At 37.8% G+C, this 144179-nt stretch overlaps 6 protein-coding genes and 1 long non-coding RNA gene across 36 annotated transcripts; 4 read left to right on the plus strand and 3 right to left on the minus strand.

The window, feature by feature from the left end:
• The first annotated feature begins 12022 nt into the window (after positions 1-12022).
• phactr4b (phosphatase and actin regulator 4b) lies at positions 12023-57597 on the plus strand. 6 transcript variants are annotated; one of them, XM_082149870.1, is made up of 16 exons: positions 12023-12156; positions 23683-23783; positions 24189-24233; positions 36644-36814; positions 37181-37261; positions 40814-41263; positions 44163-44567; positions 48348-48479; positions 50076-50586; positions 51772-52064; positions 53030-53210; positions 53792-53847; positions 54226-54287; positions 54441-54578; positions 55976-56052; positions 56148-57597. In XM_082149870.1, exons 3-16 carry the CDS (start codon positions 24221-24223, stop codon positions 56161-56163), a joined length of 2586 nt encoding a protein of 861 aa, XP_082005996.1. In that variant the 5' UTR covers positions 12023-12156; positions 23683-23783; positions 24189-24220; the 3' UTR covers positions 56164-57597. The 6 variants fall into 6 exon arrangements, with proteins under 6 accessions (XP_082005996.1, XP_082005997.1, XP_082005998.1 ...); XM_082149871.1 differs by lacking the exon at positions 12023-12156 and adding an exon at positions 12449-13063; XM_082149872.1 differs by lacking the exon at positions 12023-12156 and adding an exon at positions 14514-15691.
• A 963-nt stretch (positions 57598-58560) lies between these two features.
• On the plus strand, positions 58561-64231 carry rcc1 (regulator of chromosome condensation 1). The gene is made up of 10 exons (XM_082149719.1): positions 58561-58711; positions 59574-59681; positions 60037-60224; positions 60333-60512; positions 60593-60689; positions 60773-60895; positions 61494-61640; positions 61728-61847; positions 61964-62116; positions 63418-64231. Exons 2-10 carry the CDS (start codon positions 59606-59608, stop codon positions 63591-63593), a joined length of 1260 nt encoding a protein of 419 aa, XP_082005845.1. The 5' UTR covers positions 58561-58711; positions 59574-59605; the 3' UTR covers positions 63594-64231.
• An 8882-nt stretch (positions 64232-73113) lies between these two features.
• On the minus strand, positions 73114-87156 carry oprd1b (opioid receptor, delta 1b; the record flags this gene model as incomplete). 2 transcript variants are annotated; one of them, XM_082149409.1, is made up of 5 exons in its annotated part: positions 85847-87156; positions 80915-80965; positions 79445-79641; positions 74436-74788; positions 73114-73658 (listed from the first exon to the last, which is right to left on the minus strand). In XM_082149409.1, the coding sequence occupies exons 3-5, from the start codon at positions 79609-79611 to the stop codon at positions 73114-73116; spliced, it is 1065 nt and encodes a 354-aa protein (XP_082005535.1). In that variant the 5' UTR covers positions 79612-79641; positions 80915-80965; positions 85847-87156. The 2 variants fall into 2 exon arrangements, with proteins under 2 accessions (XP_082005535.1, XP_082005534.1); XM_082149408.1 differs by lacking the exons at positions 80915-80965; positions 85847-87156 and having other exon boundaries at positions 79445-79969.
• A 416-nt stretch (positions 87157-87572) lies between these two features.
• Positions 87573-98120, minus strand: tcea3 (transcription elongation factor A (SII), 3). 23 transcript variants are annotated; one of them, XM_082149015.1, is made up of 23 exons: positions 98063-98120; positions 96703-96765; positions 96264-96369; positions 95986-96094; positions 95627-95791; positions 95448-95546; positions 94664-94753; positions 94038-94121; positions 93826-93933; positions 93619-93720; positions 93249-93338; positions 92998-93108; positions 92836-92889; positions 92341-92400; positions 92097-92162; positions 91915-91986; positions 90840-90899; positions 90362-90519; positions 90171-90232; positions 89905-90054; positions 88977-89123; positions 88798-88869; positions 87573-88685 (listed from the first exon to the last, which is right to left on the minus strand). In XM_082149015.1, exons 1-23 carry the CDS (start codon positions 98078-98080, stop codon positions 88677-88679), a joined length of 2055 nt encoding a protein of 684 aa, XP_082005141.1. In that variant the 5' UTR covers positions 98081-98120; the 3' UTR covers positions 87573-88676. The 23 variants fall into 23 exon arrangements, with proteins under 23 accessions (XP_082005141.1, XP_082005147.1, XP_082005130.1 ...); XM_082149021.1 differs by having other exon boundaries at positions 98093-98117; XM_082149004.1 differs by lacking the exon at positions 98063-98120 and adding an exon at positions 97472-97708.
• Positions 98121-104919: 6799 nt separating this feature from the next.
• Positions 104920-107975, plus strand: LOC309484627. Of its 2 annotated transcripts, XR_014200929.1 has the most exons (4): positions 104920-105811; positions 106301-106357; positions 106710-106783; positions 106874-107975. It is a non-coding gene; the product is annotated as an uncharacterized lncRNA (long non-coding RNA). The 2 variants fall into 2 exon arrangements; XR_014200928.1 differs by having other exon boundaries at positions 106710-107975.
• A 16537-nt stretch (positions 107976-124512) lies between these two features.
• On the plus strand, positions 124513-126416 carry LOC309483955 (uncharacterized protein). Its single transcript, XM_082150053.1, has 2 exons — positions 124513-125531; positions 125926-126416. The coding sequence occupies exons 1-2, from the start codon at positions 124806-124808 to the stop codon at positions 126139-126141; spliced, it is 942 nt and encodes a 313-aa protein (XP_082006179.1). The 5' UTR covers positions 124513-124805; the 3' UTR covers positions 126142-126416.
• A 7472-nt stretch (positions 126417-133888) lies between these two features.
• Positions 133889-139785, minus strand: tent5ba (terminal nucleotidyltransferase 5ba). The gene is made up of 2 exons (XM_082149559.1): positions 139397-139785; positions 133889-135575 (listed from the first exon to the last, which is right to left on the minus strand). The coding sequence occupies exons 1-2, from the start codon at positions 139550-139552 to the stop codon at positions 134550-134552; spliced, it is 1182 nt and encodes a 393-aa protein (XP_082005685.1). The 5' UTR covers positions 139553-139785; the 3' UTR covers positions 133889-134549.
• Positions 139786-144179: the final 4394 nt, after the last annotated feature.

Below are 144179 nucleotides of genomic sequence, written 5' to 3' on the forward strand. Positions count from 1 at the left end.
ATTCCAGCACATTATGCTTGCTACACTGTCACTGCATTATTACTGAGCTATTAATAGAACAGAATGGAGGAGGCTCTTCAGCGAGTATCCACATGCGGTCCATGACACTGTTCACATCAGCAATCTGATACACTACGAGACGGTTTCCTTGACAGGGTTTAAATTAAACCAGGAGTAGGCCTTAATCTACAATCATTAATCGTATCTTAAAAAATGGCTTTCTGAAACACAGATTAATTACAGATTACTAACACCTGGACTATGGAGTCCTGAACTAAAATCAACTGTGCTAATCTGTATTAGCATGACCAAGGTTGCCAATAAAACATGGAATAAACCAAGAAAAGCATAAATTTGTGTGGAACTAAGAAGCAAATCCAAGGAAAACAATGACAGCAGGAAAAAGACTGCAATCAAAAACACTTTACTGAACAAGAGAAAAATCTTTTAGAGAAAAAACGAAAAAAAAACTGCACACATCAGCTGTGGAACCTACGAAGCCTAAAGGGATATGGTGAAGAAAAGAAATATGATATAGGAGGAAAAAAATGCTTTTGTGTTCTCTCGCAAATGGTTTTGTTCCCCCAATAAACTTTGCATTCACTCGCAAAGAACACAAAAGTTTTGCGAGCGAATGCAAAGTTTCCTACTCAATCAACTCTTGAATGTTTTCCACTTGTGAATAATTTTCCTTACTGCAGAAAAACGGACTTCAAGTTGTTTGGAAATGACCATAATAACCCTACTCATATTGATAGCAGCAACAATTCCTTCTCTAAGATAATTACTCCTTGGCATTGTGTTAACACACACCTGAATGCTCCAGACCAGCAAACTGCCAGAACTTCTGCTTTTATAGAACTGGTTACGCTTGCTGATGATCGATTAATCAAAAACATTAGATTAGCAGCGCCTAACTGCTACTTACCCTCTTAATTCCTATGGAAGCAGTAAGGGTGTACTTAGTTTGTCACCAATGGCTTTTCCATTTTGGCCTAGTTTTTGTTAAATAAATAATGACACGGTGTAATATGTCCTGTGTTGTGATTCATCTGAGGTTGTATTTACCTCATTTTAAGACCTGCCAAGGACCAGATGATTTCAACGAAGTCATCACTTAATTGATCAATCATTGTGGAATACATCTGCAAAAGCAGATGTTGGGTGCTTTCCTCGGTTACCCCTTTAGGTAACCGTAGCTTTCAGCCAGAAGCAGATGTCATCAGGAGGTACCCAACTTTCGACCCTTAACCATAACACTCTCCGGTTGGTGGGTCGGCAGTGGTGGCCAAATCACCCCCCGCAACCTATTTCTAAAGGGAACAAGCATGCCTGCCATCCGTTGTCTTTGCACTCCTGGATTAAAGGCTGATATTTCAAGGCCTTCCTCTCATGAGCCTCCTCACCGCCCTCCTCCCATGGCACGGTCAGCTCGTTTAGGGGGATTTTACAGTCTTTGGCTGACCACAGGACGATGTCTGGGCGGAGAGCTGTGTGGACCACTTCCGGGAACTGCAGGCTCCTTCCGACGTCGACTCTCATTTCCCAAGAGCTCGTGGCTTGCAGCAGTTTGGATTTTGCTGATGCCCTGGTTGTGAAGGGCCTGGCTCCCTCCTTGATGAAGGTGATCGTTTTCCTCTCATCTGTGCCACCTGGGGACAGGAGCACCTTGTCGTGGCTCTACATATAGTGACCCTGGGTTAAAGATGTTTTGCACCCTGACAATATGTGTGCCAGTGTTGCCTTTTGACCACAGAGCTTGCAGTACGGGTCGCCCCTCAATCGCCATGTGTGCAGATGAGATGGTGAAGGAAGGGTGTCATACATGGAGCGCAGCAGGAAGGAGATACGGTAGGGCTCCAGTCTCCACAACTCTGCCCATGTGCCCATCTTATGAATAGGCAGATCCCATTTTGTCCATGCTCCTTGGGATGCTTGTTCCACTGCTCTGGACAAACGCCTCTGTTCCTCTTGAGCTTGGATTTCTGACTGGACCATGCCTCGCTTGATCGTTGTGCTTGCGTTCCCAAACTGTTGGAAATATTTTGACCCCAGAGCTTTCTGCCTGTTCAATAGCTGCTTTGACTGCCCATTTACTGCCTGATCTTGTTTTGATGCCTGCTTGCTTTACCCGGACGTATAACCGTCCAAGACAGATGAGAGAGGGAGCTGCAGCTGTCCTGAATGGATGAAGACGCCCACTGAAGAAATGAAATCCCCAACCATCTCCACAGTTGCTTGTTGGTTTTCCCTCTCGATGCCTTTTACAAATGTTATGGGGAACTCATAGACTATGAGGAGCTAAATAAGCCTGGGCAGAAGGCTGTGCTGGTACAGCCAGGTTTTGAATATTCTGGGGAGTCTGGACCTGTCGATATTCTTCAACTATTCTTTGGTTTGCTTCACAGCGTCTGCAACATTGGCACCATGTTTCAGTGAGGCATTGAACCACTTTCCAAAGCACTTTATAGGACTGTGCACTTTATAGGACTGTCCTCAATTTATGGAATGACCTCGCCTTGAACTTGGAGGCCGAACTTACTCGTGACACTTCCCTTCCTGATCACCAGGCTTCTGGACTTCCTGGCCTGACAACCTTGCCCAAGTGGCTACGTTGTCAAGGGTTTCCAATACCCATCTCACTTGGACATGCATCACAGTTGTTGTTGTTAACCCCGCAGCACCGGCTGAATGATGCCTAACTCCAGCACGGGGCAGCTGGTTATGTCTTCCACTGCTGTTATTAGAAGGTTCATGCCCATGATAAAAAGGGTAGGGGAGATAGTGCATCCTGTTGGGATTCCCTTCTGGAGATCCTGCCAATTGTTTGTCCACTGGGCTGATGTAAAACCTCAGTTTGATCCATCCTATGGCGCTTTTCCACTACACAGTACCAGCTCGCCTCGGCTCGCCTCGACTCGACTCGGCTCTGTTTGGTTTTCCACTGTGTAAAAGTTGTACCTGTACCTGCTTCCAGGTACTTTTTTTCGTACCACCTCCGGCGAGGTTCTAAGCGAGCTGAGGCGAGCCGAGGCGATACTAAAATGTGACGTGTTCAAACAAGGCAGACTGCTGATTGGTCAGAGAGAATCGTCACTATTCACTGCGTCATCATTGCACGCGCCAGACGGAGTATCCTGAATAAAAAACAGCAAAAACAAAAACATCCAAAAACAGCATACACTCGATTTCCTCCATTGTCCTGTGTGTGTGGGTAGTGGGTGTATCTCGCGCGTCTCGCGTAAAAGATTAAGTCACGGCAGTTTCCTGCGGCGTCGCTATGACGACCAGGTACTATTGTGGAGGTACTATCTGCAATGGAAAACGGAGCGAAAAGCGAGCCGAGCCGAGGCGAGGCGAGTCGAGTCGAGTTGAGCTGGTACTGGTAATGGAAAAGCGCCACTAGATAGCTGGTAATCATTTCTTGAATACCTGGATGTAGTAATGGTCAAGTCTGTGCTGGATGAGATTCTGTGGGATAGATCCATAGGCATTCGCTTGATCTAACCAGACCATTGTTAGATCTCCTTTCTTCTGTTTGGCCTCTTGGAATCAACTTGCTGATCATCGGTGTTTCAGACAGCCTGAAAAACATGGGATATCGCCATTCTGGATGGAAGTATTGATGTAATTATTCTGCATCATGTAGGTGGTCAACCTTCTTGGAAGAGAAGAAAACTTCTATTACTGTTTTTTTTCAATTGCTTAAGCACAATTTTGAAAACAGGGCCTGTTTTTTCAAACCCCTTCACACAATTAGCACAACACTACAGCAAAGCAGCACAACACCTAAGATATTTTGCAAAATGGAACACTTTTGTCAAAACTATACAATGTCTCATAAAAACCTTATTTTGTTGTCATAACATAAACACAGCCATCTTGTGGTCTGATTCTGTTTGAATCAGTTAAACACTCCTGTGCTCAACCTAAAACACTTTTAGCATTTACACAGAGAAAGTGTAAAAATAAATTCACCAACACCACATGACACCAATTGAGCAGACTAATGAAAATATGCATTTCTTTTCATGTACTCAAATCAGTCAATACTGAACATTTCAACAAAACATTCATAACAAAACATTTTCCAGTTCTCATACAGTATTACTGAACGCACCATTGTACTGTAAGCTTACAGTAATACTGTAACATAAATTACATATCCAGTTCAGTACCGAATAAAAAAAAAGAATCTCTCCGCTTAGCTGGATCTGGCCACAGGGCCTTGTCAACATCACAGGCTATATTATCATTTGCAAGGCAACGAAAAACTCATTTGCAAAACTCTCTGAAATACAGCAAAATATCACACTGTGTAGATCAATATAATGTAGGTCTGCTATACAGTAAAATTACATGTACAGTAAAAAGGTTATGTGTGCAGTACACAATACTACAGTCAGTGAACAAAACGCATTCTTTCAAATGGCACTTTATATCGTTGTTTCATCAGAACTTGATGTTTTTTAAGGATACGGGCTATTGTTGACAGAGAGACCTGTCGGACATTACAGTTTTTCCTAAACCAATTTGTCAAATAAATCACTCTCTTTCTGTAAAACATTAAACAAGTTCAGGTAGTTAAAAAAAACTGTTTGCAAATCTCATCCACTCTTTTTTACAAAACTCTAAATACATTTTCACTCACTACACATTTTGCACTGTGATGCACTTGTGTTTCAAAACTCTAAACACAGACAGGTAAAAGTTAAACACAACTACAACACAGTTTTCATCGTTTATACACAACGACTCAAATTTGTTCACACTTATTTCTAATGATGTGACCAAACCAGCTGTACATAATACAAGTCAGTTCAGAGTCCCAAAATGTACTCAAAATGTTGCACTGAATGTTGATACCTACAATGGATGGAAACAATATAAGAGGGAGAGAAGGAAGAGGATGAGTAAGAGGTGGTGAACGAGGAAGAGGACGAGGAAGAGCAGGTATGGAGAATGTTGTCGGGGCTGGATCTGCTTGAGGGACATTCAATACTATACAATATTCAGTACAATACTACACTTGCAGTGCATAAAGTATACAATTTATTCACCTTACTAAGTTGTCATTACTATACTTTTTTACATAATTGCAACATTTGTTTACTTTGTTACAATATACTTTTTTCTGTAACTGCATGGTTTGAATTCTGTGTTCTCCATTTTTTGATGTAGTGTATAATGAATGATCTGTAGTGTTTATAATTTTGACTCCCTGTGTGTATGATCTGAGAGCATTGTTTGATTTTGAGCACAGATAAAATGGTTTTGAGCCAATTGTTTGATTACTGTAAAAACTGTTGATATAGTACATGCAGTAAGCTATGGATTTTCTGTTGACAGAAGATAAGTTTCTCACCTGTGCTCTTGACAAAATGTCCGAACTATTGATGTCACCGCGTGTACCTGCTTAGGTTAGACTGTACTCTCAGTTCAGCCTCCCTCAGTGTTAGTCCGTGGTTTATTACATTATCCACAATTGTAGCATGAATTTCGTTACACAGATTTGGTTGTCTTCTTCTTTGTGCATGTCCTACCCCTCCTCCAGGTCTTCCTCTCCTTCTCCTTCTCCTTCTCCTTCTCCTTCTCCTTCTCCTTCTCCTTCTCCTTCTCCTTCTCCTTCTCCTTCTCCTTCTCCTTCTCCTTCTCCTTCTCCTTCTCCTTCTCCTTCTCCATCCTCATCTCCATCCTCATCTCCCTCTCCCTCTCCCTCTCCCTCTCCCTCTCCCTCTCCCTCTCCCTCTCCCTCTCCCTCTCCCTCTCCCTCTCCCTCTCCCTCTCCCTCTCCTTCTTCCTCTTCCTCCACCTTGTTCTCTCCGGATTCCCCCTTTCATCCGCACTCTCCCTCTTCCTCTGACACCGTCCATTTTTGTTGAAGACAGGTGAACTTTTTTATAGTGCTTAAACCTGATTGGTGTGTCTACAATTAAGCACCAGTGTGTGTGCACACCTGGTGGCTGTGTTTAACCAATTGGTAATGGGTGTGTTCATTTGAAAGCCTTTGCTTTGAAATTGCAAGGAAATTACATCATGATAAATTTCTGTGTCAAATGCATACAAGTGTGTTTAGTGTTTTGCAAATCACTGTGTGTAATGTTATGCAAATCTTGTTTTGCTCCTTAAGTGTAAGGTTTTGCTTAGTGTGGGAAAGTTTTAATTTTAGTGTGTAAGCAATTGAAAAAAACTGTAATATTTTATTTTTACTTTATTTATTTTTTGCATTTGTTGAACTAGCTGTTGACTTTTTCGCAACACGGGTATGTTCAGCACCCTTTGTAAAACAGTTCTGTGGAGAAGCATGATAGCATTTTGTGTAACATTACTGTATGATTATAAAAGCTATACATTATCAAAAATATTTTTGTTCTATTGTTTTCATAGATCTGAGCAAAGTGCGTACACCTTTATCAGAGCAGAACCAGTAGCCTGGATGACTTTACAATACCCATATAAGCAATTAGCAAACAGCTATGCCGCTTCTAAAGGCTGTGTAGCACGAGAGGCACCAGCTAGTGGAAAACAGCATGTGGTCATTTTCATGGATGATTATTACTGGACAAAATAATGTTAACATTATCGCCCATTGTTCTAGTCTGAAATGTTAAACAAACAGATGACCATCATTTCGAAGTTCCATGGAACATGTTTGATGGGTTGAGTTTTTCAACCTCTCGCCAGGAATGGCTGAGGATGTGCACCAACCCCGGCCCTTCCAGCTTTGGTGGTTCAGTGATGGATGTCGTGCTCACTTCTACAATTTTCTCCTTGGATTTTTGTGTTAAGTTTGTATTCTATGTGTTAGTTGGATGTCTTTGACTTTCTGAAATATCACTTCAGCCTCCACAGGTGGAAAACAGTAAATTTGTCTTAGAATATGTCAAGCTTTTAAAAGAAGCTCTACATTAATGGAGTATCTGTCATAGTTCACATTTCACATTTTTCAATATGCAGAACACCTTGTTTTGCTAATCATTATCGTTTAAAACTATTGTTATTGCCTCAGTCATACAAGGCGTTGTCAGCTGTTAGAAGATGAACTTTGATTTGTTATGTTGGGTAACTGTGAATTACAAAATTATCATGCATGACTTCGCAAAAAAGATTGCATATGTAAGTTTCTAGATTACCAAATGAAGTTATGCAAAATTTCTATTTTATGTAACATTTTCCTCACTTCATTACCGATGTCGATCTAGATAAGCAGTTGATGGCATTTTACAAATTCAAATCTATTCAAATGCTAAAATCATAATGATCTTCCTCAATTAATGTGTCACCTCTGTTCTGGGTTTTAGTTTTGAGTTGTGCTCTTGTTTGATTTGCATTGTTTCCAGTTCAGTTTTCTGACTTAGTTTATCTGTTGCCATGGTTTTTGATTTGTCCCCATGTGTTTCACATATGTCTGGTTAATTGTTCTGTGTAGCCCCAATGTTTCCCTGTGTATAACCCTCGTTTTCATTCCGACGGCTGGATTGTTTGCCGTTGGGTGCTGGTTAAACCTGATCGCCTCGTGAGCAGTTCACTGACATCTAGCACTGTTGACGTTTCTAGCATCGTTGGCTCTTGGACTTTTCCTGATCCTGTCTCCTACTTTGCTTACTGTCTACATACTGTCCTATTATGATGAAAGGCAAAAATGCAAAAAATAAATCTTGCTGAATGATTAAGCTCCATCTACACACCGAATGGAATCAGTATCTTTTAAGCCACTACATCAACATCTCTCATCAAATGGTTGGGAGAATGGATTCAGACTCAGACAGCTGGATTGTTTCCCGTCGGATTCTGTTCCCCCCCATATTTCTTACACAATGAGGTTCAAAAATGTATCAAACTGATGCTGGTGAAACTCCATCCACACAGGGAATAAATCACCCTCTTTTAAACCAATACATCAACATCACTCATCATATGGGTGGGGGAACGGATACCGACAGCTGGATTGTTTGCTATTTCTGACATATTGAGGTTCTAATATTTACAAAATTGATGATTGCTAGTCGTTGCTGATAGCCTCGTGGGCAGCTCACTGACATCTAGCACTGTTGAGCTTTGGGGGACCTGAGTTTGAATCTTGGCTCTTGGACTTTTCCTGATCCTGTCTCCATATTTGTTTACAGTGTACATACTGTCCTATTATGATAAAAGGCAAAAAATAAATATTTAAACTGTTGCTGGTTAAACGCCATCTAAACACAGAATAGAATCTGTCACGGGAGAGTGAGCGAGAGACTAGGATTCAAGTGCAGAGGAGATTTAATTAACAAACACAGACAAAAATACAGAAAACTCAGAACTCAGATAATCAACAGACAGGAACATCAAAGACAGGTAACTCGGACAACGAACCAGCACAAGACTACAAACACAAGGAGGCTAAATAGGGGAACAACAAAAGAGGGTAACGAGACAGACAGGTGGGACAAATTAACCAATAATCAGATAACAAGATGGGAGGGGCTAGACAATAGACAGGAGAGCACATGGCACAAAACAACAAACACCCATGTGCAGCACAAGACAGAACAGACACGTGACAGAATCAGAATCTTTTAAGCCATTACATCAACTTCTCTATGGGGGTGGGGGAACGGATTCCGACAGCTGGATTGTTAGCCTTTGGATTCTGTTCCCCCTCATGTTTGTAACAAAATGAGGTTCTAATATGTACAAAACTGATGCTTGCTAGAAGTTGCTGATAGCCTTCTGGGCAGCTTGCTGATATTGTTGAGCTTTGGGGGACCTGAGTTTGAATCTTTGTTCTTGGACTTTTCCTGATCCTGTCTCCCAATTTGTTTACTGTCTACATACTGTCCTAAGATGATAAAAGCTAAAACGGCAAAAAACTTTAAACTGTTGCTGGTTAAGCTCCATCATCTATTAAGCCATTACATCAACATCTCTCATCATGGGATGGTGGAACGGATTCTGACAGCTGTATTATTTGCCGTCGGATTCTGTTCCCCCCATGTTTCTTACTCAATGAGGTTCTAATATTTATCATGCTGATGCTGGTGAAACTCCATCCACACAAGGAATAAATCACCCTCTTTTAAGGCACTACATCAACATCTCTCATCAAGTGGGTGGGGGTACGGATTCCGACAGCTGGATTGTTTGCCTTCGGATTCTGTTCCCTCCGTGTTTCTAACAAATTGAGGTTCTAATATTTACAAAATTGATGATTGCTAGTCATTGCTGATAGCCTTGTGTGCAGCTCACTGACATTCGGCACTTTTGAAGTTTGGGGGACCCGAGATCGAATCTTGGCTCTTAGACTTTTCCTGATCCTGTCTCCCACTTCGCTTACTGTCAAAAAATAAATATTAAAATGATTGCTGGTTAAGCTCCATCTACACACACAACAGAATCAGCATTTTTAAAGCTACTACATCAACATCTCTCATCATGCGGGTGGGGGAACGGATTCCGACACCTGGATCATTTGCCGTCAGATTCAATTTAAAGATTTTATTTTTTGGTGTTTTTGCCTTTTATTATAATAGGAGATTATGTCGAAATTAAGTGAAGTGGGAGAGAAAGAGGGGAATGGAATCAGGAAAAATCCACATGCTGGGACTTGAACTCAGTTCGCCAGAAGCACAACAGTACATGTCAGCGTGCTGCCCATGATGTTAACAGTGCCAACTAACCAACATTAGTTTGATAAATATTAGAACCTCCTTGATAAAGAAACATGGGGGGACAATCCAGCTGTCAGAATCCGTTCCCCCACCCATATGATGACAGATGTTGATGTAGTGGCTTAAAAGATGCTGATTCTATCCTCAATGCGGATTGAGCTCAACCAGTATCAGTTTGATAAATATTATAACCACCTTGTGTAAGACACATTGGGGGGAATGACGCTGAACAATCCAGCTGTCAGAAATCGTTCCCCCACCCCCATGATGAGAAATGTTGATACAGCCATGTAAAGACTTCTGCTCATAGATCCTGCCACTTTTTTTCCATTCCTGCTGGAACCACCAGTGACACAAGACCTTTTGACGATTAAAAAAAAAAGTAATTTGTAATAAATTAATCAGGAAAGCTACCTGAAACATGCACATGGTTTTTCCCAAGTTTATTTCAACACTCTATTTGACAAATTATTCTTATGTGTTATCTTTTTATTTATTTATTATAAAAAGTCAGCCTTGAAAGAGGGGGATTTATTCCCTGTGTGAGTGGAGTTTAACCACCAACAGTTTAAAGATTTTTTTGGGGGGGGGGGCTTTTTTGCCTTTTATCATAATAGGAGAGTAAACTAATTGGGACACAGGATCAGGAAAAGGCCAAGATTCGAACTCGGGTCCCCCAAAGTTCAAAAGTGCTAGATGTCAGTGAGCGGCCCACGAGACTATCAGCAACAATTTTATTAGCACTTCTCCAGAGGGTCCACTGGATGGCAGTACTCTGTTACTATTCCCTACAGGAATTACTTTTAAATGACAACACTTACGCGAAAAACCTGCATTTTTCATTTTGGTGTAGTTAAATGTGAACCACCATGCTGTGTTAAATAAAACCTTGGGGTGTCAGCAGATATTCAAAAATAATTTATTTTTACTTTAGGCATTCTACTAATCACAACAGTATTGCTCCTTTGTATTTTAAATGGGTTTCAACTAAATTGTTGTCACAACTACATAGCACTTGCTTAGGAATCTACAGTTTCTTATGGAAACTTTACAGTTGCTTCTTCAAACTTCTGTATTGATCAAACATTTTTTTATATCATTTAAACTATTTACAAAACTAATGCATGCTCCCGAAAAAAAGAAAAAAATGTTTGGACATACAGTACATATTATACATTCTTGCTTACAGTTCATTACATAAACTACTGATGGAGTCATGGGGTTTCATGTCCCACGAGTACAGCCACCCTTTGAGCCATCTGACCATTTTAACTACCGAGGTTATCTCACAATTAAATTTCAACTGACTCACTACACTTGGTTGAAAAGTCACTGATGTGACAGCATAATTTAGCAAGTACCATGATTATGATGACCTATTTTAAACACATGCAGATAAAAATTATGATTTTCAGGCCTCGGCTGCTTTTCTTCTATAACATGTCTTCTTAGATTAGATTTGATTTCAATATATTTGCACTTTTATGCACACTATATACCAATTTCACATAGCCTAGCTGTTCTCTCAAATGAGTGATTTACCACTGCGGTAGAAAATTCCACCAAACATTCTACACAGAAGGGGAGAATAAAAATAAAAAAAACAGAAAAGGCTTTGTTTTGTATACTTCAGATTTATTACAAATTAAATACACAGGCAAAGTGGATGTTCCAATTGCTTCTGACTGTAAACAATGTTGTAAGTATTGCTAAAAAATAACTATATGTGTAACATTACAAACAATGTAGATGTTTTGTTTTAGGATGCATGACAAGTTAGTCTGAAGTGCATATGAATGTGTTTTGGGGATATCTTCTAACAGCCACAGACTAATAACTTTTATAGGTAGCCTACTATATTTCATCGTTATAAATTATACTCTCTTTACCCCAATATATCGTGTCTCATATTACATTTAAGATCATCTCTAAGTAAATTGATGACAAATATTTAAAATGGTTGCTGGCTCAGTAGCCTAGGCTAATTTCTATTAGAATACATAATACACATTACGTGCAGGGCGAACAGGTCAACTTCAGTAAAATAATTTCTTGTCGTTGCTTACCTTTGTTTTAAAATGATTCGCACTCGGTTTCACACCGAAATGTAAACGATAAGATATCGTAGTTTTTTTCTAAATTAATAATTCACTACAACACCACAACGATACAAATAATAAACGCATAAATACACCAAATATTCACATGCATTCAACATTTAAACTATAATAGTGGAATGAGTTGCATTGGTTCGCGTTCCCCTGAAGCGACTCATGGGTAATGTAGTCAATTATGTTGAGGCAGACAATGGAAGCGGACCGAGGTTCTTCAAACTTCAAACTACAATTACCATACTTCTTGTCCTTCGATTTCCGGTATCTTTGGCAAAAGTTTCAATGGGGGTTGGAAAAAGAGAGTAAGGAAAAAGTATCCGTGTTGTCTTGTACATGAAGTGAAACTAGACGGGGGAAGAGGAGGGCCAGTGCCTTAGACGTAATAGGGCAAGGTAAGAGATGTTACCTATTAACCAGATGATGCACGCGCAGGTTAATCGCATTGGAAAGAACGCGTTTCAACGCAAAACTCAGCTTTCTGCTATGTTTTTAAGTGTTATGCACAAAGGCACTCGTGCTCATACAACAATTTATTTTCGTCATAGGCTTTCCCTACACAAATACAGCCAAACATGTGTTTTTTATTATGAGAAAAAAACAAAACAAAAAACAATGCGTTAATATTTGTAATCAAAGTTGTAGCGGCGCTGCGCTCATCGTGATGCTCCCCATCATCATCTTTGCACGCTTGCGTTCTGTTTTTTTCTTCTTCTCCAAATTCCATGCATTAAATGCATGTAATAATCAATACGAACGGTGCAAATGCCCTTTAGTCTGGGATTAGGTACTGAAAAGATCCCCCCCGAACATTATGATCAGCTGACTTTTCAGCAACGCACGAGAGCTGTTTTTACAAATGCGTATTTGTTGACTGGGGTTTCTGAAGGGAAACATACAGCATTTTAATTTGACATAACGTTCCCAATGCTTTCTGAATGTCCCACCGCTCATTTCCATGTCCATTTGAAATACGTGCGATGAGCACGCGCGTCAACTCGCAGTGAGCATTTCGCAATTACCGCCTGTTTTTTGTCCATTGTTACTCACAATCTAACGAAACCGTTTACGAGAGCCGGTGTCTGTCCGATCCTTATCACATGCAGAGACCGATCTCGTCAAGCTTGCGTAACATTGCAGGAAGATCTCATCCGATTTGTTCTTTGTGCACGAGTCGTTTTGAGGACTTGATTAGCTCGGAGCTCCATCAGAGCATCACTCACTTATTCATTGCTCGAGTGAAGCTCTAATTTCTCTGGTGTGTGCATGAGTGAAAGATTGAGATGGATTGCCGGTTGCAAGGTAGGGTGAAGGACAATTATTGTTAAGCTAATATTATTAAGAAATATTCCTGTTACTCAGTGTGGTTATTGCAGATTTGACTCGCATTGGTATTCTATCTCAAGGAGGACACAAGTGATGACAAGAACGTGTTTAGTGGAATCCTGTAGATCGGGGATGTTTTTTTATTGACACGGAGACATTTAGAAAACCCAGGAGCCACAGATTATACTGTTGTTTTCTTTATAACAACTTTGATAATGAACATTATAACTAACGTCAGTAGTACAAATGTACGCTTTACAAATCTTTACTTCGAGTCATTGTAATGAAAATGTTGTTTTATGTATTTTCTCTATTACATGGATCCCCTGGTTGAAAATCGTGGTTCTAGATGACAAAATTAGGCTATAGTTATATTTTGTCATTAGTTATTTAAATAGTTATCATGTTTTAATTTGAAATTTATTTGTTTAAACTCTTTGGTGTAGGCTAATAGATGATTTTGATTGTACATCTAAATGGTTTCTACAGAGAGATGTGTAGATGTTGAAGACATTAATTGTTTTTTTGGGGAGGGATGTTGATGGACTGGTCTAAGTCATTTACACACGAAAGGAGACGCACACATAATTTTTACTATGAGGAGAAAATTCAGCAAAGTGTGAATCATATCATATTTTACTGGACTGGAATACTTCTACCCCTTTGAGAAACGTGTTTTATTCTGTTGATACTGTTGAAAAGGTTTTTAACCATATTAATCCAAGTCTTAAGGTTTTATTTTTAAATAATTAAACCTGGTTCTTGCTATGAGCATAGAAAAAAAAGTGTTATAGAAACAAATTGACTGGTCTAAATTTCCTTTAAGTTGCAAATTATGTCTTTTCATATATATATTTTTTTTTTTTGCATATCATTTGCTTATGAGAATGTGTATTGTCTATGATGTATTAAAAATATTTTTTTGTAAGTTCTGTTACAGTCTGTTTCACACTGCATGCACAAGCAGTATGCGTAACTAGAACAGCAGGTTCGTGTTGTACTCTCACACTGTGGCTTTACAGAAAATAAAGTGATTTCTGGGTTGCTGCATTTACATTTTTTTTTTTTTAATAATGACCCATACATTATACATTGGTTATCTGGGGTTGGCCATTGAGATTTATCATCACCAGTATGTAAAGGGGTAGCTTTTAACTGTCAGTCAGATGTAACGAATAGTGAGTGGCTGGGTGAAAAGTTTACTTCAGTAGTTTGTTGTTTCATAAAAGCCTATATTGTAAAAGATTGTTTCGATAAATCGCATTGTAGTGCATTTTACCATATTTTTTGCTGTTTTAAGCATGCTATGTCTGGCAGAAATCTCTCTGCAGCCAGGTGATGTAGTTATGACACCTACCTACCAGTAAGGGTAACACTGGTAAACATGGTAGGTGTTTGGCTGGTTAACACCTACCATGTTAACCAGCCAAACCTTGACCCCTTTGTTTAATATGGGTACTGAAATATGTACTGCTTTTGCATGGGGTGTCAAACAGGCCTGATTGTGTCCAACCTGATCTCATTAGAAAATGTCACATTTTTACGAGGTGGTGATTTTGTATGTATTTGTACAATGTGATCTGTACTAGGACTGCTGATGATTAATCAACAACCGATTAATTGTCGATAATAATATATTTGATAAAACTTAACGATGATCGATTAAGCAAGGTCATCATGAGGTGTGTGCGTCTTGTGCAAAACACGTGCAGCAGACACACAAGGAAAATTGAAGCGAGCTTGCCTTTGTTACGTATTATAAATGTATTAATGTCTTCAAGCCATTGCAATGGATTAGGTAGGCTTGCCATTTATTTCGAAACATAATTAACCAAGGGTCCAAAAAAAACCTACAAACAAGTGATTTTACTGAACATAAGAACTACTTACATACCAATCCAAGCGCGCTCCAGCTGTAAAACAGTGTGTGATTGGTCTCTACATACAATGGTCCCTAACCATTGGCGGGGCGTAAGATTATACAAAAAACGTACAAATGTTATTCATACGAATTAGCCACCAATTCAACAAAACTTGAAATAGTTACGAATTGTCATGAGAATGTGTTTCACTCAGCTCTATCACTTACACATCATCCATTTCTGATTGAGTTGCTTTGTATCCAGGAGATCTCCTCACTCCTCAGTAAATACAGTTTGCCAGCTATCAGGATTCAGTCACAAGATCTTAATTTACTGGCGGGAAATGGAGAGTGCCTTTTCTACAACTCTATAAAAAGTTTCTCTTTAGGAAACAAGGATTGACATCGTTTCCTTTGAACATGACTTGGTCAAGGTTGTGTGTGTATTGTTAGTTTCTTAGGCTATGTACATGAAGGAATGAGAGGAGGGCAGAATTTGGTTCGGACTGGTGTTTTGGGCTCCTTGGAATGTGGGCCACTGGTCCCTGGGGTGAGCGGAGCTTTTCTGGGACAGGCGTGGCTATGACGTACAGACGGTTCGGAATGGGAACGTACAGTACTGCCCAGTCATTCTGAAGGAAGCCGGGGGTGTGAAATGCGGTCTGGAGATAGGAAATACAGGTCTCGCTTCATAGTTCCGTCAACGGAGCTCTTGCGTTCTGGTTGAGGTCTCGGCCAGAGAGGTAGGCCAACTTCTAGAGCGATTTCTGAAATTACAGTAAGATTGCGTTTGGGTTACGTTGGTGAATTGTAAGTTCACCGTAGATACTGTCTTCCCCACGCAGTTGGCAAAAATGTGTGAAATCGAAACTCTCCATTGACCTCCAGTTCATGTAACAATTTTTTCTCGCATCCATCGGCAGCTGTCTCAGCCCAAACTAAACGCACGAGCCAGCCTTGACACGCAGAGGTGGGATGCTATTTAAAGATCACACAAGCATACCAGCTGCTCCCATTTCCGTGCTACGTAATTGAATCGGCGCATCCAGTTAAAGAACTCGTCCTTAGATTTGAAAGTTCTGTTTATAGAAGAGGACTCTACTTTCTGTCATCCTCATCCTTTCTTCTTTTCTGTCAGTTTGGAGAATCAACCATGTGGTACTGCAGGCATCTTGATGTAGGACACTAAACCCACTTTTTTTATGTGTGTTAAGCTATTCTTAGGCAGTCAAGTTGTAGGCCTAGTTTTGTACATGAGAGGGTGGTGCCGTGGTGTCACTCTTAACAGCGAGCTTTGGGGATGTGCTTGAACGTGCCATCTGCTCTGATACAATTTCCATCATTGTTTAATTGTGTCAGTCATTAAGTGACATCAGACATCATTTTTGGACTGGTCCAACAACTTACTAGTCGATCAGTGAAGTTTAATGTATCTAAATGTTTGATTATTTACTCATGTAGGTGTACTTTTGGATGTATTTTTTAAGTGACTGCTCTAAAAAAAAAACTGCAACCATCCAGATTTAGACAGAAGTCTTTGGTCATTGCATTCTGCATTGCATCTCATGTTATTTTTGGATCATCCAAGAAATGATTTTTCTAAAGCATCTTGTCTTGTGCATTGTTCCAGTCTGTTGCATTTAATCTCGCTGTTTGTCTTTTATGTATTTTCATATGTATAAAGGACAGATTGTCTGTGTTAGTCTAGTAGTTCACGGGTTTTCAGACTTTTTTGGGTCACCAAGTCTCTCTCTCTCAAAAAAGAATTTATTCTAAACTGCCAAACGAGTCGTTAGTAATTCCAGTCTTACTTCTGTATTTTATATATGTAACAATGTAACAGATTTGCATAATGCCCACCTATGGTCTTCATTGACTGCACGCGACATTAACAATGTCTACTTTGACCCGCCCTCACCTCAAACACCGTAGGTGGTTGTGTACATGTCAAGAAGGCGCTGTTTTCTGGTCTGCAAAAGCAAATTCGCTGTGTAAACACTTTCAAAGGATGAGGATGTGAAGAGTCAGTGGTTAAATTACCACAGCGATACAACAGCAGTATAACCTTTTGACGATTGCTCCTCAAATCTCTGTGAGGTTTAAGTGGAATTTAATAAACGCTTATCCATTAAGGATGGGATTTGGGATACCACTTGGACCAACTTGCTCCTCAGAATCACAACCTGTTAGAATTTAGATTAACTATTGATGTATACATTTTCTACCGGGTGTTCAAAATACATAGCTTTGTGTTTTATATTGTGTAGGTCTCCGGCTAAATCATGTTACTGTCTTACTGAAATAGTTCTGCTAATCAGCTGTGGGCACGCTATTACCTAAAAGTATGTCCATAAATGCAGATTGTCTGTTGTTTTTACTACTTTGAGTAATGATAAAGGATGGAGCAAGATTTGTTTCACAAACTTTAAAGAAACCGTATGTACACCGCTCTACAGTAATTTGAAAGTGATTGCAGTACCAGTTTTGGCCACAATCTTACATACGGTTCCTTTAATGTTACATCACTCATTCACGTTAGTGCTCGTGTCACTGTTATTGATACAGTTAATGATACAGTTCCCGCTAATGCACCACAATAAATTAGAAATATACACATCGGTTTGTTGATGGACATACTCAATGCTGGTGGTGAGGAATTACAGTTGCAACATCTCATAATGTACAACAAACTAAGTAGCGTCCTGCTTTAGTCATCCTTGTGATGGAGGTTTGGGTTGAAAAACTAATGTTTCATCGTTGGACTCGTGATTGAATTGATATGGCAAAATCGACGCCATCGTTACTGTCGTTACAATGTGTACGATCTCTGAGCTTTAGGAAGCCTCTGGAGCTAAGGTTCAGGTATGGTAACGTCTCTTTTTGTAATTCAGTTTTTGCCATGAAGATAGCCACAGAGGCTGACATGGCGTTAAATTAAAATGCTGATACTTTGAGAATCTTTGAAAAATGTGGTGTTGTGCAATGCATATTATGAGAAAATTGAAGTGTTTTTTGACCTTTGATGCTTGTAAACCTGTTGTAGTAGGAGACCTCCAAAACAAAGTTAGGCACCTTTAAAATAATATAATGGTACACTTTAAGTTTACACTATCATTTATTTTTTCATCTCATCTGTCAATAGAATAATATAATTTGTGAATAATCTCGGGAAATATGATCCGTTTTAGAAGTTTTTATATGTATTTTATAATTTTTATTAATTTTAATTTAAATTGTCTTCTATTTAAAAATATATATATATATATTTAAAAAAAATTATTTTTCTTTCTGGCCAGACCCCAGTTTGAAAGCCCCAGGTCTAGTCAACCAGGCAAACCACTGACTAGTCTATGTATATGTAGTTTTGCACTGCCCTACTTGGAAACCAAATGAAGAGTTTGTTTGGATGTTTTGTTTCTGGCTTAATAATATTTTTGTTCAGAGCATGGAATGGCCTTGGTGTTCACACATAGGGGTTCTGAAGGAGAGCGAGATAGCAGAGACGAGTAGATTGAATAATAGAGTGAACATCTGTTATATTTCTCCTCCAGATTTTTCCTGCTCTGCGATTGAATTTGATGGTAAGAAACACTCACCGTTAGTGACGTGCAAAACTAAGTGAAATGACCTTGCAAAGTCATTCTTCCAAAATATTTCCATCTAAATCTAATTTTATTTAGCTTTTTTCCTTTTATATCATTTATGGGGCAACACCAAATCAGTTTGGTACCACACTTATTTTGCCATGTTTCATTTACAGTATGAAGGATTTTACTTCCCTGATCACACATCTTAAATGGTGCACGACACAGGCTAAGGAGTTAAGCACCCAAAGAAGAAATAGGCCAGTTACATCATTTTTTTCACACTTCATGTCCCGAGGGAAGCTGCGAGGATGTGTGTGTGTGTGTGTGTGTGTGTGTGTGTGTGTGTGTGTGTGTGTGTGTGTGTGTGTGTGTGTCAGGGATTAGCATGTGTTAGGTATCACCTAGTGTCAGGTTTGTGAGGTGACACTCTCTTTGCATCTGGGAATATGACAACATGCACACTCTCTATTCCGTATTATTATTATAGTGGCTTTTATACATTCAGGTCATATTCACATTCATCTAGCAAACACTACACACGTGAATTTTGCATGCATACACCTTTTAAGGAAGTACCCTGCACATTGTTCCAGTTTACAGTATCTGGTCCAGGGGTGTGAGAACGGATTTATCTGAGACACACACACACATCTGCTCCCCATTAAGGCACTGAAGTGTCTCCAATTCATTCTCTTGGCTCTTTTGCCCTTCCAGCACATATTCCTAAGCCATTCCCCATCAGCATGAAGCCACAGCAGCAGTATTTTTTCAAATTGAATGCGAGTAGTGTGTGAAATAGCAGACAATGTGCAATGAGAGTATTATGCTACATGCCTCATTAAAATTGAATGTTTAATTCAGTGAGTGGCATCCATTTATCAGTTATTTTGAAAGGTAATTTTTAATCCAGTTTTTTTTTTACATTATCAGTTAATGGATGTATATCTTGATATTGAATATTTAATTGTGAATGTTCATTTCCCTATTTTACTCTTGGATCAACTTTACTGTTATCTAACACTCACTTAAAGGTAATCTTTTAATTAAACTGTTGTCTGAAATCTATAATGTAATATGTTGTAATGCCTAAATGTAGTTAAAACACTTTAGTGTTATTATTCATTTATTTACACAAAAGTGTATATATATGTATATGTATGTATATGTGTGTGTAAGTGTATGGTATAAAAGTTGTATAACATGGCTTGAGGAGAATGTCTTGTTATGGTTTTGAGAATTCAAACTGTTGACTAGACACAGTTAATGTAGAATTGTAGATACCTAGGCTTGAAACCTAAAAGACCATAGCTAGTTTGTTGCAGTGGCTACTAGACTACAATATCATGGGAGGATTGATTTGATGTATGCATAGCTTTGGTCGATATTACCCTGTAGTTTTGATACCGCAGTCACAACATGCTAACCACCTGGCCCTAAACAAGAATGTAAGGTGACATGTTTCAAAATCATAAATGAAAGCAAAGGTATGTAACTTAAAGACTTTTTTGTTATTCTGGTTAAAAGTCTCTTCACATCCTGATAGCAATCACAAATAGTGGTGGAACGGATCACAAAATTCACGGTTCGGATCATTTACGTTTTTTGAGCCACAGATCAGATCATTTTTCCAAAAAAAAAAAAAGTGTATATAATATATATAAAATAAAATGTAGGGTTACTTTGCTTTTCAGCCTAACTGATAAAGTTCACACATTATTTAAAACAATTGAACAGTCAGTAATAAAATAAGTACAAATAAAAAATAAATACTAAATAACAAAGTTACAAAGTCTATAGTATTCAGGTACAGAAATGAATAATTAAGCCTAAATGTAAAATAACAGTCACCGAGCGCCAAAAACAAACAGCAGCCACCTTTTACAGTTCCTCCTGAACCAAAACAACTATCTTATCCTGCATTCACAACATAACCACTGCAATTTGAAAGAGATTGAAACCCATTACGTTATACTCGGAGCAATTCGTGACTCAAATGTATGCGTTTCAATGGCAATACTATCAACGCCAAAATGAAAAAAAGTCAGGTTGTCATCAAAAAAGTCATAAAGAGTCAGGTTAAAAGTCAGTGCTTTTTAAGTTGTTTGTTCATTATTATTGTAAAGTTATGTTCTTTGAGACAGGTAGGTTAACACAGTCTCTCGTGACGCTTTTCTCATGGCTGCTGTGCACGTTCATGTGTTTTGAAGGAGGCGTGGCTTTCGAGAACACTCTAAAGGGAGGGTGGGATCTTATGCTTTCAAAGCTAGCTCACTATTGCTAGCCTCTGCGAAAAATGGATACCCTACCTTTAAGCCGGGTGCACACTGACTGTATGAGTTGTAGTAGTCCTTTACGACTGTTGCTTGTCAGACCGTACAAACATTATTCCTGCTGTAAGCCATGTCACACTGTGGGAACTCAGTTGTCATTAATGTCAGACTATACGGCAGTCAAGACGGCGTTAAAAACAGACACGCGCAGGAAGCCTAATCCAGAGTTTTACATCATCAATCAGTGACACATTCGGTGACTGTAAGCTGCATTTACATGCAGGATACTAGAAGTTGGGGCTAGCAAACAAAAACAATTACTAACGTTAATTTTGATCATGGCTTCTCTTGAAAACGAAGATGATGTGTGTGGAGCAAGTGGTGGTTTGTTGTTGTAGAAGCCACACTGCAGGACTGCGCCTAAACTTCTGACACTGCCATAATTTCGTCTGAGGTAAAATTTGATCGCAATGGTCATCATTTATCGGCTGTCAGCGAACATGTCAAACTGCCGTCAAAGACTTTAGACTTTGGCCTAGAATCAGATGAATCTCTTAGGATTCTCAAAATTTGTCTCGACGACCAAAAAGTGGCCATAATTGTACAGTGTGAACCCAGCTTTAGATTTATGAAGATCAATTTTGATATTGTGAAAGGCTGCTTGATTTATTTCACAGGAATGAATTGGAGAGCATGTTGCACAGTATTAGTATTCCAGCTGCCTGGTCACTGCATCGTCACAGCAGTATACCATGTTGTTCTCAATGAGATTTGCATAAGGGGCAGCGTGGGCTCCCTGCAGACAAGCTTTTTATAGTGTGTGTGTGTCCACATTCACAACAATAAAAGCAATACACTTTTATCTAAGAGACAAATGGAATATATCTTCTTTTCCTCATCCTAAAAGAACAGCCTTTTAGAACAGAACAGAAAATTAACCACTATTGTACACATATATGGAAGTATATGACTTTATAAAACTGAAATGACCAAAACAAAAGCAGGCACTTTAAGACTTCTCTTTTGCATGTTCTTTTTATTTTTACTTTTCCTTTACTTGCTGAGTCTAATCTGTGCTTTAGATTTGATCATACAGCCCTCAAGGAAGTCGCAAACCAAATGGTTTTAGGATTATTTTGGTGCCTGAAACCTCAAAAATGTGAGGCTGCAGGGGATAATGATCATTGCTGAAGCAGGCTGCTTTACTTTAGCAATGCCTGTCTCATGTTTACTGCATTCTTCCTGCCTGCTTAATGTACGTATTCAAATTCTGTAAAACTTCAGCTGACTGTCATGTTTTATAAGAGACGTACCAGCATCCATAATTGAGCCTCAGTAAGCTCCAATAACTTTATTATTTTAACTGCAACATGGTTGGTTTAATGAATTTACGTGTGTAAAAAATATTGCTGTTTACTATTATTATAATAATGGATTTAGGTTTTAATTTTGGTGCATCCCTATTAAAATAAATTTTTCTTTGTGTTTTTCTTTTTGTGAAAAACAATGTGAAAAACATTACCAGTTTATTTTAGAATTTTGCAGTATTGTTTATTCGCATTTAAAAACAAATCCTTTCAAGCCTTTTTCGGAGCAAATACATATATATACCGGGGTCATTTTTTATTTTATTTGTGAAAGAAATTAATACTTTTATTCAGCATGGGTGAAATAAATTGCTTCAAGATTCTTCAAAGAATCATGAAAAAAAAATGTATCACGGTTTCCACAAAAATATTAAGTAGCGCAATTGTTTTCAACATTGTTGATAATTAATTATAAATGTTTCTTGAGCAGCAAATCAGCATAGAATGATTTCTTAAGGATCATGTGACACTGAAGCCTGGAGTAATGATGCTGAAAATTCAGCTTTGCCATCACGAATAAATTTCATTTGAAAAATAAGTTCAAATAGAAAACGGTTGTTTTAAATTGTTATAATATTTTAGAATATTACTGTTTTTCCTAGTTTCGATCATACAGTATAAATGCAGTTGACCCTTCCCTCTCTGTACATAAAACTCTCTATACATAAAAAATACACTGTATGGTTCCCCAACCTGTTTCATTTTAGCTGGTATACGATTGGCGCTGACTGTATTTTGTGTCAGCTTGTTTTTGTTTTTAAATAAGACGTATCACACAAACAACATTAGCCGGGCTCAGGTAAATGTCGTGGAGAAGCAGAAATGACGAAGCAGAAGTCGAAGTGCTGTGAGACTGCTGTCCGTCTGCATTCGGTTTAATCGATCAATGCCCCTGGAGATATTCATTAGCATTTCTATCTCTAGCTCTCTCTCCTCCATTCATCCATCCTCCACTTCTACTGACAGTCCATTACAGTCTGATTTGCCCTGTCTGTTTTGTGTATCCATCTGTTAGACATTCGCTCATTTTATTTGCCTGTTATCTATCCTTTCCATCAGCGCCTTTCAGATAATTGCCTGTCTTCCATTTGCGGTCATTCCTTCTGGTCTTTTCTCAAGCTCGTCTGTGCCGTTTTAAACGAACCATTAGTTTTGTCCCAAAAATTGTGCAGCCTGGAGGTGTGACACCTGCTTTTTTAAAAATGTTGGATGAAGTTCTTGTCTTACCTTAATGGTATGAGACTTGTGACTAATCAGTGTAGGAAGTAGGAACCACCGAATCTCTTTTTTTTTTTTTTGACAAAGACTACACAATAACAAGCATCATTCGTAGCATATGAAGCAGTCTTGGATTGAAGCTTTCAAGAACGATGAGAGTACTTGAGGATAGCACACTTTACCGATCGCTCTGATGAACCTGTGATCACAGCGAGTGAGGATTTGAAGAGATGTTTGGTCTCACCTGATCTCCGATCAAGTGAGTAATACATATTATGTATCTATATTACAGGAAACCCCTGGAGATGAGCGAATGCACCCTGTCTGCTGGTCTGAACCCTTGATATAGACAACCAGAGGCACCAAGGACGACCACCAATGACCTTCATCACTGTACGTCTGCACATTCGTTCTGAGTAAATTCTGTTTTGAAGCTCCCACTTGGTGATTTCAAGAAAGATGTGTGTCCTTTAATGGACCCATTTTATTTATTTCTATTATCGGTTTTTTATATTGTGGTGTTTTTTTGTTTGTTTTATAAATCTGAAATATATTTGAAACAGTCTGAAATATATTTGCTACAGTGAATTCTGATTTTGCCAAGGGAAAAGGCTTAAGATTCTATTATGCTTAAGAACACCCCTTACCAGTGGTAAATTGACTGTAATGCACAGCCTCTTGTGGCTTATTGCTTTATTAAATCTTTTTAATGTCATACTATCTATAATTAGAAGTTAGTGGCTCTGTAGAAGATGGACCTGTTTATGTAATTATCTGTTTGTTTTGCTTTAATTACAGGATCCATTTATCGTTTTGTCTCAGATTCTGTAATGGAAAATCGAGGTGAGTATTTCTTTCTTGATACTAATGATGCTGAATAATTGAAAAGAAACTGTCCCATTTGTAGATGCCGTTGATTAAGGTCCAGAAACCAATGTGTGATCTTGATTTAACTCGTTTCGGTGCGTGGTTTATTGCCAAAAACACAGTTTCTACACAATTTATACTCTAGGATGCAGCCATTGTAGTCAAACATTTGTTATTTGTCTGAGAGCAGTTTAATGAAGAACAACTGTATTTGATTAAAATGGGATTCTTGCGAAACAAAACGCTGGTAAAGAGCCCTGTGTCGCCCCCTAAGGAAGGTCATGAAGGCAGTTCCTACCTTGAACAGATTCGTAGAGCTTGTTTTCCAGGTCATGTCAGGTTCTGGGTCTAGGCAGAACCAGCAAGCTGATTCTCATCTCTCTCTGTTCTCTCGTTCTCTCTCTTTGGAAATGTGCCCAGTGTAGGTGCTTTAACTGGGACAGAGAGAAGCAGGGCTTCAGTTCAATCCTCTGAGTCATTTTTATTTTTTCAGTGTAGATGCATGTGTAGTGTTCTTATTGTGGGGCTGATCTTGGAACAATTGCAAAGATAACAGATGAGTTGCGAGATGAATAGGTCAGAGTTCTTTTGTGATTGTGATCTATCCAACTTGGATGTACAAATTTTATGTAACATGTCGGAACCATGTTGCACAAAGCTATTTTTGCTTGCCTCTTCCTTTGCTTGCTTTTTGTTGTATCATTGCAGTTTTTCCCTCATGCTTTTTCTGTATCTGTTGCCCCCAGTTCAGAATGTGGTTTGGAGATTTCATAGCTCCTGAACCACAAGCAGAAAGGATTGTTTGTTCTCGGTTCTTGGTTACTTCCTCGAAGCCTCAACTTTACATTTTTTTGTTCAAATATTTTGAAAGATGTTTCAATGCCCTATTTTACATCATGTTCTCATCTATAAACTGGAGTTTAAATCAACTAGTCGATTTTTCTGCTAGTCAATGCATTGGGTCTGTCAACTAATCACGTCACTTTAAGTTGCACTTCTTTTATACACGGTAGTCGGTAAGATTTTTTTTAATGCTTTTGAAATATTTCTCTCATACTCACCAAGACTGCATTTTATTTGAACTGTTTGAATGAACTGTTTTCTATATCTCTATATTTCAAAATGTATTTTATTGTTGTGATGGCAAAGCTGAATTTTCAGCATCATTACTCCGGTCTTCAGTGTCACATGATCCTTCAGAAGTCATTCTATTATGCTGAACATAGTATAATTTTTTTTTTACACTTTTGATTTAAAAAAACAAACATACTAAGCCCAAATTTTTTGAAAGGTAGTTTAAGGTTTTTTTTCAACAGTAAACTGTAACAAGATATTTAAAATGGATAAGTTCAACTACAAATGAAAATTTTGTTATCATTTTCTCACCCTCATATCATTCATAAACAGCTTGCATTTCTTTGTGGATTTACATTTCCAGTTGGGCTCCAAACAACATTTGTTGCATTGTGTTATACAAAGAAAGTCAGTCAAACAGTTTTGAAACAACAAGAGGATGAGTCAGTGACAAAATTTACAATTTTCATTTTTGTGTGAAACATCCCTTTCAGTAACCATGCTGAACTATAAACAATAAACTAGCTGGTAGGGTTGTCACTTGTCACATTACCAAAATTTCAGTAGTCTGTACCAAAACCAGTGAAATTGTGTGGTTCTCAGTATCAATTTCAGTACCAGAGAAAAAACTGTTGTCCCTTTTTTTTTCTTTTTTTTTATTCATCAAGTCATCGCAGTTTCCAAATCAATCGTGCATTTAAATAGTTGTCAATTCAGAAACTTTGCTGAAAGGCCATTGCCTTCACGCGCTCAACTGATTGTGATTTGCTACAATGGTCAACGCTTGAGCGCTCAAACAAACACCAACGAGAGCGTTTGAAAGCAGCGTCTATCAGCGGGTAACAAATATACCTGGTACTCTGTACGGTAAACGCTGGTACAGTCAAGCCCTTTTTTTTCCTTTTTTTTTTAAAGACTGGTACTGATTTTACAGGTACGTTTGACAACCCTACTAGCTGGTGTGTTGCTGTTTTTATTTGGTCGACAATTAAAGTGAAGGTTGTTTGTAAAATTTTCATCCTCGAGATTATTCCTTATTAATTATTAAACAAAGTTAATTCTAATGAATGTTGAGAGCACAGATACTGATACGTTTTCCTATATGCTTGTGTCCAAAAGCATCAGTCATGTAAAGAGTTTAACATCGGGGTGGCCTGAATTACTTTCCTTCAATTGTGGATGAAGACACCTGAATATACATATGCAGAGTTTTATTGCTGGTATTAATTTGTGAACTAATGAAGGTCCAGTATGTACACCTGATCTCTTGAAATGAACGTCCTCCTAAGATTTGAAAGGAAATTAGGTCAAATCTAGTGAATCATTATATTCTTTTGCGATTCATCTGGCTGTGTTTGAACACAAGAACATGTCCTCAGGCTGCGTGATCATCACACATGGTCATGCATGGTGACCAAAGATCTGGAGCATTCTTGATCACAGGGAGGATGTGGTCCATGACTGAGGTTTCTCATCTAAAATAATCTTTTATATATACATCAATTCAATTCAGGGGTTTGGGACAGAATCGTTTTGTTTTACACTGTGGAATGAGAAGTAATGTCTGGCTGTAGAAAATGGGATTAGGAGTGCGATCTGCTGTAGTCAAGTTACACAGCTACACACATCCACATTCCCGTTCTCTGCTAATGTACTCTGCTGGATAAAATTGCATTCTTGGAATTCCTGTGGATGAAGATTTGCTGAAGTGTATTACCCTCTGCTCCGTGCAGAGGGCAGGAGTCCAGATCCGCTGATCACTGAGTGTATACTAATAGATTTAACGTTCGAGTTAAAGAGAGGGTTTGTTTAGGGGAAAGACTCCAGTATCCATCTTAAAGGGACAATTCACCCAAAAATACATTTTAGTTGTTTACTATCCATTCCAGACCTGTCTGACTTTCTTTCCTCTGTGGAACACAAAAGTAGAAATGTTAAACAATCTTTTCCGTGCAATTGAAATTAATGGAGTGGAGGTTTCAAGCTTCGCAAAGGACACAAAAGTATTATAAAAGTAGTTTATGTAACTTTACACTAGCTAAATTTACACTAGCATTCAAAAGGTTTGGGGTCAGTAAGATTTTAATTCAGTAAAGACGTTTATGTTGTTACAAAAGTGTTGTTCTTTTGAACTTTCTATTCATAAAAATTCATAAAAATCAATCATGTGATCATGTGACACTGAAGAATTCCAGCTTTGCAATCACAGAAATAAATTACTATATATATATAAATTTAATATATTTTAAAATATATTCACAAGGGTTTGTTCACCCTCATCATTCACTCACCCTCATGTCGTTCTAAACCTGTAAGACTTTCGTTCATCTTCGGAACACAAATGAAGATATTCCTTATTCATATAAATGAAGATACACTTTTATTCACATATAAACATTCATCAACTCACACATCAGTTATGGTAAACGGAGGTTCATTCTCGTGTGTTACGCAGCACGTTTGAGCTTCCACAAGAGCAGATGAGGTTTGTATTCTCTTAACGGGTTTGGAACAACATGAGGGTGAGTAAATGATGACAGCATTTTCATAATATTTCATAATCAAACATATGTCTCATATTTCAATTCATAATTTCATATTTTATGTGTTTTCATAATCAAGATATCAAACATACTAGATGCCATAACATTGCTATGGTGTCAATCATCGCAATTTCAGAAGGGAGTCATGTTCAGTACACACACACACACTACTGATACTTTCCAGTGTGTACGTGGCCAATGAAGGTTATCCAAGGTTTTCTTTGTGATGTCAGTGAAATTTCACATTTCATTTAAAATATTGACTAACGTGATGTGTTGTTAATTAAGTACATTTTTAAGTAATTTTTGATGATCATTCAGATGTCAGTTCCTCTTTCTTTTGTATTCTCCATAACCACAAAGTCAAATGTCTGCCCAGCTGATACTATCTCCCTCCATTGGCAGAACTTCCCTTTAATCCCTTGCTCTTTTTTTTTTTCTTTGCTTTTCATTAGAACTCATACGCAAGCGCACACACACTCACTTTGCACTTTGACCTCTGCTTTAAGGAATGATAGGCATCCGTTGGCGTCTACGCTGATCTGCTTTGCTAGCTCCTTTATGAAGTGGAGGGAGAGATAGTGGAGTGAGAGAGGGAGAGGGGGTGGAGAGAGTTGCAGAAGGAGGGCTGAAGGACACTGGAAGAAAAGAAAGGTAGTTGGCATGAGATCCACTCAAAGAAAATAGAGGAGCTTGGAAATATTGTGGGTTGGAAAGTGGAAAGAAACATGAGAGCGACACTCGGTGACAGGAAACAAGTCCTTTGAAACTAAAAAAGGAAAGACTTTGGGTGTCCTGAATTGCTGCTGCTGTTCACTGGGTTGCACCTGGGCAGGAGCTGCAAACAGAGGCCCTTATAGGGGGCTGGAGCATGGGACAGACGTTCCCTCTAGAGACTGCACCTCAAAACTCCTGCGCACACTTGGGTGAGTCAAGAAAACGCTTCAAAAATCTGCATTTTAGGACATTGTAGACAGCTTCAGACAAGAAGGTACTTCCAAGTAGCCAAATTAATCATGTTGTCTTCTAAGATAACTTGTAGCCAAAATAGAAGGCGGCATCAAATGTAGGCAGTCCTTTATGAAGAATGCAAGCGCAGAATACACTACGACAAGTGGATTAAAAAAAATAACTCCAAGATGGCGTTGGAGTTGAAGCAATGAGAAATGTTGATTTATAAATGCTTATTGTCATTCAAAACAATGAAATGTATTGATTATTATATATATTTTTTTAATTAGTTATATAATAGTATTTAATTAAAAATATTATTATATAATATTATTTTATTTTATTATTTTACCCAATTTTTGTTTGTGCTACTTATCCACTATTTCCTGTGAATGTGCAAGACTTTGAATTCATTAGCTGGTAAAGGTAAATAACTAAAGGAATAACAAAGTGTAGAAAACTATAAAACTATTATTATTGTGATTAGAATAATAATTTCAAATAATATGATAGCATAAACCTAAACCCAAAAACGTGAAAAATGTCAAACAGCATAACGTATTTGTACAGCTAAAATAATTGGAAGCGACTGACACCAGAAGAAATGCACATTCAAGTTCAAAATGACCATTTGTGAAAATAAGGTGGACATTTATATTTGTTAGAATATCTTGCTCTTAACTTAACATGTTAATGACAAACATTGAAACATCTGAGGTTCCAAAACAGTTAAACGATGTTGGCAGTAAGCACTAAGGCAGCTCACTAGGTTTGAGAAGCATTACGCTCTCGCTCTGCAAGCATTACCTCGGCTTGACTTCATCACAACAGGAACTGGTTATGACTCAGCAGTAGGGAAGAAACAGTTACCAGTTTGACGTAAACCACGTTAAAATTCAAAATGGTTAGTATTACCCTTTCATATTTAAATGATTATTAATACCCTATTTGATTACCACAATTAAAAAAATCTCATGGTTAATACCATCCAGCATTAAAGTCACCATGAAATCAAAATTGACAATTCAATTTTTTTTAATAGAATTTTGCAGTATTTATTATAGAAATGTATCCATGCACATCATTATTTTTGAAAAATGAATGTGCCCTCGTAATCATTAATCAAAATAACTTCTCCCTCTTGCAGCGGCATCTCTTTTATTTTCTGATGATGTGTTTTTAAGTATGACGGCTAGACAACCTGTCACTCACATGAGATCACAGCAATAGCAAACCACAACGATCCAATTAATTCCTTACGGACAAAATCAAGTCCCGCCTTACATTTGTTTTTCTTGTCCGAGAAGCCATTTCACCTGAATGTAGGCCTACGTCACAATAGGGAAGACATTCACAACTTCCGTTTATAGGTAGGGTAGGCAATTTTCGGAGCGGCTAGCAATAGTGAGCTAGCTTTGAAAGCATAAGATCCCACCCTCCCTTTAGAGCGCTCTCGAAAGCCACGCCTCGTCCAAAAGACATGAACGTGTACAGCAGAGTTTGCAAAGCATCTCGAGATGAGGGATGGCGTTACCTCATGTCTCAAAGCACATAACATTACAATTTAATAAACATAAAACAACTTAAAGAGCACTGACCTGTACCATCTGACTGCTGCAAATTCATTTTGCCGTTGATAGTGTCGCCATCGAAACGCACAAATTCGAGTCACGATTCACTAACCGCTCTGAGTATAACGTCACAGGTTTCCATCTCTTCCACATTACAGTTAGTTATGATGTGAACGCAGCATAAACTCGTTGTTTTGGTTAACAAAAAGTTGATGAACCCCACTGACTTCCATAGTATTTATTTTCCATCATCTGTTTGGTTAACCATATTCTTCAAAATATCTTCTTTTGTGTTCAACAGAACAAAGAAATTCATACAGGTTTGGAACAACTTGAGGTTGAGTAAATGATGACAGAATTTACATTTTTGGGTGAACTATCACTTTAAATTAGTGTTTGCTAACAGGATGTGAGGAGCCTTTCAACCAGCATAAAAAAAAATAAAAAATTCTGGAACAAATCACTATACCCTTACTTTAATGCTGACTTTAGGCAAAGTTTGCAATAATCTCACATTGTTTATTTGTGGAGAAAGCCTGAAGTCTGAATCACGATGATCGTTGTGCTGTTTCCCCCAGTGTAGGGTGTGAGACTCCACCGATAGTGATGACAAACAAAGAGACAAAGCACAGCTGACATTCGGTTACTGCACAGAGGAAGCAATCAAGTCTTTAATGTTCCTCAGCCAAACAGCACGGCTAGGTTCCATGTCACAATACAGGCATCTTTGTTCTTTCGGCGGGACCCGCTCACTGTTGCCTCTGCTGACACTGTATTTGTTTCCAGTGGTATTTTCCTTGCAGCAAAATGTCAATTCGCTTTAAGCAACTGAAACATGTGTCCAATTGGAGCTTAACCTCAGACGAATAGGGATGGGTCAAAATGTTGTCCAACAACTGACTATTTTAGGTGTGTTATTTAGGGCTTAGAATATATATATATATATATATATATATATATATATATATATATATATATATATATATATATATATATATATATATATATATATATTGATTTTTGAATATTAATAATATAAAATTGTAATTTAGATTTTTTTATTTTAAATGTGTATATATTAAGTAGGCCTATTAATAATAATAATAATATTTTATTTTTTATTTTTTTTAACAATATAACATTGAATTTATTTATTTATTTTAAATGTATATATATATTATATAATACATTGTATTTTACTTTATTTAGTTTCATTTGGCATGTTGTTAGACGGTCTCCTCTCGAAAACGTATGATATTTTCTATTCACAACTACACCCATATATTCAGTCAATCGTCTTTGGCCATATCATTGTGTCTTAAATGGTATTTTGAGTTTAACTTTTTAAAACACGTCTTGAGATATGTCTCGTCTTCTAATATGCTTTTTTGGATTATTTGAAGCACAGCTTTGAGGACTATACATTGAAGACATCTGACAAGCAAGGCTGTCTGGAATGAGAGCCTGTAGATATTTGTGCATATACAGCCATGCATAAGGGGGTGGTGTGTAGCGGCAGGGCAGTGATTGACTCTTCATGGTTTCTCCCTGCGGAGACAGACTGTTACATAATGAAACAAGCTGCTCCAGGCTGAATGCCGGCCTTATTTCCGACAACACAACTGCCTACACACTCCTCCACTCATTTGCTTAGCATATACACCTCAATACTCTGGCTCTGGAGTTGCATGTACATGCACACTAGTCGACTAGTTGGTGGGTTGCCTGAATTACATGTCAACTAATCGGTCTCAAAACCTGTATCTGGTGCACCTGCCTCGATCGGACATGTTTGTTTGAGGCCGGTTACATAAGATGTGCTAAAAAACGGCTTCATGGTGGGCCACAGAATGCAAGGGACTTGTTAAAAGTACAACTTTTGTGAGCGAAGGTTAAAAAAAAACTGTGCGAGACACTCTTTGTATAAAATGGCTTTGAGTTCTTGCTGTTCTGCTTAAGTGCTTGATTGTTTCAGTCTGGTTAGGTAATGTAGCTCCTTCAAATCACTTGGCCAATAGAGGGAAAGCCGAGCTCATTATGGTGGAGTAAGCAGTCAGTGCCACATCGTTTGAGGAACAGTTAAACATCTTTTGAAAGTACTAGAGTCTTTATATGAACTTGAGTTTTTCTAGTTTTAGCTTTATTTGTTGTGTTATAGGGATGGGTATCGGCAGCTACCTCATGATATACATCACAATTAGTGTTGTCAAATCGATTAACTGTGATTAATCATCACATAAGTTAACATAAGTTTGTGTTTATATAATATATGTGTGTATAAATTATATAAATGATCTAAAAAATGCACTACCATTTAAGTTTTTGGGGTCATTTAAGATTTTTTTTTAAAGAAATGAACTTTTATTCAGTAACAATGCACTAAATTGATCCAGTGACAGTATAATGTTTACATTACAAAAAGTGTATTTCAAATAAATCCTGTTCTTTTGTACTTTGTTCATCAAAGAATCCTTAAAAAATATAAAAATATCAGGCAGCCCAACGGTTTTCAATTGGTGGCCAAAAAAGAATTCTTATTATCAAATCAGCATGTTAGAATGATTTCTGAAGGGTCATGTGACACTGCAGACTGGAGTAATAATGCTGAAAATTCAGCTTTGCCATCATAGTGGCAAAATACAGTCCTAAGACAAGAACGGGTATTGTTGTAATTCATCTATAACTTTGATGAAAGGTTTCGATCCACTTCAAATGTTGAATACTGTATGTTAATAACAGTTCATTTTAATTGTAATAATATTTCACAATGTTACTTTTTTTCCTGTATCTTTGATCAAATAAATGCTGCCTTGCCCTTGGTGAGCATAAGAGACTTCATTAAATAAGTCTTACCAACTTTTGACAAAAAGACTTTTGAATGGCAGTGTAAATACAAATTTACAGATACAAGAAAAACAGTTGAACTCTATTCATAAATGATTGTTTCAGCAGTCTGTCTGATATAATAAAGTACACATCAGTGTACTCAACTGCACATCAGTAAATGCATGTCATGTTTGTTTTCTCTGCCATTTTCTGTTTTCCTGTTTCACACTGTGGTGGACCATGGTAGGGGGTCGTTTTTTGGTTCTTTTCACCTCTTACTCCCCCCACCTCCGTTTCAGGATCAGGGTGGAGTGCCGTTTCCTCCCTCTGTTTCCCAGGCCTCGCCCCCTGTGTTTTCCAAGGCAATCTGAATCACTCCCTGACATTAATGCACAGCCTTTCCACCGATCCTTCTTTAAACAACACCTCACTCACGTCTTTTGTGTTTTGTATCATTTGGAACCCTGTCTTCCGGATCTGTTTCCTACTGGTTCACTTATCTTGCCGCTATTAGTGATGACTGATCCATTAATGGCTAATTTCTTGACTCAAGCTGCTCATGCTCAAGTGTAATGCAGCTGGATGGTATCTGCGTAACACATTGCTCTGTTTTCTCACCAAACTCAGTGGTTGTGCGTCATTAGCTGATTGTCTTTCCAAAGGCTGGGGCTTCTGTCCGGCTGTGCTTGTAGGATATGGTCATGGATATGTAGTCGAGTGCTGGTGTTTCTTAGCTTTTTTCTGGATGGTGTTCCCTGTTTGATAGACATCAGGAGTCCATATTGTTCCTCAGACAGTGTCTTCCATCTGAACTGTCCGATATATGGTCGTGTTCAGTCACATTGTGCTCTAGGACTGTAACTTTTTCATTTGTACTCCTACTTCAACATTTTCAACAAAACCAAACAGGAAAGGAAGTGGACGCTTGTATGGCTTGCTGCTTTCAAACAAGTTGCCATGGCAGCTGGAGTCCAGGTAGACTGATACATTTACATACTAAAATGTAGTAATGGGGGACTTATTAGTGTTTTAATAATTAAGGAGCAATTTGGACATGTTTTCCGAACCTCGAGAGTCTTAATGTTGTCTGTTTTAGCTTCTTTGCTCTAATGTGTTTTCCTCCCTGTTGATTTGTGGGTTGCGGGTGTTGGTTGCCTATATTTGTACTTATCTAACAGCATAGGTTTTTATAGGCTTTGTTTATATATATATATACCTGCTACGTTTAAGACAAGTGACAAGTATTAGACTGATCTAGCAAATATTTGAAAGTGAGCAAGCACAAGAATGAACTGGGCTGTACCAAAAACTACAGCTCATTACAAATGAAAGTACTAAGTTCAATATTCTGAAGATTAGGAATGGATCGAGTAACTACTTTTAATTTTTTTTTTCTGTAAGTGTTTTTATTTTATTTATTTATCTGTGTTTTTAGAGAAAAGTTAGTGCTTACTAGGGCTGTCGAAATTAACACGTTAACTTTGCGATACATTATTTTTCAGTTTTACGCTTTAAAAATGTAATTGCCTATTTTTGCGAGTTTTTGCGAAATGTACGTGTTTCCATTGGGCGTATTTTCAATTCGCAATTACAATTTACGCTAAACTGGCCAATTACAAAAATCTGAACTGGCCCACCTGGGTCAGTAGAAGAAAACTTTTTTTGAGCCCTGATATAATAAAGGAACAGCTAAATGTGACATTTATTACAATGGGTTTATGTGAAGATTGTTTTAAGTTCACTTAAATTAAAAGTTGTTATATTTTTAAAGCCTATTAAATGTTAAAGTTGATACCTTTCAATTAAACCGTACTGTAATGTTGAATGACTAAAATTGAGAACAAAATCAGCTTAATAAAGACATCAGTAGGCTATAGCAGTACAGTGGTATTGGCCTTCTTTTATAAAAAGATGCCATTAAACAAATATTTAAATTATACCGTCTTTTTGTTGTTTCTACATTATTTTGGAGATTCAATGTGAAAGTATTACAGTCTAAAAATATATAAAAAACTTTAACATTAGGTGTGATTTAATAGTATTTAATAGTATTTAATGATAACAATATTTACCAAAAGATTTGCGATTAATTCGTTTTTTTCTGATTGACAGCACTAGTGTCGTTTACTACAATTTTTAATGCATGAATTTGACTGGATACTGAAATAAAAACGGCCTAATTTGTCATGCCTGTAAAAGTCAATTGAAAATATTAATATTTTTGTAAAAAGTATTATAATTTTTGAAAGTTCATGAAACTTTCTGTAGTAAATAATTTACTCTAAAAATAATATTCTCTCTCCCTCTTACCAAGGCTGCATTTATTTGATTAAAAACAGTTATAAAAAAAACTGTAACATTGTGAATTATTATTATTATTATTATTATTATTATTACAATTTAAAATAGTTTTAATATATTTGAAAATGTAATTTATTCCTGTGATGGCAATATCATTTTCGGTCTTTTTTTTTTTTTTGTCATTTTCAGCAGATTTGGTTAATATTTTCATTGAAACAATTAACATTTTTTTCAGGATTCTTTAAAGAATAGAAAGTTCAAATGAACAGCATTTATATAAAATATTTTTGTAACAATGTAAAAGTCTTTACTGTAACTTTAGATCAATTTAATGCATCCCTATTCTTACAAAAAATCTTACTGACCACAAACCTCTTTTGTAAAGTATACTAAAAGTCACTAATATTTCAAACAGATAATATGTTTAATAACTGTCACAGCTAAGCAGGCACTGTTATAGGCTGATAATCTCTAAATGGAAACATATTGGCCTTTTAAATGGACCTGGCCTTGTATCTTACTGTACTTATGGGATGCACAGCATCAACCGGAAAGTTCAAAGCCACGTTCAGCACCCATTTGAACGGGCCAAAGATGTGAGATTGTGAGTCTCTTTGCAGTGCTGGACCTGAGAGGAATGTGAGTGTGTAACATGGGGAAGCAGTGGCCTCTGGCCAGCTCACCATGCTGAGATGTGATTCTGATTTCACGATGGGGATCAGCTCGTCTTCTCACGACAGCCGCCAGAAAACACTCTGCGTTGGGGTCTAAAACAATAGTGAGTCTTTGGAGGCTCAGCAGTTTAGTATGTTTTGATATTGAGGTTGGAGAAGGGTTGTGGTGTCAAGTATTTCATGCATGAGAGCGTCTCTGGATTTACTGCACAGGACACAGCTGCATATATGGGACAGTATGTTTGTCATGTTTCGTATGATGGCACAATATTATAATTCACCCTGATGTGGCACGCTATATATAATTTGCTTACGTGAACACTCAGCACAACACAAAGTTTGAGTTACATAAACCACCTGACCCAACGCCTCTTGTAGCCATTGATATACAGTACCCTGTGTTTGACGGCTCAGTCCAAGGCATTATTTCTTTGTCTCTTCTCCAGATGATGAAGGTGACCACCAGCACAGCACCATGGGGAGCGAAGGGGGCACGGCAGGGGACGGCACCCCTCCTCCCAAGCGCAAAGGCAAGTTCTCTACCCTGGGTAAGATCTTCAAACCCTGGAAGTGGAGGAAGAAGAAAAGCAGCGAGAAGTTTAAGGAAACTTCAGAAGGTCCTTTGTTCTTTTCTCTTCATGTTTGTGTTGGAAAATGCGTTTCCTTTCCTTGACTTTTTTTCTCTTAAATAACACCCTACTGTTGTGAATGTTTTCTTTCCTTTGCTGATAAGAATGTTGTTTTCTCAGATGTTTTGATCAATAACTAGATGATTTCAAAATCCTTTTGCCCAGTGATTTCGTAACTGGTTTCGCTGGACAACATAAAATGTTGACCCAACACTGCACTAAAAATGTTTAACATACAATAAATGTCCAGTAATTCAAATTTGCTGGAGATTCAAAACCATGGAGTTATATACAACTGTGTGCAGTTGTGAGTTTAGCTTTTATATTATATAGTGTTTTTGTTCCCCCCCACAGTTTTGGAAAGAAAGATGTCGATGAGGAGGCCAAGACAAGAACTGATCGAGCAAGGAGTGCTGAAGGAGATTTCTGACAATGGTAGGAGAGAAAAGTGTGTGTGTTTGGCTTGCGTGCGTGCATTTTGTTTTAAATATGCAGAAAAAATACTGTTAAGGTTAGGTTACAGTACACACTTTTAAAATGTGTAGATTTTGTTGTTGCCCCCCCCCCCCCCCCAAAAAAAGATTTTTCGATTAATCGTTTCTTTAAAGGTGGTCGATTCAAAATCGAATCTCAAAGGCCACGAATCGATTTTTTCCCATATTTATTTATCTATCACCCAAAAGCCAGTATTAGTTTTCCTACACTGACTACGTTTACATGCAGCCAATAACCCGTTCAAAACCGGGATATTAGCAATAACCCGGTCGCGCACGGCCATGTAAACACCGGCAAAAACCCCGATATGCTCATATCCCGGTTTTTAAAAACCCGGATATTATCCCTGGGGTACCCCTTTTCTAACCCGAATATTTGGTCATGTAAACGCGTATCGGCATATCCCCATCAAAAGGAACATTGATTTGTGTTCTGCGCATGTTCTATTCGCAAGGAATCTTGGTCTTTTGAGTAGAGACGGCGCATACAGAAACCCGCGTGCAGTATACCGGAAGTAAACAAGAAGTAGAGGTAAACATGGCGAGACGCAGCACAGCACCACACTTTTGGAGCGAGGAGGAAGGCGCAAACAAAGGCGATCGCTATCTGCCCCGAACTATTCATTATCCGCGTGCTGCTGCTGTTGTTGTTGCCTTTGGATACAGGAAGAAGAATCGGAAATGACGCACATTGCGTCTTAACGTTGTCCGTGCGTCCAGACGCTAACCGTGCGTCGCCGTTTACATCGGGATATTGCCAATTGATTACAAATTCCATGTATACAGGAGTAACTCTCTCTACTCACGCATGTAAACGGGTTATTCCGAATGTTTCAGAAACCCAAATAGTGACCTTAACCCGACCATAACCCGAATATTGGCTGCATGTAAACGTAGTCAGTGTTCATAGGCTTATATTTGAATGTTACAGCTAATGCTGTGTGAGATTTGATGTTTGTTTTATCTTAAACATAAAATATCCTGTTTGATCAAGGCATCTGTTCTGACTTGTCCAATTTTCAGCATAAATGTTTCATCTTACATCAAAATCCTGTCTATTCATTGTATGCATTTGAAATATAGAGTTGGGTTCTGTTTTAATGTACCGAAGTGTACCTAAAATAAAGAGTTTAAGAGTTCTTAATTTCTTTTTATTAATTAACCACTTGTAAACTTATGTTCACTGTTCTTTTTTATAAATATAGGATTTGTATTAAATCTATATTCATTGAGTCGAATCTGGAATCGAATCAAAATCGAATCGAATTGAGAGCTTGCGAATCGAAATCTAATCGAATTGGAACATCTGAATCGATACCCAGCGCTACTGTTAAGCTGTCATTTTTGGCCAAGTTTTATTATTTATTTATTATTTATTATTATTGTTTTATTCCAAAAGGTCATTTCCACCACAGAATGTTATTCAACTAAGTACATAATCTGAAAAAGATGGAAAAGATTGGTTCAGGGAAAAAGGACTAAAACGGCTTGATTAATTGTTGGACACTATTAATTAGATATTATGTAAACTAGTGATATGCGTATGGAGAGAGTTCTTTCTAAAAGTATGTATGTCCAAAAGCACCTATAGTTGTAGAAACACCTGTGTGTGTGTGTGTGTGTGTGTGTGTGTGTGTGTGTGTGTGTGTGTGTGTGTGTGTGTGTGTGTGTGTGTGTGTGTGTGTGTGTGTGTGTGTGTGTGTGTGTGTGTGTGTGTGTGTGTGTGTGTGTGTGTGTGTGTGTGTGTGTGTGTGTGTGTTTCAGGCAGGAGGTTTGCGCCTTTATTTTCTGAGTGGTCTCGCTGTATTTCTAACATTCCTGTCTTTGTGGTGTTTGATGATACTGGACATACCAACAGAGAAAACTGGGGCTCAGAAGGAAAATAAACATTGTGAATGTATATATTTCCCCCTCATTTACAGATGTGCGTATCCATTAGTGCTGAATCAGTTCTGTGGCTCAAAGCTATTTTGATACATGTGCTATACTTTAATTTCAGATTCATGTCTCTCTCTTCACATCAGAAAAAGACAGACAGCTCAGTGAGGTTGTATGTCATCTCAGCCCCACATAATGTGGCAGCAGCCAGGGGAGCTGAGACAAATTCGGCAGTTTTCAAGGCAGATGAAGGGTGTAAATTTCAATTTGATACTTTTTTTTTCATCTTCATATTTTGGGAAGGAAGTGACATGCAGTTTTTCTTAAGACAAGAAAGTGGAGCAAATTGTGCCCAGGAGCAAAAAGCTTTGAAAGTCATGCGCTGTGAACCGGCTGCTTTTGGAGGCCTATTTATTTGAAAGCTGCTCGTGTAACCTTTCAGAGATGTGTGAGGAGACGCAACCTGTACTTCAGAGCTAGTCGTAGCTACACCTTGTGTCGCATTCAGACGCAAGCCACATAAGTCTCTAACCTGATGCAAACCTGGTCTTTTTTTCAATAAAAATGCAAATCCTTTTGAATTTTTCAAGGCTACTACTTCCAGGGAAACAAATATTTGTTCAATGAATACTGTACTAAAAGGTGAAATGTGTGCCGTTTCTGTCTGTGCACCTCCTGTTTTTTTTGGTTTGTTTTTTGTGTGTGTATATTTTGTATGATTCACAAAGCATGACCTCAACTCAAGTGCCTTTTTTCTTGTGGAAACTACAGAATAAGAATATTAATGACACACATTTTAATTAAAGTAATGAAATCAAAACCTGGATGACTTTCTTTCCTCCATGGGACATAGATGTTAGAAAGTGAATGGTGACCTGGGTCTGTTAAACTCCAAAAAGTACCATAACAGAAGTCCATACGTCTTTTGTACTATATTCTAAGTGTTTAGTCATACAACACAGACAAATGTATTGTGTTATTCACGTGATTTGAATATGCATATCACTTTTTGCACATTGCAGTTGGTCACGAGACACACAAACCAGTGTGTCTCATGGCATCAGTGAATGAGATTTCAGAGACACAACAGAGGAGAAAAGTATGAGTAATTAAGGGCTTTTTCCTATCTTTTTCTGACACAAACATTGTGTGGCTTCAAAAGACGTTATATAATATAGCGCAAGTCAAATGGGCTACTTTAACAGTGTTTTTAAGAGCTTTACAGAAAAGATGGTTTCATCAATTAACTAAATTAAGTTTTTAACAAATAACTTATTGACTATAAATGTATTAATACAAATTACACGCTCCATGAGGTTTTAAAATAAGCTGTCAATTTTTTTCGAACAAATCTATCCTGACAAATTTGCATTATCTTCATTCCATCTTAGTCCAGAATAAGTCATAGCGTTCCTCATGTTTTCTAGGTTGCATGCAACACTGCTAATAACATCTGTAACACAAGACAAAATAAAAATCTGTTTTTGTCATGAAGAAGGTGTGGCAAAATTGCATTGCGCTGACTATAGATTATCTCGCCTAACGTTGATGATGGCAATAGTGATCCAATAGTTACTTGCCATATAGTTATGTTTTTTTTTTTCTTTGTTAACAGAATCAGGTGAGGCCCATGGCCACAAGACACACTATGTGAAGAATGGTCACACTCTGCCTGTAGGAGTTGGTGGAGGTCTGGGGCTAGAGCAGGTTCACTCGCCCTCTGAATCTGAATTCAGAGTCAACCCTGTCTGGCTGCCGCAGCATGATGACCGCAGAGGCCGTGCCCCCTCTGATGGTGATCATCGCGGAGCATTGGGACCCCGGGCCTCCAATCAGGACGAAGGCAGGAGAAGTGGTTGGTCTGTCGGGACGGAGGACTGGAAATCTAATCTGGCCTGGCAGGGAGATGATATCCGACGTGGAGGAAGACCTCACGCTGAAATGGACAAGAGGCCTGGGCTAATGAAAGCCCCATCCGAGGATGGGCGCAGGACTCGCCCCGAATCTGACTGGAAGCCGACGCTTCCTCGTCACTCGTCTGTCGAAGAGGGAAGAGGAAGACAAGGTTTGTAGGATCAATTCTCTTCACGTTTCTCTAGTTCCCTTTCTACCTTCCTCTCCTTTGTTCTCCACACTTCCGCCATCACTGCATCACCTTCTGTTGGGCCAACTGGAGTGAGACAAGTGTCTGTGTTCCCATGGGTTCTGCTCCAGCTAAGGTTCTTATTTAGGAACTGAGTGCAGCTAAGCTGAATTCTCCTGTTCTTTCCTAATTAATAAACCACAGTCACCTCAATCCTCATCAAAGCGAACATTATCATGTGTGACCCGTGCTGGCAAAATGAGTCGGATTGTGCAAAGGCTAATTTCGAGCTACAGGCAAAACAAGTAAAACAATTTCAGTTTTGGTTGAATTCTAGGTTTCCACAAAAATACGTTTACTAAGCCATCATCCAGTGATCCAAATGCTCCAAATAGCAATAAATACAACATCTAAAAGGATTTTTATTTGAGCGTTTTCTGAGAGGAGTACCTTTCCTGAGTGCCATTTTTCTCTGCTCGCTTCTTGACGACTGGCGGTTTGAAGTTTGGTATTGTTTTAAAGTGCAGCATTCCAACTTTGTGAATATTCATAGCGAATTATTGATGCCATGAGTCTGAACCAATGAAATGTGATTTTCAAATTCATGCTGATGTAAACAAAACGCTCTGACTCAAGCTGACAGATCCGAAGAGTGCGCACAAAGACACCGCACGATCCAGAGATACTCAGAATTACAGTATTTCAAAATATCTGTCTTGGAGAGTAATCACGAAAACATTACCTTTTTAATAGAGAATAGAGAAAATAACACTAACAGAAAATTTACTCATTGCGACTCATTTTGCCAACATGGGTCACATTTAGTCCCAAAACCATTCCTTTGTAGACAGATCTGTCTCTCCACTATGACTGATGAGACATTTTTTTATTTTAGTTTTAATGTAGAGCAACGTTTCAATGGTGACTGAATAGAGCAATGTAACCTATACAAATAATTCTAGAAATGTTTTTTTAGCTTTCTGATGATATTCAATGTGCATTTGGATATGTATGTATTTTTTCTGTAGTGTCTTAAATGGTGTCTTTTGAATCGATTCACTAAAGCAGTTCTATGGTGAATTTTTAACTTAAAGGTACAATATGTAAGAATTTTGCATTAAAATATCCCAAAATCTCAAGGCCAGTGTTATATATTTTGTTAAGTTGATTACTTACAATATCCCAAATGTTTCCAACTATTTTTAAATCGTGAGAAAATTGCGATTTTATCCAAGGAAACGGGGCGTTAGAGCAGGGGGGAGCTGGGAGTCGCCAGTCAATTGCGTCATATCCGCGTCACCCCCGGTTTCCGCTCGTACTGCGTGGAGTCCTGGACAAATGCGGAAGTTGTAGTTGTAGCGTCTATCAAGCTACAAACTTTAGCTTGTTTCTTGCAGTCGTTATGGGACACAATTATTCTTTACCGATTGCAGCTGGTTCTGTCGACAAAGCATGCTTAATTTTATATTTTCCAAATGTAGCATTCGGTAATAGTTATGTTTATGTAAGGAAAGTATTATTGCTTTAGATTTGTGTTTAGTTTATTGACATTGTTTATCACGTCTGGTGTTTATGGCCATGTAAATAAACATAGCATGTGTTATACATAAAGATTAATCAGTATTTTGGCAAATGATGTGGGCATGTTCGAATGTACTTTTACAACAATTGTTTAGAACATGTAAAACTGCGCAGCGTTATCACAACAATGAATTCAACAAATACAGTAACATCTATGAAGTATTAAACCTTACTTTTCTTGCGGTTAATTCATTTGAATGAAATAAAAGTGTGATGAGGTTTAAGAGTCAGGAAGGAAGAAGACGCGTCGTCGTGACTGGGACTCGTACTTTATTAAAATAAAGCAAAACAAACAAAAGCCGCGCACAACGCGCATTCACTGTGGCAACCGCGACGGCACAAAACAGTTCAAAAATGAGAGCTCGGATCCACCGGTTTTCTTCCTCTGCGTCCAATTTTCTCTCCAGTCTCTCTCTCGTTCCAGCGCGGCTTATAAGCGGTCTCTCCACGCCGATCACTGCAATAAGACACAGGTGCATTTGCACTTGACCTACTTGCTCGTCTCTTTTCTCTCCCATCACAGACCGCGCTGAACCACGCCCCCCTCGCCACAAAAAGCATGTCATTAAACGCAACATTTATAAAAATAGAACTTAGCCTCATCATCCATGAACATGATTTTTCGATTCCCGTCTGACTGATTTACATCCACGGTGGAGTTTAAAACGACAGTTCCCATCATTCCACGCTCCTTCACATCGTCATCAAGCTACGCCGTTGTTGTTGTTTGGAATGTAGCGCCCTCTAGCGGCAAAAATTCTTGCATATTGTATCTTTAAAGGTGCATTAAGCAACTTATCATGTTAAAAATACCCGTTTTCTAACCCATACATGCTTAAACAATTGCCTGATGGGCTGAATGAGCCCTTCTCTGATCACTGAGATTGTCTCTATAATCCTGTAAAGTAAAATAAATAAGAGGGATTCGGGCCGGAATTTTAGACTGGGCGTGACGTCATGCGCGTTCACGGCACGCTCACCTGGCTGTCTGGCAGGTTTGTGTATTCGCCGCCATTCTCCGTAGAACATGGATTCTAAGAGACCGGCTTGTAGTTCATTTCAAACACCAACGCAAACTCCACGTAAGATAAAAAAAAAGAAAACTTTTGTCCGTGAGCGTGCACACTTCTGGCTGCAGTTTCGCTTGCCGCCAGAGGGGGCATAGTTCTGCAAAAACTCAGAGACTTGCGCAATGCACCTTTAATAAACCTTCAGATCAGATTATATTATTATTATGAAGCACAAACTAAATATCTGAATTTGTTTTTCAAGTAACTGAATATTATGTTTTCCCTTACAGAGTCTGACAGCAGTCAATACGTTCCTAACTTAGAGCTTCTGAGGGACACACTGCGAGAGCCTCTGCCCCCCAAGCAATCTATCATGCCCCCCAAGTGGCTTATGACCTCCGCCCCAGAACCTGGTGTTGACAGCTTGCCCCGCACCCCTGTCCACAACCCCGCTGCTGGTTTCTCCTCTTCCTCTGCCTCCTCCAACTCCTCCTCCTCCTCAGCTGTCAGCACAGCTGGGAAACCTCTACGAAACGTCTCCTCAGCTGGTGCCAACACACAGGTTTCCGGTGGCGCTCACCTCACCACCTCCTCAGGACCATCCTCTATGGGTGCTGTCCCAACTCAGCCCACCAAACAGCCCCCCCTCCCTCCACCCAAGCCAATCAACCGTAGCAACAACCCCGCCATGTTGGGTGAGTGGTCACAAACACGTCATGCGAGATATAACATGACCCCTATTAAAGTCTGTGAAATTACTAGTCGCAATTCATTTGCTTCCTCTGGAAAGCTCTTTGATAAAGCCCTCATAATCTTCTCTATGGGTGAAGATTTGAGTATGGATAATAGGGGCATGTCTCTACAAAAGTTAAGAGACTTTAATGTTAATAATCCCTACCAATATTTTTAACAATCACAGTAATGAATTACTTGACCTTTATAAATTAAATTACCAGTTACTAGAATAACTATAAAATGTTTTTTATGGTTGGCACATTTACTGTGCTGCAAACCACCACAGACGACTCATTTTTAAACATGTTAAAAAATTATATATTTTATAAACAATTTTTTTAATACATAATTATGTTATATAATATTCACATTTATGTTGTCTATTTATTTATTCATAATATAGTGTTTATATTTTGAATAATATTTTAGTGCTTCTAAACAGGAACAAACTAATCAGCTGTGAAATCGTGTCATTGTTTTAGGCAAACGTGTAATACCATAAATGAGGAAATTAATTAAATGCTCTGTGAGGGAAGTTGAAACGGCTTATTAAAATTAAAATGGGAATTTCAGTAAAATACTTCCAAATAGATTTCACAGCTGTTAGATACAGTGACAACCCTGAACCACATATGTAGAGACTGGCAAAGAAATCCTTTCATACTTAAAGATTGCAGTATTAGTCATTGCTGTCTCTGTGTGTAACTGTATCTATATAATTTGACAGATTTTAAAATATCCCTACTAATATTCAAAGCAAATCTACTGAATTTGCTCAAAGGCATTACACTACAGCATCTCCTACACAGAAAGCACTGATGCGCAAACGTTTGTGTTGGAGCATTTAAAACATTTAAGACTTCTATTTTTACTTTAATTTTTTTAAGCATGTGTGACATGCAGTGGTGCATAATTTGTTGTGCTAATTAAATGAAATCCACTTACTTATGTGCCATGTCATTCGTCATAAGAACTCAACCATGTATTTATTACATTTCTGCTATTCTCTGCTTGCAGAGCCAATATCTGCTCTTGGGGTTCTGCCCCTTAAGCTGATCAACTTGATAATAGTCTTTGATTGCGAGATACTCAGTTATTACTAAAGACAATGTTTTCATTTATGTTTTAATCTTGGATTTGTCACTTGTCCCTGCCCTGATTATTGCAGGAAAACAATAGGCATGTTTGTTCCAATTTAATGGGAACTTTTTCTAATTTGGGAGAATTTGGTCTTTGAATGCGTTTCTTTGTTAAATCATATGAGAACCGCTGATATCAATATCTGATATTGAATATGATTTTATTAGCCCTTGACTTGAACTATGAAATATTGGAACCTATTTAGGGAAATTGAGATGTTGAATGTAATCAGTATGTTTTGTTTTATATTAGGAATGATATATTTAAGCAGTATAACAGATTTTGAACATCAGATTTAGATTTTTTTTTTTTGTCCTCCTCCAACAAAAATAGTTCAAAAGGAAGCCGATGCGTCAAGCTTTTCACAGTTTGTAGTGTCTGAACATCGTGTCTCAAACATTCAATCTCCACACTGCCTCCTGCTGTCCATTTGGAAGCCAGTCAATGAGCATGTCAGTCTGTCAGTCTGTCCCTCTGAAAGGCAGAGCTGTACATTTCACATATGTGTTGATGTTTTACTGCTTATAAGTGTGCTGGGTCACAGTACACTGGAATGGGCCAGATCTTGATGTTGAACCGCAGATGGCAGACAGAAGCTCTGTTGCATTAAAATAGTAGTTATTGTACAAAGGTCTTGTTGACCATTTGTGATAGGATTAACAATAACATTTTGAAATGTGTTGGTTTTCTTTTACTTTGACTGGTTCCACAGTGCTGTGGCATTGTGTAGTGGCAGTTGTTAGCTAGCTCAACCCAAAATGTTGAAGATAGTGGTGCTGTTGACTTTTTTGGATCATCTAGGTGTTCATATCTATGGCTTTAGCTGGTTCTTTAACCGCATATGCATTTAAAGTCGACGTGAATTGCCATTTGCAACCCATTTTAATTCCATAATGTGATGTATTTCTTAGTGAAATAGGATATTCAACAAGGAAAAAATGAAAATAAGGGGGAAAAAGTAACTAATGCAATTTTGAAACTAGCAAGTTTGTTGAATGCCTGAAAAAATAACTGTTTATTTGGCCATTGGTTAATTATCCAATAGCTTTCTCAGCCGAAGTGATGCCACCAGAAAAGGAAAGTTGTTTCAGAGGAAGAGCATGTTAAATTATATATATATATATATATATATATATATATATATATATATATATATATATATATATATATATATATATATATATATATATATATATATATATATATGAAGAGTTCAGATGCAAAAGCCTCTAAATGCCATCTGAAATTTTCTTATAGAATGATCATTTTTATCAAGCTTGTATATTTAAGTTCAGTAATTTCACTTAAATGACAATTAATAGGTAATCTTCATTGCCATTTAAGTGAAACTAGATGTACCGCATGGCGGTACAAAATATGACCGCCGCTCAGGCCTGCACTGGCTTTCCACAAAAATAAATGACGTGGAGCAATTTGGCTGTATTGCGTGTTTATGTATATACCTAAAAAAAGTAGTAGTATGTGCATGTCTGTCTGTGTGTGTGTTTGTGTATGTGTGTGTGTGTGTGTGTGTGTGTGTGTGTCTGTGCGTGTATGTATGCGTGCGTACATGTGTGTGCGCGTGTGTGTGTCTGTGCACGTGGATTTGTATGGGTGTGTGTCTGTGCGTGTGGATGTCAGTGTGTGTGCATGCTTGCGTTTGTTTGTATTCCTGCATGTGTGTGTGTGACAGTATCATCCTAAACCAGCAACCCTTCGCTCAACACCACCATCTACAGGCCGATGAGTGTACAGTCACTAAATGTGCACATAAATGAATTTATTTTATACCCCCCCATGGATGAAATTCTACGAAATTTAGCATACCCCCAGAGGATGTCAAGTTAATCATACACATGAAATATGGTGCAGTTCTGAACATCTCAACTGAAGATAGGGGCGATTAAAGCAGAATAATATTGCATTTTCATTTTTTATGGGAGGGGCGCAAATCACAAATGAGTGATTATGGGCTAGGTTGATGTGGGCCCTTAAGACCAACATACCATAAAAATGTCTTCATCCTCTGTGCCACGGTTCAGGTAGTTATTTAGGAAAAACTGCATTTTTGGGGTTTGGGGGGGCCCAGCGCGGGGGGGGAGTGGCCCCCGGGGACCAAACGAAATTTTTCCGTAAAAGTCTAGTGGGGCTACATGCCCACCAAATTTCATGTTCCCCGGTGTTTCGGTGTCCCTGGTATCGTTGACGAAAAAAAAAAAACGTTGACAATCCCTATATGACCGCTTTCGCTAGCTACGCTAGCGGCGGTCATAATTATTGAATTTAAATATACGAGCTTGATAAAAATGATCATTCTATAAGAAAATTTCAGATGGCATTTAGAGGCTTTTGCATCTGAACTCTTCATATTTTTTATACATATATAAAATCTGCACAGATGAATCATTCACAATAAGACCAGGAGCATGCATTTGGAAAATAAATGGGGTCAATTTTGATTTCACGTTGACTTTAAAAACCTTCTGTGTGTAGCCTCACCTTCGTGCTGTTCACAGTCAATTAAAGGAGTAAGTCGTCCCTGCTTTTGTAAAGGTATGTGGTGTTTGATGCCCGGGGACTGTGTTTTTGTCCCCCGCCAGCCTCCACCCTGCACGGGGGTGACGGCAGCGATTTCCCTCTCTACTGGTCCTGTTGGAAGCGTGAGGGTGACCATGACGTCTACCTGTCCCTGCCTGTCTACCTCTGTCGGCGGGCAGGAGGCATGCGCACAGGTAAACGTCGAGGCCAGGCCTGTCACCAAACCTGGGTCCTTCATCTACTGCTGTGTGCGCTAGCCTCATCTTTCTTATCCTCAGCATAGCATGCCTTTAGCGCACCAATTGAGCGTGCACGGGCTAATTTCGACTAACATGCCCCCCTTGCTGCTACTCTTTCTCTCTCACTCCTATTCTCAAGTGCAAAACTGCATGTTCTGGGCATTAAAGCTGTCAAAAGCGTGCAGCACGTTGGCACATTATTAACAGGTGTTTAAACGGCTAGAAGACCCCCTTGTACAATTGAGGCAATCTTAGCCACCGCTGCTGGAAATGCCCCATCATGCCAGGTGCCAGCATATGTTCTGTATAAGCTACTCCAGGCAACAGCTGCTCCACTAGCAGCTGTGAGATTAGAAACGAGGAATGAATCCAGTCCACCTCATCATGACATGCTGAAAGCCTGCGGGGTTGCTTAGCTTTAGAGCTAAAATTCATGCATTTGATTCGTAGGCAGCCAGGCTAATCCAAAGAATGTTTTAACATGCAGTTTGCATGTTTAGCTTACTTTATGCTTCCTTCTCATTAATAATGTTTGGCCGCTGTACTTCATTATACTTGCACTATATCTTTGGCAGTTACGTGTAGAGCAATTCATTAATTCGAGTCATGTGACATGGGTTTGCATTGCATTGATTAGCAGTCACATGGCTTTTCATCTTCATTCAACTTGCTTGCTGTAAGAATCAGTTGGTTTTCGGTGACGTTACTGGCGAGTCGGGATGGAAGTCATTTGATTCTACTAATATGAAATGTGAAAACTTTAAAGTTTGTATTAAAGAAAAGGGACATTTCTGTCACCCTTGTCTCATTCCAAACCTGTATGATTTTATTTCTTCTGTGGAACACAAGAATACATTTTGTCTGTACTGGAAGCACTTTAAAAGTATCATAAAATTTTGTCCATATGACTTCTAAAGACATACGATAACTTTTTTGAGGATGGAAATTTAAGTTAATTGTTCTCCTGTGAATTGTTATTTTAGTATTATTTATTTACTATTATAATATTTATTGACATTTTTAATTGGTCATTTTAAAGACTATGTAATGTGCTTTTGTTATATTTCTATTTAGCTTTAATTTATAATTAATTTTAGTTTTAGTAATTGTGGTACTTTAACTAAATTTATTTGAGTTAGTTGCCAAGACAACATAGTTTTTCATCTAATATTTATATTTGATCTTATTTTTGATTTATTTCAGTTAAGAATGATTTTTTTTAATAGTTTTAGTTTTTTTTAACAATAACAGCGCTGCTCCTGTGAGCTGAATCATTGAGTCAGGGAGTTTTTTTGTGCCAGTCAGGGACTGGTTTTGTGAACTGGATCAACTAATTTAATGGACAAGATAAAAGTCCCTTTTGTTTTCCATGGAAGAAAGTCATATGGGTTTTGAATGGCATGAGGGTGGGTGACAGAATGTTCGTTTTTAGGTGAACTGTTCCTTTAATTCTGTTAAGTAATAGTACAGTGATGTTTGAACTTTAATGCAGTGTGTTTGAAAAACTGTTACTTATGTTTACAATGTTTCTTTATGCATAATATTCTACAGCTGAACTCGCACAAGGAGGCACCAACCTAGTACCGGTCAAACCCTCACCCCCCATGCCCCCGAAGAGAACCACGCCTGTCACCAAGCGCAATCTAGAAGACTCTCCTCTGACCATATCCTCCCTTCCCTCCATTCTGTCCGAGGACATGAGGGCCAACATCCCTGGGGGCTACCAGCTGCCCCCACCTCCCCCATCCCCACCTCTCCCCACACACATCCCCCCCTCCCCTCCACGGGCCCACACACATCACCTCCTCCACCAACACTCCTACCCCTACCCCCTACCCCAGCCACTTCCTGTCCACTTTGACCCTCCCAGCCCGCCGGAGGAACCACCTGCCCGTCAAGCACCCGTTCCCTTACACATCATGATCCAGAGGGCGCTCAGTAGCCCAGGACCCACCCTCCCACACCCAGATGGCTCCCAGCGTGCCCACTCACTGCTGTTTGAGACACCGCCGGAGTACCAGGGTGGCCGCCCACTGCCAGTCACCATCCAGCCTCTCAAACTGTGAGTGTAATCTGGGCACTTTCTTTAGTTTCGATTAGAGCTGTCCATCAAAAATTAAATAATACAAATTTGGTCACAGTTTCTGTAAATACATATATAGATCTTATTGTGGACAATTCATCCATGTGTGTATGTACAGTACTGTGCAAAAGTCTTAGACATGTTAATACCCCCCCCCCCCCCCCCACTATATATGTGTACAGTGTATATATATATAGTGGGGGGGGGTTATTCAATAATTGAATAATTATTAAATAAAAAAAATATAATATAATATAAATACTATATAATACAATATAAATACTATATAATTATTAAATTAAAAAAAATTCTCTAAATGTTTTGGACCTTGTGACGTTTAATCAAAGTCTCATAAATCAATCTTCCAGGGCAATGACAGACATATCTCTGAAGTTGCTGGATTTCTCCAATCATTAAGTGCACTTAAACCCCATCCTTCCACAATTGACTGCAAACTCGCATTTTTCAAATCCAGCTTTCATGAATCAAATTCCAATCCCCCCCCCCCCCCCCCCCCCCCATTCTTTTTTTTTACCGATAATATATTACACTTGAATGTATGCCACAAAAAGTTCTGTCACTACTTCAGTTTCAACACTTTTAAAATAGCAGTGTAAACATTTAATTAGTAATTTTCATACTCTTGCTGATGCTTGAAATGAAAAAAAAAACTCCATAGACATTGAGCCAGTCACCATGATTTTGCCAAGCAAGACATATTTTGAGCGTATTTTGTTGGTCCTGGAACAACATTCCTGTCTGAAAATTTAGTCCTAGCCCTATCACTACCCCTGAACCTAAACCTAACCCTACCCATAAGTTATCCCTAAAATCAGAGGAAAATGATATGTTAATAACACTGATTGTAAGCCTAAACTTTACATAAACCTTAAACTTGTCCCTCAAATCTGATTGGTTGATTGGAATGTTGTTTCGAGATAGACAAAGATGTTGATTCAGGAACATGTTGTGCTTGGTGAAATCACGTTCACCCATTGAGCCTTGGTGCTCGTTTGAAAAAGGCTGGTTCAATCCATCTTGCATTCTCTTTTTCTCTAAAATATTTTGTATCCTCTCTCGAATGTTCCTGACAGTAAAAAGTTGTAAATACAGTACATTAATATGCATAGGGGTCCAATATGAAATGGATTTTTATTTGCTCAGGGATGAGGATGACTACTCTGATGAAGAGGAGGAGGAAGAGGACGATGATGAGGATGATGAGGAACATCCACCTGATCACCTCCCATCCCCTCAGTCCCAGCCAGATCTTGAGCCTCGTAGCCGTAGATGTCTGGTGGGGGACCTGAGCATCAGCGTCATCCCAGAAGGAAACAACAGCAGCGAGGAGGAGGAAGATGAGGATGATCAGCAGCCGGATGAGAGCGATTCAGATGGACCTGTGCTGTACAAGGATGATGAATCGGATGAAGACGAGGAAGATGACAGCCCACCAAGTATGTGTGTATATATATATATATAGGTCTCTGTGTGTGTGTGTGTGTGTGTGTGTGTGTATATATATATATATATATATATATATATATATAGACTTCAGATGCAAAAGCCTCTAAGTGCCATCTGAAATTTTCTTCTAGAATGATCATTTTTATCAAGCTTGTATGTTTAAGTTCAGTTATTTCACTTTAATGGCAATGAAAATTACCTTTTAATTAATTGTCATTAAAGTGAAATTACTGAACCTAAATATACGAGCTTGATAAAAATTATAATTTTAGAACAAAATTTCAGATGGCACTTATATATATATATACACATACACATATATATACACACACACTCTGTTAATTTACAAAAGAATTTGGGGACAGTAAGATGTTTTAATGTTTTTGAAAGAAGTCTCTTATGCTCACCAAGCATGCATTTGTTTGATCAAAAACACAGTCAATAAAGTTATAAAAAATATTATTACGATTTAATTTTTTTAATATATTCCTGTGATGGCAAAGCTGTATTTTCAGCATCATGACTTCAGTCTTTAGTGTCGCATGATCCTTCAGAAATCATTCTAATATACTGATTTACTGCTCAAGAAACATTTGTTATTATTATTATCAATGTGGAAAACAGTTGTATTGCTTAATATTTTTGTGTAAACCATGATTCATTTGTTCAGGATTTTTTCGGTGAATAGAAAGTTCAGTAGAACAGCATTTATTTGAAGTGGAAATCATTTGTAACATTATAAATGTCTTAAGTGTGTGTGTGTGTTTATAAATATACAACCAGTTGTACATTTTACACAATACATTTGTGTCTGTGTTTTAAGAATGAGCGTTCTGCTGTTTCTCTATTAATTCCACCGTTTTTTTTTTAGTAAGCTTGTATATTCAGACATCTGTCCTTATAAAAGAGAGCCAGAACTTCTGACTGCATGTGTGTGTGTGTGTGCTTGCTGCAGGTGCTCTGGCCAGCAGGGTGAAAAGGAAGGACACATTGGCGCTGAAGCTGAGCAGTCGGCCCTCTGCCCCAGACAGGCAGGCTCCTGAGAGGCAGGCCAAAGTGGAGCACACCAGTCTGTCGTGGCAGAGCAAGGAGCAGTGGGAGGCCATCCGCACACAGATTGGTTCTGCGCTCACACGGTAATAGCCCTCTCAGCCACACACCCACATAAATACAGATTACACCGAAATACTGTTGTACTGAATATCAACACAGCTGTGAATCAGTCATAGACTGATACTCCGTGTAAGAAGAACCAACAAGAAACAAGAAGTTAAGGCCTATTCACACCAAGAACAATAACTATAATGATAACGTTTTATAAAACGTTCTAAACGTAAAAGAATAGCAGAGCCCACACCTTAACAATTAACACATTAACAATATGGTTGGAATCACTTTCACAACAATTTTTTCCAGCTGATGATTGACAGAAATGACAGCCAATAAGAATCCATCCTGCTTTAAAGAGCTCAAGCATTTAAAGTGACAGATGACAAAACTGCAGCTTGTGCTTATAATAAACAGAACAATATCGTGCCTATTAAATTAAATGTAATATTTAAATATATATTTAAACATTACATTTTAAATGATATTTAAACATAATTAAAATAAATATTCATATATATTCAATTATTGTTTATAATATTGTGCAAAATAAAGAGAATATATGAATAATACGAGGTTGTTGTTGTTGTTTTTTTGTTTTTTTCTGTAGACGGTTGAGCCAGAGACCCACTGCTGAGGAGTTGGAACAGAGAAACATTCTCCAGCGTAAATTGCCTCTTTATACTCACTCCAGATTTATTTTCCTGCTTCCGTTCTGTCCTTTTTTTCTCGTTTCATTAGTTACTCATTTATTCCTGTTCATTTATTCCCTCAGTGTTCACTGAAGGTTTGACACTGACCCACATATATTTCACTCTCCGTCTCCACTGGTTCATAAGATATTACTGATATTTTCTGCTAATTAGAGTGAAGTCTTTGCTTGTATTTCTCTCATAGATTTAAAATACTTTGCTGCCTACTTTTATTTTGTACTTTAATAGTTGTCTGTTGTTTGTGCTCGCAGTTTTCAGTACTTCACATCATTTTCCTATGATATTGGATTTGATTCAGCCTAATCGTGTTGATGGTGTCTCTTCTTTCCAGCAAAAAACCAAGCAGACAGACAAGCAGAGGTCAGGGAGATCAAGCGCAGACTCACCAGAAAGGTGCGATTCGGTTCGCTTGCATTCAAATTTACCTGGAATATAATTTTAAGGTTGATTTTAGCAAGCATTGAAAGTGATCCTGCTTAAAGGAATTTCAGTCATACATTTAACTGCATTTGTGACATGCATTTGTCTGTTTTCTTTTTTTTTTAGTTGAGTGAACGACCGACTGTGGCCGAACTACAGGCTCGAAAAATATTACGTTTCCACGAGTATGTGGAGGTCACATGCGCTCAGGACTATGACCGCCGTGCTGACAAGCCATGGACCAAACTCACCCCCGCAGACAAGGTACAACTACAGTACAAAAACGAAAGCATCTCATTTACATCTGCATAACACACATTTGTGTCTATATAAAGATCTAGAGCTTTTTATATATCATTTGACTTGAGTGCTGGAGATTATAAATAGTCTTAAAAGACACGGCTTTCTTTAGAGTTTCTCACTTATTGGTCTATATCTCCTCTACACATAATCAACCAACTCCAGTGTTGGGGAAAGTTGCAACAGTACTGCGTTACTCGGTTACTTTTTGTGGAAAGTAATGTGTTGTGTTATTTTTGTGTTACTTTTTATTATCTGGGCTGGGCTCGCTCGTTTGTTTTTTAATTACAAAAAAGTTTTATTTTGGCAGCTGAAAAGGCCCTTTTACACATAGTTAAATGAATAAGCCTCAGGTTGAAGGAAATGTAAATTCACATCTGTACAATAGAGGGCGCAGCTCAAACAAACCCATTCTGATTTGCAGATTAATAGGATGCAGGAAAAGATAAGTCTGAAATTACATACTCTGTTGAAAAAGCAATTACTTCACAATTGCTTAAAGTATATTCTATATAGTATGAATTTGTATAGTTTGAATGTAATCTGGGATGTACTACATTCGCCATTCTGTCATTATCACGTGACCTATCAGTGTTAGTTGTGTTGCTTCACCGCCATTCAAAAAAATCCTCTCCTGTGGCCTCATGGGATAGTAAAGTGTCCATAATATGCAAACTTCAGAATCTCGCCGGAAGTGGTAGGTCATCTGGGTACTTTTGCCTGCTCTTTTATGAGTACTGTGAATTCGGACATACTACTTTTACCAGATACTGTTTTTCTCCTACTTTATAGTAGGGAAGTTTGCAGCCAGAGTTTAACACTCTCAAGCAATAAAAAACAAAAAAAGGAAACATAAATGTGATGTTTAACTTAAGTAATTTTAGCTTAAAATTTTAATTCCTTCCTTAAATTGGATCATCAAAGGTCAGCAGCAAAGACATTGGTTAATAAAGTGAGATTAAATTCATAGTGTATTTGTGTAATTTAACATATTTAATTATTGCTGTTTCACTGTTTTATTCATTTTGAGGAATACTGAATCTGTTTTTGTGCAAGTGAAATGTAAATGCATGCTCACATTTAGTCTAGAACTACAATAACCATCATGTTTACACAGCGCACACAACACCTCTGCACTTACTCATGATTTTTCTCAACATGGGGACAGGAGTCCTGTCAGTAAATAAATGGGAAAACAAAGTAACTTGCGTTACTTATTTGAAAAAGTAACTTTAAAAGTAGTGTGTTCATTAGTTACTCGGAAAAAAGTAATCTGATTACATAACTCATGTAATTTTACCACCAATGTTACTTGTAAATGTTACCACCAACACTGACCAACTCTTAACCTGTTTGTTTAGGCTGCTATTCGGAAAGAGCTCAACGAGTTTAAGAGCTCTGAGATGGAAGTGCATGAGGAAAGCAGAATTTACACAAGGTAAGCGTATTGTTATTTGCAACATAAAAATACAGAGAACTGCAAAGCATCTAACCATTTATTTGCATTTTTATGTGGATTTGTGTCGTTTCTAGATTCCATCGTCCTTAGCTGTGTCTTTAACTGGAAAATGAAGCACTTAAAGGCTGGTGGATATCGGGATGAAATGGCTGTTTTTTTCTGGTGAGGAGCCTCCGGGTGTCAGAGCACCTCTCAGACTGCTTTTACTATGAATGTACTACTTCAAATGCACAGGGTCACCTGGAGCATTCAGAAACTAATCGAATCAAAAATAAAACAGACCGTTTCTCAGTCGTCCACCCACTGATGTGTGGGACGGGTGACCTCTGGGGGACAGATGCAGTATTTCTCCTGGACTTTAGGAGACCCACGTGCCAAGACAGAGAGGCGACGAAGGACTTATTAGAGGATGTTACTTGTGCCAATGGCAGATATTCCTCTCTCTACTCTCTAAATGGCCTTTTTTTCTGCTTTTACTTCATATGATAAACTTTATTTCCTTTCAGGGAAGTGTAACAAAGTTAAAAATAATAGTAATAATAATGATGTGACAATAATAAATACAGTAATACTACAGTAAGTGTTAGTTAATGACAAATAGCAGGGCAGACAGAAGAACTGCAAGAATAAGGCCTGAGCCTGGACATTAATTGTGTATTTGTGTATGTTTGTATAGGCTGCTGTAATTTTTCTTAGTTTGGAACGTTTTAACTTAGATACTTTAAGGCTCAAGATTTTTATTATTTCATAACTTTGGCTTTGGCCCTCTTTATTCAAGACAGGGTTACAGATTCCCCCTACTTTGTGATCTTCACAGTTTGAGAAGTCATAGAGAAGAATAGAGGAAGACAGGGTCAATTTTTAGATAGAATGTAAGCGTTCCATATCTCACTATTGATCTACAGAGAAACTGTGATCTATTATCTTTTACCATCTTTTTATTTTTTATTAATCGTATCAACTTCTGTAAAAGTGAAGTCCAGCTATTTCAGTTTTGAAGAAGTGTCCAAATTATGTTTACAAAATATTTTATTTCTAAATAAAAAGGATTTCCTGATTATTTATTACCCATTTAAAAGGAGAATGAATTTAGTCTGGGGCACGCACTGATATAGCTCTAAAAATGAAGTCTTTGTAAAGTACTGTTGACAGGGAGGTTATCGCGGCAGGAACTCTTCTTAATTTTTTTGCGATTATTTTGTCATTTATGTTGTTTTTGGCCAGTAGGATTATAGGAATTGCTCTGCTGTACAGATCTATTCTGTAGATGAACCTGACTGTTTGTGTATATCTTGTCTTCCTTTTATTTTGAAAAATATTTTAAATATATTGAAACTCATATAGGTTACTATTTTTTTAAGCACAAAATGATTAGTGTATTATTCAGCACTACAAGAATGGGAGCAGAATGTTCCGTTGTAATGTAGCGTTGTATATTCTTGCTTTTTAATTATATGTGAAACTGACAGTAAATTTGCTGTTTAGATGTAAACACTAAATCTAAATTAAAATGCTTACCAATAATGTGTGTTGCTTTTTTTATTTATTTTTTTTCTTACTTGCAAATGCATTCTTATGACATATTGACTGTATGATTTTGTGCACAGAATCTAATAGGTAATGATTCACATTTTATAATTTAAAGCCACATAATCTGTGCCACCGTTCTTCTGGGGTCCTGAATTTCAGAAATAAAGATGTTTGTTGTGAAAATAAACACAATATGTGCTTAATACGTTGCAAAGAAGATAAAAATGTGCCACAATTAGAAGGTATTAGGTTTTAGAGAGCACTGTTGGTGCCAAGAAAGGGCCAGAAATGGGTAATATTCCTAATTTTTGCATCTATGTCATTATGTATATGGTCATTTTTACATCTTATTTTTACACAGAATTGTTAACTTAAACTACAGTATTAAAAATGGTTTTCATTTTGATTGAAATTAAGTTGATATCAGATCAAATAAATTAGAAGACAACCTTTTGCCCTATTAACTAACTAAAATAATTGTAAGTAAAATGACTAAAACTGAAATAAAAATAAATTAAGGCTAAATAGAAATATTTAATTAATTAAAACATACAATTACTAAAATTAAACTGAACATTTAAAAAAAAAATCTAAGTGTTAGTAAATACCATAATATGATATAATTAATCCTAATATAAAGGTAAAATAATAATGATAATATTCTCTTTACAAACATTTTTCATTGATTTTAAAAAAGCCTATTAAATTTAATAATTAGAAATGTTCTTTTGGATTTGATTTTGTTTAGTTTTTTGTTGTTGTTGTGGTGTATCTACCTGCAGCTATTCTCGGTTGCGATATATAGTTTAAAATATTTAAAAATGTAAAAATACCTTTACAATTGGGGCATAGGCTATCCCTTGGTAAAAGATCGTGTAATATTTAACTGTAAGAACCTCCCCGCCTTTCCAGTAGGCGGCGCCTGCGCATTTGTTTATTAGCGCGATTGCAGTGAAATACATGAAGCAGGGCAGGAGTGAGACACGCGTGCGTTACACTCTCTCAAGGAGTTACTGGTGTTCCCAAACCTCCTCGAGCCAGCAAAAGCATTGAACCTGAGTAATTATAGTTCATAATTGTAGGTTATCATCTCAGCTGCCTACCGACGGTAAGATAATAGCATTTTCTTTCATAGGTACATTTTATGCAATGTGCTTGTGAAATATCTGTTACCGAACAAGCACATTTGACCCTGTTTAATTCATTCATTGCTCTTAATCTCATTTGAAGTTTGATATTTGTGCGATGCAAGTTATTAAATAACTTGTCGTTAAACGAAATGTTACAAGGCTGAACCGTGTAACTTAGACTCTCCAAGAGTGTCGCGTTATAAGGCTTGATCTGTTTAAACTTTTAGCGGGTTGTGCCTTAATGACTTTAAACTTGAACTCTGGTCTTATTCCGCCATGTTTAAATTAATTTCCTGCATTTAAGTTGTGTAAAAGCTGAAAGAATAAGACCATCATCTGTCCTTTACAATGCCATGTTTGACCGATAAACCGCCATCAAACATTTGCTGCTGTCAGTCATAGTCTGTGATGTCAGCGCCAGAAAAAAGTGGCGCTCTCAAAACTTAGGAAGTTGCCTATATGTTTAGCTGTTATGATACACACACACACTAGGAAGTTGCCTATATGTTTAGCTGTTATGACACACACACACCAAAAACTGTTTGCACCTATGAGGCCAAATTGGCCCACATTGTGCTTTAATATGCTATCTAAGTATATACTGCCTTTTAGATTATGAGACGCAGACAGTGTGTAGCCAGTGTGTGACCCTGTACAGCAGTGCAGATCCTGGAAAGTTTTTGTTTCTTAGGAGTTTGAAGTAACTTATTTCATACAGTAAAAAGTGAAACTAGCGTTCTTGAGTTAATAGCAGTCCTGGCCTGTTATACGTGTAGGCCTCAAATGCTGTTTAGTTTGGCCTTGATGAAGTTACTTGTTTAACATGTCTTTTATTCATAGTTTTAGATTTTTGTCAATAATTTGGAGTCACCATGCCTGCAAAAAAAGCTGTAAAGAGACAAACGATTGCAGCATCTGAGAACTCAACAGTTGTGAAAAAGCATAAAGGTAAGCCGTCCTTGCCTCTATTTTCTTGTCGGATTGAAAGTGCCCCTATTGTGCCATTTAATCATTCTTGGTTTTGTTGTGGAGGTCTCCTAAAATAGGGTTGCATGCATCCAAGGTCAAAAAACACCAAATTTTCTTATGCATTGCAGCTTTACCTCTTTTCTCGCAGCATCTGAAATGATGTCTAAACCCCTCCTTGTCTGATTGGTCAGAGGGCCCAGTCTGTTGTGATTGGTCTAGCGCTTTACAGCGTATATCGGAAATGGAATCAAATAAGAACAAAAATGCAGAAGTTGTTTTTCTGTAATATCCAGGCCTGAAAACTCATGCATTGTTTTTCTGTGGATGTTTGTAGTCTCTCACAGTAGTCATGGCCAGGAGAAGGGCCAGGTGCTTGTTCTCGGACAGGGTGATGTCGGGCAGCTTGGCCTGGGGGAGGATGTGCTGGAGAGGAAGAAACCAGCTCTGGTGACTCTTCCTGAGGGTATCGTGCAGGCTGTGGCTGGAGGCATGCACACAGTCTGCCTCAGCGACACTGGAAATGTAAGCTGAGCAAACGAATCATTAATCGCTGACTTCAAAACCCAACAAAGACTGTTCAAAGTAATTTGATGTTTTTTCTGATGTCCTCCTCGTCTGATTCCTGTGTAGATTTATACATTTGGCTGTAATGATGAGGGTGCACTGGGTCGTGACACGTCCGAGGAGGGCTCAGAGACGGTGCCGGCTAAGGTGGACCTTGGGGAAAAAGTTGTGCAGGTTTCTGCAGGAGACAGTCACACCGCTGCCCTCACGGATCAGGGAGTGGTCTATGTCTGGGGCTCTTTTAGAGTGAGTATAGCCTTTTTTGTATACTGTTACGAAGCAGAAATGTTGTACCAGTTTTGATTGACCTCTCCTTTCTGTTGCAGGACAATAATGGTGTCATTGGACTCCTGGAGCCCATGAAAAAATGCACATTGCCCGTCAAAGTCCCTATAGAAAAGCCTGTGGCTAAAATAGTCTCAGGTCGGTCATAGGAATTCAAGCTTTGACTTTAGTAGTCAGTCCCTGTGAAATCTTTCTTATGAAGTTTTGAATTCATTCTTAAGGAAATGACCATTTGGTGATGCTGACTGTGAGTGGAGAGCTGTACACCTCAGGATGTGGAGAACAAGGCCAGCTGGGCCGTGTGGCTGAGCACTTCGCTAATCGCGGAGGCAGGAAGGGGTTGAGTATGTATCTCCATGTTGATCGGATTGTTGTTACTGCAATGTGAATGAATAATTTTAGAGCTGGAATGACATGTCAACACAACAGATTACATAAATTAGTCTATTCGTTGCACTGTTTATGGTTGTCCCTAATGATGGCAGCTCAGACTCTCTGACTTTATTATAAAAATATGGAGCCCAATCTAAAGTGTGTGAATTTTTTAAACGGAGACCAAATAAAATGGTGCACTTTCATATTTCTTATAACATTTTGGTGCTCTAGAAATATCTTAATGTTGAGAAGTTGTGCTGCTTAATATTTTTGTGGAGACTGATACTTTTTTTTTTTTTTTTTTGGATTCTTTGAATAGAAAGTTCAAAAGATGAATAGAAAGTTCAAAAGAACAGCATTTGAAATGTATATATTTTGTTCCACTTTTAATGTCTTGACACTTTTTTTTCAATTTAATGCATTCTTGATAGTGTTAATTTCCTTCAAAAAAAAGTTGACCCCACACGTTTGAATAAATAATTCAGTGGTCTTATCCTTTTCCAGTTACCACCTTTAAGTTCTCCGTCTTCTACATGGTTCATAACATTTTTCTTCTTTTTGTGTCAGTGAGACTGCTGGAGCCGCAGATGGTTATCATTAAACCACGGGGGAAGGTCATCTTCACGGATGTCTTCTGTGGAGCGTACTTCACCTTTGCTGTGTCTAAAGAGGGGCACGTCTATGGATTTGGCCTCTCCAATTATCACCAGCTTGGTAAGATTCTTTGCTCAATCTGTCCTGATATAATGGTCTGTCTTTTGCAGTCTTTTTAGAGTTTTTATTAATTTTTTTTTTAAACAGGCACCCAAAGCACAGACACCTGCTTTGTTCCTTTGAAACTCAGTTCTTTCAAAAACTCCACCACCTCCTGGGTGGGCTTCTCTGGTGGGCAGCATCACACAGTGTGCCTGAATTCAGAAGGCAAGTCATTCATAAACATCATTTGGAATACTTGTATGAAAATTTGTTGCGCTGGCACTGAATCATGTGTCCCACCAGTGCATCTGATGATGTTCAACTGCTGACTTAATCCACAGGACAAGTGTACAGTCTTGGTCGGGCGGAGTATGGCCGTCTGGGTCTGGGAAAGGATGCTGGGGAGAAGAGTGAGCCCACACCTGTCACTGGGATCAGTGATGTTCAGGTTATTGCCTGTGGTGCCTCTGTGAGCTTCGCTGTAACCAAACAAGGTGAGAATACACCCTGTCCTGGTTTAGATGCACTCCAACCCCTTCAAATAATCCTAAACGGACCTTTTTGGCTTCAGCTTCATTTTAGACTAATTCTAAATGTTTTTGCCTCTACAAGTTGTTATACAAAACTTGATATGCATTGTAAATGGTTTCAGACCACAAGCAAATTTGGTATAAATACACATCTCTTATGCTCACCAAGACTCACCATGCTCACCAAGACGGTTTTTTGAATAGAAAGTTCAAACGAATAGTAAATTTGTAACATTAAATGTCTTTGTGACTTGATCACTTAGTCTACATTAATCCGGATACATTTAAAAACTCTGTACACACTAGCGTTTTCCGACGGCTCAGTGTGGATGAGAAACTTTTGAAAACCGCTAAATTCACCTTACTGCACATGCATAAAACCTCACAAAAGCTCACTGAGATGATACAGATGGAGAAATAAAGTTATCTTGCAATTTTTCTGACAGGATAATTTTATTTAGCAAAATATCCCCCATTCACTGATGCGTCCAGGTCGCACTCAGTCACCATATGTTGGTCTAAAACGCAACTACTTTCATGTTTTGCCGCAGGACAGCAGATGTGAGTAAATTGTCATCTTTGCAGGACTGTGCTATGAAGAGTGTGCAAAATAACACACAATAGGCACAAAACCGGTATAAACATGAAAACTGGTACAACGAGTCACATAACTAAACTTACGTCATCGTTTTTAAATACCTCGCAGTCCACACTACAGCGTGAAAATGGCGTTTTCAAAAACTTTGGAGTGTTTTCATTCATAAAAACGCCGTCTCGGTGTGGACAGAAGGCCAAAACGGAGAGAAAAATATGCGTTTTCAAACGAAAATGTATCAGTGTGGACGTGGCCTTAAATGCATCCTTGCTGAATAAATGTTAATTTTTTCAACAACAAATAAATAAAACTTTACGGACTCCAAACTTTTAAACAGAATGGTAGTGTGCTTTTATGGCAGATTTTTAAATGCATTTATAAATTTGATTGTGAACTATTTGGTTTTACTTGTCTAATCAAAACTGATCAGTGCGTTATAGTTTGATACCGTTTGGGTTGTAGCATTGTTCGTCCCTGTATTTTTAAATGGCAAAAGCAGCAAATGACGCAGTGTGTGTATTGTTCACAAATGTATCCTCACCCACTGATTACATTAATTGCACCCCTTCACAGCAGTTTTGTTTTTAGGACATGAACAAATAACATAGAATGTACTGTTGGCTTGTTTTGATCTTGCTTTAAAGCTGTGTATTTGGTGTCTGTTGGCCAGGCTCTGTGTTTTCCTGGGGAATGGGTACCAACCTGCAGCTGGGTACAGGAGAAGAGGAGGATGAATGGAGCCCAGTGGAAATGAAAGGGAAGCAGCTGGAGAACCGTGTAGTTCTATCAGTGTCCAGTGGAGGGCAGCACACAGTCCTGCTGGTCAAAGACAAGCAGGAGAGCTGATGTTGAACTCCTTGACTAAAGACAGCGGAGCCAATCTACTGTATCAGTGGTATCTGTAACCTAAAGCTTGATCAAGATTGGGGGAGTCTGGGATTGGTAATGCTTCCTGTTCTGTGCTGAGCTAAACCAGCAAATAAGGGAAGGTGGTAGGTTGTGAAGAGGGTAGGATGAGTATCATCTTATTAAACCTTTTATCCCGCTTTATGGGGAGCCCAAACATTCACTGGATGTGGTCCGGTAGATGATCAGAGACCTTTTTTTATGGACTTTTGTTTCTTGTTTGCTTTATTTTCTTAATTCTTTTTTTAACCAAGATCTTTAGTGTGCCTCCTGGAGACTGCCTGTCGTGAATGATTGTGTGCATGTATGAGCTAAAGTGATTTAATAAGTGTTTTAGAAAAGTCCCAGTTTTTCCCCCCGATTTTAAATTTCATGTTCCGGTCTGAGCAATAAACGGTTACAATAGCAGGTCTAATCTTTCTCTCTCTCTCAAAAAAAGAAAAAGTGAACAGATTTGGTATTGCTGTACGTTTGCAGTGTTAAACTGTTTTCCTGATTTCCTAAATGAAACCATTATTGTATCCATGCATTGCTGGCCCTGTGGACAATTAATAAAAATGAATCTTTACAGAAACTAACCTATGATTACTTATTTAAAGCAAACTACTTGTTTAGTGCAGATTTAATAGAGCAAGAAGTCACTTTTTAATGTCTAGTTTCATGCCTTAAATGATCTTCTGTGGGTTTATTGGATGCTCATTTATAAGTAACTTTATTTGATTAGTTTATTCATCTGCTTATGTTTCCTTGTGTAACTCCACTTTAAAGTAAAAAATTAAATAAATATAAAATTGGCATATCTATATATCTCTCCTTACACGCTTATACAGTGTCTTTGTGTGGCTCATCCATTGGGTGGCAGAGATGTGCTCTAAGTGTGTGCTATCGAGATTAAAAGGATATTTCTTGGGTTTAATTAATTTTTTTTAGTCTATTCCTTGCACACATCATTTGAATGTAGAAGGCTTGGATTATGGAAGCGTATATTGTTGTGTGGTTTTAATTTATAATCTTGACAGCCACTGGTGCTCACTGTGAAAATGCTTATTTTTCTGTTCCACAGACAAAGACATCTAAACATTTACCAAAATTCTTCATGTCTACAGCGGACATGAGCGACGCGGAGGGGAAAAAACAATAGAACACAATATAACTGTGTTGTGCGACACAATAAATCCCTGACGGTAAACTGTCTGTGACCCTACGAAGTAACCAGCAGAAATGTATACTCTGTTAGGTTATGGAATATCAGAGTTGATGCTTGTATAAGTGTGTACTAAACTGTTGAAAGCACTTGAGGCTGGAAAGGGTTTGGTCGCTATTGATAAAATTTGCAGATCAAAGCACCACTTCAGCATCCATGAAGGGGAAGTGGAATTGTGTTCTCGGTGTGTTCTTTACGTTACAGCCCACAGTGAGTCATGCTGAGAGACTTGTGGGGTATTTCAGTTGAAAAGCCCTTCAAGGCCCACTTTCTCGGAAAGCTTTGAAATGCTAACAGCCTCTTCTGCAAGCACTTAATTGACCACCATCATTTGATGCTGTCATCAATGTTTTTCGATGCCTGGTGTGATGAGACAGCATGAGGTTGCAGCACTGAGAAGTGGACAGGCCACTGGCTTTAAATGTTGTTTTTAATGCCAGAAAGCTACATTAAAGGCTTTTGAAAGGGCCATGCTTATTCGCATAAGTATAAATGAGTCAAACATTTCCATCATGCAAATAAAAAGTTTCACAGCAGGTAGCCAGTGAATTGTTAAAAGAATTAGTATTTTCTATAAGTCTATTAGTAATTAGTATTAGTCTCCATGAAATCAAAATTGTGCATTCTTTATTTTTATGGAATATTGCAGTATTTGTTACAAACTAATAATCTGTGCTCATCATTTTTTAAACAAAAAAGTGCGTAGATTAATCTTTAATCTACTCCCTCTTGCAACATCTCTTCTCTGATGACGTGTTTACTGGTGTGAGGGCGGGACACCTGTCCAATAGCATCACACCAATAGCTAACGTCAACCATCCAATCAATTCTCCATGGACAAAATCAAGTCCCGCCATAAAATGTCTTGTTGGAGAAGCCTTTTAACTCGGATATACGTCACAACAGGGAAGAAAAAACTTATGTTTATGACTTTAAAACATTTTACACATGACATCAGTGATCTGTGCTTAATATTTAAAATAAAAATATAATTAAAATCGTGTACATATAACATGACCATGCAGCATTCGCAATCTCCATAACCACATTATTTTTTTCACTCATGAAATAAATTGATTGGCATGTGTGGTTTATCATTGATCGGTGAATTCGCAGGTGAAATCTAGTCATATTCAGCAGGAATTCATGAGATCTGGAATTTCATGTTTCAGGGCGAAAGATTGTTCAAGCATGGTGTTGACCAACCATGGTGTTGATGCTTGGTTTGAAATTAAGTGACTTTTGTCCCAGCTAACAATTTTTGGTTTCCAGAAGATTAGTTCCCACAACATTCTCTTTTTGAGGTTTGTTTTTGATTAGCCAGGAAAGTTATCTGTGTTTTCACAACTGAAAACTGGAACCCTATAATTGTTTGGATTGGATGTTGTTTTCTTTCAGGCATACGATGCACAATTTATGTTAATAATTTCAGCATGCCTTTAACATGACCATTTGTTATTGTATAGCATCTCATCTTGATGGGTAAACAACCACATGTCACCATGGAAACTGAACAGAGCACCGTTTAATGGAAGTTCTTACTGGGTATGATTCTCCTCAGATAAATTATAGGGACCCACTTTGCTTAGCCTAGACTAGAGCATGACTGATATTATACAATGTTTGTAATATTTATGTGTATTTATTTTGTTTTACCATGTGTGTGACAGTTGACAGTCAAAAAATATATATGATAAATATAGTGAAATTGAGGAGGCTCTTAAACTGACTTTTTTGGGGAGTGACAAGCTGATATTACCTTATTGTTTTTGATTTAGCACTTTCAAAGGACATGTTAAGCATCAGTTGCATATAGGCTATTACATGCAAGAATGTGAGTTGTTTAAAATCCACACCGCCTCTCTGATTTAGCCCACAGCTTGTCAAAAATGAATCTCATAAGGACACTGAAGGGGTTGAGCGCAATATTGAGCAGAGTGTGATCCTCCTGATCAATTTAGATGGCATGCTGTGTCTCTTGTCATTACTCTGCCTCGTGATGCTTCCCTCCGCTCAGTGTGTAAACAGTGTTGCTCTCTGATCCGCTGTTTATGCCGTTATGTAACAGACACTCCAAACCACAATCACAAGGAACCGGAGAAGCATATAAATGACATTTGCTGACCATAATGATGGTGTTCGCTATTCAGACCATTTACTCATCTGTGTCTGCTGGCTGGTTGAGACTCCAGAGTCCATTATCCCTACTGTGGCACAAGGTATACAGTACTGCAAACACCATTGCTTTAAGTGTTTGTGTAATGTTTTCCAAAATAACAGGTGCACTGATTCTGTTCTTACTGTGTTGGAATTTAGACAGAGCAGAGGTACTGTATATATTGAAAGCCACAGTGAACAGACAGGACCCATATTTTCAATTATGCTTCATTAGTACGATTTTTGCAAAATCGTACATATTTTACGAATTGGCCAATTCGTATGAATTCATACGAATGACCTACCCCTGACCCCGCCCCTAAACCTACCCATCACGTGGGTTTAGACAAATCGTACAAATTCGTACGAGTGAGGTCGTACGAATTAGTACGAATTAGCCAACTTTTTATCATTCGTACGAATTCGTACGAATTGGTCGTGAGATAGCGTTGGCTTGACAATGAACAGACATACAATGAAATGTTTAGTTTGACCTCCTGTGGCTGACAAACAACATTTTCTGCAGATCAACATCTTTCAGTTTCAGGTCCTGTTTTATACCCTGTTTGTGAAAAGTGCAGAAATCGTAGAGAGTTTGAGATGATTGAGTTCCTTGATTTCCGTAAATATGGCTATTTATTTAATTCCATTGACAAATTATAATTTATTATTATTATTATTTCACTAATGGTAAAACATACTGTTCAGCAAAGCCTAATTAATGTCATTTACATATAAACTATCACCAGTCAAAGTCCAAATCCTTTACTTGAGAATGGCGAGTGGCAATAATTGCGTAAAGGAGATCTATTCTGCCCCTTTTACAAGATGTAAAATAAGTCTCTGATGTCCTCAGAGTTTGTATGTGAAGTTTCAGCTCAAAATACCCAACAGATCATTTTTATAGCATGTTAAAGGGATAGTTCACCCAAAAATGAAAATTAGCCCATGATTTACTCACCCTCAAGTCATCCAGGTGTATATGACATTCTTCTTTTCGACAAATACAATAAAATAAAATAAAGTCCTGGCAGTGAATCGTTGTTTCTGTTTTGAAGTCCATAAAAGTGCATCTATCCATCATAAAACTGCTCCTAACAGCCCCGGGGGGTTATAAAGGCCTTCTGAAGCAAAGCGATGCGTTTGTGTAAGAAAAATATCCATATTTAAAACTTTATTAAAGGGGTCATATAATGCCATTTTTGTACAAGCTAATATGATTCTTTAGGGTCTAAATTAAAAGTTTGTAATATACTTTAATTAAAAATTCTCATTAGTATTGTAAGAAAACACTAATTTTACCTGGTCAAAAACAGCTCTGTTTTCAGCACGCCGTTTCAGTGCATGTGTCTTTAAATGATAATGAGCTTTGCTCACCACGTGTTATTCGTTATAAACGTGGGATTATGAATTATATTGAGAACGTCGTACATAGAAAACATGCCGTAATGTACCCTGAGTGTAAACCTTAGACGCATTCATCGTGAAGCCTGCAGCAAGGTTTGCAAATTTCGCAAAGATTAATATAAATACTAATATAAAGGTTAATAAAACATTACACTCACATCTTCTGGAGGTTCAGCAGGAACACGTTGGTACCGATCCGTTTTTTTCTCGTTTGTGAAGCTGTCTGGTGTGAAATGATTCGCGCAAACATGAAAGCACAGACGATCGTGGGGAATCCCCGTGAGGGAATCCCCGCGTCAATCCTTTGGGCATATTGCTTCAAAAACAAAACTCAGCCACTGCTTCTTCAACATCCAAATGACTGCTGTGTTCCTTATTACATCTAAGAACAGAACACCACAATCGCTTAGACGCCATTCTACTCCAGCATATCAACAATGGCGGACTACTATGACGACGGCTGTCACAGCTTGCTCAGGGCGGGTCTTGTGTTGAAACACGGCTGTCAATCACAATAGCGGGAGGGGCGTACGATCTTATGACGTCACAATATCGAATGGCTTGATTTCAGAGATGGTCAAACATATAAGGAGATTAAAACAAAACCACTGGATGGATTTTTATCATGATAGGATGGTTGTGTACAGGCACTGCCAACAGACATTTCAGTGCAATCAACTTGTAAAAGTGCATGTACCATTATATGACCCCTTTAAGTAAGATAACTAGCTTCCGGCCAAACGAACATACGGATTCCACTTAGTCTAAAGAGCAACTTATGCTTAACTTATGCGACGCAACTACTTCTGACATCACAAATTGCGAAAGTGGAATCCGTATGTTTGTTTGGCTGGAAGATAGTTATTTTACTTTATAAATTTTGAAATATGGATATGTTTCTTAGACAAACGCATCGCTTGACTTCAGAAGGCCTTTATTAACCCCCCGGGGCTGTGTGGAGCACTTTTATCATGGATAGATGGACTTAAAAACAGAAACGTCCATTCACTGCCATAAAGCTTGGAAGAGCCAGGAGCCATTTTTTTTTTTTATAGAACTCAGATTGTATTCGTCTGAAAGACGAATCATATGCCATGTCATATACACCTAGGATGTCTTGAGGGTGAGTAAATCATGGGCTAATTTTCATTTTTGGGTGAACTTTGCCCTTTAAAATTAAAATCGCACTATTTTTATGTGTCCCTTTAAATGGAAATGAGCTGGTGCTCCTGGTCCCCTTTCAAGAAGAGGGCGGAGCTTCAAGAGCTCATGTAACAACAAAACAGGACAATCTCTCACATTGAAAATGTCAAAAGTTGTCAGTAGTGGTGTTCAGCCTTGAACCGGAGTTGGACAATAATGCCTCCTGAGCCAGAGAATATATGCTACATGAAGAAAGAACAGGTGTAGTTTAGTTTTAGCCTGTTGTAGCAGACCCCGTCCGAATGATGGCCAAAACTTTACTGATGAGTTTTATGAAGTTTATTGTATATCACACAAAAGATGAAGCATCTGTTTTCATCTGCAGAAAATCACAGTAAGAGCTGAATAAAACACAGTACTAGAAGTGTGTATTAAAGGAACCCTATGTAAGATTGTGGCCAAAATTGGTACTGCAATCACTTTCAAATTACTGTAGAGCGGTGTATCCCCTCCCCCTCCCCTGACTCGAGGTTGCCAGTTAGGCTGCAGGATCCAGCAGGAACGTAGGCTGCTACAAGGACTTCCAATGGCAAGTGACGAGTCCTACACGGTATGTTTTTTTTTCGGACTTTGTCACAACGTATTTCGGATTCATAACAAGGTCTTTTAGGTTTCGTAACATTAGACATTTTTTTATCCAACACTTTTGTAGCTGCAGATGTGGTAACTAGAGCAGAGCTGGCAACCCGGATGCCGAAACACTACTGACTTTGTGATTGGTAGATAGGTGGAGGGAGGGGCATCAGGCCAAAACACAACATCAACATCAGTTGAGGGCTGCAACTTCACTTTTAAATGACAATATCCTGGCTGGACTACTGTTGTCAGTGATATAAGTATTTGAAATGAACATGATTTCTTAATGTCTAGTGACATATCAGGGCCATTTTATGATTCATTGAAATACATTTCTTACATACGGTTCCTTTAAAGTCTTACCCATAAACTCTCTCTCCCTTGCATTATCATCAACATACACAGCGAAATACACAAAACAACTCGTTACAACTAACAGTAAACAAATATATACAGACCTTATGCCTTTTCGAGGGGTGCTCAATAAACTGGTAAACTTTATGTATGTAAAACAACTCAGATGAACTGTAATAAAGTATGTTACTACTGTAACCAGTATGGCTCCGGAGACTATAAGCTGGATCACCAACAGTTGGTACTGACAGTGTACTACTCGCTCAGGGCGGGTCTATGCTAATACGGCAGAGTCCGTCAGCAGTCTTGGGCGGGGCCTGTACAAAGTGACATCACTTTGCCCAGAATCTGCGAACGGCTTGTTCTGAGACACTGCTTATGATTTATGTGGATTAATTAAAAGGAGTGGTTGGATTTTTATCCATATAGGGTGGTTGTTTACACCAAAGTCCCTGTCAAGGAAAATCTGTTCACTCTCCGGCCGTATTTGCAACGCCTCCGGGCAGCTATTTCGGACATCTAGGACCAAGTCCTATCTATTTGAATGGCGGAATCCTAAAAAATCTCAAAAACTGCTTGCTGAACTCACAACTAAATAACATATTTCAAACAGCAATAAAATCTGACATGAACTGTCCCATAAATGTTGTTTCTTATGCTCAAATAGCATTAGAAAAAGCTTATTTTTCAGGCTAGACCAGCCAATGCGCATGTGCAGTCCTAAGCACGTGTCTCAAGTTTCTATGGGAACCGGAACTTCTAACAGCAGCTGCAGTGACGTAATGACTTTACCAATCAGCGATTGGCTCTATTACTTAGAAGGCAGGACGTATTCCGCCATATTGCGTGTTGCAGTTTCTCTACAGTTCAATATCTACAGTTCTCAGACTCTCTGCCACGAGGGAAAGTGCGTACGTCTGCTCAGACCCTGACATGGTGCTAAGCACTTTTCCACATCAAATGCCTTTTTTCACACTCGAAGGCTCCAGCTGCTTTATTCAAAGCACTTATCCAATATATTGCAAAATGGGGTCTATAGGTTAATGTCTGCTGAATGTAATTATGTAAAAGTGCTTGAGTCTCCAACCTTTACAAGTACCTGTGGAAAAACAGCTTTTTTGGGTCTTTTGTGTTATATTTTTACCAAACAAAATGTAAATCTTTAAAACAGCGTAAAGGGTGAAAGGCTTATCATTCAATATACGAGATGATGAATGTATATTTTAGATACTAAGGCACACTCAACATGTGGGAAGTGAAAATTGTTGAGATAAAGGTTATTTTTCCCAACACCCATGCAATCTACAGAGAAATGTTAATAGGCTACTTAAGCTTTCACACTGACAGTTCAGATAATTGGTGACGTCTAATTTTCATGCATCCATAAAACAATGTATTCATGAGGAAATATGCAACAGTTTTGCCAAAGTACATACAGGTTCTACAGAAAAGTAATACTCACTGCTAATATATAAACACATTCCTGACTGGAAAAAGTTTGTTTATAACAGCTCAAGAAACTAAACTCCTTTTACAGCAAAACTTACATTTAGAATAAGACGCTAATATCACAAAATCAATCGTTAGATGTGGATTTGAAAAAGTTCAAAAAACTGCACTAATAGCAAGGATTGTTGCAATAAATACTTCATAACAAATAACTAAGAAGAAATTATCAAAGAGACCCTCTGTGATAAACTCAGAATATGTCTAAATACTGTACACTTCATAGTCAAAGGTCATCAAACACCTTCACTAGTAGCACAAAATTACACATTATCAAGCACCATGAAATGAACAATGTGTCAAGAGTTTATGTAACAGTGTATTTTAACAGCGATCCTAAGGAAAGTATTCTGTCATCCAAGCAAAACTTTCCTGCAAACCTTAGGATAAAATTTTAGGTCCATTCTCTGTATCCGACACCTGTCTTTCTCCATATATCTTTATCCTCAGATTGAATGGATTTGGATAAAAGCGTCTGCTAAATGACTAAATGAATGAAATCCTTTTATTATGGAGTGGAAAAAGACTATTGTTCATTTTCATTGTTCTGTGAAAAGTGAGCATTTTTGTCTCTTTAAATGAAATATCCATCATACAGCTTATTTTTGTTGTATGAGAAACTGAATTTGTGTATTCAGTACATCGTTTGTCCCCAGTAATGTATTTCAATAACAAGATCCCAAAAATCCCAGGGAAACGCATTCACTTTTATTTAAAAATCCAATTACGGGAATCCACTTTGATGGCTCATATACCACAAATAATTGCAGATTTCCTATTGACCATTCCAAGGCCACATTTTGTATGTTTTTTCCACTGCATGATTAGAATCTTGATGGTCCAAATATCTAATTTCCTCACTTTGGAAAACATTTAGCAGATTATTTTCCCACAAACGAACCAGCATTTTGCCTTTCTGTATATAAGCTTGTTGCCAACTTTTTTTAACCTCAGAGGAGTTTAAAACTCAGTGGTGGAGATCTGGGTGACCTCAGACTGCAGGTCTTTCTGTGTCCTTGGTTGCGTACCAGAAGGCATCTGGTCCAGGTCTAGTCATGCGGGCTGCTTCACTGAATCAGACTTGCCGCACACTGAGATGGGCTCTCTCGTGGCGCTACGAGCTCTGGAAAAGCTGCTGTGCTTCATGCGGGAACAAAAGGGCACGCATAATTCTCTGAAGCACCTCTTGAAGTTTTCATCCAGGAATGCGTACAAGACCGGGTTGAGGCTGCTGTTCATGTAGCCAAGAGCAATACACAGGTGCCAGCAGGTGACAACGACCAGATTCTTGTTGTTGATCTCCACCACAGTCCTGACGATGATGAAGATATGGATAGGGGTCCAGCAGATGATGAAGGCTGCAACCACCACCAATACCATGCGGGTGATACGCCGGAGGTTCCTGTCCTTCTCTTTGGAGCCGGACAACAAGCGCACACTCTTAAGGCGAAAGATCATCAGGCCGTAACAGATGGTGATGACCAAGACGGGAACCACAAAGGCAAAAATGAAAACACAGATCTTGGTCACAGTATCCCAATACTGCGGATTTGATCCTGGGAATTTCAACATGCAGACCGTTTTGCCTGAGAATATTTCTGTAAAGAAAAAGATAAGAAGATTTGTTAATTCTTAAGTAATTTCTTGATGCAATTTACTGATCCGTTGTTTTGTAATTCCATAACTATACATTTTTTATTTAGTATATGCAAGCTATATTATTACGCCAGGGGACGACAAGTGACTCCCTGTGTCAGAATATGCCTACTTCCCTACTATATAAGGAATAGGCAAAAAAGATTATAAAGTGCATATCTGATAGATGCTTTACTATCCCATGAGGCCTCTCAGAGGAGCTGTGAATGGCAGTGAAGCAATGCGACGCAGGCAGGTCACATGATTTTGACAACATGAAGAATAGTTTGTTCATACTTCTACTCATATTCATTCTATAGCAATACTGTTTTAACGGCCGCAAAGTATGTTTCAAACCAAATATAGAACCTAACAGTTTGCAATTTCGGTGCATCAGTTAAGTGAGTCATTGAATTCAATCAACCTATTTTTTAATAACACTGATTTCTTCAGAACCCGAAACAAGCAACTATCTTTATGAGCAAGCGTTGAATCATTCATTCAACCGATTTGTATAAAAATAATGAATCATCCACAGCGAAACTGTGTATTGCTCGGAGAGCGTTAACTAATTCAGCATGGTTTTGTTAAAAACGATTTTGTTAGCAGAGCAAAAATAGACAAAGTACGGTAACTAGCAATTTTGGATCTAAAATATAAGTTACTCAAAATTAACATCTCGTTTATTGTGCTATGAAATCAAATACTTCTGTATTTTCCCCCACTAACTTTGTCCTCACCTTTATCTGTCACTGTAACGGCCATAACCATGACTGGGATGCCGATAGCAGAGGAGAGAATCCATATGCAGATGTTGATGATCTTTGCTTTGACAGGCGTGCGGAAGTCCAGGGCTCTCACTGGATGGCACACGGCAATGTAACGGTCCACACTCATCATCGTCAATGTGAAAATACTGGTAAACATGTTGTAGTAGTCAATAGCCATGACCACTTTGCACAACAGCTCACCGAATGGCCAGGTGCCCATGAGGTATTTGGCACTCTGGAAGGGCAGAGTACTGGTGGCTAATGCATCGGCCAAAGCCAGATTAAAAATGTAAATGTTGGTAGCTGTCTTCATCTTTGTGTACCTGTTGAAGAAAAAAGAGAAAAAGTCAGCCTGAGAGAATCAGCTACACAAGCACATCATAGTTTTTGAATGTCGATCAGCTGCACCTGGGTTTGCAATGACGATATGAACATTCAAGAATTCAGATGCAGACTAATGATAAATTGGATGCACTGATTGTACATGATTTGAGGCTCTTCTCACTTTTTCCCTTTTCATTATAAATATGAGATGATTAGCATGAGCAGATATTTCCATTTGTGGTTCATCATCATTTAACACCCTTCTAAACTGTATTCAACGTTTATTCCAATAATTAAAATGTTAACATTAAAATAACTTATTATAATATATAAATATATGAAGAGTTCAGATGCAAAAGCCTCTAAGTGCCATCTGAAATTTTCTTCTAGAATGATCATTTTTATCAAGCTCGTATATTTAAGTTCAGTAATTTCACTTAAATGGCAATGAAATTACCTATTAATTGTCATTTAAGTGAAATTACTGAACTTAAATATACGAGCTTGATAAAAATTATCATTCTAGAAGAAAATTTCAGATGGCACTTATATATATATATATATATTATTATTATTATTATAGGCTATAATGGCTAAACAGCTATGTATATGGAGAAATAGTGAAAAGGTGTAGTTACAACATCTACCATCAGGGGCTACATGCTTTCATTAAATTAAGGTGTCTCAATATCATACAATAATCAGCTCATAATGTTCTCAGTATTTTTAAAATTAATAATGGGCTGATGAATGATAGGGTTGCCTATAAAATGATGCAAATAGTTACTTAAGAAAAGATCAATGCCAAAGGCAAAAATTGTAATCCATTGATTATCCTCTCTTTGAGATTTGTCTGGAGCCCACACAGTGATCTCTTTTGAGGACTTACATTTGAAGTCTCACAGCGCTGAAGAGAGAATACAGCACATCCATTAGTGACACTACAGTTTATTCCTCTCTTTGTACATGGCTACACGTGTATAGTGAGATGAATAAATCCATTATTATAAGTTCCATTAAGTCTTTTGTACTGAGTACATAACATGTTTTGTTGTATATCCATGACTCATGTTTGCATCTCCTGTTTTACACTGGTCGCTAATTCATAAGGAAGTACTGGTTTGCTATGCTAAATTTGTAGCATTGCCATCAATCACGTTTTTCATGCTCACATGGAACACATTTCTGCAACAGGCCTTGTTGTTTAGATATTGACCTCTGAAAGGTGTGTGTGTGTGTGTGTGTGTGTGTGTGTGTGTGTGTGTGTGTGTGTGTGTGTGTGTGTGTGTGTGTGTGTGTGTATATATACAGTGAGGAAAATAAGTATTTGAACACCCTGCTATTTTGCAAGTTCTCCCACTTGGAAATCATGGAGGGGTCTGAAATTGTCATCGTAGGTGCATGTCCACTGTGAGAGACATAATCTAAAAAAAAAAATCCAGAAATCACAATATATGATTTTTTAACTATTTATTTGTATGATACAGCTGCAAATAAGTATTTGACCACCTGTCTATCAGCTAGAATTCTGACCCTCAAAGACCTGTTAGTCTGCCTTTAAAATGTCCACCTCCACTCCATTTATTATCCTAAATTAGATGCACCTGTTTGAGGTCGTTAGCTGCATAAAGACACCTGTCCACCCCATACAATCAGTAAGAATCCAACTACTAACATGGCCAAGACCAAAGAGCTGTCCAAAGACACTAGAGACAAATTGTACACCTCCACAAGGCTGGAAAGGGCTACGGGGAAATTGCCAAGCAGCTTGGTGAAAAAAGGTCCACTGTTGGAGCAATCATTCGAAAATGGAAGAAGCTAAACATGACTGTCAATCTCCCTCGGACTGGGGCTCCATGCAAGATCTCACCTCGTGGGGTCTCAATGATCCTAAGAAAGGTGAGAAATCAGCCCAGAACTACATGGGAGGAGCTGGTCAATGACCTGAAAAGAGCTGGGACCACCGTTTCCAAGGTTACTGTTGGTAATACACTAAGACGTCATGGTAATCATGCATGGCACGGAAGGTTCCCCTGCTTAAACCAGCACATGTCAAGGCCCGTCTTAAGTTTGCCAATGACCATTTGGATGATCCAGAGGAGTCATGGGAGAAAGTCATGTGGTCAGATGAGACCAAAATATAACTTTTTGATCATAATTCCACTAACCGTGTTTGGAGGAAGAAGAATGATGAGTACCATCCCAAGAACACCATCCCTACTGTGAAGCATGGGGGTGGTAGCATCATGCTTTGGGGGTGTTTTTCTGCACATGGGACAGGGCGACTGCACTGTATTAAGGAGAGGATGACCGGGGCCATGTATTGCGAGATTTTGGGGAACAACCTCCTTCCCTCAGTTAGAGCATTGAAGATGGGTCGAGGCTGGGTCTTCCAACATGACAATGACCCGAAGCACACAGCCAGGATAACCAAGGAGTGGCTCTGTAAGAAGCATATCAAGGTTCTGGCGTGGCCTAGCCAGTCTCCAGACCTAAACCCAATAGAGAATCTTTGGAGGGAGCTCAAACTCCGTGTTTCTCAGCGACAGCCCAGAAACCTGACTGATCTAAAGAAGATCTGTGTGGAGGAGTGGGCCAAAATCCCTCCTGCAGTGTGTGCAAACCTGGTGAAAAACTACAGGAAATGTTTGACCTCTGTAATTGCAGACAAAGGCTACTGTACCAAATATTAACATTGATTTTCTCAGGTGTTCAGATACTTATTTGCAGCTGTATCATACAAATAAATAGTTAAAAAATCATACATTGTGATTTCTGGATTTTTTTTTTTTTAGATTATGTCTCTCACAGTGGACATGCACCTATGATGACAATTTCAGACCCCTCCATGATTTCTAAGTGGGAGAACTTGCAAAATAGCAGGGTGTTCAAATACTTATTTTCCTCACTGTATATAGCTAGAGAAGCAAATCGTTTTTTGTTGCTGTTGTTGTTTTAATCAAAAACCTTAATAAATTTGTTTCTGCTGTCTTGTCTTTTAAGGACACTTAGATATTTTTACTGGGAAACCAGACAAAAATACCATTTAAAAATGGCTTTTTTGTGCAGTGTGAGAAATAATGGATTAAAATGAGGGGGAAACTTTGATGTAGATGCAATCTAAAATGCATTCATATCAAGTTCTCCGTCTGCAATTGAAACTTTAGGGGGAATTATTAATGAGTTCTTTTCACACCAGACTTCCTATTGTACAGCTTCATCCTTCCAGGCTGTATAGTGTCTGATACACTATAATACTCTCTTCTGCTATATATTTTTTTATGTCTTCTCAAAGGTAGGCAATCCAGAGATTCTGAATATGATTAGTCCATTCAGACTTTCCCTCCTAGGCAATGGCTTTGCACTCTTGAATATAAGTGCTGTGAATAGATAGAAAGATCTGAACCACTCGCTTGCCAAGGGCTCTATTTATATTCAAAATCTTTTTGGTTCCCTTCCATTTTCTTTTCCAAATCGAGCTGTAAAATGCATGTTCACTTTAATAGTTTAGTTTAAATGTATCAATGCAATCTAACAAACACAACACCTTTAGCTGAATTTCCAAGGTTATAAAATTTTTTTTTTTTTTTTTTTTGGAGTTCCTATTCTGTTGATTTCCTTACAGCGTTCTAATACTTATTTCATACTTGGAATGCCTGAAAGGTATTATAAATAGAATGCTTTATGTGTTTATTTAAAAGAACTCTGATTAGTTCTTTATAGCTGTGTGAAATGGTTTTATACACTGTAAACTTGGGGTTAAGGAATTTGGGGTTCTTCAGATAAAGAAGATTTTGCAGAACCTATAGGCATTTTAAAGGTGCCTCAAAAGACCCTAGTCAGGGTAGCAGTATATACATTTTTTTTGACAAGCATGAAAACAAGGCTGTGAGCGATAGAAGTGGTGTGTTAAATTTTTTTTACAGTGTTTAGGGTTCTTACAGGAACTTATGGGTTTAATTTTTAAAAAGTTTCTTGAACTTTTAGAAAGGGTGCTTAGAGGTTCTACATTGGCCATTGGGGTTGCCAGGTGGTGATCTGAAATGTTGCCTGGAGTATCTTTTTATTTTACAGTGATAAAACCAGGATTTACAAACATGACATCATAACTCTGATAAGAAATGTAGTTTTCATTTTATTGCAGAACATTTTAATAGCTATACACTTATTATATAAGACACTTCAAGAAGAATTGTGATTCATTTTTAGCTTAATGAAGCCTTTTGTGCGAAATAGATTTTTTTTTTATATATAGGCTATAAGAAACCCACCCTGGCTTTGTGATCAAAACCTCAATATAAGGGAACTCTCCATCCTCAGATGAGCACATCACAAAAATCTTACTCCTCAGCTTTGTCTTTCATCTTCTCCCACTTGATCAGATTGCAGTCAAACTCCCATGTCCAACACATTCTCTTTAGGCTACATGCTATATATTTCCTGGGTTCAAATAGGTGACGCTATTTATCTTTCTCTTTAGACTTTGTGCACTTATTGTACAGAAAACCAGCAAAGTTTGGGCTAAGATGGTCATTTCTCAGTAGCTATTAATGGCAAGTGGTAAATTAAATAATGAATGATTATCCCAGCTGCAGAGACTTTTGAAGTAGGCCTAGGCTACAAAGGATATTCATTGAATAAACTACTTCTCTTACCTGACCACACCGTACATAACCAGGATATTTCCAAACAGTCCCACCACGCATATGACTGAGTACAGCGCGGTGATGCACACAGCGATAGCGACCTCACTGCTGCCTCTCACCGCCTTCGGCTCGCTGCCCTTGCTCCAGTTGGACAGAAGTCCCGCTGGTTCCTCCATAAAGCTCGAGTTGTGGAGAATTAAAGGATTCTGTTCGAGAACATCATTAATCGTTACTGTTGGAGGCTCCATTATGCGCTTCCCTAGTATAATGCCAAACGTCTTCTAATGTGACTCAAAAACGGGAAGATCTTAAACGTATATCGTTAATCTAAAAGGTATAGAAAGATATAGAACAGCAGATATAAGGACATCAACTCCACTGGTCACTTTACGCAGCTCTCCTTTTCTCTTCTCCTCTGCTCGGGAGCGCGCACTCGACTTCCAACTGCGCGCGCTGCTGTACATGCGCTCGTACTTTCTCCCGAACTACAAACCATGTGCATAGTGGAACACACTGAAAATCTGCGCCACACACACAAAAGTGACACCCGACATACTGTAAACATGCATTATAGCTATGCTATTTACTATTATTTGTTATATGTTTCCATTCCACTCTCTTAGAAAAAAGGTTAAATTTGGGTTCTTACCCATAGGGTTCTTGACTCAATTTTAAGGAACCCTTTATGTCAAACAGGTACATGTCTTCAATGAATGCATAATGCTTTTTATATTTAAAATTATTTAAATATTTCTAGTGATATTTACACGTGTTCAATTCATAACTTTTAATCAAAATAAAAATAATTACAATTTATTAAAACTACATTTTGTTTTATATAAAGCACCTATATTTTTCTTCTATAAGCATGTTGTTCAGTTAAAGAGATAAATAAAATTTTGTGGCTTATAAGTTCTTGGCCTTGCTGCTTTGAGGTGACACATTTGTCAAGATTGTGATTTTGTCGAGCGCTGCTCTTGGCTTCGTTTCATGAATAACAGGGCACCATCTGGAGGCTTTGTATTTAAGTCAAGCTGTTACAGCATGTTGTTTTGGTACCTCTTAAGACATTATTAAGTTCATTCAACTTGCCAGAATTCTACAGTACATGTATTTTTATGTTAATTCAACTCATTCTACATCAATGCATAATACATGTCTTATTCTTCATAATAAGTGACTTACATTTAGATGTGCTAGGAGGCACAATTATTAAGTTTGACCCTCGGGGTAAATTTGCAATTAGCACACATTTTGATAATGGAATCCTGTTCAAATGATTACACGATCAGTTAAATCAAAAAAGATTCTTCACCATTCTGTGGCTTCTAATCGCAGCGGTTATGCGGAAATGAAATTATATAACAGAGAATCAATTTCAAGCACTTGACAATATCCTCTCTGCATGGCTCTGGCTCTCTACTGTTACAACATTGTGCTTTTTATCCAAAATTTATGATTAGCGATGTTAAAAGTTACCTTTTGTATACGCTTTGTATCACTCAGGAAACGGGATGATTTCTCTGGAGCCTGTTAAAAGAACAGATCAAACAAACAGAGATAAACAAAATAACAGAGTGCTGTTTTTATAATGAAATGTTATGCAACGCTTTCACACAGCACAGAAATCTTCCATGATTTAAAAAGACTAAATGTGCTAGAAGATTTCTTTTGAGTGAATTATCTAGTTTCTTAGTGCCATGAGCATGTCCTAATGAGAGTGAAATTACATTTGACTTGCATGACATTAGTATAAATGAATGAATCTGTATAATGGATGTTAGACAGTGAATTTCAGAGGAACCACAAGCTTACATCTGCACTCAGTCTGTTTTGCTTCATAGGTCACCATTTTAGCTGGCCAGTAGACATTTAAACTGAGAGAGCATCTGTTGTTACAGATGGCTCGATAAATATGACTTGATGAGAGAGATTGGATCATTAACTTGCCTAGACAACTCCAGTTCTTCCCAGACAAAATATTTCTGGAAGTTCTCAGTACACAGCCATCATTTTTTACTCCTTTTTTATGATTTAACAGTTACCAGTTCTACCTGTATGCATGTGTGATTTATGTCGGGTTTGCCGAGACCAGATGCTAAGCTTGGCCACAAACAGATTGAAGTCTGCTTTAGCCTGACAGGTCCAAGAGCCAGATGCACACATTAAACCATCTGATCTTTAGCCAAACCGTCATTTAGTTGTGACTGAACTGACCATATGCCATTTAGAGAAAAATATGACGGAATATTGGCAAAATAAAATCCTGAGCCTTATTATATTTAAAAAAAAATGTATCTAAAATTGTCGACGAGAGAATGAGAAATGTTTCTTGATCTTCTGACTGATGATGTGATTTTAATATCTAGCCACAAAAATGTAAGCCTTGCCAAGAAAGAAAGATCACAGTGTGTCACCAAGATGGGTGTGAAAAAAACAGTCAAACTGTAAAAGTTTTATTTCCAATATAACACTGTCTCTTACTTTAACTTAGAATAAATATAAGTAACCACTAGACTAGATCAAATAATACATACAGAACAAAACAATTATATAATAATAATGCAATGCATATATTAAAATAATGCATGTATGCAAATCTGAGGGAAATGTTTAATGCAGGTTCTCAACCTGAGAACAAATTTGTAATTGCAGCTATTGCTTTGAATGCTTACACGTCATTTCAAGTGCCTTTGGATCAGCACTTGATAATAATAATCTGATTATTTATTCTTTCTTTAAAATTCAGGCCTCATTAAAGCTATTTATATTTGGAGTGGATACAGGATTTCAAACACTGAGTAATACATATATATATAATGGATTTAATTGACCCATATAGTAATATCTGCTGTTAAATGTAGGTATATTTTCTTTGAAGTGTGGTTAAACGGATCATGTAATGCTGAAATATTACGTATTGGATTGTTATGAAGCCTCAGTTCGCCCAAGAATCAGTGCATGATAAGATGGCTGGTTTGCTTAATTATCATTAATGTGAAGGACAGAACAGCCACGAATGCCATTAGCATCTAATCAGTGTTTCTGCCTCTTGTCATCAAGCCAGTGGGAGTCTAGAGTGAAACATTTCTGCTGTTTATTGGGGATGTTCATTTAAATCAAAAATGAAAGAAAAAAACTTGATACGTTTTTTTATTTATTTTTTTACCAAAAAAATAACATCTGTCTAACTGTTCCTTTCTTCATTGTTTTTTCCTCCAAGAACAACATCCTTGGCTAAAAGTCTGTTGTTAGCATTCTGTTCACAATTATAGTTTACAAGGCTGCAATGCATGTCAAAATAATACGTAACATGTACTTCCCATTTTTCTCTCTCCACTCTCTCCATTACAAGTTTTTGTTTTGTTATTGTTTCTTTCAAATGGATTTTCCTTGGAAAATACAGTACATATACTATACTGTAAGCAAGTCTAACAGTGAGTTAAAAGTTTGATGGGTCTTTTTTTTATTTTATTTTTTTGAGGGGCTGGTGGATTAGATCACGGGTGACTGGTAGATTAGATTGATGAGAGTAGCCAGCGGAGCCTTCTGCCCACATATTGGAACAGATCTTCTGACAGCCATTAACACTTTGAGACTGAGAAATCTGTCTATCACCTCTCATTATCATCCAGATCTGACCATCCAGACTATGATGAGCTTCTGCTGTAGAAATACACTCACTCTGCCTTGTCTTTCAAAGGATTTAGATCGGTAATATATATATATACACAATACTTATGGAATATATAATATCTTTGTCTTCCAACCACACACTGCCATGAGAATAGTTCTAACTGTGCTTGCATTTCATTGTAACATCCGTTGTGAGCTATTGCATTTCTGATGAATGCATATTGGCCATCTACTATATGTGCCATCACTGTTTTGATAAACTAATAATACATATTTCCTAAAGAAATTACATGAACATCATAGCCAAAAAAAGTGAAGCGGGGTTATATATAGAACCCTAAGATTCTTGACTCAGTTTGAAAAAATAAATAAAACTTTATGCCTAAATGGTTCTAAAAATAAGGAGAAATGTCTTCAACAATTGCATAATGCTTTCATGTTTAAAGGGTTCATTCTAGTAATAAAGTATGTTTACAAGCTGTTTAATTCAAACACATTTAATTACAAAATATATATTTTATTTTATTAAAAAATGTATTAAAACAAAATCCATTAAATCAATTATCATTTTATTTCAATAGTCCAATTTAGGCATGCCACTAAGTAACTTTGCAATTATATGTCAACTAACTCCCATTCATTTGCAGCTTCAGTTCAACTAACTCTCAGAGTATTGGTAGACTGTTGGTTAGGGGAATAATGTAGTAGAATAAGTTGATATGTAGTTGCAAAGTTACTTATAGTCAGTAGAATGCCTAAAGTGAACCATCAAAATAAAGTGTTATGATGATGCCATGATAGGAACCTCTTAAAAGGTTCTATATATGAAGGAAGCACCTGTAGTGCATACAATGCAAACAACCTAAATACTTTAGCACTTCAACTGCGATTTCCAAACCATTCCTAAAATTGTTATAAAAAAAAAACAACTGAATGGTTCACTGTCTTTGAGTGTAACAGCAACTGTATATTGTTCGATTGTAATATCTCGGTTCTAGCAATATACATTTCAGAAAGCATTCTTGGCACTGACATATTTCTCTATTCAGGGAGAATTTGGGGGAGGGGGGAGTCAACTCATGACCAACATCCTAGAATCATCACTATAGTGCTTTTCTTTGTTTGCATCTTTTGCACTTGTTTGCAATGCAATCGTGAATCATCTTCGCAACCATCTTCTACAGGTCACAAAATTTTGCCTTTGTTGATGCTGCTGTAATACAGTTAATGCAATGACAGTTGAAAAGACGCCCATGGCAACTCATTCAACAGAAATGTGAGATGTGTGTCAAGGGTAACTGGCTAAATTGTGTTTTTTTAAGTTCTTTCGAGAGCAACTTAGTTCAATTATTTGGATCTTTAAAAAGCACTCTGGTTTGTTTTGAATTTCACAGCGTCGCCTTCTCTCCTGCCAGACTCGAGAATAAGCCTAGTCAAACTCTGACAATTTATTACAATTATAAAAAAAATAAAAAAAATCCCTTAAATGATTTTGAGTAACACAAATGTATTTATCTTCGATTTTAGATGCGTCTAGGGAAAAATAGGTTTCAATATTTTATAAAGATGAGTGGGCACTAAGAGCAATCATCCACCTCCTAAAGTCATGATGGCTGAAGTCTAATGGAACACATTAGATGTTTGATAGAATGAGTCTCAGTCCTTTGATACCTCTGCAAAAAAATGATCCAAGAGGTCCTAATGGATTCTCTCAGTAAAATGTAGTTGTCATGGGAACAGCTGACTCACTTCATTCTCAGCAAGGGGCTAGAGTTCTAAAGCTGATTAGTTGTATGTGTGCTATATACAGATTTTGTGGACAGATTTTTTATTTTTTTTAAAATATAGTTTGTTTATTGAAATACTCCAATTTTTTTCCCCCAAATCCGGAGGACATAACATATCACATGCTGGCTGGAGCAATCGTTAACTAAGGGTATGTTTAAGACGAATTATGTAGGCTACTAAAAATGGAAACGTTTTTTCTTTGAGTTTTTTGCATACAGACGGCAACTTTGTCAAAACAATCCTCATTCACACAGATCCACGAAAACGACTATCTGTATTCTGCCAGGGCAGTTGGTGATGTCACTGTAAAAAATAAAATAAAAAAACTACACAGACTGAACAAATAATATGCATGATTCTTCACCATTTTCACAAATTTGTGTATTTTGTTGTTTAAATGGAGACGATAACGGTATCGTTTTCAAAAACTTGCACAGTTTGAACCTTTTCAAAAGTTTGTGTTTTCAGGCCCCCAAAATGCCATTGTCGTGTACATTTACGGCCAAAACGCATAGGCCTACTAAGTTTTCTATTAGTTGAAAAGGTTGTTGTGTAAACGGCCCCTAAGATGATGACAGCTGCGTTTGTTTGAAAAAAGATAGCACACGTTAGCGGTGTTAGCACACGAGACATGAAAGTAGCGCCGGTTTCATTTAAGCGGACTAATACAGCTTTGTCGTCGATGATGGAGAAAAGAAAATGAGGAAATATCAGAAAGCTGGACGACGCTGACCAATCAGAATCAAGTATTCCAGAGCTGTGTAATACATTAACATAATAAACATAACTCTAAAAAGATGTATGGGGAATACAAGTAATTGTCGTGAGGTGATCCTGACTAAAAAATGTCAATTTGGCTTCTTTTTTTTCTTTTTTTCTTACCTTGATGTGTTATTGTGTTCATTTGCATTTTAACCTCCTGATGCTTACAGCAATACTGGCTATCTAAAAATCTAAGCATCAAAATGACAAGAGGGGCTCTCTTACCTGCAGGGTATCCAATTATCTGCTCAAGCCTGAGAGAAATAACTTGTGCCTTCTAGAGAAAATGAACACTGCATAGCGCTGGCATAGTTATCCACTGCTTCATGCCATCCTCTCAGTGGCATTTCCTTTTTACCAAAGGAAATACTGTCAGAAGCCGAACATCCATTAACAGCATTTAATTCAATTTGTTTCTAATGAGGGGGCACCCTGGTAAACTGAGTAATGAAACTTGAGTGAAGATTCAGGGCTAAAAGGGACAATTTCACACAGAGTTACTCATCTCATTTCAAACATAGTGCACTGAGGATAGCAGAGACCAGGGTACTTATTAAACCCAAAATGTAGTGACAGGGGCATCATTAGCTCGGCTAGAAGTGCACGAGTAGGAAATGTCCATGAATAATGACACACAGGGCAGACTTTGACATGCCAGTGAAACAAATTTCCCACAAGTATAGATGAGGAAAGATGGCTCTCATTCAAACTCTAGGGGTCCTCGTTTATCAAAGTCATAGGGTACAGCAATCATTTATTTCTATTATAAAATAATAAACATTTAGTTTTAGTTTTACAAATATAGCATGTTTTAGGAATAATGTGAACAACTGAGAGTATGGATTGCATTGTTTACTTATATTTAATTTACATATGTTAACTATATGGTATAGCCAAATTGGACAATTTAACCATCTGGTGCTCTTTGGTCATTTTTTACCAAAACTTTTTTACATTTTGTTTGAATTTTTTACTTCATCGGAATGGTACGAAACTTGGTAAATTTGGCACTTGCCATGTGATCACACACACGAACAAAAAAGATTAATGGACATGATTCGAAAAGGTTAAATGGTCCTGAAAAAAAAGTCTCCTCTAGACTCCTTTGAAATTTTGGTACTGTGCCCAAACAAAATCTTTTTAGAAAAAAAGCTCAAATTTGGAACACAGCTTGTTTAGATTTATGGCTATGAATTTCTTGCAATTTTAGAGTAAAACATATTTTGGAATCATATAAAAATTTAAAATAGTATTTTTTGTGCAATTTTTCAAAACAATAACCGTAACATTTGTCTAACTTTTTTTGGGTTCACTTTTTTCACTTAATAATCGGACAAGTGTCATCTTTAAAAAGAGACCATACTTAAGTCTGTGCTCCAAAGCATTCAAGATTTATGACAGTTTAAGTTGGGAATGTCATTTTCATTTTCAGGTCAATGCTCAAAAATGGAATAATTGGATTATAACTACTGCATTAATATAATTTAGTACCAAAAAATACAAAATATAGTACATTAATTGAAATAATAATAATAATATATATATATATATATATTTTTTTTTTGTGTGTTTTTTTTTGACTGCCATGCGAAGAGCACCAGAGGGTAAATCCAGGAATTGACTCTGCGTGTCCTGTATGTATTTTGGGGAATTTGACAGCATGATGTGGAGCTGACTGTGGCTTTACTAAACGCTTTTGGCTGTAATGGTAAATCACTCAGCATTGCAGTTAGGGATCCTATTTAGTGTTTGTTTGCGTTCAGAAGTGAAAGTATGGATGTTGTCTACATGTGTGCTATTTCCTGCTTTCACAGGGCTGGCAGGTTAACAAGCCTTCAATCACACCTGACTGGAAAGAAACCAAGCATATTTGATGAGCTTTGGACAACCATGGCTGTGCCTGAATGGTATTAGGTCTTTTTAAGCCTGCAAAAAATACTACAAAAAAATATCAAATCAACATAATTTATTCAAATCAATATTACAATTATTGCTTTAGTTTTTGCGATTTTTCTCTACAATATTTTATGCATCACCATACTTTAAAACAAAATGTTTAGATCCATTTAAAAAGCATTTTTGTGTTGTACTGTATAGATAGATTAGGATTCTCTTCATTAATTAAATTTAAAATGTGTTAACACATTATTCTTTAAAGTCTGACCCCAATAGGATTCTGTGTAATAGACCAATTAATCAAGTAAAAAAATAATAATAACACTGGCATTTCATAAAACAGTATAAAAGTGTAGAATTTGATCAGATTTACATCTCCCAAGTCATTAATGTTCACTTTAATTATGAATATACAGAACACACTCTTTGCTATGTGTACTTCTGTAAAAGTTAAAGAATTAATTTACATATTATAAATTCAGGACCATTTGCTGGTAGAATAAACCATTATATTACTTTCTCTTCCAAATTTAAAAAAAAAGATGAGGAATCCTACATGGCAGTGGCGAGGCTACATAAGGGCCAGGGTTAGTGGATTCTAACTTAAACCCCTCTGATTGGCCATTGCGTTCAAGAAATCAACAGATATGTCTGTGATTGGCTGCATTACTCAACGATGTAAAAAAACATTGTAAATAGAAACCTTCGACACTCTCCAGAGCACAAACACAGATACGCGCTGGATCGTTTGCCAAATCACCATTATGCTATTATTACAGAGAAAACTGATCGTAGAACAGCAGTTATGGGCAGCTTTTCCCTCTAAAAGCAATCAGAAGCAGCAGAAGTCAGTGGTTTGAGTGAGAAAATTCCCTCGGCCAGGGGAAGGGTAAGCCTTGCCCAGCCTTAAACACACTCTGTCTATGATTATTTATCTTCATTTACTGTTCTAATTCTGTTCACTGGATATTTATGTTATGATTTTGTTCTTTTCATGAAACAATTGGCTGACAATAAATCACATTTAACTAAACTTAACTGTCAAACTATTTTTTTTAAATGGATGTAATTTGAGAGTAGGGATTGGTCCACCCTCACTTTTAAATTTCTGGCCTCGCCACTGCTGCATGGTCAATGTTGTTGGACTCCTGGCTTCAAGTTAGCAGAACTAGAAAAAAAATATTGAAAGACACTTGTTACTTACATTGTTCTACTGGACGTAAGATGATTGGTTTATAAAAAAAATATAAAATACATAAGCCAAAACATATTTTTCTGACCTTCCAGCGATTACCACATTCATTGCACAGCACAAAGGTGGTCATTGGTTCATCAGCACTCCGAGTTTGCACCTGTGAAGGTTCAAAATATTACTCAGTATATATTTATTTTCACAACAAATGAAAGAACTACAGCTAAAAATCCAGTAATATTAGAAAATGCGGTTTCATCGATGTACCTGGTTGTAGGTGCAGTTTTTCTTCCTGCACTTGCCACACTGCAGCAGGTCAGTTGTGGTTCCTCCAGTCTTTGCCATCTGATGTTCTCGGATGGCCTCCTGGGTCAACACGTTCCTCAACTGTTTCAGTTCATCACTAGCCATTTCCTACAACACCAAGAACATAGTGTTCATTTATAGACAGCAGAGTGGCTTCTGATATACTGTATCATCTTTCAGGGTAGAAGATATTTGTTTGACAACAGTTCATTTCAAAGGCTAAGTTTTACAACATTGCACTGTAAATAAACTATTGCACTGAAGACAAAAATTTCCAGTTAAAACAATCTAACATCTAATATCTAATAATGTAATTCTTGTTTGAAACATAACTATCAGAACATTTTGGGCAAATGGGGTAAGAAAAATTAACTTACACTACCATTCAAAAGGGTCAGTAGGATTGTTTTTACAAGGAATTAATCAATTTAATCAGTAAGAATGCATAAAATTGATCAAATCGCGACAGTAAATACTTAAAAATGTATATTTCAAATAAATGCTGTTCTTTTGAACTTTCTATTCACCCTGAAAAAACACGACGGGTTCCACAAAAATATAAAGCAGCACAACTGCTTTCAACATTGATGATAAAAAATCAATCTTGAGCACCAAATCAGATATTAGAATGTCATTTCTGAAGGATCATGTGACACTGAAGAGTTGAGTAATGATGCTGAAAATTCAGCTTAGTCATCACAGGAATAAATTACATTTTAAAATATATTTAAAAAGAAAAGAGTTATTTCATATAGTAATAATATTTTACAAATTACTGTTTGTACTGTATTTTTGAATGCATTTTCAAATAAAATGCAGCATTGGTGAGACATATATTAACTTATGTTTATTATTTTGTTATTTATTATTTATAAAATGTGCAATCTACCTCAGCAGTCATGGTGGCCATGCGGCTCAACTCGATGGCTCCAGCTAAGACATTTTTACGCAGATTGGGATTTTTGGGATCCTTCAGGTTACTGATGCGGCTGCGGACTCTGTTCTTGTATTTCATGTCTGTGGCTCTTATCTCCTGGTAGATATGTAGGCAGAGGAGGACAGTTAAGGATATCTACTTTTGAATTTTAACCAATGGTTTCAAGAGGATTCTACACTCATTTTCAAAGCAACTGTCAACCAATAATGTCCACTAAGGATATAATCCTCGATTTCCGCTGCCATGCCTTCACAGTTTGCACCATAGTCTTTGTAGTCATCTAATAGGAAAGAAAAACATATTGTAAGCATCATCTCCACAATGATGAGTATCAAAACAAATAATAATGTCAGTATGTCTGTGATATATGTCAGACTCTGTGTGGGTGTCAAGCGTTTGTTTTGCGTACCATCTGTACGTAGTGCGGCGGTCAGCATTTCAATGCATTTGTCCCTGATGGAATCCCCGGTTAGCAGACGAGGAGATAAAGGACCCACACTTGAGCTAAGCGGAGAGAGGGGGCTTGTGGGTGTTGTGGGCGTCTTTGGGGTCTCTGGTTTACTCTTGCTGTATGGGAAAAACAAAAAGCAGGCGTCTTTAGTTCTCTAATGACCACGTGACAAAGATAGAATGTTCCAACATCCCAATGGAATCATTGATCACTGCTGTCTGTGAACATTATTCTCATAATTTGTTAGTCACGATTTGAATGACTTTGGGATTTTGTGTTGTATTATAACTGGAATATGAAGCAGGCAGAATTCTAAGCATATCTGAGCCTATCCAAATGGGCGAGAGTGAGAACATAATGCCACAATAACACCATATGGCATGCTGGTCACATCTAAATGAGTAAATAATAATAAACAGTAAAGTATAGTTCTTGCCTTTCACTAGATTTCTTGGCCTGAGGTGAGCTGCCAGACCTTGAGTTAGTAGAATCTCTCCTGGAGAAATAACACATGAGAGTTTATAGTACGCATTCTGTGTTGAACATGAAAGTCATGCATTTATCTTTGTAAAGGATCAGTAGGTTTGAATCAGGGATGTGTGAGACTAGTCAACTAAACGATATTGCTGCTAGTCGACAATGGAAATACTAGTCGGTTACATAAAAAAAATGTGTGCATGTTTATGGTTAGCTTTATTTCTACCAAGGCTACATTCAAATTACTTGCATTAGTGTAACATTTTTAAAACACATTATTTTGAATAATAATCCTAAGCGGATATTTTACCTCAGAGCTTTCATTCATTCACTTTTTTAAACATCCACTCAGAAGATGAGCAAGGTGATTTTGACTTAGAATAAAACGGGACAGTTTTGTGTAGGCTATTTCATATAACAATTAAGCTTGCTTACAGGCTTGTTTTACTACAGGTAATGAGGGTCTATATACTGGTATGAAATTTGATTCCAATTTAAAGGAGAAACATTATAAATTAAACTTAGGCTACTTAACAACAACAGATCCTATATCATTATCCTAACAAACGGAATCCCCCTATAGTTGACGAACAACAATACCTTGTTACTTATGTTAACTAACATCTATTTGAGGAATTCTGTTTATAATAGGCTATTAAGTTTGTATTTATTGGTCCTCCACTGCCTGTTGATTCAGAAGATTTTAATAAATATGTCAATATTGGCTAACGTTAAACACTTATGTTTAGTGTACAATGATCCAAATGCAAGGCAAGCACATTGCATATATATATATTTTTTCAGCAGCATTCAGTATGAGATTTGACTCATAGATTATATAGGTTACTTCAATTTTAATATTCATATATAGACACTTTTTTTTTTTTTTTTACTATCTTCGGGGGGTTTGTTAGACTAGTCCACCAGTTGGTTATAAAATTTCCTTTTAAACATTAATGAAACTGGAACACATCCCTATTTTGGATACTTTAATATTTCACTGCAAGACCAACTGCATTACTATAACATGTTACCTCTCCATTTTAGTTTCACTTGATTGTCGTTTCAAAAGGTGATGGCTTGACTTGGAGTCGGTGGAGTCCTTACTGCAGTAAAAAATAGCAAAACACAAATGCCTGATTGTCAGTAACCATTTTATTTGGCTTTTTATTTGGTTTTCTAGATGTTTTTTTTTTTTAGTAATGCATGAGCAAACCTGTCTCTCCGTCCTTCCATGCTCGGCTTTCTAGGAGGGAGCTTTTTGGAATCTGTGGAGTCCTTTCTAGGAATAAAAGCAGAGTAGGGAATTTTGGTGACAAATTATATTGTTTTAATGAACATAAAAAATCCACAAGTCTTGCAAATTGCCACAATCCTCAAACTCCCAAGACAAAATAACAACAATGCATGCACTTCTGCTGCCCTCTGCCTACATTCAGTTGCAAAACATCAATTCAAACCTCTCAATCTTGAGCTTCATTGACGGTCTTTTAAGTGGTTTACTCTCTCTTGTGTCTTTTCTGAGAAAAAGAAAATCATCTCAGCACTTTGGGATGGCGAAAATTATTATCACCACAAGCCATGAAAAGACTTCATCCAAATTGAATGAAGGAGATAGTTCACTAAAAATTTTTAATTCTGTCATTATTCTGTCATTGTAGTCATTCCAAACCTGTATGGCTTTCTTTGAGTATGTAGCACACAAGTCATTTGGATGACTTTTATGCAGCATGAAAGCAGTGTTCAAGATTTTCCTTTTGTGTTCCACAGAAGAAAGTAAGTCATACAGGTTTGAAACAACATGAGGGTAAATGATGCCAAAATTATTATTTTTGGGAGAACCACCCCTTTAAATTAATAACACCAATGGTTTAGTGATACACTGTGCAACTTATAAGTATAATTTCACTCAACAATGGTGTTGTTCAAGGGTTAGTATTCATCATGTTTCAGACCTATCTTTCTCATTGTGTTCAGACATCCGTCGCTTCGGGTCTGATGTGTCTTTTCTATAGTAAAACAGTTGTAGTTATTCTTCAGATGGTGAAGTAATTAAGTAAAAACACAGGCACACAGCTATTCATGTTAACATGCTATTCATTTCCTCTGTCCCTAACCTTTCTTTCTCTTTGTCTTTATTTGTGTCTAACGCGGGACGTTTTGTAGGTGTAGGTTGAAGATGGAGAGGAACAGGAGGGAAAGGAGCACTGGGATCCGCTGTTTCTTTTCTAAGCAAAGAAAGTCACTGATTATTTATGAGACAAACAACACTGCGCTTTGTTAGAACACTGTGTTTCGCTAGAAGAAAATGTTGCAAGCGACTGAAAGTACTTTGTTTACTCAACAAGACAACAAGCCAAGCCCTAACCTTTCTTTCTTCATCTCTCGTTTCTGAGGAGGATGTAGATTGAAAGGTAAAGGAGGAAGAGGGGCATTCGGATCAATTGCTTTCTTTGCCCTAGGTAACAAATATACAATTTCCAATGTGGCATTAAAATGAGAACAAGGGGAAAAACTTGCACTTGCGGCGATACTAGGTCATCTAGTGAACTAGAAATTATAATTTACAAATTTCTACCAATTGAATACTGGATCATTGAGAGCCACTCCCACTATTTTACAAAATAAAACAAACAAAAAACAAACTAAAGCAATAGTATTGTGCTCTTGTCTTCACAAGAAAAAAAACTCTTTATCAAAAAAGAGGGCCATGAACTTGAACTGAAAGGTGTTCAGACCTTTCTCTGGGCTCCTCTAGTGATGGATGTTTGGGAGGAGGAGGAGGAGGAGGAAGAGAAAGGATAGGAGCAGGAGGAGGTAAAGTTTCAGAAGGATCTCTCCTGTGAAAATAGATATTTAATGGTGACCCCCTATGTTGGATATTTACTACATTTTATATAAATAATACAAATTATGAACACATTCTCCTGAGAGCAATCCCTGACCTTTCTTTCTTCACCTCTGATGAGCGCTTAGGGATAGGAATAGGAGGAGGAGGAAGTGGAGGATGAGAGTGATTATGAAGAGGAAAAAGAAATTCATGTGTGTCTCTCCTGCAAAAAAACAAAAAAAGCCAGCCTCATTGCAGTGTTGATTCAACATGAAAGCAGATATTTTCATGTCACACACTGCATGCACTTCTAGCACAATGTCTAACCGTTCTTTCTTTCCATCTGAGAAGGGACGTTTAGTAGAATGAGACTGAAGAGGAAGAGAATGTGAGGAACCCAGAGTGTCTTTTCTGTGCAAGAAACGTAAACATCCAAATTCAGCATTTGAACTACCATTCAAAAATTTGAGGTCATTAAGATGTTTTTATGTTTTTGTATATTTAAAAAATGGGATTTATTCCTGTGATGGCAAAGCTGAATTTTCAGCATCATTACTACAGTCTTCAGCAGCACATGATCCTTCAGAAATCATTCTAATATACTGATTTGCTGCTCAAGAAACATTTTGCATTACTATCAATGTTGAAAACATTTTTTTTTGAGGATTCTTTGATGAATAGAAAGTTCAAAAGAACAACATGTATTTGAAACAAATCTTTTGTAATATTATAGATGTCTTTACTGTCCATGCTGAATTCAAGTATTCATTAAAAAAATTAAAAAATACTGAACCCAAACTTTTGCAATGTAGTGTATTTTTGTTTTTGCTGTATCAGCTATCACTGTAGATAGCCTTATGACTAATAGACTGCATCAGAAAATAAAACTTTTCACACTACAATGACGTGTTCTTAACTAACAAACAACTTAAACACAAGCATTAAGCTCTGACCTCTCTTTCTTTACATCTACTGATGAGCGTCTTAGAGGAGGGTGAGAAATGATTGAAGCAGGAGGGAAAAAATCAACGGGAGCATCTTTCCTAAACAAAAGTAAAAATTCATCTTACATTGCAACTCTGCTTGCCCAGCATACAAGTGGGAAAAGTAAAACAAAATTATGTCAACAGGATTGTGCACCACTCAGATTTGAGAATATTTTAAGGATATTCCTGAATTGTAATTGAGGTAGCAAACAGAATGTAGAATTGTAATTACAATTTTAATTTAAGGATTATATAAATTATTATGTAGAGTAGTTTTTAAACTATAACATGTTGGACATTTTGTTGTGCTGTTGAGAATTTTTTTTCATCTTATTGTTTTGATGTTTGAGTATTTAACTTTAAGTTTATCTGATTAATGTAATATATATATATATATATATATTAGAAATCTTATATAGGCATAATTAGCCACTTTCTGTCCAATTCAAACTGCATTCAACATCCTTTTGGACATGAATTAAAAGTCAATTCTTAAATTCAGATTTTTGCTTAACATTATCACCAGAAAAACTACAATGTTAACGATCAGAAGAAAATGCCATTCATGCAATTGCCATGACCTTGTTAGTTTGTGACATTTTAAACTTTCCTAGATAATCAGAAATGACTTTGAAATGCTGATACTTTCACCGTAATAATATGGCTTCATGTTTTGTTTTGTTTTTTATGTAGTACAAGTGGTTCCTCTTAATCACAGTCACATGCTTCAACCGCATGCACAAGCCCTAACCTCTCCCTCTTCACTTCCCCAGATGGAGGAGGACACTTGGGGGGCTGAGATGAATGCGTCTTTCCGGAGGGAAGATGATCACTGTTCAATGCATCTTTCCTAAACAGAATACACGTAAAAATCTAATGGCACAGTTTGGAATGAGCACAGGGGCTTTATACAGCAGTTGGGCTTCTCACCTCTCTAGCTCCTTTTTATTGTTAATAGATTGTTTCTCTTTTTTCGGGTCACTTTCTTGTTTTCTGTTCCTGAGCTCTGCATCTCGTTTTTCTCTTCTGTGTTTTTCATCGAGTTTCTTGTTGGAGTCTAAGTCTGGTTTAATTTCCGTTGTCGATCTCCGTGGACTGACGAGATAAACAGGTTATACTTCATAACGCAAACCACTTTGCTAGCTTCAACCTCTGCGTAAATCAATGTTAGTAACAAAATAGGCCACTCTCGTGTATGCTTTTAGGAAGAGGTTCCTAAAGCTTTCAATTACACTGTACAAAAAAGTCTGGAATACTTCCATGTTTTACCCTGTTATTAGCAAACATACCTGGACTCTCTCTCAGGAGAAGTCCTGTTGGGTGACCCTGATGCCTTGCTTGGATGATTGCCATTCTTCATCTCATTTGTCCTCTCAGACTTTTGGTTTTGAGCTGATTCTACCAAAGACAAAAGGCGTATGACTTAAAATATTAAGCCAGACTATGTTATACTGCATATATGAATAACATGAAATATATTATGTATTATGAGCCTTTTTTAAATGGGATTTGGAGTAAATTTGATCTGTATCTGATTTTAAGATTTTCATTAAAATATTACCCTTACCTAAAAGCTTCTTCCAGTTTTTGATAAGAATCTTTGCCAAGTTGACAACATCCTCATCTGTGCAATGTTTCCTTATTCCGTTCACAGACATGCCAATTCTTGTATCCTGGAACAAAGTAAATATTAAATGTTAGACAAACAAAAGCAAGAGATATAAGACAACCAATGATGACATTAACAAGAACAGCTGCATTTATGCACCGATCTATCTGATGTATCATATCTGTTTTATCATAAGTCTCTCACGACACATCATTTTAAAAATTAACTTTAATTATGAATCTCTCCATATTACTCAAACATTGATATTTTATATGCATTGTCCATATTGATTGCATTGTGTATGTGTATATGGCTCTTTGTGATACCTTTGATTTGCAGCTATATTTTCCTACAGGATTGATAATGTATGTCAATACAATTGATCCAGTAGACATACCTGAAGAAGCTTCAGTGTCATGTTGAAATTTTTCAATTCTCTAAGAAGATCTAGAGCTCCGTCCTACACAGAAAGGGAGATTAACAATTATTTAATTACTTAAGTAACTGTTATGATTTTTCTTAATATGTTCATGTATTTTACTTATTTTGTATGGTAATAACACATCACGGTTACTTTTACTGTTCTCAAACATTTGGTCTGCAACACTATATATAAAAAAACAAACAATCATACTGGTTTGAAACAACATGAGGGTGGGTAAATTATGGCATAAGTTTCATTTTCCTTTTCGGGTGAATATCCCTTTAAATTCTGTGCTCATGCGCGTAAAACTATTCAAGTCGGCCAAAACACACACCCCCTCCTCGACCTTGTGCCATAATTTACTACGAGGAATCCAATACATACTGTTAAGTATTAACAAAAACCTGCATACAGCGTCAACTAAACTGTCTATAATGGCGCACTTTTGTCTTCGTTCTTGTTGCTGCCCTGAATAAATCTAAAGTAAATCTGCTCAATCCTCAGCCAACACCTGTTGTCACTCGCATATGCGTCTCTGTAGTCCTATTACACACACACATTATTTCTCTCTCACTAGCAACCGAATTAAACAACGCTTGTGCACGTCTGTATCTTAATTAAGCAGAATTAAAACGGCGCAAACACACATGCAAAAAAGTTTAAACTAGTTATTCGTAAGCAGCATGCGCAGAGATCGCACAAACAAACAGCGTGAAGCGTTGCGTCAAAATTAGGATCTCACCATGTTATTTCTAGACACCATCTTGTCTAGTTTTTTAGCAATCCGCAACAGGTCCTCCTCTCGTGACATTGTGTGCGCATTAATACGCTGTAAGTGAAAATGAGATGTGTTTTTAATACGTTATGTCATATAAATCTTATTAATTCAGCGAAATGTACGAAGTTTTGTTCCCACGCATAAGTTGCTCCTGCACGGTCAGTTGAGTCGGGGGGCGGGGCCTTCGGGACAGTCGGAGTTGTCAATCAATTTCATTTGGATTCCTAAATATAGATGTTACCAGGGAGCACTAAAAGTTCTCTTTGATTGTTAGGAGGGACACACCATGAACTTCGTAACTTGGGTCTATTGTATTTTAGGTCTGTTTTTGAATATATAAATAGGGCTATTTTTTATTTATTTTTTCGATTAAAGGGATAGTTCACCCAAAAACGAAAATTCTGTCATTTACTCACCCTCAAGTTGTTTCAAACCTGTATACATTTCTTTCTTCTGCTGAACACAAAATAAGATATTGACTTACATGGCAATTTTTCCATACTAACTTGTAGTCTGTTATTTAAATATTCATTGAGTAACTCAAATTTCACTCACACACAAATGTCTGGACATTTGCAAGCATACCTCGAAGCATCAGACCGTGTGTGGTAAATAAGAGGCAAGTTCTGAGGCATTCGGCTCAATAGACTACGCAGTAAGCAATACAAACTCGACAGGTTTTACAGTTAAGCAGCAGATGGCAACACTGTGTCATATATTAATGTCCTCTGACCGGTTGCATCTGCTGTGGAAGAGCAGTGCAACTAACTGCAAATATAAATGATTAAAGAAATAGTTTACTCACAAATTACTATAATTTACTCAACCTCATGTTATCCCATGACTTTCTTCTTTGAAACATAATTGGAGATTGGCAGAATTAGGGACAGTGTTGGTAACCATTGACTTTCATGGCATCTTTTAAATAAAAATTGGAAGACTCTCGGTCAACATCTCCTTTTGACGAATTAACATTGTATTTCCTGTGGTAATATAGAGAATATTCACAGACACTTAAGCTTCAAACAACCTGGAATGTACTATTTGGCTGTATTTTGCAGCTTGTGGGAGGGTGATAATGGATTTTCATAAACCCTCCTACACTTTTCATCACGCTCTTTCCGTAGGAAAATTGTGATGTGGGGCCTGGATGTCTTATTGTTATGTTTGAGAGGCTAAAATAAAGCTCAATGTCAATCCCTTATGGGATGACCTCAGATGACATCTGTCCTAAAATAACACAGCAAATATGTTGTGGCACCTACCTTGCAAGTGTGTGCTTTCTCCGATGTCTTCATCCTAAATAGCCTCTATTGCTTCGATGGTTGCATAAATTGTATAAAATTATCAACATACGTTTAAAATGTGCTGATCTATCATTACCCTTTTCAAGCACCCCACATCAGTCAGCAACTGCAAGCAGTTCTCAACTGCGACAGACAGACAAGTAGAATTTGCCTGGAAGGCCCAGTTTTCAAACCACAGAGAAAAAAAGAACGAGAAAAAAAGAAGAGACTTGAAAAATGGTTTTCCTTTTGATGACCTCCCGCTTCAATTTTACGACAAAATAATGAATCAACCAGTACCCACCTACAGTGTCTTCTCAGAGAGTTTGCGGTGTCTCTACCAATTATAGACACAAGACGCCGGACTCCGGCAATTATGGAGAGTCTGAGATGACATCAGACCAGAAAATGAATGATTTCACCGTGCTTCAGTTTTTTTAGGCGCAGAGAGCCCCTGTAATAAAACTCAAAGATGCTAGGCTGGATTGCCACGGCATGCACACCAGCCTTTGGTTAAGGGTGTATTTATAAAATCTCAGCAATAGAACTTTTTTTTGTTGGTTAAGTTGGATAGTTCCTAGCATATCTGTGTGGCAACGTTTTTGAAGGAACTGATATTTGCTGAGGATTTGAGGTGCTTACATGCCAGGAGCAGAACTAGTGCTTTCCAGTATGCCAGGTCGAAACCACAAAGGTGTGTTTGTCATTATAACTCTGAGAAAAGACAGATATTAACAGTGTTTCATTCAACATAGTCTGATGTAGCTCAGATGCTGCAAACCGTGTTAAACAATGACCCAAATTTCCAGACACTGGTTTGCTACGACATGTGTCTATGCAATTAAAAGCCTTTTAACTAAACATAACTCATTCATGCTAAGTGGTCACAGACATCAATTGCTTCAAAAAAGGAACTTAGTATTACACTCAGATTCCTGCAATTGACAATAAGTGCCTTTGTGATACCACAGACGCTGAGCTCCATAACAAGATAGTTAAAGGCAGAAGTGTGTTAGTGTGTAAATCCCCTCTTACTCTCATTTCCCTTCCTATCTGCCATTAATCCTTTAGTGAGAACATCCACATCCCCTTACATAGCATATTTCTTGCTGCCAAATTTAGGACAGTTTTTGCCACCTACAAACCCAGTTTCACTTATTTCTTAATCAGCTTAAAGAGTATTAATCAGCTTGAGAGTTGCAATGAGGTGAAATCTTTTAAACTGGAATGAAAAAACAACAACTTTTCTAGTCTCACACATAACATGCATTGAATGTTGCATTTTCAAGAGAAATGTATTTTATTTTTGATAAACACCTTAATTACTGTTCAAAGGTTTGTGGTAATTTTTTATTTTTTTAGAACTTTAAACAATTTTCCTAAGCAAGTGTGCATTAAATTGATCAAAAGTGACAATAAGACATTTATAATGTTACAAAAGATTTATATTTTAAATACATATACTGCCAAGAATCCTGAACAAAAAATGTATCACAACACTGATAATAATTAGAAATGTTTCTTGAGAAACAAATCAACATATTAGAATGATTTCTGAAGGATCATGTGACACTTACTGGAGTAATGATGCTGCAAATTCAGCTTTTGCCATCACAGGAATAAATTACATTTGAAAATACACTCACCTAAAGGATTATTAGGAACACCTGTTCAATTTCTCATTAATGCAATTATCTAATCAACCAATCACATGGCAGTTGCTTCAATGCATTTAGGGGTGTGGTCCAGGTCAAGACAATCTCCTGAACTCCAAACTGAATGTCAGAATGGGAAAGAAAGGTGATTTAAGCAATTTTGAGCGTGGCATGGTTGTTGGTGCCAGACGGGCCGGTCTGAGTATTTCACAATCTGCTCAGTTACTGGGATTTTCACGCACAACCATTTCTAGGGTTTACAAAGAATGGTGTGAAAAGGGAAAAACATCCAGTTTGCGGCAGTCCTGTGGGCGAAAATGCCTTGTTGATGCTAGAGGTCAGAGGAGAATGGGCCGACTGATTCAAGCTGATAGAAGAGCAACTTTGACTGAAATAACCACTCGTTACAACCGAGGTATGCAGCAAAGCATTTGTGAAGCCACAACACGCACAACCTTGAGGCGGATGGGCTACAACAGCAGAAGACCCCACCGGGTACCACTCATCTCCACTACAAATAGGAAAAAGAGGCTACAATTTGCACGAGCTCACCAAAATTGGACAGTTGAAGACTGGAAAAATGTTGCCTGGTCTGATGAGTCTCGATTTCTGTTGAGACATTCAGATGGTAGAGTCAGAATTTGGCGTAAACAGAATGAGAACATGGATCCATCATGCCTTGTTACCACTGTGCAGGCTGGTGGTGGTGGTGTAATGGTGTGGGGGATGTTTCCTTGGCACACTTTAGGCCCCTTAGTGCCAATTGGGCATCGTTTAAATGCCACAGCCTACCTGAGCATTGTTTCTGACAATGTCCATCCCTTTATGACCACCATGTACCCATCCTCTGATGGCTACTTCCAGCAGGATAATGCATCATGTCACAAAGCTCGAATCATTTCAAATTGGTTTCTTGAACATGAACATTCTTGAGTTCACTGTACTAAAATGGCCCCCACAGTCACCAGATCTCAACCCAATAGAGCATCTTTGGGATGTGGTGGAACGGGAGCTTCGTGCCCTGGATGTGCATCCCACAAATCTCTATCAACTGCAAGATGCTATCCTATCAATATGGGCCAACATTTCTAAAGAATGCTTTCAGCACCTTGTTGAATCAATGCCACGTAGAATTAAGGCAGTTCTGAAGGCGAAAGGGGGTCAAACACAGTATTAGTATGGTGTTCCTAATAATCCTTTAGGTGAGTGTATATTTCAGCAGAAACAGTTACTTTTAAATTATAATACCTACTGTTTTTAATGTATTTTTTGATAATCTTGGTGAGCATGTGTGACCCTGGATCACAAAACCAATCACAAATCACACAGGTATATTTGTGGCAATGGCCAACAATACATTGTATTGGTCAAAATTATCGATTTTTCTTTTATGCGAAAAATCATTAGGATATTAAGTAAAGATCATGTTTTCATGAAGATATTTAGTAAATTTCCTACCGTAAATATATAAAACATTTATTTTTGTGAGTGAATGCAGCACAATCGCAAACATAAATGGACAACTTTAAAGGAGATTTTCTCAATGTTTTTTCTGAATTTTTTGCACCCTCAGATTCCAGATGTTCAAATATTTGTATCTCGGCCAAATATTGCCCTATCCTAACAAACCATAATTCAATGGAAAGCTTATTTATTCAGCTTATTCATCTTAATTTTAGAAAATAGACCCATGTGACTGGTTTTGTGGTCCAGTGTCACATATGAGGTGTTTTATTTTATATTGATTGATACAGTTGTTTTCACAGTTTTCTTTAAATTCAAGCATAATGGAGCTAAATTCTGTGAGTCAAATATAAGGCAGATCACACACTCAATTTTGGTTGCAATGTAATTCATTCAAAATGTGTACTACATTTTGCCTTTGTAAGGCAACACAGATGATAGGCCTAATTATTATTGACATTTGCATGTCAACAAATGATGCAATAGTTCTAGTTTGTTTTTGTAAAACTGCAAATCCAATTTTGGATATTCTTATCAGGTCTAGCTCAGAGAGACCAGTAGAGTTTGTTGATAAGCAACCAATACTGCAGTCTGTAGACGTCTCTCTGTCAGTCACACAAGTCTGCTGGCTCAGCTGTTCATTAGTTGCATTAGCTCTTTGCTGCTGCGAGAGCAAATTTAAAAGCTTTTTGACTTTCTCTGGGCTGTGCCAGCATATTTTGGGGATGGATGTTAAATGCGGACCCCTAATGCAAGTGCTGAAGTTATCTGCACAGGATAAGTATTGCATTAACCACTAGGAGAACCAGTGCTTAGTCTTCAAAATATGTGTTGGTTTTAACCACTGAAGCCAACCATTCAAAAAGTGCACTTGTATCATAGCAACACCCTCAAGACTAGACGTGTCTATGAAACACAGTGATCATCCACAGACATACTTAGCTCATTGTTATAATCTGATTAGTTCCTCTCCAGTGTTTACAACCCTGTGAACACACTCATCTGTTACTATGAAACACTTCCTCCCCTACACCGCATTTTTGGTTAAATGCATAACCGGCTCATTAAGATTTTATTTTCTTTGACAGAAATTAATATTTTTATTTAGCAAAGACGTCAAAAGTTACATTGGTCAAATGTGTCAGTAAAGACTTTTACATTGTTGCAAAAGATTTCTATTTCAAATAAATGCTCTTCTTTTCAACTTTCTATTCATCAAAGAATCCTGAAAAAAACAAATGCATCACATTTTTGACAAAAAATATTAGGCAACACAACTGTTTCAACTTTGATCATAAAAATAATAAATGTTTCTTGAGCACAAAATCTGAATATTATGAATAAGGTAGGATTATGTGACACTGAAGACTGGAGTAATGGCTGCTGAAAATTCAGCTTTGCCATTACAGAAATAAACTACATTTAAAAATATATTAAAACCGAAAACAGTTATTTTAAGTTGTAGTAAAATTCACAATATTACTGTCTTTCATCAAATAAATGCAGCCTAACCAAACTTTTGAACTGTAGTGTTGCTTCCTCAGGAGCTAGACAATTTTACTTCAAGACATGTGACATTTAAAGTAAATTATTTTTGTGGCATATTTTATAAATGTGTATTTTTAAAGTGCCCAATTATGCTTTTTCAAATATTACCTTTCTTGCAAAGTGTAATAAAGCTGTATATGAATGTAAAAGTCTGCAAAGTTTCAAAGATCAAAATGCAATCGATGCAATTGAATCGAGAATCGATTCTGAACTGTCGAAACGAGTCGTCAGGAATTCCAGTCTCACTTCCTGTTACATACCTGCGTAACAATGTAAATATGCATAATGCCAGCCTATGGTCTTCTTTGGCTGAGAAGACGCTATTTTCAGCGCTGCAAATCCACTTTACATGAACTTCAAAAAGATGAGGACTCGCACTGGAATTGATACGAAAAAACCAACAACATTATTCGTATTCCTGTGTATCAAGCACTAAGGAAGCCTCCGGAGCTGAAATTCAGGTATAGGTAATAGGAGTTTCATTTCAGACAGGCACTGTACGTGGTAGACCAATCACAACAGACTGGGCTGTCTGACCAATCAGAGCAGAGTAGGCTCTCGAAAGGAGGGGTTTAGAGACTGAATCTACATTTTAAATATAAAAATAACATTTTTCAGATTCTTTGAGAAATGAGGTGATATGCAAAGTATATAATGAGAAAATTAAAGTGTTTTTTGACCTTGGATGCATGTAAACCTATTTTAGGAGATCTCCAAAAACAAAATTAGGGACCTTTAAAAAAGTATAGTTGGGGCACTTTAAAAGCAGTTTTTTTAGGGGAAACTTCCTCTCCTGAGGTTCATTTCACTTTGGGTGCCTCATCAAGATCAGTTCTATTTTCTGAAAACCTCTACTTTCCCCCATGGAACAATGAAGCTTGAACGTTTGCCTAGTTGTTGTTTTTTGTGTGTGTTTTTTTTTAACAGTTTCTTTTTAACATTTAACATTTTAGTTTAACATTTCTTTTCATACTAAAACACTGTTAGTAATTCGAATATTTACAGCTAATTTTACCTCTAAGAACTCAGTTATTACATTTTGTTACGTCATTTTTCTATCTTCCTTTATGACATCACTTCATACCTGGATGCTTGGATAAGAGAGTTTGGGAGGTTCCATGGTGCTTGGGAAAGACTTACAAGAGTTGTTGCCTCCTTAAAGCAACACTATAGAACTTTGTTTACCTTGAAATAATGTTTCTAAAATCGTTTCAGTGGTTCATCAAGTCGTAACAGGGTGAAAGTCACTTCTGCATTCGCTTTGCGGCCCTATATCTGCTATAACAGCACTAAGTAAGTTTGCCAGATTGGGTAGCGTTTCTGTAGTTCGGAAGAGACATAAGAAACTACAAATTTGACTTGCTTTACGGCAAGCGTTACAATAGTCATTATTTTGTTTTTCTTAGTTTCTGATGTCACAATACATCATACTTTCATAAAATCATGCAACATACTCTACACTGTAAAAACTAAAGGAGCCTCAAATATCCTGTCGGATACTCAAGGAACTTCAAAATGTAATTTAGGTGCCTCAAAGCTCTTTCTCCTATAGTAGGGTTACTGGAGGAGCATTGACAATCTTTGAGGTTCTTGCTGGAACTTATGGGATCCTTTAAGCACTTTGTATTTAGTTCAGAGGTTCTGGAGTCACCTTTTCATTACTATGAGACCTCGAAGTGCTTTGGGGGAAAATAGAGGAACTTGAATGCGATAAAAGGGTTATTGGAAGATCTTTTAACATTTAAGTGGTTCCTGGAAGATCTCTTATGTTAAAGCCAGCATCTGGAGGAACCCAATGGTTCAGTGAGGCCAGAATGAGATTATTATTATCCTATTATTATTATTATAGGCTACTTAAGTTTGATTCAGTATACATACCCAGGTGAAAAAGATGTACAATTAAAAATGTACTTGAGTGTGTTTTTAGTAGGCCTACAATACAAATATACTTTAATGCATTTTTAATACATTTAACAGTAGCCTACGTCTTTTTCACCTGGGTAGCTTACATTTATTTAGTATCTATATTCCTATTTTATTGATTAATTTAAACCTTAAACAACAACACTAAATTATAATAATATTAATAATAAGAATTAATTAATTATTATTGAATAAATAATAGTAATAAAATAATAATTTTTACCTACTTCTTCATAAATTATTATTTGAAGAAGAAGAACCAGGAGGAGAAACGTTTTATTCTGTCACGAAACTGCTGCTATTCCTCTGCTGTCGTCGCTTCAGTTCCTCGCGCTGCTCGCGCGCAACAAAGCTCAGCTGATCGACGTCATCGGGTAACGGCTCCTCTCATGAAAGCTTCCGCCGTTTGTTCGGCTCTCCTTTACAAGGTTTGTAAACTCGCCAAATAAATATAAATACAGAGTCTACTCACTATATTCAAACACACATATATATATAAACTAAATTTATTATACATTACTACGTTACAGTGTTTACCACTCGTTTATTGCATAGTATCTGGTATGAAGGTTTTAGCCGCGATGCTAACTAACTACGTTGATCTAACGTAAGTTAATGAACAAATGGAAATGATTGACTTATTGTCTTAGATTGATTTAGTCATTCAATTCAACATATTCTGTAAAACTGTGTCTTCAAATTGCTGATAATAGCCTAACTAATTTAACTGATTCCTGTCCTCATTGGCGTTTGTTATGAATAACAAAAGCAGGTTAATATAGTTTGGTCTGTTTTTGTTTAGCCTAACTTTACTTACTACAGGTGCCCTCATTCTCTCAAATACCATTTTAAAGCCATTTACTTGTCAAATAAATATTATGTTGTGAATAATCAGCTTTGTTCTTTTGTTTCCCCAGAACAACCAGTACATTTCTAAAATAATCTGAACATTTCAGAGGCAACATTGAATTACAGTAAGTTACCTATACACCACATGCAAGTACTTTATTACTATGAACTTTCTCTGCGTGAAATTGTATTGTTTGACTGTGTACTTTTTAAATCAGTTATACTGAATTACAACTTCAAGTTTAGTCTTTTTCGACAAAAAAAAGGAAAAAGCTATTATATGGCTTCATAAGACTTACAACACAACCCATAACACATGAGTTGTGAACTCATTGATTATTTTTAGGATCTTTTCTGGGACATTTTTGGAGCTTAACCATTTTTACATAAATTGTTGCATTGAATTTAACTAGACAAGTGTACATAAGAATGGTGTGAATGAATTACACAAATTTTTTATGCTTGTGTTTCATGCAGTGATAATGAAATGGTGACGGGTTGCATTATGCCTGAGATCTGCTTTCGGGTTCCACAGACAGAAAGTCAAACAGGTTTGGAACGTCACAAGGCTGAGGAAATTATTTAAATTTCACAACTATCACTTTAATAACCTTACTAACAGTAAATGTTGTACTTTGCAGGGATCTCGGTAAGCTGAAATACAAGTTTGATCAAGAATAAAAATCCTCCTGTAGACCTGAAAATCACTGAAGTGCCTGGACCATCCACCAGAAAAGAGGAAAAACAAACAGAAAATGAAGCTGATGCACCTTTTCACTTTTCTAACTCGTTAAGTACCTCACATGTCCCTTGTGAAGATTTTATAATTGATTGCATTTTATGTTGCAGTGGGTAAAGGTGCATCACATTTGTGAATTTCGTGAAATTACGCAGGCAAAAAGGTCCATTGACCATTGTCAGCAGTGTAGTGACGTAATGTATGAAGCACCACACAAAATTGCTGATCGTGTGGATTCTTATTGAAATGACTGAATTCACCTGTGAACATTCACAGAACAACAGATAATTTTACTGCACCTTAACTCTGGAAAAATGGAAAATGTTTTCTGCTTGTTGTGACATAAGGAATACTGTTTCCGGGTCGAAGCCTCTACTTCTACTTCCTCTATCTTGTTTCTAGATATTGAGAATACTCAACAACCATTTATGGGAACTGTTGATTCAAGTCACACATTTAAGCTTTTCAAAAGCCATAGTGTACATTACAGTCTCCAGTCTCACGGCATCCCAGACTTCAACCTTTTATGATTCAACATTTTATGGATAACTAACCATCTGAGATTTCGGAATAGAGATAAATGTTAGGATCATAATTTTCAGGAATATTACAACACAATGAGTGTATATTAGCACTGTTTGTTGTTTGTTTTTGGCATCTGATAGAGCTTTTGGACTTGGAAACAGTGGCGTCAGACTTAAGCGGACTGAAACACATGTTTTAAAATTAAGTGAAGATGGACATTTTTAATTAGTCAAAATTTGAATTTTTTACATTGATTTATTACTTGGAACATGTTTTTTCCATGCATTTTGTTGAGATGTCTTTTCTTGTGTAGCCTATTGTATACACATGGTTGATTATTCATGTTACTTATGTATTATACTATTATAATTTTTTTTTTGTGTATTCATTGATATTAATCTATTACTAGTTTTTTTTTCCAAGTGCATGGAAGTGTATTAAAATGGATCTAAAATATGTAATAAACAATTCTTATTTTGTATTTGGTTCAGTTTGTTTATTATAATAGAAGTTAATGGTGGTAACCATAGTAACAACATGAAATTAATTTAATACAAATAAAATAAAATTGAAATTTGGTTCCTGGAGGCACCCACAGTGGTTCCACGCAGTGCCTTATATAAGAGTTCCTCAGGAAACCTGTGTGGTTCCTCAGAGAACCGCCCCTTTTTAAAGGGTGCCTAGAGGATCTACAGACGGTTCCGCCGGTGTGGCAAAGTGAAGAACCCCAAAAGGTTCCTCCAGGCACCTTTTATTTTTACAGTGTATGTTGTCTGTGGACATCGTTCATTCCAAAGCCGGTGCTAGATAAACAGCAAGCGTGCGTGCGACAGTAGGCTGTGGTAGGCTAAATTATTTACGACAGCGGTAATGGACAATTCCGCTTCCAACCTGTAGGGCGACCGAAGAGAAAAAGTTCTTTAGTGTTGCTTTAAGAATTTCAAAAACAAAGAGTAGGACATAAACTCACAAAATCCCCCAAATGTTGAAATGAAATGAGCTTAGAGTAACAGTTCACTCAAAAAAGAATGTTGGTAACCAGACAGTTGATAGTGGCCATTGACTTCCAAAGTATTTTTTTCCTACTATGGAAGTCAACGGCTGCCGTCAAATGTTTGATTACCAACATTCTTTAGAATAATATTTTGTGTTCAACTGAAGAAAGAAACTCAGAAAGAAAAGGGTTGGAACAACTTGAGGGTGTGTTAACGATGACACAATATTTTCTTTTTGGGTGAACTATCGACAGCATGGTACCTCTCATCACAAATGATTCTTAACCCTTCTAAGCCTGTCACTGAAATTAACTCTGACTATTTGACTGTCTAACATTTGATGAAAAGTAAAAAGTGTTGTAAAATATAAATGATGAATGGATCCATCCAAACTCATTTCAACTGCTCAGGATTTATAGATACCACATGGTTCTTGCAGTCTAGACTCTAGAGGAAGCAGGGGACTCCTCTCCAAAAACTCTGATGGAAAATCTCCACAATGGCTTTAAGGTCTATCTCAGGTCAGAAGGAAAGAGCCGTTAAACAGGGGAAAGGGGTGATTTCACTAGAGAGTGGCCCAAGGCAGCTGATGTCATGCGAGAGGCTGTTGGCAGGGCAACTTTCTAAACACATTCATAGACCAGAGGAGACGCAGTCCATTGGGACTTTAGCACATTGCCTTTAGCAGCCCAGAAGGTCAGGGTTTGTAAAAGACGAGGTCCTGTGACTCACCTCTCCATGGTCAATTTGCTGGGGGTGTTTTCCAAATCATCCCAAGCGGAGGAAGAGGCCACTAAGCACAGGAGCTGAAAAGTCTTTAGTCCAGTCATTGCTCCCTATATGAGGAAAAAGAAGGAAAATAAGTTTTCAGTTTTTCAGCTTGATGTTATGACAGTAAGAAAGATTTGCGATGAAAAGCGCAAAGGTGGTGGTAGCGCAATGGATAAGACACATGCCTTTGGTGTGAGAGACCCGGGTTCGAATCCACTGTGAGACACCAATGTGTCCCTGAGCAAGACACTTAACCCCTAGTTGCTCCAGAGGCGTGCGACCTCTGACATATATAGCAATTGTAAGTCGCTTTGTATAAAAGCGTCAGCTAAATGAATAAATGTAAATGTAAATGTAAAATACATAAGGTCTTATATAGGTTTCATTCATAGTCAAAATCACATTAGCAAATAACCTCACAGATTATTATTATATATATATATATTTTTTGCTTTAGGCTTTTATTCACGGGTAAACATTTATCAGCAAACATAAACAGAAGCTCAACCGAACCTGCTTGACGCATGAGAACAAACCTCATTGGTTTTCACACGTCAAGCAAACATGCTTGAGCTTCCGTTTACCATAACTGATGTGTGAGTTGATGAATGTTTATGTTAATAAAAGCCTAAATTAATTCTGTTCATCTTATAAAGTGATCGTGTCTTTTCAGAAAATGTGGGCTAAACCACTCAATTCATATGGATTCGTTTTACGATCTCTTTATGAACTTTTTGAAGTGTCAAAGTGGTAGTTGCGTAGCTGTCAATGAAGGGACAGAAATTGCTCAGATTTTATTAAAAATTTTCTTTTTTGTCATTTTAATTAAAAAAAAAATTGTTTCGAAGATGAACGAAAGTCTTTCAGGTTTGGAACAACATGAGGGTGAGTAAATGACAGAATTTTCATTTTTGGGTGAACTATCCCTTTAAATAAAAACAGAATTATTCATTAGACAGTTGAGGTTTAGTGTTCTTTTTTAAGCAATGTTACACACATGATTTTATTAATGACTCATAAGTTGGCCATTGTAGTAGCTGTATCTGGTGAATAAGTTCATAGTGGGAAGACAAACATCCTCTCAATAAACCTTCCAGATCTAAAGTTAGAATCCGTGGGCTAATATATAAAGCGGATTTTATTAAAGGCAGCAGTGTGTCTGTAAGCTTGACTCTAGAGGAGCAGCTAAACACGGTTTTGTGATCTGATTACAATGGCGGGAACTGGCTTGCAGTAGAAAACATAAATTAAAGTCTTTTAGATGGTCATTAATTAAATCGACAGTTGTATAGACATTGAATTTATAGAACTAATATGTAACTTTTCAGGGTTTTCTTGTGCAAGTTCAAAATGAGATTGTTTGATGCTTTTAATATGTGACAAATTTCTTGCTTATAGAGAAGTAAGAAGAAAAACAAGGAAGACTCATGACTCATTCACCGGTTAGGAACAGAAAAAGGAAGTGTTTGACCTAAATGCGTGATGTAAAGCAATAACTTCAGGAGGAAAGTATGGAGTCAACAAGAAAACAGGCGGAAGTAAGGATATAACAGAGGGTGATTAGAAAGAAACAGGCAGAGGAGAGGAAGACATAACTGATCCGATCAAATCCAACTTTGAGCTCTCAGGCGGAGGAATCCAGGGTGCAGTGTTGCATCATCACTTTTGAGTCTCTTGGATAACAGCAAGCTGTCTCATTATCTTCTGAGAGCTTATCCGTTCTCTATAACAATCATACAGCTGCAAAGACTGAAACCTACTCTCTCTCTAATTGGCTTTGTTTGGAAAGTACAAGCCGCACAGTATACACTTTACACTGCCTACATTTAATGTGAAACAGTACATTTGAAATGCAAATCATGCAACAATAAAAAATTTAAACAGCAGTGTACTACATATAGTAAAATATATTAATAATAAGAATCTGCTTAATAGCGGAATTAAACCCATTCTATAATTGATGAACTTTACACAGTTATTGAACAAAACTGAACTGATTTTAACTGAATAATGACTGTTTATACTGTATTTTAAGAGCTGCTTAACAGCAGCGTTGAATTCTGTTTGAATTATTGAATCATTATTTTCCTGTTTATCACTTTAAAGCTGCTTTGAAACAATCTGTATTGTATTGTATTGTATTGTATTGTATTGTATTGTATTGTATTGTATTGTATTGTATTGTATTGTATTGTATTGTATTGTATTGTATGAAGCGCTATATAAATAAAGGGGGCTTGACTAAAATCTTTATAGTTCAAATCAATTAATGAGTTAAGGAGATTACAAATTGAAACTGATATTTTGTTCCAATTCATTTGTTCCTATAAGAATGGACGAATGGAAGTTATTTGGTCTGCATATATGTTCAATTTACACATATTGATTGATGCAATTAATTGATCAGCATATCATATATTTTTTTAAATAGATGAACAGTAGGCCTATATATACTGCATACTGCATAAAATAGTAGTATAGTTGTACGCTTTTCAACCAAACCCATTTTCTGCCTATCTGAATGTCTATCCATCCGTTCGTAATGCCTCAATCCAAAATGTGAGTGTGCACGTGAAGATCACATTCAAATGCACCACTTTCATTTTGCACCTGTAATGTGTGTCCACTACACTGAGTGTTTTCACTCAATGCTTTTTTGGAATTTGGCCACTAATGAAACACTTATTACCTTCACATCTAACCAATCGTGTTCTAATACTATATGTCAAAGAACTTTATAAATGCTTGCTGGGCTGTTAATAAATGTATGCTTTGTTACGCTATTTTGCCTCCCGAGTCTTTCTGGTAGAACTATTACTGAAGGGAAAATACTACTGTGTAAATGTATGTGTCACATGTGTGTGTTGTGAAGCCATTTTTCAGATAGCAGAAGAGAAAAGCTGTCTAAGGTTCACAGTGACAACAAATCTAGCAGTTTCTGCTTCTCTCATTCGCTCTGCTACATCCCGCCTGAGGCATGGAAAAATCCCAGCATCAGCCAGAGAAAATATTCCAACAGACAAACTGAACTCTTCAACAACGCATACATTTAAGTCAGCAGCCCAGGAGGAAAATCAGTGAAGTTTAATGTTGTAATTAAGATATGGCCGGGTTGAATACATCCTTTAAAGGATGGGATGTAAACATCTTTTCATCAGGTCTGAATAGTTAAGTGCACCTCCTCCAACTGATATCACTTTTAAACAGGATAAACAACACGATAAGATCACATTTTAATATATTCTCCTGAATTCATTACACTTTAAGCAAGTATATAATAATAATAATAATAATAAACTTTATTTTCAATAGCACCTTTAAAAGTAAAATCTCAAAGTGCTTCACAAAAATAAGAAAAAAAATAAAAGAGAAATACAACAATATAAAAGAAAAGCATTTATAAAAGAGAAGTACATTCAAATTGTACAATACAAATATAAAATGTTATCAGAAGAGTTTTGATAAGTAAATGGTATAGAAAAAAAAGAATATGTTCATTTTAATCAGACTGCACAACTGCTATAAAAGGACAAATTTGTAAGGACAAAAGGCAAAAATCCAATTACTCTAGCTAAAAACAAACAAACAAACAAATAAATAAAATAAACTTACTGAAACTATAATAATACAATATTAATAATAATCATCATCATCATCTACTTTTCTTTAAATATTCAGCAGCTTTCATAACAAATAAAATCAAATAAAAACAATATGACATATGTAATAACATACAAAAATAAAAAATAAAATAAATATTGAATATTAGAAATATTAGAAATATATAAAATGTAGCCTATATTAGTCTTTTTTAAAACATTTAAAAATTAAATATTAAAATAAAATAATTTTATTGATCAGAAATAGCCACAAAAAAAAAAAAAAGAATAATAAAATAATGACAGACTTTTCGTTTGCGGTAATAAATACTAACAGTTCATTCTTAGTTCATTCTGCTGCCACTCCTCAGCTGTCTAAGCTTAGTGAGAGATTTAATATCTGCACATAAATCATGGCAATACCCTGAAGTTAGACTTCAGATGAAGCAAATGCAACCCATCTCTAGAGTGTCAACATTATGCTTGAAAATCTCACAGGTATTGAAACATGGTAGGTGGGATGCTGTTATCACACAACCGATCATGTTTTACTTACTTTATTTAATTATTTATAATCGACTTATATTGTCAACTGGTATGTATTTTTGTGAAAGAGTAGACCACCAGAGAGTACCTGTAAACAACAGAGCTTTTGTTCCAGCAGTAGCCCCCCATTGAAAGCTGAGACTTTTTTTTAATAAAGGAAACCTGTTTTTCTCATCACAATCAGGGAAGGTCTTGAGCTGACCACCCTTGTGATTGACCTTGTGCTAGAGAAGGGGCCACATCACTTTTGGTTTCACAGGAAATTATTTTTGGAGAAAATAATTCTGGCTCTTATCGTTCATGATCACAACTGCCATATTCACACTGTGCGTTTTGGCAAAAGCATAAAATGAAGAAACCCTATTTTTGAATCATTTAAACTTTCAACTATATATTTCAATTATGCATTTCAAGCTTTTATGTAACAGGAAGCATCAGTGTGCAAGATACGGTTTCAAAGGGAGGAACTATTTACCTCAAAGTTATCCTAAAATATCTACCCCACCCACCTACACATGTCAGTCACCAATTCTCCCTGGTTTTCTCTAGTTTCTTCCACACATAGAGCTTTTGTGTGTTTTACACAGGATCTGAGCATAGACATAGGAAGTTCAAGCCAACGAGGGAATTGTGGGTGGACATGATGTCACAGTAAAGCTAGTGTGGATGATGCAGGCTGACACAGCAGTGACTGAGAAGGAAACGCTGAGCACCCTACAACCGGTCACAGAGAGATATCATTTTATTTCAGCCAAAACTTAATGTACCACACGGACAACACACACTAGCATACCACACGCACATACAATGACTTTAAAAGTGATTGACTAAGTTTTATATGGTTCACAATGAAGTTAATTAAAGACACCATTGAATCAAATCTAAATTTTTTTTTAGCACTGAGCTACAAATAGCTTGTAGCTTTAAAGGGATACTCCACTTTTTTTGGGAAATAGGCTCATTTTACAACTCCCCCAGAGTTAAACAGTTGAGTTTTACCGTTTTCGAATCCATTCAGCCGATCTCCGGGTCTGGCGGTACCACTTTTAGCATAGCTTAGCATAGATCATTGAATCGGACATGACCATTAGCATCTCTCTCAAAAAAATGACCAAAGAGTTTCGATATTTTTCCTATTTAAAACTTGACTCTTCTATAGTTACATCGTGTACTAAGACCGACGGAAAATGAAAAGTTGCGATTTTCTAGGCTGATATGGCTAGGAACTATAACTTACTCTCATTCCTGCGTAATAATCAAGAAACTTTGCTGCCGTACCATGAGTGCAGCAGGCGTAATGATATGACACAGCACCTGAAAATAGGTGTCCCCAGCTGGACCAAGCGGGAAGGAAGTCGACCGGAAGTTGAAGCTGGCCGCGTGCCACCATCTTGTAGCAGAACTTCACCTGCTGTTAGCATCCCATTGACTCCCATTCATTTTGGCGTCACTTTGACAGCGAATAACTTAACATCTGAGGCGTTTAAAGACTCCATTTGTCCATTATTTATTTCTAAAGAAACACGAGAATGTATAAAATGCTCCATTACCTTGTAGCTTATGTTATGGCCCCGTAGAAGCAGTTTTTGTAAAAGTAGGCTAACGATTGCGTCATAACCACGCGACTCTCTGTCGCACAGTAGAGAGATTACCGTATGGACAGGAGGAGAAGCTTGCGGGCAATCGGCGGGACGTGGAGGCAAAATGACAAAATAATTAATCAGAATACCTAGCAAAAGTTTCTCCTGCTCCAAGGTCGTGGACACCTCCTACTCACACTCTCCGTCTCTGCAAGATTCGGAAGGGAATGATTCAGATTTCTCATGCCACAGCCACTAGAAGACAGACGGGTTGCTCACGTCACATCTACGTCGTCAAGCTCGGTTTGAGTCTGCGCGTCAGGAACGGAAGTCCTAAAAAATCGCTAAAAATGGGCTTCACTTGTCTCAATTGAGTTCCAATGAGATGGCTCTGTCCACTTCTTATACTGTCTATGAGCTGGACTCATTGGTTACTGAGCTGGGGACTATTTTCAGGCACTGCGTCATATCATTACGCCTGCTGCACTCATGGTACGGCAGCAAAGTTTCTTGATTATTACGCAGGAATGAGAGTAAGTTATAGTTCCTAGCCATATCAGCCTAGAAAATCGCAACTTTTCATTTTCCGTCGGTCTTAGTACACGATGTAACTATAGAAGAGTCAAGTTTTAAATAGGAAAAATATCGAAACTCTTTGGTCATTTTTTTGAGAGAGATGCTAACGGTCATGTCCGATTGAATGATCTATGCTAAGCTATGCTAAAAGTGGCACCGCCAGACCTAGAAATCGGCTGAATGGATTCGAAAACGGTAAAACTCAACTGTTTAACTCTGGGGGAGTTGTAAAATGAGCCTATTTCCAAAAAAAGTGGAGTAACGTTATCCCTTTAAGCTGTGATGTCGCTTATATGCAAGTCAATTTGACGAAACCTGAAGTTCTTTTTTGGTTTAAAAAGAATAGTTCACTCAAAAATGAAAATTCTACCATAATTTACTCACCCATGTTGTGCCAAACCTGTATGACTTTCTTTCTTCTGCGGAACACAAAAGAAGATATTTCTGTCTAGTGAAAGTCAATGGGGTCCAACATTATTTGGACAACAACATTCTTCAAAATATCTGAAGATAAGAGTGAGTAAACTGCGACATAATTTTCATTTTTGTGTGAACTATTTATTTAAGAAGCCAAAACAAGAAGTCACATACCTCAAGATGGAAGTATTCCTCAATAATGACCCTGGGAATTTGGCTCATCTTTTAGCCAAACAAAATATCAGCCAAATAAAATAAAAATAGACGCGACTTTCCAAACAAATAGAATAGAGTGACTTTCCAAACAAAACAAAGTAAGGATAATAATCCAACAACAAAATCATCCAAAAACACTTATGTTAGTGAATAAACATCAAAACACACAGAGCCGAATGAGTCTATCTTAGGAAGGAAACTTATATTAGAACCAATATGGAAATACATGTCCGTTTGTGTTATCTTACACCTCGGTTTAAATGAAATCAGTAATGATCATCATATGCAACAACAGGAATTATGATGCATTATGGATACATAGACTAAAACCGAAGAATAAGTACGCTTAAAAAATGTCAAGTGTTTGATAGCAACTAAATCATTACCATAAAGTCAAAGACAGTTGATAAATAACAAAGGAAACTTTCACAGAAACAACCAGTGGAACTTCAGGAAAGAGATTGATGCCATTAGGGTGCCTGTATATTTTTTTAACCTTGATCAAGGACTAAGACTTCCCAGCAGCCCACTGCAGCAGCTTCTAAGAATCAAGGAAATGGGATCTCCACAGAGTTCTTCTGAAGCCAAATCCAAATCACACCCCGCTTGCCTCTGATGAGTGATTTTGCTCAATAATTACTTTCCTGTGAATGTCCTCACGGTCACCCGGCTATTCAAATTGTTCCGAAAACACCCCGAATCTCTAACATAAGCTGTGAACATACTATGGATGTGCAGACAGTTCACGGCACTGCTGTAAACGAACAGCTCTGGTCAATATAAGACATACAGCGAGAAATGGACCAGGATCTACATTTAAAAATAATGTTAAAAAAAATTCAAATGTAACATTTGTGATTGATATTTTTGTTAAAAATATTGTCACAAGTGCATGCCATTTTTAAAATTGGTCCGATTTTTTTGAAACCCACAAAATATAGGTACTAGTCAATATAAACATCAACTTAAAACCACACGAACAATTTTAATTTTAAATATCTGATGTTCAAAAAAAACATAGAATACACATAATTTAGAAAATGAGTAAAATTTATAAGGTATACAAATGTTTATAAGACAAAATGTAAAGTAAATACATGCATGTATAGAATATAAAGAAATTATACTGTGTACTGTAAGTAACTTAAAAAGAACAAATATGAGCAGGCAAATAGTCTGCTAAGGTACAACAGAAAAAAAAATAGCAGTAGAAGCCATCATATTCTCAAAACAAAGCATTAAACTAAAATCAAACGAACACGATACAAATAAAAGAAAATGTGCCCACGAGTAAACCAATGAATGATTTTCTATTTCAGATTCCCTCTAAATTACATTTATTTTGACTCAAAGCTTTGCACGGAAGTGCTCAAGTAAGTTCCAGTGTTCCCATAAAATGGTTTTACTGTGAAAAGGGTGGATGTTGTTGAATTATGTGTGCTTTGAAACAATTTAATGTGGGACTACAGCGCTGTTATTTATAGAAGGCGAGTTTCTGAGTGCGTTCCCGAGGTCGTGTTTATTTAGTTTCTCAGGGAGGGTAAAAACATTCCCCTCCAGAAGTTTTAAAAAGTCTTTCGCTTGAAGACAGCGAAAGAAACCTGAGACAATGGGACACTGTTGCACAGACAGTGGGATGCTCTGTGACCTTGCCCATGATCTCCGCTCCCCGTGCTGGGAACAGAGGATGTCTGAGATCATAGCCCCACAGACAGCCTTGCATCCCCCTCAGCACACCACAGGCCGCCACACTTGGCTCAATCTCTAGCTTGCGATAACATCCGAGGCTAATTCCTCCTGGAGACTTCACATGAGAGCTACGTGTGGGGCAAGACGACAACCAACGGAGCATCTTTCGAGCCAATCTCTCCACCTGAGAACATCTGGCCCTGGGCAGAACAACCCGCAGCTTTCATCTGGCCTTGAAAAGCATGGGGGTGGAAAGAGTGACTTTCTCATACTGTAAATATGGACAGTCTCAGACAGCTCACTGTTTCCTCAAAGCACATTAGTGTATACTCTGTCTGTAGGGATCAACAGGGCTTTGCTTTCCTAAACCTGGTGCTTTCAATTTGTATTATCTATCCTCATACATAGCAATAGTCTCAACTAGAAGGACAGAAACGCCAAACTGTCCTCAGATCAGCTCTCATACTTGCCAGCACCTGTCACAACAGTGAGCTCATTCAGAGGGAGTCTATCCTAGACAGCTGGGATGGATGTGTCCCGTTTATTTTAAGATCTGATTCTCAGGATGTTAGGTTAGACAGCAAATAACTTTGTTGTTTCTATCTTTTAAGAAGGGTCCTGCCAAATGCCACAAGACTGGTCTTGTAGGTCCTGTTTGAATAACATGAAGCCTTTAAAGATACAACAGGGGGCTCATTCACATAAAATGTGTATTCATGCAAATCAGTAAATACCGAAAAAATGCTAGGAGCTTCCTGTAATCCTAAAACAACCATATTTATACTGCTAAATTTAGGCTTATTCACCCGTTATAAAAAAATGTAAATAAAAAATAAATAAAAAAAATGGATCTGGACAGTTCGTGCACATAAATTTTTCGTCCAATGTGGATGGAGGACCGGACTAAAAATAATGTGAAAGTGTTTAGCAGGAAACAAACAGTGCGACTGGTAAAGTCAGAATGCCAGATTGCCTAGATAATTACTCAAGCCAGCTGTTTTTAGTGAAATGATGACACAAGGTGCTGTGCGACAAGTGAGGTACTATTCCAGATCTAATGACTCTTATGAGGAATAGGATCAGGCATTTATATAGCGCTTTCACATTTACGACTGTACACCCAAAGCGCTTTTACAATCATATCAGGGGATCTCTCCTCAACCACCACCAGTGTGCAGCATCCACTTGGATGATGCGACGGCAGCCACAGTACAACGGCGCCAGTATGTGTATGTTCTTTTTAGTAATTCAGTGATTCAGTAACATACAGCGCAAGCAATGAAGTCTGATTCCCAAGTTAATGACTCACACAAGCCAGTTCTTTTTACTGAATCAAATCCATAACAACACAAGCAGTGAAATCTGACTCTTGAACAAAAGACTTGTGTGAACTACTTCTTTTCCAACTTAGATCAGTTTCTCAGTTATCTGAGTCACTTACTAAACGTCATTCATTTCATCATGTGGACATCAGTAAACCATGAACTAATACTTGTGTCAGGCTTTAGAAACCTAAATCAGTGCAGTTACTGAGTGGTTCTTCACATGATAAAATATGACTTTTGTTCTTTTTTTTCTTTTCTTTTTTTTACATTAATAATCAAAATACATTTAAACCTAATATTTCTTTCTTACAATAAAAAGAATTGTTGATGGAACCGTTAATGAATGATCAGAATCGTTATTCATCATTCAATTCCTTACAATTCACCCCTAGCTATATTTAGGAGTGTTACACCCTGCAATTTAGTTTTTCCAATTCGAAAGGACTGACAAGCTAAGCAGAATGAGTGAGCATTTGCCTTTGGCTCCTAGCGGCCCATCCTCTGCCAGCACTGCACAGTGTCCAGTCAGGCCTACAGTAGCACCTAAGCTAGGCCTGTGTTTGGTTTGGGAGCAAGGAAGTGCGGTTGGGCAGTAGGATTTGGTCTGGCCGGCATCGCCCTCCCTCCTCCCCCCTGCAAAAAAACTCCAGAGGCCGGCGGCCTAAACACTGCTGCCATTCAGCTGCCCCGCGTGCTGGGGATAAAGTTGGGATTGTTTGTCAGCGGACTGCAATGCGAGGAATGCAGAGCTCCAATTCCCCTCTGGGAAAGGAACATTGAAGTGTGGACATTCCGTCCTTTTCTCTCTCACTCTCTTACTCTCTCTATCTAACTCTCTCTCTCTCCAAATCACCATTTTCTCCTCAGGAACGATCCATTTACCACATTCAGCAGCAGCCTCAATCATAACGGTTGTGACTGAAGTGGAATAACAGATCGGATCTCTCCCTGGTGAGCTATTCTGAGTTCCTGGCAATAGTGAGCTTAGAGGCCCACAAGCCCCTTCACATGAGGATTCCATATCCACAGTCCATCCCACTGGCATTTCCTTGCGCACTCCATCATTCCCTGTGACATCACATTTCTGTCAGACACTCACGCAATTTCCTCCTTGCATAAACGCGGTGAACTCACAGTGCCACCAGCTTTACAGCTTGACATATGGGACCGGCAGCAAGGGGCGACGTCCTTAATGAATATGTTCCTGAACTAAACAAACTCAGTGAAAGGCTTCTGCTGAGATTTTTAAAAGCTCCTTTTGATGTTTCTCCCAACAAATGAGCCCACAGGTCTTCAACGAGAGGCTGATACAAGGAGAACTTGCTTTCTAGCTTGTTAAGAGACCACACAGCCCATAAAAAAAGATGGTGCCTGTTCATATTTGTTCAGTCCCATGACTTAGTCCAGCAGAAGCATATGTTAACCTTTGACTTCTATAGAATGATGTCACTTTATGATAATCATGTGACTAACAAAACAGTTTAATTAAAAACACCTACAGCAGCCTGACAACATCTGCTCTTCTAGCCAGCTGTGCGCTCACATGGTTCAAGAAAACCACCAATGGCACGCTTGCTCTGCCAAGATTCAATGGCTGGAAGACACATTACCAGGTGCTTGCAAGCTCATGACCATTTCACTAAATTATAAGATAATTGGAGGATCTACCTCACTTTTCTCTACTACATGTGAGCAATATATTAACTTTTATTATAAACTCATTCATGATGTTTAAAAGCACTCTTCTAAAACCTATAAATTGCCTACAGTACATAGCTGTCTTCAAAGGCAGAAACCTAACGGTCATTGAACCTCATAAGTGACTGATTTGAAACACACCATATAGCCTATAGAAACATGTCAAGAATATCTAGAGAAATTTAACTCAATATTGAGTTCACTGTTGCAAAATGAACAAAGAGATAGTCTGCATAAACATACTTAGCGCACACAAATTTAGTTTTAATCCTTTTAAACTATTTTTGATACTTTTCATTTATTTAATTTATATTTGTAATGCATAACAATTATATTCTTTTTTCTCTCACTTCGTAAGCCATCTTTGATTTTTTTTCCCCAACTGAGCTTGTCGCAATGCATTATGGGGTTAGGCTACTCAATAAATTGGTGAAGGCCTTTTCTTACCAAAAACAATAACTATAAAGATAACTATATTAGCTTCCATTTGTTAACCTTCGTTAATTCTGTAAAATTAGTCAATTCATTGTATGATTATTTAAGAATACATTTTAATAGCACTTATTAATTTAGTTCAATTTTGATTTATAAATATGGGCCTATAATGTTTCATTGTTCATGTTAGTTCTTTGCTATTGTTAATTTATAGACTACAACTTGAAATATATAAAAAAAGCTATGTAGAAATTAATATTAAATAAGATTTACAAATGTTATAAAAAATATTGCTAATTGTTATTTCTTGTTGCAATTGCATAATGTTCACGTATAGAAACTTACTTCAAAGTTAATAAATGTGTAAAATTGTGAGGCAGCTAAAACAATTGCTTACCTTTTAGAACATTATTTCAGGTGTGTCTCCCAAATACCTCAAATCATAAAGCAAGCAAACCCATGAATGCGGTTTTCGTTATTTTTTCTTCAACTGTCATGGCAAAGCAACATTTTAAGAACTTAAGGTCAGGAAAATTATATCCCGGGGTCACAGACAAGACTTAAACTAAACTAGTCCCAGACTGTTTGAGCTGTTATGACTGAAAGCAACTTGCACTGACATTTCTTAAAATATGGCAGTGAGATCGTTTTGTCTCAATGCACATAATGTTTTTTTTTTTTTTTAGGCACATTTATAAAAGCTACTTAAATACCCTAATTGAACTAAGGCCTAATCCTGGCTTGATCTAAGCCCTGTCTGTGAAACCAGGCCTATATCAACACATCCAGATTGAACCCTTATTAGACATTTGAAAGTAAATCTATCACCCACTTGAGGTTTGTTTCCACCAACCTTATTCACATGCTGTGCCATCTTATGATAGACATACATCTTTTAATGTGTTTTTGGATTGTTCTGCTGACAAACACTGCACAAATTTCTTTCCAAGAAACTTAAAAAAATAAAATAAATTGGTGACTTAGGTGCTTTATACAGCTTTCTACTGTGAATGCCTTTGAAAACACATTAAGTCTATCCCTCAGAGCCTTTTGCGATAATATCAGCTACACTGCCTCTGGCGTTGAGTATGTAATGCGTAATTACATTGCGTTAAGTATTTCAGGTTGGACACATTTAGAACCCAATGACCCACAAAACTGAGCTTGTGTAACTAAAATTGTCTGCATTCTTATACTTTGGTATAGCTTTTTTTTTGGACCTAAGGCATCATATAGTCACACTTCTGATGTGAAGGGTGTTTGAGTAGCCTACCTTTTTTTATTATAATTATATATATATATATATATATATATATATATATATATATACTGTATATATATATATATATTTTTTTTTTTTTTTTTTTTTTTTTTTTTTTCAGGCGCTACTGTCAAACTGGGACACCTTTATTGGCAAACTGGGACACTTCAAACACATTAAATTGTTTTTCAAATGTAGGCCCAATGAATTAAATACACAATAACAATATAAACAACAAAAATAATAAAAATCACTTTTTTTAAGGAGGGGTGCAGGTTTAGCAGATTCTTTCCACCCCTCCCTCCCTCGCCTGTCCACAATATTTTGTATTGGGTTTAGTTTATTTCATATAAATTAAAAAAAAAATAGAAATCTTCATAAACATTTCTTATGTCAGGGTTCTGCCCTGGCAGCGTTGTCTGTCTTGTCTCTGTTTAATGTTTCTATGTTTACGTTGTGTTTTAACACATGGTTGTGTCTTTGTTTGTGTTTGCCATGTGCTCCTCTGTCCCTTCCTCCTTGTTTCCTGTTACCACGCCCCCTTGTTTAGTTGAGTCCTTGTTTGAGTGTTGGCACCTGTCGTCTCGTTAAGTCCTTGTTTGTCTGAGTGTGCTCACCTGTTCCTCATGTTCCTAGCTCCCTTTATATGTTTGCTCTTTCCCTCTTGTGTTTGCCAGTTCGTTAAATGTTGTACTTCAGAGTACTACTGTGTCTCAGTATCGTTCCTCTTAAGTCGTTAGTGTTTTGTTGTAGAAGTTTGTTAGTGCTCTGTTTACTGCCATTGGCTCTGTCTTGTTTCCCTGTTCCAGTCCTGTCCAGGTCCTGTCTAGTGATGGCCAGATCGAGGCCTCGTGAAGCAATGAAACAGTTGAACCAAATGTGCCATATTGTTTCGAGGCTTCGAATCAATCCGACACCCGTCTCAACGGTGACACCTAGTGGTCACTTGCAGGTGTTGATCTGAAACAACCTTGACGAGCCATTAAAAAAATGTGTTGTTTTTTTATTATTATAATTTTCTAATATGTGAAGATTGTAACCTATAGGCTCCTCACTGTGCGTAATGTTATTTTGGTCTTGAAAAATGAATATTAATAAAAGAAATCAAGCCACAATGTCTCACTTTTTTAGAGATTTTTATTCAAAAATATTAATTTCTCTGCTGTGGAAGGACTTAGACTAGGCCTACTTCTTTTTTTACAGATAATTTCTCCAGCCTTTGAAAAAATCCTCTCACAAGGGACACTTGTTGCTGGCATGCAAAGATATATATATATATATTGTTTTGGTGATTTTCCTTTTATTGTGACAGGACAGTAGAGAGATGACAAAAAAACGAGGCGGGAAAGGTCCACGAGCCGGGACTCGAACTCGGGACGCCCGAGTGCAAAGACGCTACATGTCGGCGCACTGACCACGAGGCCATTGACGCAGACGGCGGAGATATTTTTTTTAGCTAGGACATACAAATGAGGAAAGATTACTGCTATCTCTTTCCAGTTTCATTTAAATTCCAGTTAAATTTAAATGCAAGCCCAAATAGCCTATAAATCAAATCGCACTATATCACCAAAAATCCACTATCTCAAAATCAAACTCCTCTCACAAAAACCCACGAGGTCAATATGCGTTGATTTCACTTTTATACAGATGTGCGACTGTGTGGTCTGTTCCCGACCGTGTCAATCAAACGCTGATTCGGCGGACCACACCTGATGAAACACTTAGTGAAACACTTCGAGGCTTCGTTTGGCCATAGTCACGTGACATGGGTGTTTTGAATCACGCTTCGGATCAGTGTTTCGAAACATCTGCGCTTCGGGATCTCGCAAAGCTTCGGAACGACTGTTTCGCGTCAGCCATCCTTAGTCCTGTCCAGCAAGCAGCCCTGTTCTGAGCCTGAGATACCTGAGTGTCAAGCTGTAAGAAGTCAAGCTGTAGAAGTTCCTGTCTGGCTTTAGCTGGTTACCTCTGGTCTCACTCTGATCTGCCATATCTTCACTCCAGCCCACGGATACCTCATTACATCTGCTGCTCTGCTGTTGTCACTGTCTCATCTCTACCTATTGTTTGGATTGCTACCTTCTCCCACCTCGTCGTGTCATCTGTTTGTCAATAAAGCTGTTAATTGTCATCCTGCATTTGAGTCCTCCTTCACAGATCCATAACAGAACGAACTGGCCACTACAGGACTCAGCAGGATGAGCATCAAGGTCCTGCCACCTGCCAACATGCAAGAGAGAATGGCCCGTCATCGTAGTCTCACTGCTCTTCGCCAGGATGGCTTAGGAGTTGGGGGTTTTGCCCAGATGTTTTGGACCTGGTCTAGGGGGCTAGATTATAATGATGCTGCTCTCAAGCATATCTTTAACTCCTGCCTGGATGACCCCTTGCCTGCATGGGAGATGGATTCTCTTCATATTCTGGATTTCTGGGGTTTCGTTAGTTACCTTGGTAATCGCAGTAAGTGGGGAATGCCACCAAGCCCACCTGCATCTGCCTTCAACTTTCCCCGCCTGTCTCGTCACATCTATGATCCTCCTTTGGCTTCTACGAGGAGACTGAGATCCAGACGGAATAGGGCAGTCCAGTTTACCACATCAACCTCAGAGCCAGTCAAACCAACCCCCACCACTTCTCAGAAATCCAGGTCAGTCCCAATCACTTCAAGATCTGACTCACTATCTGTTATTCAAGAGACAGCTAAGTCAACTGCTGTCATCTCTCAGTCAACTATGCCAATCACTTCAAGAGCTGACTCACTATCTGTTATTCAAGACACAGCTAAGTCAACTGCTGTCATCTCTCAGTCAACTATGCCAATTACTTCCAGATCTGACTCACTATCTGTTATTCAAGCTACAGCCAAATCAACTGCTGTCGTCTCTCAGACAGAAATGCCAGTTCCAGTCACTTCAAGATTTGAGGTACCATCTGTTATTCAAGACACAGTCAAATCTACTGCTATCACCTCTCAGACAATAACGCCAGTCAATTCAAGATCTGAGTCACTAACTGTTATTCAAGACTTAGTCAAATTAACCGCTGTCACCTCTCAGACAATCACGCCAGCCCCAGTCACTCCAAGATCGGAGTTACGGTCTGTTAGTCAAGACACTGTCAGATCCACCGTAGTCATCTCTCAGAGAATTGTGTCACTCCCGGTCACTTCAAGATCTGAGTCTCCTTCTGTTCTTCATGACACAGCCAAGTCAACCGCTGTCTTCCCTCAGTCAATTACGCCTGTTCCAGTCATCTCTGAGTCTGTCGACTTAACCTCTGTTTTCCCTGTTACTAGCGAGAACTATCCTGTCTCTTCAGAGCCTGCTCAATCTGTTTCAGTCAGTGCTGATTCTACGAGGGTTACTGCTTCTCCGCCTGGGTTGGCCGAGTTGGCTACAGATACTACAGAAACAGCCCAGCAAGCAGTATCAGCTCGTCGTAAGAGGAAGAAGAGAAGGGTACGTGCTGAACAGTCTACATTTCTCCATTCCCAAGCCCCAGATCCAGTGGTTTGTGAGGTGTCAAGCCAAGTGAGTTCTATTCCCATGCCATTGATAAGCGATGTCATTCCCGCCGAGACAACCTCTACCAGTCCTGTTATGTTTACTGATCCCAGTCCCAAGATGCCTATTGTCATTGCTGCAGAGGCTTTATCTGAACTTCTAACTAGTCTTGTCAAGATCCTAGAGATGCCTGTTAATCCTGTCGTGTCCACTAGTCCCAAGCCTGCTGTTGAGAGGGCGTTAACTGAGCCCACCGCTGTTAATGAGCGGGCATTTCCCGAGCCCGCCGCTGCTACAGAGAGGGCGTTTCCCGTGCCCGCTGCCGCTACAGAGAGGGCGTTTCCCGAGCCCGCTGCCGCTACAGAGAGGGCGTTTCCCGAGCCCGCTGCCGCTACAGAGAGGGCGTTTCCCGAGCCCGCTGCCGCTACAGAGAGGGCGTTTCCCGAGCCCGCTGCCGCTACAGAGAGGGCGTTTCCCGAGCCCGCTGCCGCTACAGAGAGGGCGTTTCCCGAGCCCGCTGCCGCTACAGAGAGGGCGTTTCCTGAGCCCGCTGATGCAACTGAAAGCGCTGTCCCAGAGTCCGCTGATGCATCTGAAAGCGCTGTTCCAGAGTCCACTGATGCAACTGAAAGCGCTGTCCCAGAGCCCGCAGATGCTACTGAAAGCGCTGTCCCAGAGCCCGCAGATGCAACTGAAAGCGCTGTCCCAGAGCCCGCAGGTGCTACTGAAAGCGCTGTTCCAGAGCCCGCAGGTGCGACTGAAAACGCTGTCCCAGAGTCCGCTGACGCGACTGAAAGCGCTGTCCCAGAGTCCGCTGAAGCGACTGAAAGCGCTGTCCCAGAGTCCCCTGATGCGACTGAAAGCGCTGTCCCAGAGTCCGCTGATACGACTGAAAGCGCTGTCCCAGAGTCCGCTGATGCGACTGAAAGCGCTGTCCCAGCGCCCGCTGATGCTACAAGAGGTGCTGTCCCAAAGCCCGCTGAAGCTACAGAAGGTGCTGTCCCTGACCCTGCTGGTGCTACAAGAAGCACTGTTTCCAAGCCAGCTGCTCCAGAGTGCACAACCCGGGAGGGTGTCCCCGTGCACGTCTGCATAGCCCAGGAGGGCGTCCCCGTGCACGTCTGCACAGCCCAGGAGGGTGTCCCTGAGTCAGTCCCCGTGCACGTCTGCACAGCCCAGGAGGGTGTCCCTGAGTCAGTCCCCGTGCACGTCTGCACAGCCCAGGAGGGTGTCCCTGAGTCAGTCCCCGTGCATGTCTGCACAGCCCAGGAGGGCGTCCCCGTGCACGTCTGCACAGCCCAGGAGGGTGTCCCTGAGTCAGTCACCGTGCACGTCTGCACAGCCCAGGAGGGTGTCCCTGAGTCAGTCCCCGTGCACGTCTGCACAGCCCAGGAGGGTGTCCCCGAGTCAGTCCCCGTACATGTCTGCACAGCCCAGGAGGGCGTCCCCGAGTCACTCCCCTTACCTGTTCCCAAGACCTTCCCTGACCCTACCAGCCCTGTCTTTGCCCCCAGGTCTGTCAAGCCCCCTTGGAAGCCCAGACCAGCTAGGCCAGTTCCTGATCCCCAAAGTGCCCCATATCAAGTTCCCATGTCTCCCTCAGCTCCTAATCTTTTCCCCGGTTCTGTTCCCACCTGCCATATGCCACCTTTTGTGTTCCCTGGTCAGTTTGGGACTTCCATGTCTATGCCCTTCCCTCCCCCCCAGTTGTTCTCTCCATGGTCTCTGCCTGTTTTGGACGCCTGGAGGCGTCCTTTAGAGGGGGGGTACTGTCAGGGTTCTGCCCTGGCAGCGTTGTCTGTCTTGTCTCTGTTTAATGTTTCTATGTTTACGTTGTGTTTTAACACATGGTTGTGTCTTTGTTTGTGTTTGCCATGTGCTCCTCTGTCCCTTCCTCCTTGTTTCCTGTTACCACGCCCCCTTGTTTAGTTGAGTCCTTGTTTGAGTGTTGGCACCTGTCGTCTCGTTAAGTCCTTGTTTGTCTGAGTGTGCTCACCTGTTCCTCATGTTCCTAGCTCCCTTTATATGTTTGCTCTTTCCCTCTTGTGTTTGCCAGTTCGTTAAATGTTGTACTTCAGAGTACTACTGTGTCTCAGTATCGTTCCTCTTAAGTCGTTAGTGTTTTGTTGTAGAAGTTTGTTAGTGCTCTGTTTACTGCCATTGGCTCTGTCTTGTTTCCCTGTTCCAGTCCTGTCCAAGTCCTGTCCAGCAAGCAGCCCTGTTCTGAGCCTGAGATACCTGAGTGTCAAGCTGTAAGAAGTCAAGCTGTAGAAGTTCCTGTCTGGCTTTAGCTGGTTACCTCTGGTCTCACTCTGATCTGCCATATCTTCACTCCAGCCCACGGATACCTCATTACATCTGCTGCTCTGCTGTTGTCACTGTCTCATCTCTACCTATTGTTTGGATTGCTACCTTCTCCCACCTCGTCGTGTCATCTGTTTGTCAATAAAGCTGTTAATTGTCATCCTGCATTTGAGTCCTCCTTCACAGATCCATAACATCTTATTATAGGCCTGCTAATTTTATTCCACACAGGCTAAGTTTCATTTCTTTTTGTTGAAAAGTTTTTTGCAAATATTGCAAATGTCCCAGCCATCCAAGCTTGTACCCTCCATCTTTCTTGTTTTTTTTGTTTTTTTTTTAATTGGCATTGTTTTTTTAAATCAGTTTACAATCTTTGTTGAAATATCTAGCTAACTAAATTTATGAGGGGCATACAAAAAGGGAACTCAATTCCCCATTAGAATGACTTAAATGGCTGTCCCAGTTTGCCAGTAATACCCTGTCCCAGTTTAACAATACACTATTGGCAAACTGGGACAGTGTCAAAATCACATAAAAAACAACAAAAAAAGATTCATATGAATGTGATTTTTACAAATTCTGATTCACCATTACATCCTATAACAAAATATATAACAATTACAAATGATCCATGAGTGTTTTAATTTTTATAATCTTAACATTATTCACCTCAGAATGCTATGTCATTTTACTTTACCATCACAGTTCACTGTAAGGTTGTTGAATATGGTGTGCCACACCCCCGGAAGTGATGTCATATCCACAGAATCTATTATTTTTTTTTTATCACATATGCTTATGATGAGCTCAGTGTTGATTTTTAGTAATGGAATCATTTACATGTAAAGATAGAAATTAAGAAGCTTAACTGTCCCACTTTACCCATTGTCCCACTTTGCCAGTATTCACCCTATTATAATTTTTTTATTATAATTTTTTTTTTTATCTGAGAAAGCACTGCATGTAGGCCTATATCCTATCCTGACATTTAGCCTACATGTTTTTCAAAGGTAACCTATAAACTAAACAAATTGAGCATCAGCTACATTAACTGATATGTTCAATAATGACTGATGAATAGATATATTTCTTCCAGTGGTTCGTTCCCAAATGCCACTGATTTAATAGCAGTGGCTCAGCAGATACGTCTGGTGCTGCAGTGCTGACTGTGGGAGTTTTGAGAGTTGGCAAGCTCTGCCAGAGGGTTCACCGCCTGTGCTTGATGACCCAAGTCGGTTCATGCCAGACCAAAGCCGTTTGAGCGAGTTAATAGCCTATCAATAGCTTTCCTCCCTCGTCGGTTAGCTCTTAACTCTCATTACACAGACCACACATTATCAAAGACACATGCAGATCACAGACCTCCTGTGGACATCAAAACTACACACACATACGACATCTACTTAATATAGTGAAAGTTAATGTGGCCGCACTGTCCTATAGTTGCCTCGAAATACTCTATCATTAACCATAAATATTTTAATGGACTGTCCTGATTTGAATTCTATGTGACTTTCCCCTAAAAAAAAGTTTCAATAGGATTTATTTTTGATCAAATATTGTAGTTTGTATGTAGTTTTATAATGTAACATGTATCTTTTATTTCTTCAATTGTGCCATGGAAATAGCATTTGATGCTAATAAGGCACTCAAATAAATGATCATTACTCAATAATTTTCTGACATTTGAAAATCAGATTACACAGATTAAAAAGGAAAGAAAAAAAGAAAATATGAGACTTCGTAACTTTAAGGAACACTAGAAAAAAACGTCAACGAATTATAACGTGACCTACCTTTTGTGGTCTGCACATCGTCAAGTTACAACATTATAACATTCCTTCAAAAATAGGACTTATTTGGTTTCTTCCTATTGAAAAGAGGATCGCCCTGTTAATTTTTCCATTCTTTTCTCTGCCCTGATTCGAATGACGGAACATGTGATAACTTCTTTCCCCCCTGAGGCTTCAGTTCACATATCGTGCATTCCAGTCATGAATGTATGGTTTCATCGTGCTGTTTCTCCAACACTTTTCTGGATACTTATCTCAGTGATGGTTGGTTTATAACAATGTTGTTAGATTTGACACAAAGATTTAATGTCAAGATAGCCTACTCCTTATCGAAAAGAGCTGTCGTGCTTCAGGGAAAACTTGTTTTGATTGTTTGGTTGATCGTGTGGGATCTTTTTAAATGAATCGGGAACCGCATTGTCTGCTGCAGACACCTTTTAGGATGTTTTAGACAGGTTGTAATTTAAAATCCTCATTTATTGAGATTGATTCAGCTATTTTGTGTTTCCCACCATCAGAATCATCAATCTACTCAGGCGCTGCTTTGAATGTTGCAGACGTTTTAATTGAAATGGCTCATTAATGGAGACCGAGTCATCTCTTTAGTAACACATGATTAAAACCATCAGTTTAATTTTTTTAATTTGACCTAAATTTGGCATGAGATCACTGTCAACAGGGCACAAGATCAAGAATATTGGTGAGTATATAGATGAGTTCTCGGAGACAGGATAAACACATTCATTAAATTCAAACTTAATTTGTGCTCTTTCCAAATGTCAGCCTGTCAGGTTTATGAATACCATGAACATAATTATCTAAACAGTGAATATTGCACTTTCCCAGTGTTGCGGCAGCGGTCCGGTTGACCTGCCCTCAGTGATTCAAGGATGAAGACAAGGAGTGTCATTGTTCCAGGGGAAGCAAGACAGACAAGTGTGACTCACACACATAGATGTTATTGGCATGGACAGGGGAGACATATTTCCCAGCCCTACCAAAATATTAAACATTAAATTCATTTTCCATTAAAGCTTTTCATTTTTACATGAGCCACACACTTTTAGGCAAACACATTTTGCTGTGCTGAATGTAGGCCTACAGTTGACCCAAAAAGTATTTGGACACTTTTGGACATTCAAGTCTCACAAAATATTTAAATATTATTGCACTGGACACAAAAAATATCAAACAAATCGGCATTTTACATTTTATTTTAAATAACTGGTGTCAAAAGTGATTTTTATTGGATGTATGAAATCTGTTAGGCTCATCAAGGCTGCATTTATCGCATAACAAATACAGTAAAACAGTAATAGCGTCAAATATTATCACAAGTTAAAATAACTATGTTGTATTTGAATATATTTTAAAGTTTAATTTATTCTTGTGAAGTCATAGCTGAATTTTCAGTCTTCAGTGTCACATGATCCTTCAGAAATCATTATATTATGCTAATTTGCTGCTCAAGAAACATTTCTTAATATTATCAAATTATTTCAAATATTATATTATTTATTGTTCTATCATTTAAAACCAAACGGGCTTATTTATTTTTTGTTAAATGATTGCTTGAAAAGTGTGTTTTGTTCTTTACTTTTAAGCGTTGTCTTTGGTGTCCAAACAACCTTTTGTGATTGCTGTATCTTTGTAGCCAAAGTTGTTCATAATAACATCATATATGACATATTATATTACCATTTTGTACCATGAAATGATATTGTCATGAAAGTACGCATGCTGTTGACCTCATTTTGAAGGCTGCCGTATTAAGTTACTGATTATATGTTTTGCATTTTATGTTCTTTTGTGAACACAATTCTGTTATGACATTTTCCTTTTCTTTTTTTTCTGAAGTCAAATACTAGTTTCATCTAGTTACACTTGAGGAAAAGGGTAACAAAAACTCTCTTATGGATAACTGGTGTAGATAACAGAGAATAGCTGATATAAATTACATCATAGCTTGTCCCCTCTTGTCCTAAACGTGTCTCAACATGTTCAAGCATGTCCTTATATATCCCTGAATGTCTGTTTCACAACCCACTGAATTAAATAGCACTACCTCATCCTAATTTTTTAAGCCACTGTCTGACAGTGTTTCGCCAGTGACACTGTTTGCACTGGGCCGGGACATAACACATGGTTTACCAATGGCTGTGCTTTAGTCATTTAACTAGGCGGGTATATTTATATCCTTATAATGTGAGAGCTAAAATGAGGGAATAAGTGGAATATTATTCCCCTGTTGTTCTACTTCAGCTTTATGACTGTGCTCCCCTGATGCCTTTTGAATAGTGTGGGCCAAAAATGTCTCTCCCTGACACACTGCAATGAAATATCACCTTCACTTAACAGGGTAAGTTCACTAAAGAATGTAAATTTCACCATTATTTATATACATGTTCTTAAAACATAAATTTACTTGAGAATCAAAACTGTGTACAATAATACTTCTTTTCAAAGTTTAAGTTCGACATTGACTTTTTTTTTTATCCCATTGGCAAGTGATTCTCTTTAATGTCATAAGAACATTAAAATCTTAAATTATACTTATAATTATTTATAATTGTTTAATTATTAAAAAAGCATATTCTCAGAAAACAAGCCTTAATATTTTTTAAGGATGCTTTTTATATCCCAAAACTGCAAGAACATAAATCAGTCAGATGAGCTCTAAATAAAAGCAAAACATACATGTTCTTGTATACTTATAAACGAATATTAGTTTATATTTTTTAACTTATTTAATCTCAGGGATCTTTGGATGAATTTCTGATATACTTTATTGATTGATTCCCAAAAAGCAATGGCACAAAAAGACTCTTTTTGAAGAATTTATGGATCATCCCACTTGTCTGAACCTAGTTACCAGTCCTGACGATTAACTACTATGCTAGCACCGCAAGAAAACTGATGTAGAGCTCTTTAAATTGGCAAAAGAATTAACCTGTTGCAGTGACAACTTTAAAATTAAAGAATTTATGCCAGGTTTCACAGACAAGACTCAGACTAAAATTGATGTTTTTCTAAGGCCCATTTATAAAAGCTACTTAAATTTCCTAATTTAACTACGGCCTACTTCTGGCTTAATCTAAGCCTTGTATGTGAAACCGGGCCAAAGACTATTTAAACTATTAAACTTTGAGCATAAAGCAATTCACAATGGTAAATTACAGTATATATTATTCTACTAATCAGTAGTAATAATTTTTACCATCACATCCCTTGATCAGTTAGCTTACAACGCAATACCAGCTCCTTGATGTTTACAAAAACAATGACATGGATATGGCTTTATGGAATGAAATAGGATTCTATCTCCAGGGGCAGCATGGGTGGGTTAACAAAACAGCCTTTGTCTGTTACCTTTAGTGTCACACTAAAAGAGAGGCCATTGTGCTTTAGAAAGGATCCTTATGGTTCATGTTCTGGAACTGCAATGGATCCATTTCCTCAGATTAAGAGTCAGCACACATTCAGACCACAACAGTGCTAGACTTGAAGTTTCATCACTGACCACTTTCACCTCTGCTCTGTTGATATGGAAAATCCCTACCGTTTGACATTATTTTCCAACACAAATTGAAATATGCCTATAAATATACACTTGAATTATAATAATTACCAAATGTGACCACTACAACTTCAAAAGTTAAAGAGGTCTAGAACACATGAAGATGGGTTTTGTGCTTTTTTAATCACATGGAAATACATGCCTCCATCCCTGAAAATAGAGTTTTACAATTAACAAGGAGACTGAAAAATTGTTTTAGAGAGAACAGGTCTCCCTTTTTTTTTTGTACAATGTTTTTAGGCACTTGGAATTACAACAGCAAACATTCCGTTCTTCATGACAAAAATAAAATTTCTTTGGTCCTTTAAAAAACCAAAAAGCAAAACAGAGGTTGATTGAAACCACAGTCTGGCATAAAAATAAAAAAAAAACAAGAAAAAATAAACCCTATAGCTTCATAATGCAAAACGCAGCCTTCTCTCCCCACTTACATAACCTGCAAGAGTTTAACTGAATCTATAATGAGTTTGAGAGAAGAAAAAAAGTTTTTTTTCCCCCTGCTACATGTGAAAAAGATCTTCGTTCACTCTGCAGAACAAAAAACGTTAGGATCGGCTCAAATTAGACATACAGCAGTGAACAGTCATTCTATATCTGTCACATTTAACACAAAAACAATTGCCATTGTTTTGTAAAAGCTCTTCTTAAACGTCCATTTTTGTGTAAAAAAAAAAACAAGTTTATAAATTCACTTGCATATCGTCTTCACCACATGGGAAGGTACAAGGGCTGAAGTCGATTTTTATCAGATGTTCTCTGCAGGGGTCAGTTGCAGGGCAACCACGTTGGGTAGGAACTACTGCAGGTGTGCACCAGCGGCTGCACATGTGCGATGTAGTAGTTACTGAAGTTGATGTCTCGCACGTAGGGTGCCGGCTGGTAATAGCACGTGACGTTGGTAACCGTGGGGATGGCGTTCTGTTCAGCCAGCACCCTCAGTGCGAGCATGGAGATAAGGTTTAATGTCTGCCGTCGTTCGTGTCCCATCAAGCAAACCGTACTCTCATTGACCACGTGGTATAACGTGACCAGACAGTCATACCGTTTGTGCTCCATTCCGGCGAAGTGATTCTGCAGGTACGCCTCGAGCTTTCGCTGTTGCTCGCCTATGTCTGGAAAGTCAATGAAGAACCGAGAGCACATGTACCGCTGGAGCGATTTCATCTCCGATTCGGAGGTCGGCCGAAACCCTCGCACCAAAAGGTGGCAGTATTTTAAGAGACCACCTCCCCGGATCTCCTCCGGGTTTCGTGTTGCGATGACCTTGTTGCACAGATGGCCGAGAGCGTCCTCAAAGTCCCCGTACATGCTCTCGCCCAACACCGTCGGATGGAAGCACTCCGACATGGGCGTCTCTGAACAACGGTCGAACAGAAGAAGGGAGTCCAAGACTATGTGGAAGGAGTCCACGCTGAACTCAAATTGCCGCCTCAGAGAGTCTACAAACTTAAGCTCGACGTTCTTGCCGGTGTTGTTGGAGAGGGAAATGAGGCTCCAGCGGTCGGTGTCATTGCAAACCTTCACCAACTTCTGCACATAGGCCTCCTTCAAAGTAAGTGGTGAGATTCTTTCCTTGCTGACGCCCTCGGGTAGGAAGTCCAGAAGGCTGTCGAGAACCACATCCTTAACCACACGGAAAGCCTGATCATCTGACAGTGAAACACCAAAAATCAGGTCCAAGTCCTTGTATCCGAGCCCCGTGTCCTGGTGCAGAACGTGACTGGCAGCAGAGCCGTTCAGCCTCACATCTCGAACCGTGATGCCTCGCTCCTCCAAACGCGCTCGAACCACCTGCAGAAATAGTTTAAGATCAGAGATTGTTTCATTGGTCAAAATTTGGATATTAAAATGTACATATTTCCCCCTATTTTTACATTTAGATCACCTTTGCTGTCAGAATGCTCACTTCAAGTTACTCTTTAAAAATGCTAATCATTTAACACTGTTAAATGTACTCTTTAGCAAATCTCAAAATCATTAATGTTGTGATTCCTACACATCTTTATTTAGACACTTATTTATTTAGAAAAATATAGAATTTTATTATCAGTCAGCTAATGGTTTTTCACAATAACATCAAAATTATTTTCAGCTTACCATATCAGCCATAATTGAAATATCCCTAATCAGTACCATCTAAGCACTACGTGAACACATAAACCCTGGAAAATGCAATACCGCACTAAGTACTGCCTTATTTGAACAATTTGAGGATACTTTATTCTGCCACCACTGCTATTACATAATTATCTTATTAGCTAAAAAGCCTAACAAGTCAAGCTAGGCTTCAATGTTGTATAGTGCATAGACTCACAGATTTCTTGTATTTATTCCCCCTCACACTGAGAACAATCACAGTTGGTCTATAGTCAGTGATCAATAACACATCAATTAACTATAGTTTGCAGCCACTGTCATTTTTTCTCATTGTTGCTGTGATTCAGGCTGTAGCATTATAACATATACAACATGCCACATACGCACATTTAACGTTATTTACTATATTTGGCCTTTTAGTGTTAATCTTCTGTGCTGAATGCATTTATTTGCAAATGGGAAGTTATTATACGTATATGCACTTCAAAAACAAAAAACTAGCCTTCACCTCACCAAATTAACAAACATCTTCATTTTACTTTTCACTACCAAGCATGCTCATAATGTTCCCAGTATATTTCACGCACAGACTACAGCTGAAGCTGATTGTAAAGAGTGTTAATGTGTTTATATGGAATGTGCACTGACACATCTGTGCATCGGCAGGAATACATCCACTGAGACTTGGAAACCACTGTGTTGGCTACAGCGGCACATTAAACTAAACTGCTCGCTTAAGAATACGTGAAACTACAGAGGCAGTTGTAAGATTTCACATTCACATGAAGGTCTCATAAATCTTGAATGTGAAATCGGAAAACGCATTCATAAATGCCTAATTCAATAAAGGCAAAAATGTTGATTTTGGCACAGACCACATTTTATGCATGCCAAGCAGATTTATATGCTTTTTATTCTGTTTCGCAACCGTTCAGAGATTAAAATGTGCTTAAATCAAACTCATTATCTCCGTCCAGAATGCACGTAACCTTTTTTCCACAGCTCTGTCGGATTAATGTCAATCAGCGCACCTACCCTCACTCCTGTCAATCAAATCATTAGCCTTCTATTTTTACACATTAGGTCAGATTGCAGCAATTGACCAAGTGAATGCAGTGTAACCAAGCACACATACTGCAAATACATATTTGAAGCACAATTAAATCAACAAGCAAATTGCAATATGGCCAAGTGCAATTTATTAAACCACAAAGGGTGTGATTTATTTAAACAAAAAGTCGGTTTACTTTATTTCATAATGGACTATTGTCAATATGAACACAAGTCAATGATGTTTCAAAAAATAATGCCAACGACAAACAGAAACTCAAAGGTTCTTTAGTTTCCACCAATGGATTGAGGGTTTAACCGGATCGCCTTGCAGTGCATGTGAATATTATGATATTAAGATGATGCCAAGTCAGGTCACAATTGCATTAAAAACCTACATTTTATGGTTCAACTGTACATCACAGCCCAAAGCACAAGGTGCAAATGTGCAATCATGACATGGTTATGATGATAATGAAAACAGCCACAAAGTCCATGTAATGACATGGTGCCGTGGCAAATCATTAGGTTTAAGGAAAACGACTAACACTGAACGAGCGGCCATCTTTTGTCAATTTTGCAATGGAATGTGGAGGCTGTGCAATAAAACATCAAAGTTGTTTTTACAGATTTTCCATTAAATATAATGGGCTTCCTAGTTGGGTTTTATTGACAGGACATTATTGCTATCCGTTCAAACCCAGGCAGATGGAGTATTATGTAACAGAGATTGTCAAATGCTTGACCATTTATCATGGTCCACTCCATGAGGAGCAAAACTGGATCAAAGGAGGGGAAAGTGACAGATTCCACAGTTCATAGTTAGTTTCAATCTTCATTTAATTAGAACCAATAGGCTAAGGGCCAATCTTAGGCCGGTTTCTAAGATCTAAGAAATGTCACTGTATAACGCATTTTTGAGAACACTGAAATAAAAGATGTCAGATGTACATATATGATTAACGGGCAACTTCCCTAAAACTGCTTTCATTTGGGATCATATACATGAAATGCTGAAACGTATACACATTTTCTGTTCAACTGTAAGCACATTCTCCCTAAAGGACTTAAAACAAACCCTCTCTTGTTGGATGAAACCATACTACAGGAAGTTATCTGGAGAAAAGATCAATATCTCCTTGCATGTGTAGATGCAAACCCACACTGCTTGTGTATGAGAACAAGAATTCTTTTCATTGAAAAGGGGGGCATTGGTGCTGGTTATCACTGGACTAGCTCGAGCAGTGTTACACTGCATGGGATTAAGGTCGGTTGTGAGTCGCACTCAGTGTAGGATTCGTGAGAATGTCCAAGTCATTAACAAGTCACTTAAATTTGCTAAGTGCACAGTTTTCTGTATCTGCTGGAGGGCCAAAGGCTAAGAATGTTTTGCTTATCCTTGGGGGGTTGAGACATTACACCAATAGTTGGCCATGCAGTGACAGGCCAGAGATTGAATTTCAATTATCAAGATCAAATTTGATTTTTTCTTTCTTTCATTTATTCTTTAAAATTAACTACTATCTATTTTTTCTTAGACTATGACTTTTTTCTACAAGTAATCCAATAGTGACTAGCATAATTTACAATTGCACTTGTATTTTTTTATTATACTTCCACATATTACTTGGCAACTAAACTATCAGTATAGTGAATAATAGGCCTACCTATTGCTTTGCACATTTTTGCCACTGAATTCTGTGTGCATCTGTGAGTCAGATATTAACTATTCACTTTCGATTAGTAGCTAATGCATTTAAAAAATAATAATACTAGTAACTCTTCATTAGCAGTCCCCGTATTATTATCTATTCCAGCTTTACTTGTATTTATGAGATACTAGTATCCATCCTAGTTATAACTAGTTGCTTTTTACTTTATAGTTCAACTAAAAATCTTATTTAAATGTTAGTAACACTTGAAATACACACTAGTGGTCTAATATAGGTCTAATAGGACATAATGTATATTCATTTAGTACTGGGACAACTAGAATATATATTAGTTACCATAACTTAGTTTACAACTAAGAAATACATACTATTAGTAAATAAAAAGTTAGTAGTAACGTTAGCCTAAATCTGGAAGGTACCGGTTATGTCAGCAACTAGATCGAAATGAATAGTAGGCTAATATTGACTTGTCACATTGGGATAGTGACTAGCAAGAGTCCTAGTGACTAACTTGATATTAATCACTACTGGAATACTAAGTAACTTACCAGAATGTAGCCTAATGAAGAATAACCAGTGAAACAGAAATAAGCAATACTACTCACTTTTGATTACTTGCTAGTAATTAAAAAATAGGCAAGAGTAACATAAAACAAAAGCGTGCTATTTTTAAATAATACATTACATTTTAAAACAATGTTATATAGACACGTAAAAATGTATGGGCCTAACTAAATTAGGCTATAGTAATGTGCAGAAAAGGTATTCAGAGAGATGCGCTTTCATAATAACCTGAACAATCTGTCGCGGTTGCACCGAAAGCGTCGGGAAGTTTCCACGTCCGTGAACTGGAACCGTCTCGCCAAGAATAGAGTCCAAACGTTGCACCTGCTCCCAAGACAACACGCAAAACCGCCGACACTGATCTGACACATCACCGGAGGACATGTCGATGGAAAGAAAAACTAGCTTTAAAAATGCAAAAACTTCTGCTCTACTCCCGCACAGATATCGCTGTCTTTCCACACAGATGAAGCTCCAACGCAAAATCGTCTGTGAAAAGCTCAGTTATTTCACAGTTGCTCGCCTTATCAGCTATTTATAAATCGAGACGGCTCGTGAGGTTATCCAGCTGCGTGAGTGATTCACTTTTCCCAATCCACGCACAAGCAAGAGTCGCCGTAAATAATGCAGTTATGCTAGAAGCGCACCATCTGAATGGTCTTTATACCTACTAGATTTGCATACATGAGTATTATTGGTTGAATATCTGCTCATGAATAATGCCATGACACTTTTGGATTGGATTGGCGGAAGCGTGCAGCTGTGACACACCCACCGGCCTCGGTTATCACATCAGTGCGTATGAGCTTTGTAATAGTCAATGACTCACTTTTAAAGAGATGAACCAGAAACAAAACAGCAAAATAAGAATAAATATATACATTTTTACTTGTAAGTTATCTGTATCTGTGAATTTGAGCCTAGAAAATTTATATCATGCAAAATTGGTAAATTTATATTATGTTGTTGTCAATGTATGTTTTTTCCCCCATTGTTTGCATAGTAAAATAAAATCTGTAGCTGTAATGTGCTGAGTAATTTTGTCAGATAATTACATTAACCAGGTTTACCTAGTGTTTTGTTCTTCCCTCATATTTAAAAACGATATAAAATACTATTCTGGAGGTTTGATTGAACTTGTAGTTCATTAAAAAAAAGCAAATATCTCCACCGGACATCACTTTTGGCCACTACTCTCTCTGTATGTGTGTGTGTGTGTGTGTGTGTGTGTGTATTTGTTTGGTACATTTTATATTGCTAATAAAACACACTACTACTAGCATCGAGCAAATCTACAAGACTGAAAAGATTTCATAATTATATAATATGCATACTATTATTTGCACAGATTCCCAGAGATTTTTTTACCTCAGAAAAATATTGCCATGCATGCCTACATTTTATTTTATTATAGAAACATTTACAATTCTTATTTTTAATGATATGAGCCAAATAATTGAATTAGCTTTTTTTTTCACAATAAAATAAATTTGACATGTTCCAGTGGCATAACTAAGCAAAGATTGTACAAGATAGAACAGGATTTTTCTTCACTGGCCTCAAATGAGAAAGAAAAGAGAAAACATAAACCCCATAAATCAGGAGGAAGCATCTGAACAAAAGGATGTTAAGTGAACCAAATCAGACTCAAACATAAAATAAAATAAAATAAAAAATACATCTGGAACCATTAACTCCAACTGATGTTAACTGCAAAAAATACACAGCTTATTACAACTGGGACTGTCCTAAATCTGAACTTATGAGTCTCCTCTGTATTAGTGAATGAAGAATACATGGTTAAATATGTCTTTATTCCCAATTACATGATAATGATTACTGTATAACATTAACAGGATGTTGGTGTGGACTGCCTAAGAAAACATCCAAACATCTGTTCAGATTTAATTTATTTGGCTACACAGAGGATGAAAAGAAAGGCTGCTACGCACGACTCTCTGCAGCGTGGCATTTGTGGATGACTCACAGCTCGCAAGCTGTTGATCAGTCTTGGGGGCAACAGCAGCGGGGCTTTGTCATAATAGATTAATGTGTATGTGATCAGAGAGCTGAACTACATACCATTTCAATAGGGGAGGTCCTGACGGTGTGTGTGTGATGTCAATTTCAGTTCCCCTGGCAACAGCATCCCCCGTCGCCAGGCAGCGCGAAAGAGGGAGCCCTCATCTGTGTTCTGAGCGGGTGGTGATATGAGACACCTGCGTCATTGGCCTAAAAATAGCTTGCCTTGAGGTAGGAAAGCATTGTTGGTGAAAATCCAGAGCTGGAATGATTTAGAAGGGTCCTGAACATTCAAATAGAGTGAAAGCAATTAAGGAAATACTTTAAATTCACCTCGTCGTCACCTGAAGGCCCTGCTGGGTGGACATGGTTCTGTAATAGCAATCCGTGAAGCACACTTCTGGGTGTATCCATTCTGCATGTAGACAAATACCTTTAGCTTAAGAAATGTATCTTTTTTGTAAACAACAGATAGGCTGTTCCCAGTTTCACACCCAAGTAAGTGTGCATCTAAATCCCAAAACTGTTTATAAAGGATTCACAAGCTGTCTTTTTTGTTTGCAGTGCAGTTTTCAGAGCATTCTTAACGCATCGCCCATCACAGCTTAAGGTCATATTGAATTTTACAACCCGCATTCTGGTGTAATTGTGCTTTTCATGGTAGGTTCTGACAAAGACTTACTCAAATCATCAAAAGAATAAACACAAAGGGCTCAATACAGCACCATAATGTTGTACCATAACTAGTTGCAGTATGGAATGCATCAGACCACATCAGTCACTTGATTGGTGGATTGATTGTCATTACAAGCGGCTGATAATAAAGAGAAAATATAAATATGGCCATTGTTGAAGGCAAAAGGCCTATAAAAGAGCATACAGCTCCCTCACTAGAATGACAAATCCTGGAGAGTGTCACAAGACTGACATCTCAATGTGACTAAGCAGGGTTTGACATGATCATGAGTACATTTTATCCATACTTCATTAGAGCTCGGGTGAGGCAAGGCTTTGTGAATAGCATAGAAACGACAGAGTTATGACGTACATTACATAACACTGCAAGCGAATAGCTGGCTGAAAGAAAGAAATTCATACAGGTTTGGAACAATTTGAGGGTCACACGTCCGCTAAAACTATTTTGGAAGCAGTGGACTATTTCCACATGCCAATTATTTCGGTAATTAAATTAATTTACATATTTTAGCGTGAATTACGTGTGGTTTAAACACGTAACGGTGAACACGATAGGTGAATTACCTTTCAAAAGTTCAGATTTTTTGAAAGAAGTCTCTTATGCACTTACTAAGTCTGCATTAATTTGATCCAAAAATACAGTAAAAACAGTAATATTGTGAAATATTATTACAGTTTAAAATGAGCTGTTTTTTATTTTAATATATTTTAAAGTGTAATTTATTCCATTGAAAGCAAAGCTGAATTTTTAGCATCATTCCTCCAGTCTTCAGTGTCACATGATCCTTCAGAAATTATTCTAATATGCTGATTTGGTGCTCAAGAAACATTTCTTATTATTATCAATGTTGAAAACAGATGATAAAACAGAAAATATTTGAAAATGGAAATCTTTTGTAACATTATAAATGTTTTTACTGTCACTTTTTTTACACACACTTTTGATCAATTTAATGTATCCTTGCTGAGTAAATATATATATTTTTTTTTTCTAAATCTGACTGACGCCAGTAGAACAGTAGTGTACTTTTTGTAGATTATTGGTGCAGACACTTTTACCTCTTAAAGGGTTAGTTCATCAAGCGACGAAAATACTTTTTGTGCGAAAAACAAAAATAAAGACTTTATTCAACTATTCATTTTCTTTTTCATTTGCCTACGTTCTGACGTCCAACCCAGAAGCGCTGCGCTGTTACACTACGTTAACTCACTCAGAGGCCTACACAGAAGAAAATGAATAGTTGAATAAAGTCGTCGCTTGATAAATTTAAGGTTGAGCCACTGTAGTCACTTGGACTATTTTAACGATGTCTTTACTAACTTTTCTGGGCTGCCAGATGAAATTACAGAGAAGCCTATGAAGGAGTGAGCCAGCTCTCAGATTTCATCAAATATATCTTAATTTGTGTTCCGAAGATGAACGAAGGTCTTACGGGGTTGGAACAACATAAGGGTGAGTAATTACTGACAGAACTTTCATTTTTGGGGTGAACTACCCCTTTAAATAGGTACCTGAGAGATTCCCTATGACAACAATGTCGTTTGTCTTTTAGTTTTGGTGTTACTAGGCCATTCTTTTAACTATTGTAGGGCTTGCTCCTGTTAATGTTTGATAAGATCCACAGGTTCTTATCTAAAAGTCCCATGAGACTGTTCAATTACTGGAATCATGTTATGTAAGCTTATCTGTGATGTAAAAACATTCTTGCTGACTGAGGGACTTTTACGTAACATAACGTTGTAGTTTAAGTCAAAGTGAACACATCATTTTTACACATTTGCTGCAGAGCTTATTATGATCAGTTTGAACGTGTATCTTATCTTAGGTTTGCTTTCATTCCCATTTTGTTACATTTCCAGATGTCATAGCTCATTGTTGCATAAGTGCCGTACACACAGGCTTCTTGTCTACCTGGTCATGGTGTACAAAATGCTAATTCTCCATGAAACCTCACAGACAAAGGAACAGCCCAACCCATGATAATCTCCCTTCAGGCCCTGTAACACTTTGTACTTAAAGTGGCCACTCTGTTTGATTGATTAAAAGCTTATTTTTTTGTCATGTTTGCTTTACATTTGCGTCATAGACAACAAGGTGTGCCACCCGCAAATTTCCTTCAATTAACTAATCTTTATGTATTTATTTATGTAACTAAGAATTATTCTCTTTAATTAACAGAATGCTTAGCACTGGTTTTATGAAAGATTATAACTTGTAGTTCAGCCCTATATCATATTCAGTTTTGGTGGGAGGGGTGGATGTCTTGTAACAGTTGCTCTTTTAAGCACAAGT

This window comes from Leuciscus leuciscus (assembly GCF_965113295.1).
Source record: "Leuciscus leuciscus genome assembly, chromosome: 20".
NCBI classification, from domain to species: Eukaryota; Metazoa; Chordata; class Actinopteri; order Cypriniformes; family Leuciscidae; genus Leuciscus; species Leuciscus leuciscus.

What these genes read in the sequence shown, in the direction of transcription:
- tcea3 (XM_082149004.1), bottom strand. Translation starts at nt 97,540, where the DNA reads ATGTCACGAGAGGAGGACCTGTTGCGGATTGCTAAAAAACTAGACAAG. An exon ending in CGAGAGATGAAGAAAGAAAG is followed by an intron (nt 93,109 to 93,248) that starts GTTAGGGCTTGG and finishes TTCTTTGCTTAG; the next exon opens with AAAAGAAACAGCGGATCCCA. An exon ending in CGCCGCACTACGTACAGATG is followed by an intron (nt 90,233 to 90,361) that starts GTACGCAAAACA and finishes CTTTCCTATTAG; the next exon opens with ATGACTACAAAGACTATGGT.
- rcc1 (XM_082149719.1), top strand. Translation starts at nt 59,606, where the DNA reads ATGCCTGCAAAAAAAGCTGTAAAGAGACAAACGATTGCAGCATCTGAG. An exon ending in GCCTCAGCGACACTGGAAAT is followed by an intron (nt 60,225 to 60,332) that starts GTAAGCTGAGCA and finishes ATTCCTGTGTAG; the next exon opens with ATTTATACATTTGGCTGTAA. An exon ending in CGGAGGCAGGAAGGGGTTGA is followed by an intron (nt 60,896 to 61,493) that starts GTATGTATCTCC and finishes TTTTTGTGTCAG; the next exon opens with TGAGACTGCTGGAGCCGCAG.
- tent5ba (XM_082149559.1), bottom strand. Translation starts at nt 139,552, where the DNA reads ATGTCCTCCGGTGATGTGTCAGATCAGTGTCGGCGGTTTTGCGTGTTG. An exon ending in AACCGCGACAGATTGTTCAG is followed by an intron (nt 135,576 to 139,396) that starts GTTATTATGAAA and finishes CTATTTCTGCAG; the next exon opens with GTGGTTCGAGCGCGTTTGGA.
- phactr4b (XM_082149868.1), top strand. Translation starts at nt 28,746, where the DNA reads ATGGGACAGACGTTCCCTCTAGAGACTGCACCTCAAAACTCCTGCGCA. An exon ending in AGAGGGAAGAGGAAGACAAG is followed by an intron (nt 41,264 to 44,162) that starts GTTTGTAGGATC and finishes TTTCCCTTACAG; the next exon opens with AGTCTGACAGCAGTCAATAC. An exon ending in ATTGGTTCTGCGCTCACACG is followed by an intron (nt 53,211 to 53,791) that starts GTAATAGCCCTC and finishes TTTTTTCTGTAG; the next exon opens with ACGGTTGAGCCAGAGACCCA.
- LOC309483955 (XM_082150053.1), top strand. Translation starts at nt 124,806, where the DNA reads ATGAGCATCAAGGTCCTGCCACCTGCCAACATGCAAGAGAGAATGGCC. An exon ending in CAGTCACTTCAAGATTTGAG is followed by an intron (nt 125,532 to 125,925) that starts GTACCATCTGTT and finishes CTGTCTCTTCAG; the next exon opens with AGCCTGCTCAATCTGTTTCA.